We start from the raw sequence: 144,179 nt of genomic DNA on the forward strand, positions 1-144,179 counted from the left end.
TTACTGTATATGTGCAAAGCATTCATGACTGTGGCGCCAGAAACACTACGGAAAATTTGCAACTACATGTGGTATACACCCCTCTGTGCACAGACCATGGAAGTGTTCATATGGACATTTTGCATTCATAATTGGCAAGTTGATAACATGTGGATATAGATATTTCGTCAACCCAGTAGCATTACAGTTATTAGTATATTATAATGTGTACGTTCATATCTATGAAATGAGCTCTGTTGCTCATTATACTGAACAACATCTCAATGGGGAAGAGCAAGAATAAAATTTGTTCAAAGTTACTATCACTCTCATTGATAAGAAATCCCTGCTTCATCTTCCACTGAATGTTATTCCATTGTAAAGTTACTTATTAGTGAAGAACATTGTACGTTAACACGAGTTTCATGAGGGGAAGAAACAAGCTATTACGATTTGTAAATATTCAAAGTTACTCTTAAAGCAGAGAGCCTCCGTGGCTCAGACGGCAGCGCGTCGGCCTCTCACCACTGGATACCGTGGTTCAAATCCCGGTCTCTCCATGTGAGATTTGTGCTGGACAAAGCGGAGGCGGGGCAGGTTTTTCTCCGGGTACTCCGGTTTTCCCTGTCATCTTTCATTCCAGCAACACTCTCCATTCTCATTTCATAGCATCAATCAGTCATTAATAAATCACTTTGGGAGTGGCGACCCCATCGTACTAATAGCCTATATCTGCTTCATTCATTCCATCCCTGACCCGGTCAATGACTGGAAAACAGGTTGTAGGTTTTCATTTTCACTCTTAAAGCAGCCATTTTGAATTATTTTGTTGTGAAGTTGTAAATTTATCTGTTTTAGTTGTAATGAGGGTATTACGGGAGTTTGCAGAAGATACTTCACCAGAAGAGGGGGATACTTAGTGAAGGTGAAAAAGTTATACTCGATTCACCAGTAAGGGCTTGGTTTTGTTTCCCCGTCGGGAAATCGAAGTCTAGAAACGGGACTTCAGCACTTGAGCGGCGTAACGTCCTGGAGTTCACTCAGACTGCACCAAAAATGCGAAGCAATTTAATTGCTGGGGGGGGGGGGGGCAAAAGTGGCCGGGCATAGAATTATTTCCCTTTTAGTGTAGAGGTTGCAGATGGTTACAGCTTTTTCCTTTCACTCCACTAGGGCCTTCACGGACAGTATGGAGATAACTTTTGCTTTGCTCCTACATTGCCAGAAGAATTATTGAACATGTTTAGATCTGATTTTACGGGATATAGACATATTTGGTTATCTGCTTCATGCGCTTGTAGTTATATCAAACTATCTCATTTTATGTGCTGTTTTTAAATCTGTGGTAGTGCATTTATTTAAGTCTAGGGCTGGAAAAACCAATTCGGCACTTGAAGTAAGATACTATCACGTACCTGTAAGTAGAAATAATTACGGGAAAGGAAACTAATTCATGATTGTCACTGTCAGTAACATGATTTGAATTGTGGATTTACGAGCACCGGGCGAGTTGGCCGTGCGGTTAGGGGCGCGCAGCTTTGAGCTTGCATCCGGGAGATAGTGGGCTCGAACCCCACTGTCGGCAGCCCTGAAGAATGTTTTCCGTGGTTTCCCATTTTCACACCAGACAAATGCTGGGGCTGTAACTTAGTTAAGGCTACGGCCGCTTCCTTCCCACTCCTAGCCCTTTCCTATCCTTTTGTCGCCATAAGACCTATCTGTGTCGGTGCGACGTAGAACAAATTTAAAAAAAATGATTTACGAGCCATACTGCCTCCCATATCAGGGAGCATTGCTTTCTGGGAGCAGTTTAACGTTGTACGAGCACAGGTTCTTCTGCGACGATAAGACAGGAAAAGGCTAAGACTAGAAGAGAAACGACCATGACCTTAAAAGAATGTACAGCCCCTGCACATGCCTGGTGTGAAAAGAGGAAGCCACTGTCAAACATCTTCAGAGCTGTCAACGGTGGGGTTAGTTTTCTCAATTGTGATACCGGTTTTACCAGGAGAGAGTGAAAGAAAGCCACAAAGGAATATATGCATTCAAAATGACTGTCCAGATTTCCTACAGTTGGGTTCGAACAAAGGATTTCTAGCATGTGTTATTAGGTTCTCATCTCGTGCATCTGATCAGCCTGTCATCAGTGCCATATGTCTATGAGCCTGACTATAAGCGTCACGTTGCTAGATGACCTCCTCTCGTTCCATTTTCAGAGAGAGGTAGTGTGTAATGTACCAGGAACACGATGACGGAGAACAGCACAGCTAAGCAGGTCGTTTGTCTCCTTGTATGGAATGTTGTTTACTACCGCGGTGTAATACCCGTTCATTAACGGTTTAGCGTCAATCGAAGGCGTGCACTTTGGTTTACAAGGAAGGCGACGAGTACTGGACAGTTTTCAGGGGAATGGATTGTACAACTCATCCATTCTCAGGTGGAAGTATGAGCGATAATGATGCTTACAGAAGAGTAAGAGCTAACCTACGGATTATCAGCTTCTGAGCTAAGCAGATTCTGTAACTCGAGATATTGTGATTATTGATGATGATGCTTGTTGTTTAAAGAGGCCTAACGTCTAGGTCATCATCCCCTTGTGATTATTAGGGCCTGGTTTCGATGTGTTAATGTATTTATTTAATAATTCATTAGATACATTAGCCTCCGTAGCTCAGACGGCAGAACGTCGGCCTCTCACCGCTGGATACCGTTGTTCAAATCCCGGTCATTCCATGTGAGATTTGTGCTGGACAAAGCGGAGGCGGGACAGGTTTTTCTCCGGGTACTCCGGTTTTCCCTGTCATCTTTCATTCCAGCAACACTCTCCATTATCATTTCATTGCATCTATCAGTCATTAATAATCACCTTGGGAGTGGCGACCCCATCGTACTAACAGCCTATATATGTTTCATTCATTACATTCCTGACCCGGTCTAAGACTGGAAAACAGGTTGTAGGTTTTCATTTTCATTTTCATTAGATACAGCCGATGGAGGGCCATTTTACACTAATTATATAACACAGTTAAATAAGTATAATAAGATAACAATCAAGATCAACAATATTTAGTATCAACAGTGAGTTCACAACAATAACAATGTAACAATAATGGCAACGATAAATGGCAACGGTCGGTTACAGAGTTAGCAAGAAGAAAGTTCATGGGTTGGAAGGACGGAAGAAAATGGAAACCTGGGGATGACTTCAAAGGAATCATCGAATTTTGTGTTTGAAGGAAGAAAAGGGTGGATCACAATCCTATGTAATAAGAAGCAATTGTTCTCGAGCCCGCACAATAATTAGGGTTATAGTCTATTAGGTCCCCTAGTATTTACACTACTATCACTACATAAGTGTACTGCGGACTAGAGGGCACTTGCAACTAGATAAAAACAATCTCTACGGTGCACTGGGTGTCACCTTCTTGGAGAGTGCAATGGAAACTTACAACCTGTTTTCCAGTCAGTGACCGGGTCAGGGAAAGAATGAATGAAGCCCCCATCGTGCGGCGAGGATAGGAATTGTGCCTGCTGACGAAGCCTGTCGCACTCCTCTGGGGCAATGATTAATGACTGACAGATGAAATTAAATGATAGTGGAGAGTGTTGCTGGAATGAAAGATTTTATTATTATTATTATTATTATTATTATTATTATTATTATTATTATTATTATTATTATTCTTTATTATTATTATTAATTATGTACAGTCGTATCAGCACACACTTTTTAAAAACATAACCGGTTTTCGGACACTGAGGTCCATCATTAGTGTTAAAATTTTAAATTTAATTCCACATGAGTGTGTCGCCAAAAATGGTTAAATGAGTTTAAAAGGTACACCTGTTGACATCAACTGTAAAATAAGAAAAAGAAAAAAAGAGTGTAAAAGTATGAAAATAATACATATAAACGTACAATGTTGTTGTAAAAGGTATGGACATACCATAGGAAGAGCTTTTCTTCGTGCTCAGGCTGTTGGTCGAGTACTGACAAACGTTCAGCTTTAAGATGACAGGGAAAACCGGAGTACCCGGAGGAAAACCTGTCCTGCTTCCACTTTGTCCAGCACAAATCTCACATGGAGTGACCGGGATTTGAACGACGGAACACAGCGGCGAGAGGCTGACGCGCTGTCGCCTGAGCCACGGAGGCTCTCTTGGAGAGCGTGGCATTCTAACTGATGAGTTGGCTGTCACAAAGGGACGAAATACTAGTAATTTCACGACTTAAAAGCATAAAGAGCTCGAATAATTTCAAGAACAATGCTTTTTGTTTTACGTCCCACTAACTATTTGTGATTCTTGTAGACGCCGAGATGCCGGAAATATTGTCTCAAGAATTCTACTACTACTACAACTACTACTACTACTACTGCTGTGACTATTTCTAACCTGGCAGAACCCTGTAAGGGTTTTAACAGTTTTAAGATTAAAATCCCTGACCCGGCAGGAAATCGGCACCAAGGACCGAAGGGCAAGACGGTGACAAGCCTGCCATGGAACAGACATAATAATAATAATAATAATAATAATAATAATAATAATAATAATAATAATAATAATAATAATGGTGGTGATTATTGTTTTAAGAGGAAATACAACTAGGCAACCGTCCTCTATATAACACTAATCAGAGGGAAAAAATGGAAGGGATCCGACACTTCGAAAAATGGATATCGGCCAAAAGAAGACAAGGTCTACGAAGGGCGTGAAAATGAAAGACTCCCTAGCCCTCGCAAACCTAATAGCGTCGGGGTCGGAAAAGAACAAGAGTTGACCAAGAGAGGTCGGATAGGATAGATGAAAGTGAGGAGCCTGGCACAAGTAAGTAGAAGCAATGCCAGGTCTCAGCTCAGGACCCCGTGGTCGCCAACCCACGCTCAAAAGTTCAGAGCTCCTGGGGCCCCTTTTAGTCGCCTCTTACGACAGGCAGGGGATACCGTGGGTGTTATTCTACCGCCCCCACCCACAGGGGGATAATAATAATAATAATAATAATAATAATAATAATAATAATAATAATAATAATAATAATAATAATACCGAGCTCGATAGCTGCAGTCGCTTAAGTGCGGCCAGTATCCAGTACTCGGGAGATAGTAGGTTCGAACCCCACTGTCGGCAGCCCTGAAAATGGTTTTCCGTGGTTTCCCATTTTCACACCGGGCAAATGCTGGGGCTGTACCTTAATTAAGGCCACGGCCGCTTTCTTCCCATTCCTAGCCCTTTCCTCTCCCATCGTCGCCATAAGACCTATCTGTGTCGGTGCGACGTAAAACAACTAGCAAAAAAATGTGGTTTTACTTCCTTCTTAGTACTTTTACTGTTTTCAGAGACGCTGAAGAGCCAGAAGAATTTGCCCCGCGAGCGTTCTTTGTGCCAGTAAATCTACCGACACAAGGCTGACGTAGTTGAGAACCATCGAATACCACCAGACTAAGCCGGAATCGAACCCGCCAGCTTGAGAAGAGAATGCCATGGCTGTACCGTCTGAGCTACTCAGATCGGTTCTATGCTTGTGATCGCTTATAATGGATTGATATTCTATGGTGTTTGTGTTACTATGTAACTGATCATTGAGTGGCTAGAGATGGGAAGGAAACAGCTGTAGCTATCAGTGAAGCACAGAATAATTTTTCATGAGTTGAAATTGGGAAACCAAAGATAATTATGTCCTTCATTCTACAGTAAGGAAATTGAGAACTGTATATAGGCGAGATTAGAAATGTTGCCAGATCGATACCTAATGTGTGTGGCAAGGTTCTCTTACTTGCCGAAATGAACGACGTAACGTGGAACTCACTGTGTGTAAATATCAACCAACTTCGTGATTGAATCTACACTCCTGGGTGCACAAAGCTAGCTCACTAACACATCGGTATATTCTCTAATCGAATAGCGTCTTACACTGCACGGCTACAATGATTCGTAGTGCCCTTTCTAATGTGTACGTTTAACTTTCACAGTTGAGCCCAATAAGGAGGACCTGGACTTTGTTTGGATAACATTAAAGAGTGAAACGTATTTTCTACTCGACTATCAAGATCTCAAGAGCGTGAGGAGGATTTTAATGACTTCTGTATGAGAGTATTCAGCAAAAGAAATGTTACCATTGCGGCGCCGTATTAATAAGTGTATGGAATAAACTGGTGCTGTGAAGGGGAGAGGTAATCACACCTTATACCCCGCACATATATTTAACTACCAGATATCTATCAAAGCTATTTATACTCGTGTTAAAGAAACAAATAGCACAAAAATAAAGGAACGTAAGTCCGTATTCTTGTATAGTACAATTTCTATTTGTATACACCGGCATAACATTGCAAATGCAAACATAGGAGTACTCTGAGGTGGTTTGTATCTGGTGGAATATTCTTCGGCTTGTATGACTACTTAGTATCTTGGCTGCAAAGAACGTACTACATTATTGCACATTTCCCGGATGATTTTTCTGTCATTCTTGTGAAATCATTTGAGATGTATGCTTGAAAATCGTATTATGACCAGCCGTGGATAAAACTGAGTTTGAAATGGTTTTATGTAGTTTTTCTTATTCCTTTCATGTTGCGAAATCATTTTTTTCAAACCATTTGGTTTCCTAGTGAAGATGAGTCTTGAAAAGGGACTATCACTTCAAATCGTATTTTTTTCCCTACTAAAATCACCGGAGGAAACCGTATTATGACCACGGACATATTTTGTTACGTCTGATATAATGGAAGTTCGTTGCATTCTCATGCTGGTCATTCTGAAAATTAGGCACTATTCGCTTACGACAACACTGGACAGACTGAACTTGGTTGCAGCACGATGATGGAGCAATATATCAGTACAGGGGGGCATTCAAAATAAAGAAGAAGAAGGAGGAGAAGAAGAAGAAGACTCCACACGAGCTAAAATCTGATGCCAGGTTCATGAGAAATGTATTTTCAAACGCATGTTATCAAGAGCAGGTATTTTAATTTGGAACAAACAACGTAAGGCAAGCAGGTATAAGTACCAACATAGTTGGGGATGAGTGGGATCTGGTAAATGGAACACGGGTGAAGTTTAAGGAGGCGGAGATTGTTATCAGTGGAATGCTGTGTAGGAGGGATACTGACTGTAGGATGATTGGGGATTTAAATGAGACTATGGAGTGGGTATATAGGAAACTGGGAGTGAGATTTCTAGATCCTAATGGGTGGGTAGGAGATACGCATCTGCGCTCAGGTAGCTTTCCTTAAAACGCAGTGGTACGTATATGTTAGAAAATTTGTTTGGAAGGATTATAGGGAGGTACATTCAGGGAAACGGGGTGGTCTAGGGAGCGGTGATAAGGGTGTAGGGATCAGGAAGTCAAGTAGGGATGTCATAAAAATGTTAGTGTTGAACTGTTGAAGTATTGTACAGAAAGGGATAGAACTAAGTAATCTAATAGACATATACTTACCAGATATTGTAATAGGAGTTGAATCAGAGCTGAGAAATGATATAATAGATGCTGAAATTTTCTCACGGAACTAGAGTGCAGATATTAAAGATAAGATAGGAATGGTACGAGGGGGAGTATTCATTCTGGTGAAGGAAGAATTTGTAAGGTACGAAAATGTTAAATATGACGAACATGAAATTCTAGATATAAGGCTCATTTCTAAAGATAATAGGCAACTTGATATCTTTGAGTGTACAGTCCGGGAAAGGGTAGTGTTGACGCTGATTCAGAATTATTTGGTAAGATAATCAACTATGTGGGAAACGACATGGAATGGAATGTGATTTTAACGGGAGATCTGAATTTACTAAAAGTCAATTGGGAAGGTAATGCGAACGACAGGGAGCATGACCAACAAATGGCAAATAAGTTAATATGGGAAGGACAGCTGATTCAGAAAGTGATGGCACCAACTAGAGGGAAGAATTTTCTGGGCGTGGTGCTGGTAAAACCAGATGAACTCTGTAGAGAAACCGAAGTAATAGATGGTATTAGTGATTGAAAGCTTTTCTCGTCGTAGTTAAAAATAAATGTGATAGAAAGGAAGGTCTTAAAACACATTCAATCCCGTAGACGCCTTAAGACATTTAAGAGCAGCCTATGTGCTGGACCGTATCCGAGTTACGGCATTTAAGGTCGCGCGATGTAAATGTTGTTTCAAATTTAGCGCTAAATTCGTACGAAGTCGTAGTTCACAATGGAAACCATAATTGGCATGTAAATGAACAGTCCCTCACCCGGACTACCTGAATAGAGGGTGCATTCCTATGCTTTGTTTCTTTTTTCTTTGAGTAAACACGGACCTAAGCCAGTCGTGGTATTCTTGTGAGGGTGTGTAGTGATTTGAATTATTGTGTCGCGATAACATGACGGATGGATCTCGCATACCAAGTACAGATGAACAGGACAGAGTTGGATGTGGCTTTGTTGGTCTTGAAAACGATTCTGAGGTGTTCTCATCCCAGTACAAACTCTCTTCCACATGCTCTATTTTCCAGGCTGAACTGTGGGCGATCAAGTCTGCGATCGAATGGTGCAAATCTAACAATAAGAAATCTCGGTTATTAAGTGATTCGCAAGCTGCGCTGACACAGCTCAACAAAGTCCGCACATCTGTTTTGACTGGATTCACGGTCATTGTGGAATATCTGGAAACGAGAAAGCTGATCTACTGGCGAAAGCAGCGTCTACATCTAATTTGGAAATTTCTTATGACAAAACGTCACCTAGCTACGCTAAAAAATCATAAAGAAGCACGTAATCCATCAATGGAACAACATTTGGACTTCTTCCACTAGAGGCCAAGTTACAAGAGAAATATTCTTCCCTGAGGTTTTCAACCGCCTACAAAGTAACGTATTGGTGCCAAGCTTTGAAATTACTCAATTTTTGACTGGTTATGGCAAATTTGGTTACTATTTTCATCGATTCAGAATTAATCGTCCTGATGGCTACGTGTGTGTTTGCGGATCCTCAGAAACGGTGGATCACCTGCTGTTTGAAAGTGCTGCATTTGAAAGAAGAAGGCATGACTTGAACTCTCATTTGAATTATTGCAACACTGCATTATCAAAACCCCTGTATCATTTGTTTAGGAAGCCGTGCTGTTACAAGTATTTTATTAACTTCATCCACTTCATTTTCCGTCGATTAAATACGTGAACTATTTTTCATTGTAAAACTGAATATGTATTTTAACTACAACCCTAGTATACTATCTAAAATAGGGTTCCAAATTGCTTTGGGTAAATAATAATAATAATAATAATAATAATAATAATAATAATAATAATAATAATAATAATAATAACATGACGAGTTACAAACACAGTATACGAAGTAAGGAAATTGAAGACATACTACTGAACGATGATTCTGGTGATGAACTCATCCCTGATGTCAGTGATAACGAGAGCGATAATGATATACCAGACCATGGGTAATGTGAAATTTAGCACATTCAAATAACGGATATGCATCCATCTTATTGCCCGCTGACCGGGTAGGATTAAATGTTGATATCGAAAATACCAATGAAATTATGTATTTCGTCAATTTATTTATAAATGACTATATCCTTGAATAAATATGCAATGAGACAAACATTTACGCGGAACAAGTTATTAATGCCGCACCGCGTCCATTCACTAAATAGGCCTATTCTTTTTTTCAGACGTGGAAACCGGTCGACGTTCATGAGATGAAAACGGTTTTAGGACTCATGTTTGTAACCGGAATAATTCAAAACCCAGGTACTGGACAGAGGACATTATTTTTGGCTCGCCGATTTTTTTTTGAAAACTATGGCACGAACCCGGTTCGAAAACATATTGTCATTCTTGCCTTTTACCGACAGCAGTCCTTAAGAGGGGAATCCTGACAGGCTATACAAAATTAGGCCGATTCTCGAAAGTCTAAGCGACCAGTTTTCGTATAGTAATATTTCATGTAAAATAGCGCACTATAGAGATGGGGGGATCCGGGAGATAGTAGGTTCGAAACCCACTATCGGCAGCCCTGAAAATGGTTTTCCGTGGTTTCCCATTTTCACACCAGGCAAATGCTGGGGCTGTACCTTAATTAAGGCCACGGCCGCTTCCTTCCAACTCCTAGTCCTTTCCCATCCCATCGTCGCCATAAGACCTATCTGTGTCGGTGCGACGTAAAGCCCCTAGCAAAAAAAAAAAAAAAGAGATGGGGGGATATAGAAAGGCTGGGCTGGAGGTTTAAATCCCGCGCTGAGGAGCTGGTATTATACGCGAACCTTTTCTTGATACCTGAGCTCCCTAGTGTTGAATCGGTAGACCTCGGTTATCTTCGATATTCGTATGGGCAACCTTTGAAACACAAACTATGAATCGGTTACGCATCGCCGTGAGACATCTGGCATACACTTTACGCACTAGTACTGTTGTTGTTTACACAGCAAAGCCAAACTATAGAATTCATGCTAGGAACATGATTCGCATCGAGAAATGTTATATGATGTGTGTGTGACACAGTTGTTGGCTTAAGATAATAAAAGTTTAGAAACTTCATAGCGATCGATCATATTATCGATTCAATTCAGATTTCATTTCCATTCAGTTGGCAGTATAACCGGAACCGGGAGAGCTCGCTCCTTACTCCTCAAACCCGTAAAACCTGCTATCAAGAAAAGGTTCGCGTATAGTAGTCAACGTGTTAAAAGTAGGATTATTAGGCAGTACCATATGGCTGATGAAGCATTCATGAAGGAGTTTTTAAAAAGTAACTATGATAGGTGGAAAACGGTAAAAAAAATATAAACAGTCTGGGATGGATTTAAAGCAATTGTTGAAGAATGTGAAAACAGGTTTGTACCTTTAAAGGTGGTAATGAATGGTAAAGACCCACCTTATTATAATAGAGAATTAAAGAGACAAGGAAGGAGGTGGAGACTGGAAAGAAATATAGTTAGAAATGGCTGTGGAAATAAGGAGAAATTGAAGGATTCTAATAGGGAAATGTATCTAGTAAAGAAGTCAGCTAAGGATTACATAACAGTTAAGGATCGATATGGTCAAGTTTGTCGACTTTAAGGATTACATGATGACAAGCATAATTGGCAGCTATCCACATTTTAGTGACAAATGAAAGGGTATGTATAGGTACCTTAAGGAAGAAACAGGTTCCAAGAAGGACATTCCAGGAATCATTAATTAACAAGGGGAGTGTGTATGTGAGATTATCCAAAACGCAGAAGTATTCAGTCAGCAGTATGTAAAGATTGTTGGTTACAAGGATAATGTCCAGACAGAGGAGGTGACTAATGCTAAAGAAGTATAAAAATTTACATATGACAACAATGATATTTCCAATAAGATACAAAAGTTGAAAACTAGAAAAGCAGCTGGAATTGATAAGACTTCTGGGGATATACTAAAGACAATGGTTTGGGATATAGTGCCATATCTGAAGTACTTATTTGATTATTGTTCGGTTGAAGGAGCTATACAAAATGAATGGAGAGTTGAGTTAGTAGCCCCTGTGTATAAAGGAAAGAGTGATAGACATAAAACTGAAAATTATAGGCCAGTAAGTTTGACATGCGTTGCATGTAAGCTTTGGGAAGGCATTCTTTCTGATTATATTAGACATTCTTGCGAAATTAATAACTGGTTCGGTATAAGGCAGTTCGGGTTTAGGAAAGGTTATTCCATTGAAGCTCAACTTATAGCATTCCAGCAAGGTATAGCAGATATCTTGGGTTTAGAAGGTCAAATAAACTGTATCGCGATTGACCTGTCTAAAGCATTTGATAGAGTGAATCATGAGAGACTACTGAAATAAATGAGTGCAGCTGGACGAGACAAAAGAGTGACTGAATGGGTGGCTATAGGCTATTTCTAGAAAATAGATCTCAGAAAATTAGAGTAGGCGAAGCTTTATCTGACTATGCAATAATTAAGAGGGGAATTCCTCAAGGCAGTATTATTAGACCTTTGACCGGGCCTCCGGGGATGGCAGCTAATCACGCTAACTACTACACCACAGAGGCGGACATCATTTATAACAAGTGAGCTAAATAGCTTGAACATTTTAGCTGTTCATCAATGCATTAATCTGGCCACCCACGGACTTTGTGAGGTCGCAAAGTACCATAAATTAACACAATAATCTATACTATTCTTATAAAGAGAGACTGTGAGTTTGTATGTGACGGGTAATTTCAGAAACTATTGGACCGATTTTGATATCTCTTTGACCATTTGAAAGGTAATATCATTTCGGGTATCATAAAATGCATCATCCCGGAATATCGAGAGGTTCCATCGATATCGTGATTGAAGGACAGATTGCAGCATTAATAGATCTGAAAGTTTCTATGTTTGTCTGTGTTTTTTTCACGTGAAAACTACTTCACTGATGGAGCTGAAATTTGTCAAGTTTATAGCTAACACCTTTGGTACCGGGCAAGTTGGCCGTGCGGTTAGGAGCGCGCAGCTATGAGCTCGTATCCGGGAGATAGTGGGTTCGAAACCCACTGTCGGCACCCCTGAATATGGTTTTCCGTGGTTTTCCATTTTCACACTAGGAAAATGCTGGGGCTGTACCTTAAAGCCACGGCCGCTTCCTTCCCTAGCCCTTTCCTGTCCCATCGTCACCATAAGACCTACCTGTGACGGTGCGACTTAAAGAGAATAGCAAAAAAACACCTTTGGTTATCACACAGGCTACTTAACTATCATGCTCTTTTATGTACCTTATATAGCGAAACAATATGTGCAGCAAGTCAGAGGACGTACACTTGGTAACCTTAAAACTAAATACGCTGCCCAAACGGTTAGTTATTGAGCATTAAAACGCACCAGAAAAAAAGCTTATATGAATTTTCTTCATATCCCTAATAATCTTAGAAGAAAAGAGTTTTAGTGTGTTTTGGCGCATGAGTTATCCTTGGTATTTTTGTCTTTTTTTCTTTCACGTAGAAACTACTTGACGGACCGTGCTCAAATTTAGTAAACATACAACTTGAACTTTGGTTAGTAGATAGGCTACTTACTATTGCAGTATATTATAAGGGGGCCATGCTTGTACATAAAAGTGAAGCAAATCATAGGAAATTTACGCCTAGGGCCCTTAAAAGTGAATAAGCACCCCGAACGGTTGTTCTTATTAAATAATGGCGTTAGTGAGTGTACTTAACATTCGATTGCCTAGACGAACGTTTGTTTTTCCTTTGTAATTCTAATAGTATTCCAGAGAAAAGCTGTTCCTCTTTGTTTTACTATCACACTATCCGTTAAGCGGGCCATGTAGCGAAAGGAAACGTTGAGTAAGTCAGAGAAAAATGTAAGTTACGCCTGGGACCCTTAAAGGTGAATAAGCTGCCCGAACGGTTATTCCTATTAAACATTATAGAAGAGCAATTGTACTTAAAATTCGATTTGCAAGAAAAAAAATTATATCTTCTCCGTAACTCTATAAAACATTTCTAGAAAATAATGCTTTTCTGTGTTTTGGCGTACATTTTTGAGGGTTGGAGTGTAATGCTCTTATTTTTAACGAATAAAATTAGCCAAAAATGGCTACAGGTGGACTATTTAATACGAGTTACACATATTTGTCTGTGTTTCACGGCGCTTACTCACGCTCTCGCATTTTCATTACTTTTCGCAGTAAGTACAAACCGTATACACTTACTCTGCATCAATATTTGAAGACAGTACACTAGGGCTGCGTGTGAATCAATCTTAAATGCCTTTGACTGACAAGGAACGTGAATTGGTTAAAGAAATGACAAAACAAAAAGAGAAACACACTTGGTCAGCTATCATGGCATGGGGTTTCACTGCATGATACTATACTAATCATTCCCTTTTATTCCTAGGTTTAGCCTTAATTGCTCTAACTATAATTCAATGATGACGCGATATTACACGAGAGGGAACATACCAAGGCCTCCATACTCTACCAGTAAGTAAGGGATTACGATGAGGTATAATTTTATTTATTATCTCTGAAGTATTTTTCTTTATCTCCTTCTTCTGAGCTTTTTTTTTCATAGAAGTCTTTCACCCAGTATTGATTTAGGAAGACTTTGACCCCCTTTAGGTATTCAACCCTTTAATCCTCCCCAAATTCCCCTTATTAATACTACTATTCTCCTTGCTTCAGGAATAACTGTTACCTGAGCACACCATAGCCTAATAGAAGGAAACTATAGTCAAGCTACACAAAGATTATTTTTCACAATCTTATTAGGTATTTACTTTACTATCCTTCAAGCCTATGAATATATTGAAGCCCCTTTTACCATTAGCGACCCTGTATATGGATCAACTTTCTTTGTAGCAACAGGATTCCATGGACTAGATGTTATTATTGGAACTACATTCCTATTAATCTGCTTATTACGACATTTAATATGTCATTTCTCAATTAATCATCACTTTGGGTTTGAAGCCGCTGCATGATATTGACACTTTGTCGATGTAGTATGATTATTATTATATATTTCTATCTATTGATGGGGAAGATAATTTATTATTTATTTAGTATATAAGTACATTTGACTTCCAATCAAAAAGATTGATTAATTCAAAATAAATAATCTGAATTATATTTATTGTTTTATCATTCACAATTATTCTTACATCAATCGTCATAACTTTGGCCTCAGTCCTCTCCAAAAAACCATTAATGATCGAGAAAAGGCTTCCCGTTTTGAATGTGGATTTGATCCTAAAAGTTCAGCCCGACTTCCCTTCTCCTTACGATTCTTCCTAATTGCTGTAATTTTCCTTATTTTTGATGTAGAAATTGCAGGGGGTCCGCTGTCTGTAATTTCGTTTGTTTTGACAATTTTTCAGATATTTATCTGCTTTAGGTCAACTCAAGACCAAATAAGTGGTTTTAATTTTTCGTGTCTGTTTGTCTGTTCCACCATTACGTCAAAACGCTAGATATATCTCAACCAAACTTCATATTTAGAGTATACTCATCCCGAGGAAGGTTTTGGTATGCATATCATTTATAGGAAAACCAGAACGGTTTTCCTACATTTTCTCTTATACTGTTGCTTTTCTGCAAACTCCGTGGACCGTATGTGAAACGCCTCTTCACTAGAAACAACTTTTGTTATGTTCATAATTTAGCTTACTCTTCAAATGACGGAGAAAATTACTATTTTCTGCGGGTGTCATGCTCTGCATTGAGTGATCGACAGACCGACAACGAGCCTACAGGTTACCATGGCAACGTCTACGACTGCTTGCCATTTTCTTCACCATTACTGTAAATTCGTGGTTGTTGCTTGGGTAGAAAGCAAGAGAGACGTCAATCGGCCATTCTGCGGGATATTGGCGGAATATAGTTGGAGGTTATAACAGTCCTCAAATAGCTTAAGTAATAACACCAACAGGCATCTTCTTATCTGTTTACCTAAGAATCCTTGCGCCTAAATTTCTCCTCTCTTACCGCTTTCTCATATCCATAACTCATACCGGCATAATTTATTAAGGGGCATTTGATTTTCCAATACGTCCAGTAGGTCTTTACATATTTGTCCCATCCGGCTGTCCTGAGTTATAATTCTGGTTTCTATTAATTTGAAATTTCTTAACTGTATTATTTTCTTTCTTAATTGCTCCATATACCAGGTGGCTCACGGACGCCGTACTTTCTACTTATAAATGTCCCGCATGCATAAGTGATGTGTGGGGTGTCTACCAACTGATTTTAACAGGGGAACTACTGCCAGCGGGCAGGTTACGTCAGAATATGAAGAGATAAGAAACAGAGTCACACTCGCAGCATGTTACTCAGCGCTGCCGATCGAATGCACCCCTTGCATTAGTAAACATCGTTTTCGACCTCATAGTTCTAGGCTGGTGTATGCTACAGCCGCACTATATTTGCTGTCTGCATATCGGCAGTAGCTAGTGTGATCAGCAGCGGTGAATACACAGACATTATTTTAATCTGGACAATCTGGTCGGAATGCAACAGAAGCTCCAAACAGATGTATGCCTTCTACATACGTACTTCACCGAACAGTATTAGTTTTTGTTTCATACATGCAGCTCTTCCATGTCTACACGTGTATAAATAAATTTATTAGATTTCCTTTGCTACACCTTTGGCGTGTCTACAAACAGTAGCGGCGATTAGGGGGTGCGCCGAGGAGGGACAGTCGCCCCCCTCCACTTTGTGGAGTACACATTACATTTTCATTCCACTTTAGCCAGCTGGGACTAGGAATTGTTTTAAAACGCTGTTTCTACAAACCTTGTTATCTTATCTGCTAATTCCTTCGTTTATTTTCTTTAATTATTAACATAACTATTGACGGAAATACGCACAAAATGCTGTTCGGCGCCGCTAACCAATTTGTATAGCACTACGGCAAGTAATGGAGACTTTGCTTGTGCTGTGAGGAAGGGTAGTAGGGGTATATATTATTTGCCGAGGTCGTGGCCACTGAGTTATAATTCACCCACTTGTCGCGCGCATTCATCAGTCTGGCAGTCTTTTTAGTGTCTGTTAGTTTCTTAGTGAGTATTCAAATACTAAATTATTTTTAATTGCATAATCATGCCGTACTTCTATGTAATTATACCGGGCGAGGTGGTGGTGGGGTTACGGGCGTGCAGCTCTGAGTTTGCACTCGGGAGATTGTAGTTTCGAATCCCACTGTCAGCAGCCCTAAAGATGGTTGTCCGTGGTTTCCCATTATCACACCAGGCAAGTGCTGGGGCTGTACCTTATTTAAGGCCACGGTCGCTTCCTTTACACACGTAGCCCTTTTCTGTCTCATCGTCGCCATAAATCCTATCTATGTCGATGCGACGTAACGCCAATTGTAAATATATATATTCAGGTGTAATCGTATTTCAACAGGAGCTAATACCAACGTTCCTAAGTTATTTCTTTGTGTTATGTTATTTATTAAATAAATGCCCCGTACTATGTTTGTGAGACCTGGTGAAAATGTTATTATACAGCATTGAATCAAAATCTAAAAAAAAAAACCTGTTATTACGAATAGGCCTAATCCACGGGGCTGATTACATTTACTTATAAAAAAGCATAATACAAACGAAATAATTTAGTCTGGTGAATGTAAAGTTGGTATTCTCTCGCGTTGAAATTACAATTACAATTAAATATATCTGTTTTTACAATTGACTTTATGTCACACCGACACAGATAGAACTTATGGAAAGGAAGCAACCGTGGCCTTAATTAAGGTACAGCCTCAGCGTTTGCCTTGTATGAAAATGGGATACCACGGAAAACCATCTTCAGTGGTGTCGACAATGGGATTCGAAACCACTATCTCCCGAGTGCAAGCTCACAACTGCGCGCCCGTAACCCCATGGCCAGATCGCCCTGTACAATTACATAGATATACGGCATGATTATGCAATTAATAATCATTTAGTATTTGAATACACACTAAGAAACTAACAGACAATAAAGAGACTGCCAGACTGACGAATGCGCGCGGCAAGCGGGGAAATTATAACTCTGTGGCCACGACCTCGGCAAAAATTTGTACCCCTACTACCTTTCATCACAGCACATGCAACGTCTCCACTACTTGCCGTAGCGCTATACAATAAAGGAAAGATTTAGCATATAAGACAACAAGGCTTGTACAAATAGCTTTTTTAAAATAATTCCTAGTTCCAGCTGGCTAAAATGGAATAAATGTCATATTTACTCTACAAAGTGCGGGTGGGAGCGACTGTCCCTCCTCACCCCACCCCCTAACCGCCGCTACTATTTGTAGACACGCCAAAGATGCAGTAAATGAAATCTAATAACTTATTAATTTAGACACGCGTAGACATTCAACTCGATAAAAGAGATGATTGCATGAAACAAAAACGAATACTGTTCGGCGAAATATGTGTGTAGAAGGCGTTCGTCTGTTTGGAGCTTCTGTTGCATTCCGACCAGGTTGTCCGGCTTAAAATAATGTCAATTTATTCACCGCTGCTGATCACACTAGCCATTGCCGATATGCAGACAGCAAATATAGTGAGGCTGTACCATACACCAGCCTAGGACTCTGCGGTCGAAAACGATGTTTACGAATGCAAGGGATGCATTCGACCAGCAGCGCTGAGTAACATGCTGCGAGTGTGACTCTGTTTCTTATCTCTTCATATTCTGACGTAACCTGCCCGCTGGCAGTAGTTCCCCTGTTAAAATCAGTTGGTAGACACCCCACACATCACTTATGCATGCGGGACATTTATAAGTAGAAAGTACGGCGTCCGTGAGCCACCTGGTATATGCGAATGCTAATCCAGAAACCTGGACACTCTTTCCTTTGACGAAATATTCAAAGCTATGGAAACGCATATCTTCTGGCCCCGGAAAATATAGAAATATGGATGCAATTTTAACGACAGTGCAGACCTTCATTTCGGGATAATTGGTGGCTAAACTGTAAGTCGTATCGAAAAACAGAAAGCACAATCGCGTTTAAATTTTGAGAGATCCACAACTTTGGGTCTGTGACGTTTTGTCGTATCTCTATCCCTCTATTTCAAGTTAATTTTGTTCTTTTTACACGTGTATGTTATCGTTTGGCACACTTATAGGATAGATAGAATCATGACATTCGGCACGTACAGTGACTTGACCAGTGGCCATATGATAGCGAAATGTTATGATTCTAGCTGTCACATGAGTATAAAAAAATAAAGTACCGTGTAGTATGTAAAAACAGTACCAATTTCACCCCATTCAACTACTATAACTCAATCTATCCCATAAATATGGGAGATGCGAGAAGATGTCATAGGGCTAACCACGTAGAACACTGAAAGATGCGTCTGATGGTGAAGTCAGTTTGCAGATAATATCGTACAGTTTCAAAGCAGTAACTCACGAAATAAAGGTCTGCACTGCTAGACGTTTCCATGCTTATCTATATAAAAAAGTTGTAGTGGGTCCGCTGTCTATAATTTCGTTTGTTTTGCCAACTTTTCAGATATTTATCCGTTTTAGGTCAATTCAAGACCAAATCGGTGGTTTTTTTGTCTGTTTGTTCCACCGTCACTGCAAAACGGTTGGATAGATCTCAATCAAACGTCATATTTAGTGTATACTCATCCCGGGGAAGGTTTCAATATGCATATCAATTAATATTTTTTGCAAAGACGGGGAATTTATAGGGAGACCATAACGGTTTTCCTCTATTTTATCTTATGCTATTGATTTTCTGTTAACTCCGTGGACTGTATGTGAAACGTCTCTTCATTATAAATAACTTTTGTTATTTTCATAATTTAGCTTACTCTTCATATGACGGAGAAAATTGCTATTTTCTGCGGGTGTCAAGCTCTGCATTGAGTGACCGACAGACCGAGAACCGACAGGTTACCATAGTAACGTCTCTGACTGCTTGCCAGCAGGGAAGTAACAAATTGCCATTGTCGTCATCATTACTGTAAATTCGTGGTTGTTCCTTGGGTGGAAAGCAAGAGAGACGTCAATCGGCCATTCTGCGGGATATTGGCGGAATATCGTTGGATGTTATAACCGTCCTCGAATAGCTTAAATAATAACACCATTAGTCATCTTCTTATCTGGTTACTGAAGAATCCTTGCTCCTAAATTTCTCCTCTGTTACCGCTTTCTTATATCCGTAACTCATACCATAGTTTATTGAGGCACATTTGATTTTCCAATACATCTACTTGGTATTTACATATTTGTCCTATCCGGCTGTCCTCAGTTAATTTCAACTTTCTCAACTGTATTACTTTCTTCTGTAATTACTGCGTTATGTATGTGAGTGCTTATCTCGAAACCTGGACATTCCTTTCTTTGAGGAAATATTACAAGCTTTGAAAGTGTATAACCTTTGGGTCCGGACAATATATAGATGTATGGATGCAATTCTATCGACGGTGCAGACCTTCGTTTCGGAATAATTGGTGACTAAACGGTAAGTCGTATCACAAAACAGATAGCATAATCGCCGTTCTATTTGGAGAGATCAGCAACTTTGGTCGTATGACTTATTGTCGTATCTCGATTGTTGATACGTTAGATAGCGCTGCATTTCTCGGTTATAATCAAATCTTTCGAACTCGACTGCGACTTGCATTACGAAAAAGGGTCTGTCTTTATAATGAAAACTCTCCATATCTCTTGTGAATGGCAGTTGCCAGGTGAGCCTGCCGTTATAACAGAAACTCCTGAACTCGATTGTGATTGGCAGCAGGAATTGTGGCCTGCCATTATCCCCAAATCTTCCCCAATGCCTACCTTACATCGGAAACAACGTATTCCGTACTCCCTGTTTTGTTTCTAGGATAGCGCTAAGAGGCATGCAATTTAATATAATCTTACTCACTGCCTCTACAGTAATTTACGGAGAAATCCGTATACAGTGCAGAATACCGTAGCGAAGCACGGGTACATTTGCTAGTATATAGCCTATATCAAAATGAATGTGTGTATGTCTCGAATGGACTCAAAAAATACTGGAGTGATCTGTCTGAAAATTTCACAGTTAGTTCTTATTACTCTTGAAAGAGTTTAGGAAGTTGTTTGGACGAAATCTGATGGGTAGTTCGGCATAGGGTGTGAGAAGGGTGAAAAAAAAAAAAAAAAAAAGGGAAAGGCGAGTAAGCCGCATGACAGGTCTGATCAGTGGGTTGCCTGACCAACAGTATGTGAAGATTATGACGTGTTTCTTCAAACTTATCTTCTTCTTCTGCTTCTATAAACGGTATATGAAAATGAAAAGTCCAAGTTCAGTCTTCATGGCATAGGGGGCGAGAAGGAGTGAAGAAAGAACATATCGAAAAAGACAGAGATTACGGTTGAATGTGTATGTTTCACCATAGCTCTCAACCAAACTAGATTCACATAACTTACCATCTGGAATAATTGATGTAGGGGCAAGAAACCCCTAGCATCTCTGTGAAATGTAAAAATCCGAAAAAATGACCGATATTAGTGGTGAGCGGTAGCTGAGATGAACCGTGACACTCTGGATGTCGTTTGAGCCAAAGTTCATTCCTAATCGGGATGGTGATTAGAAGGGGTGAAAGGAATGTCGAAAATGACCGAGACCATGGATGTACGTGTGCATGTTCCAGCATAGCTCTCAACCAAACACTACACTCATAAGAATTACTGTTTGGGAAAGAAAACTCTATGGTAAGACACCTATACGGGCGGGGATGGAAAGGGGTGAAATATTAAAATAATAGGAAACGACCAATGTTCAGAGTGAAAACGATGTTAGTAAATACAGTTTTTCTTTTGCATTTAATTACTCGGTTTAGTAACATCTAACGCGGTTGAATGAATAAACGCGGGCGAATCCGCGGGCACCTGCTAGTGTAATATAACATAGATCATTTTACCTCTCGCTCAGCCACACTCCTCCTAATTTTTAACGATATTCTTAGCGATACGTCTTGGAAACAAAGTGCTCTATACGTAACCGTTCTACAGGATATCTTTATCCCATATTTATTCCAATAATAAAATATAATATTAATTACTAATAACGTTTTCTTTGAATTTGTATTTATTTATATACGTATTAAAACAATGTTTTTGTGTTAATATTGATGTCATATTGTTTTTTGTCGATGTGCAGATCCTTTAAGACTTGGGGCAAACCACAGAGATCGCCGATCTGAGGATATAAAAATTGGTGGCAGGCTGTCCGTACTGTTTCTTTTTTTTTTTCTTTTTACAATTATTGGCTTTTCGTCGCACCGACACATAGAGGTCTTATGGCGACGAAAGCATAGGAATGGTCTAGGAGTGGGAAGGAAGCGGCCGTGGCCTTAATTAAGGTACAGCCCCAGTATTTGCCTGGTGTGAAAATGGGAAACCACGGAAAACCATCTTCAAGGCTGCCGACAGTGGGGTTCGAACCTACTATCCTACTATGCAATCTCACAACCGCGCGCCCTTAACCGCGTGGTCAACTCGCCCGGTGTCACTGTTGTAACGGCCGCAGGGTTTTGAGGGTTTCGTACTCTTACTTATTAAATAGTTCCCGCTGTTTCAATTCTTCATAGTAACGCCTATTACGGTCTTTCCGTTTCATATCTTTTATTCCTTCATCAATCACTTTTCTCATTTCAACTCTTACTTTTGCACGTTTTTGCTGAATCTTAAGCAAATGTTTCTTGTCCATTATTAAATCTGATGTTCTATACAACCGACCACGATATATTCACAACGACGGATAATTTACAACTGAGCGCGCGAATCAAGACAGCACCACCTTATATCAGAGCATGCGTGTGACCTCACATTTTTAACACAAATTTTACCTTATTTTGAAATGATATTTTATGAAAACTAAGTTTCAGATTTTCTTTTCATATTTTTTTTCTACAGGTAGCCTCCTCTCTTATCTGTTAACTGAGACATCAAACATAATCGTACATATACGCGTTCTCCCAAAATACTAAAAGCGTCTTAACATTTTTCTCTACATGTACCCGTTGTCAAGTAACTTAAGTCCACGATAAAAAGGCAGATGGAGAGTGAGTGTCTGCCATTATAATGAAAACTACTCAACTCGATTGTGACTGGCAATAGGTAAGAGGGCCTGCCATTACAATGAAAATTCCCTAACACGGTCTTCACATGAGACGTATTGTGACTTCCCCGTCGTGTTTCTGGAATAATGCTAAGAGCTATGCACTTTAATGAAATCTTACGTATTCACGTAATTATGTATAAAATGTAGAATTTCGAAGTGCAGCACGGGTACATGAGCTAGTTTATAAATAAACAAAGAGTGCTTATTTTTTTGTTAGGGGCTTTACGTCGCACCGACACAGATAGGTCTTATGGCGACGATGGGATAGGAAAGGCCTAGGAGTTGGAAGGAAGCGGCCGTGGCCTTAATTAAGGTACAGCCCGAGCATTTGCCTGGTGTGACAATGAAAGGGTGCTTAGATGCCAGAGATTAATATCAGTAAATGTGCAAGGAGCTCCTTTCAGTCCCAAATTTCGACACTTCGGTGTCTCTGAAGATCATCGCTAGTTCAAGGGACGTCTAATTCAATAATAATAATAATAATAATAATAATAATAATAATAATAATAATAATAATATGTCCGCGTCTGTGGTGTAGTGGTTAGTGTGATTAGCTGCCACCCCCGGAGGTCCGGGTTCGATTCCCGGCTCTGCCACGAAAATTTGAAAAGTGGTACGAGGGCTGGAACGGGGTCCACTCAGCCTCGGGAGGTCAACTGAGTAGAGATGGGTTCGATTCCCACCTCAGCCATCCTCGAAGTGGTTTTCCGTGGTTTCCCACTTCTCCTCCAGGCGAATGCCGGGATGGTACCTGACTTACGGCCACGGCCGCTTCCTTCCCACTTTCTTGTCTATCCCTTCCAATCTTCCCATCCCTCCACAAGGCCCCTGTTCAGCATAGCACCTGGACGAGGTACTGGTCATTCTCCCCAGTTGTATCCCCCGACAAAGAGTCTGAAGCTCCAGGACACTGCCCTTGAGGCGGTAGAGGTGGAATCCCTCGCTGAGTCCGAGGGGAAAGCCGAACCTGGAGGGTAAACAGATGATGATGACGATGATGATGATGATGATGATAATATACTGATGGGTTACTGAGTAGGCCCTACTATACTATTTAATTTTACAGCCAGACTGAGTGGCTCAGTGGCCTTTCCTGGCAGGGCCTAGTGTTTACAGTGCACTAGGTCTTCTGGTTTAGGCTACTGCGTTTTTGTTACATTCATTGATCTGTCTCTGTCTTATCCTTGGCTTTGACAATATGAAAGTGACTGAGGTATGAGCGATGCTAGAAATGCCATTCCTTATGCAGCCAGTCCCTTTTATGAATGGTGTGAAAATGTTACTCTTAGTGTCGGTTGTTGCATGCATTTCAGTGGGCTTGGCAGACTGATATGTAATAGCAACTTCTGGCTCGGTGGGGAAAGCAACGGGAAACTACCTCACTTCTCATTTCCCTACCACGCCTCTTCAGTGATACCTAGGTCATCTATGACATCTGATGGCAGAAATTTTGAGGATCCAACCAGCCATCGGGCTGAGGACTGAACATACACACGAGTGGCTCAGACGGTTGAGGCGCTAGCCTTCTGACCCCAACTTGGCACGTTCGATCCTGGCTCAGTTCCGTGGAATTTGAAAGTGCTCAAATGCGTCAGCGTCGTGTCGGTAGATTTACTGGCACGTGAAAGAACTCCTGCGGAACTAAATTCCGTCACCTCGGCGTCTATTATTATTATTATTATTTTACTCTCAGCAATATATTACCTTTTTATTTGAAAGATATTGCCGGAGATTAACTTACAGTGGACTTTAAGGGACCATGGAGTGTCAAATATATCCCCTGAAACATTTTCTGTAACATGGCAGTTGCTTTACTGACATAAATCTCTCTCATTTAAGTACTCTTAAACATATTTTGACTCTGTCAGGATTCGATCCCGCAGCTGAAAGCCTTATCAATTGTATTAGCTTTCTTCGGCTTCAGTCAAGCATATTGAAACACATTGCTCTGTTTAGAGCTGCCTTTGCTATGTTTTAAGGTCGCGTATTTACATGTAGATTTTCTGTGACGCTGAAATAGACAAGTTGGTACTGGGAAGTTTGTAGGCATTGTCATCAGAAAGGTACAGCCCTCAGCTTTCGGCTTGTATGAAAGTGAGAAGCCACTGAAAATCGTCTTAAGCAATGCCACAGTGGGGTTTGAACCCACAGTCTGCTGAATACCACGTAGTTAACTCTCTTAGAGTTACTTAAACAACACTCCTTTAAACTACAGTATCATATCTTCTCAGAAGGACTATTGGCTGCACGATTGCAACACCACACTTTTTCTCGTCATGAAAGATAGTCTTCATACATAAAGCTAGCGCGATGGATCACTCATTGAGAGCCTGTTGTATCACGTGGAAGGTTATGTTTCACTTTCGGTCACCTTGCCCAGGTCAGTGGGTCGCCGGACCGGTTGTGATGCGGTGTAGTGAGGACCCAACCTCGAGATCACAGGAATGTATGCAAGTGGGTCAGGGGTGTTGCTGTGGTATGTCTTCCGCACTCGGGCAATTCCTACATTCAATGCTTTGTAATATCCCAATTCATCTTCTTTTTCATCATCAGACATATGACTTGAAAACAAAGCGTTCAGCGAAAAGTTCATTGTCTTGTGAGTTCTACCTGCTTGGTTTTTCACGCTGTCTTGCGAGAATCAGAGTGCTGGAATTGACAGTGTAATTCCTCGGCTACGAGAACTTTCAGCGGCCATGCTAAGGATTGTTTCCTCGTAATCATCATGTCCACTAACGTGAAGAGTCCTGGGTTTGATTATCCTCAACCCTGCTCGAAATATAAAACGTTGATATGATCAGAGAGTCACACACCTGGATGATGTTGTAGCACAGAGGTTATCAACAACCTGCGTACGATATGCACCAATCCTAGTCCTCGATACATGTCTCATGAAGTTTTGTTAATTGTCTGTATCTTCTTATAGAATGGTTGCAGGTCAGCATTTGCACGCCATGCAAACGGTTTTGTTCAGGCAGCCTCATTTTCAATTCTAGCCCCAGATATTTTCGAAATCCACACACTGTTCTAGACACCACATTGAAACTGGCTATCAGACATGAGTTCATACACATAAGGTACACAGTACAAATACTAACTCAGTCTCACGGACAAATGTGTAGAACCTTTCTTCAATCAATACTGATCTGCATTTAGAGCAGTCGCCCAGGTGGCAGATTCCCTATCTGTTGCTTCCCTAGCCTTTTCCGAAATGATTTCAAAGAAATTGGAAATTTATTGAACATCTCCCTTGGTAAGTTATTCCAATCCCTAACTCCCCTTCCTATAAATGAATATTTGCCCCAGTTTGTCCTCTTGAATTCCAGCTTTATCTTCATATTGTGATCTTTCCTACTTTTATAGACGCCATTCAAACCTATTCGTCTACTAATGTCATTCCACGCCATCTCTCCGCTGACAGCTCGGAACATACCACTTAGTCGAGCAGCTCTTCTTCTTTCTCTCAATTCTTCCCAACCCAAACATTGCAACATTTTTGTAACGCTACTCTTTTGTCGGAAATCACCCAGAACAAATCGAGCTGATTTTCTTTGGATTTTTTCCAGTTCTTGAATCAGGTAATCCTGGTGAGGGTCCCATACACTGGAACCATACTCTAGTTGGGGTCTTACCAGAGATTTATATGCACTCTCCTTTACATCCTTACTACAACCCCTAAACACCCTCATAACCATGTGCAGAGATCTGTATCCTTTATTTACAATCCCATTTATGTGATTACCCCAGTGAAGATCTTTCGGAGAGAGAGAGAATGTTAAAATATTTATTATGAAATCTCAAAATGGTATAAAATCTACCGTTAAAAGGATGTCCAAGACCTAAAAATGGTCTACGCAGTCATTTAATATCATAGAAGGCACACTTACATTTTTGTATGAGTCAGTGCTGATGAACATTATTTACACGTTACAGTGATTTAACCTGTGGAATTTTATGTAATTAGTGTTTGCTACTTTCTCGTAATGATTATTACTCGCCAGAGTCGTCATTTTAATTGCGTATTTTATTTATGTTCCTCTGAGTAAGTCTTCGCAACCTGATTTTATTTAATTATGTGGTATTGTGTAGAGTAATGTTAATGAGTAGAATCTTGTTGAACAAACCTCTTTTTCCAACTTTTCCTCTCCTGACTTCGTATACCTGGTTTGTATTGTTTAAATTTACATAAATAAATAAATAAATAAATAAATAAATAAATAAATAAATAAATAAATAAATAAATAAATAAATAAATAAATAAATAAATAAATAAATACATATTTACGGGTAGCTTGTCTGTGACTGTATAACTATATACGTTTTTGCTGGATATAATTCAGTATCTGTGCTACTTCTGTTACAACCATACTGTTCTGGTATGTGTAACAGTGTGTAAATAATTATACAAACCTAGGTTTACCTGAGAGTCCAGCATACTGGTACAGGATAACATCTCAGCATTTATGTGGCTATATTAAAAAAGAAACAGTAGTAAAGAATCTTGGACACTAAGACCCAATTGGGTGAATTGAAATTTTTGAGATAGCAGAGTACTAAAATATGAATGAATGTGTTCTGATTGTAGGCCTATACTGTATGCGGCAGGAGAAAGGAGACATAATTTCTTGTGAAAATGTATCATTTGAACTGCAGTAAAACCGTGGCTTGAGTCAGACTCTTCGATCATCTCAGGGCACATGTCCAGTGGTAAAAAATGTTAAAGACCGACGATTTATAATGATTATAGTCTTAAATGTAAAGCTTAATATCGAAAATGTGTAGGATTATCGAAAGTATGGGCATAAATAAACATTCTAGCCGCTGGAAAGAACGTTATCTCAGTTAAAGAAATTTCGGGGTTACCAAATTTGGTATATTTAGAAGCATGCTCGAGGTAGCGTTAAGTGATTCTTTCTCGTGAGGTAGACTCTGTTAAGCTCAATGGTCTTGGGTAACTCCGCCAAATAAGGCACGATTCTCAACCAACTGTGAGTCGTTACGGGAATACTGACTCTCTCCAATATACTGTAGTGTTATAGCCTCGAGATGATAAGTTTTTCTCAGTCCACTTTCTTGGTTGAATGGTCAACGTCATGTCTTACGGTTTCCGGCGGGCTCGGTGATTTTGGCCGCGTATATTTAATTCGTCTCACTCAGGGACTGGGTATTTGTGTATGTCTCAATGTACACTTCTTAATATATCCACAATCCTGTTATTCCCCTTAGAAATACTCAGTAGTGAAAAGGTTATTTCCCTCCACAGGAGCTAGCGTCAAGATGGCATCCGACTGTAGAACTCGTCAAGTCTACATGTGCGAACCCGCGATCCCTCAAGGGAGGGAGCAGAAGAAGAAGAAGAAAGGTTATTCTCAACTATTGTATTCTAGATTGTTAGGAGAGTTTTGTCGGACTTTCATCGTATGTTCTTCTAAATCAGCATTCACTTCATTTATATTTCTAGAAGTGTAAATTGCCGGCCTGAGTAGCTCGGACGGTAAAGCCTTCTGAGCCCAATTTGGCAGGTTCGATACTGGTATTTGTAGGTGCTCAAATGCTCCAGCCTCTCGTCAGTAAATTTAATAGCACGCAAGAGAACTCGCGCGGGACAAATTTCTGGCACCTCGGCGTCTCCGAAAAACGTAAAAGTAGTTAGCGGGACGTGAAGCAAATGGCATTATTATTATTAGAAGTGTAAACACCTTCTAGTTGATGTTCGACCTCAAATTTTTTTTTGCTAGGGGCTTTACATCGCACCGACACAGATAGGTCTTATAGCGACGATGGCATAGGAAAAGCCTAGGAGTTGGAAGGAAGCGGCCGTGGCCTTAATTAAGGTACAGCCCCAGCATTTGCCTGGTGTGAAAATGGGAAACCACGGAAAACCATCTTCAGGGCTGACGATAGACCTCAATTTTAGGGGAAATACTTTATGTACTCTGATCTATCACAGACTAAAAGGAATGGTTATCATAATACATGAAGAAGAAGCTTCATAAAAGAGGCTAATCCACTTCATATAAGGGAATATTTCAATGAACCTTGAATTTTGTTTTAGGTGAGGCCACCAAGTAATGGAGTAACCTTAACTTAGTAAATAAAGACCTTGATGTGGTCATTCTGTGTTACTCAATGCTAACCTGTGTTTTAAATATATTTGAGAACTAGGTCACTCTTTGTTTCGTTTCAGTTCCAACGCCAGACTAAATAATAAATTTATTTCCAAGAAAACACATTAGCCTATAAAGAAACAGAGGATTATTATCGCCTGTAATATGATAAACTTGGACAATGCATTCGGGAGATAGTAGGTTCGGACCCCACTGTGGACAGCACTGAAGAAAATTTTCCGTGGTTTTCCACTTTCACACCAGGCAAATTTTGGGTCTATACCTTAATTAAAGCCATGATCAATTCTTAATCACTCCTAACCCTTTCCTATTCCATTGTCATAAGACCTATCTGTGTCAGTGCGACGTAAAAAGCGTAAAAAATACTTGGTCATCATACATGTTTACTTTCCTTATCAGGGACTGAAGTGTTACCACTCGTAGCCACTAGGTGCAGTAATAAATAAATAAATAAATAAATAAATAAATAAATAAATAAATAAATAAATAAATAAATAAATAAATAAATAAATAAATAAATAAATAAATAAATAAATAAATAATCTGCATTTAGGGCTATCGCCCAGGTGGCAGATTCCCTATAGTTTACCTAGCATTTTCTTAAACGTCTTCAAAAAACTTGGAAATTTATCGAACATTTCCCTTGATAATGTATTCCATCCTCTTATTCCTCGTCCTATAAATGAATATCTGCCCCCATCCAACGTTGTCTTCAACATTATCTTCAACGTTATCTCCTACTTTTGAAAGCTTCGCTCAAACTTATTCGGCTAATATGAATACTAGATGGAAGAACATCTTTCGCTCCATGCTTTCTAGGCAAGTGTTATAACTTTTTACAAAAGGGGAAACGAATAAAATGGCTTAAGAGGAACTGATTGTGTTTGTGTTTCAAACCTTCTTTCTTTCTTTCTTAATCTGTTTACCCTCCAGGATTGGTTTTTCCCTCGTACTCAGCGAGGGATCCCACCTCTACCGCCTCAAGGGCAGTGTCCTGGAGCCTGAGACATTGGGTCGGGGATACAACTGGGGAAAATGACCAGTATCTCGCCCAGGCGGCCTCACCTGCTATTGGAAAGGATATGCAAGGAAGAGGGAAGGAAGCTGCCGTGGCTTTAAGTTAGGTACCATCCCGGCATTTGCCTGGAGGAGAAGTGGGAAACCACGGAAAATCACTTCGAGGATGGCTGGGGTGGGAATCGAACCTCTACTCATTTGACCTCCCGAGGCTGAGTGGACCCCGTTCCAGCCCTCGTACCACTTTTCAAATTTCATGGCAGAGCCGGTAATCGAACCCGGGCCTCCGGGGGTGGCAGCTAATCACACTAACCACTACACCACAGAGGCGGACTGTTTCAAACCTGTGACTCAATATTCTTGTTGTTTACGTTCGACTTCATCTCGAAGTTTGTGAGGAATTCGTTTTTGAAGTCTGAATGGCCCAGAAAAGAAGAAGGATTTCTTACAACTACTGAGAATTCAGTTAAGTCAAGAATATTCAGAGAACTAAACACACCACTGGGAGAGGCTGAAAGAAACTATACACTCTCCATGTGATAAAACTCTTATGCCGAGCTGAGTGGCTCAGACGGTTGAGGCGCTGGCCTTCTGACTCCAACTTGGCGGGTTCGACCCTGGCTCAGTCCGGTGGTATTTGGAGGTGCTCAAATACGTCAGCCTCGTATCGGTAGATTTACTGGCACGTTAAAGGACTTCTGCGGGATAGAATTCTACCACCTCGGCGTCTCCGAAAACCGTAAAAGTAGTTAGTGGGACGTAAAGCAAATAACTTATTATATAGAGCTCTGAGTTGTAAGGAAGAAAAGCATCGGGATTGGTTCGACAAAAATGACCAGGAAATACAGTCTTGTTTATTCTAAAAGGATAGCTGCTGAAGTTCGGCATAATGACTTTCACACTGTGTCAAAGAAAACAGAATTTCAAGAAATTAAAACTGAAGTGCAACGGATAGCCTGCATCCCGAAAACTGAATGGTGGAAGTCCACATTTTGAAGATTCTTTCAAGAGACACGCGAGTTATTCAAAGCTAAGAAAGCTATTTTTGGGCAAAGTTTTAATAAAATGAACTTTGTTAGGATCAAGGAAGAAAACTTTACTTCTCAAATACTGTATGGTGGAACTTGAACTGCCTTCCACACTGATTAAATAACAGACATCAATTCAACAAACAAAAAAGGGTAATAAAGCGGCTGAAACTGACGGCATCCCTTTAGAGTCTGGAAGGAAAGTGGTTATAAACTTATGGAGCAACTATGTAGCCTGTTTGTTAAAATATGGCGTAATGAAGAAGCCTACCTGTTTTCCTGAATGTTCTGATCATCGCCGTATTTAAGAAAGTTGGCAGGGCAGATTTTGACAGGTATAGATGTCTATCTTTGCTCTCTACTGCGGGGGGGGGGGATATTGCACTATTTTAGCAAATCGGATGCTGCTTAAGAAATTATATCTGGAATCCAGTGCGGTTACAGACAAACACGAGGGACAAGAGATTTGTTTTCACTGCACACCAACTGAAAAATATAGAGAACAAATCAATCCAAAATTTTAAGGCTTTCCTGGATATTACAAAAGCATTTGACTCGATAGACTTTCCTGCAAAAGGGAAAATACGGCTTTCTACTAAAATTCATCTCAGTTTCAAGATCACTACCTGAAAACATGACAGCTACAGTGATTACAAACGAAACAAACGAAGAACATTTCTAAATAGAAACTGGGGTAAAATGGTGCTATATTATAGCATCAACACTCTTCTTCATGTGTACTTCTGCCATCATATCTCCGGTTCATAAAAATCTTCCATCTGGCTTTTCTATTACTTATCACACAGACGGTAGAGTCTTTAACTTGAAAAGCGTGAAAGCCAATAAAAAGCAACCATTACATCCATTACTGAATGAGGGTTTTTACGTTGGTTATAAAAACCTGGGTCTGAAAATCTTAACGCGTGAGACCAAGGCTTGGTGCCATCCTGCACCACGAAGCCATCAAAAAGCAGCAGACGCCGGGCTGAGTGGCTCAGACGGTTGAAGCGCTGACCTTCTGACCCGAATTTGGCACGTTCGATCCTGGCTCAGGCCGGTGGTATTTGAAGGTACTCAAATACGTCAGCCTCGTGTCGGTAGATTTACTGGCACGTAAAAGAACTCCTGCGGGGTGAAATTCCGGCTCCTTGGCGTCTCCGAAAAGCGTAAGAAGTAGTTAGTGGGACGTAAAGCAAATCAAATTATTATTAAAATTAGCAGACAACTGTGTTAACGAGGAAACCCTCCGTAATGCTAATATATTCCCCTATCTTGGTAGCCATCTCTCATCAGCAGTTGATATACTGTCGATACTGAAGTACAACGCCACCTGAGATGTGATGGAGCCTCATGAAAAGCACAAATATTTTATTAATGTTGTAGTAGTTCCATCACTCCTACCACTCGTAGGCGACATATCAAATACCTTGAAAAATACAATCAAAGATGTCTACGGAAGATTCTCAATATCACCTGGCAAGAAGTGAACTAACGTCAGCGTTCTAGAAGAAGTCCTGTACTAGTGTAGTGTCTATGATCGTGCGGAATCATATGCGGTGGACTACGCTTGTGATTCGAATGTCTAACCAACGTCTTCCGAAACAAATGCTGTACTCAGAAGTGATGGTAAAAGGAACATTACTGGCCACATTACGTTTTAAAGACGTAATCAAACAAAACGTCAATATCTGTTACACTACCCTGAACAACATGGAAGGTCTTGATCACGATAACACTGCTTGAAGAAAAGCCATATATAGTGTGGCTGAACAATTTCAAAACCTCCGTCATCAGCCTAAGAAGGAAGGTGAGCTAAAATTGAAGCTCCGGTAAGGTTTTCAAACAAAGGGACTTCTTCTAGGAGGGAAATCTACGCACTGTATGGGAGAATATGTGATTTAAGGATTGGTCTTTTCAGCCATCTGTAGAGACACCCTTAGAATTACCTTATGCTGTATAGGAAGACTATCATACTCATTTACGAGTTATCGCTCGATGACGACGACAATCAGTAACGTAAGAAGTAAATTAAACTGGAAGATGATAGGAAAGGAAAGGAAAGGAAAGGAAAGGAAAGGAAAGGAAAGGAAAGGAAAGGAAAGGAAAGGAAAGGAAAGGAAAGGGAAGGAAACGAGAACAAAATAGAGCTGTCAATACACTCTGTGACGGCTGAAGAAGCTTGCCCTTAACCTCAATAAGTGACGCTGAGTGGCCAGCTCTATGTTCGATAGCGTTAAGACCCTGGTGATTATCCCGTTACTCATTGGTGTTACAGAATGAATGCACAACTGGATTATTTGCTTCTATAGAAGAACTCCTGAGTTTCTGACGGGAAATCGAACGCAAGTGCTTCCGCATGAACCAGTATCGTTTTGTCTGCACCAGCTAAGGAGGTTATACTAAAATCAATAGCCATGACTCAAGGATAATAGAATACATCTTGATACTGAATAAATATTTTCTCCAGCCACTATCAGTAGGATAGTGGATACGATGATGTAATAATAAACTGAGGGAATGGTATAATTGAATTTCCTCGTGCAGTGTAAAGTTCAAAGGCAAGGTACAACTTTACAGTCTTAGCAACACGTAACACAACATTAAATGCACATGTGATGGTGCTGATTGTGAATCATATCCGTATTACACTATGAGCGTAAATTATCATTCATGGCTCCTTGTTATCCTAGACTGAGATACCTCTCACAAGATGGGATTAATATTATTTACCGTATGTTATGCATATAACCAGTTAATATTTCTGACTGCACAACACATTATTAGATAATTTTATACCTACATATTACTCACGCACCTTCTGACGTAAGAAGCAAGATATATTTTCCCTAACATCGATTTTATACTTACAAATATTTTATCGTATCTGGCAAGTAAGAGAGAAGGTGCTTTTGAAGTCCAGTAGCATGATTATTTGCATCGTGAATGCCATTCAGTATGTCACGGATTGTCTGATTCTATTCCAGTACGTTGAGGGTATGACTGATGGGGTTTGATGACTGAGTGTTTCCGTGATAGTGCTGATGTTTATGATTGTCGTCCAATGCTTGATAAGTGACCTAAAGATCATATTCTGAGTTTAGAATCAGTGCTCTGTAATGTTCCATGTATTCTTCCTTTTCAAGTGCCATCTCCGGTCCCCCAGACATTGGTGATCACCCTTTCTTTAGCTAACTTGAAGAGTGGGCACACTTCCGAATTCTGATGATTATAGGTGACATTAACAGCTTTGGAAATATTCAGAGTTCTTGTATTGATAATCTCATCAGTTACAGTTTGAATATCAAAGGAATGTACTTCACTTCGAACGGTTTTACTACCTTAGCTTCTTCCATTATTTTATGGAGATCGAGCGAGTTGGCCGTGTGGTTAAGGTCGCGCAACTCTAAGCTTGCTTTCGGGAGATAGTGGGTTTGAATCCTGGGAACATGCCTTTTTGAACTTCTCCTTTTTTCTTATACGAGAAAAATCAGAATCACAAGGAAGGAATCTCTGTCCACTAACAAGAAACGGTTGATCTATACTTTCAAATAACTTATTCGCACTCGCATAAGAAAAACATCAACGGAAATAAGTGAATGGCACATTGCATATTTCATACGCGAGAGCTTTGGGACTTAGCACTACAGCAGTCTTTTTGGTGGTCTCAAGGCCTCTCTAGTCTTCTCTGGGATTTGCCCCTGTGATGTTCCTTGGCACTTTTAACCTTTCTAGTGAAAAAGAATTATTAAAACATGGTTATTTTTTATCTTTTATTGATCCAATTATTATTTTTATATTTTGTATATGTTCAGGTCGTGACCCTGACGTTGGTGACTCGAGGTCTCTCGGAGTCGAAGTTGGATGACTTGGATCTCGACGACTTTCCTCTGGACGACGAGCAGTCTTCAGCACATGGTGACGAGTCTGGGAATAATGCTGGTAGTCTGTCAGACATCGAGTTTTTGGACGAGGAAGACACATCTGCAGCGGACCCAGGTGTGACATCCTCTCACCACCAACCTGGGGAGAAGCAACTTTTGAAGGCAATAGCGTCCGCCATGAAACGACCGGAAATGCGTCGTCAGCTGGGCCAGGTTTTACCTATCTTGCGCAGCATGTCACCTGCCCAGAAGCTGGCGTTGGCTACCATCCTAACATCCAGACTTGGAGTAGCAAGTGGTGGTTTTGGACCACAGCAACTAGTCCATATGTTGGGGTCCGCACAGCAGAAGGAGCTAATGTTACCGTTGAGTATGGATATTGCCAATATGTTCCAACCTGGTGGACAGCGGCCTGAGGTAAGAGTGCATGACGTAGAGTGTTCTGGAGAAATTTGTGAAAATGGAATTTTGCGAACAACCTAAGAATTTCTCCATTGAGCTAGAAATCGGCTTATAATGTTTATACTTTTAACACATTGGAGACCGTGTCTTAAGGTGGCATGTGGGCAGGCAGACCGCCATATTTTGAAAGTTTTTAAAAAAATGTAGAAAATAGTAGGTAGATTGCAATTGCAACACGTATATCATCAAAAAGTTAAGTGTCTATTCTACAGATTAAAAAGTTGCATTAAGATCTATTGAATGCTTTTCATATTACACATTTTCCAACGGTATGCCTTTTGCAACAACAACAACAAAAAAAGTCTGACAACAAAGTCTTACAAATAATGAGCTTGAGTGCGGAATAGTTTGAAGCATTCAGTGACACAAAGTGCTACAGAACACATTGGATACCACCGGTATGTCTCTTTCCTCGTTACTTTCCCATTTTCCGCTTTTCCTTTATCTGCACGGGCGTTGCATGTGCATCCAAATCACCAAAAGTACCCGGCGAATGTGAATCAGTCCCTGCCTTTGAATTATCATACCGAGCTCGATAGCTGCAGTCGCTTAAGTGCGGCCAGTATCCAGTATTCTGGAGATAGTAGGTTCGAACCCCACTGTCGGCAGCCCTGAAAATGGTTTTCCGTGGTTTCCCATTTTCACACCAGGCAAATGCTGGGGCTGTACCTTAATTAAGGCCACGGCCGCTTCCTTCCCACTCCTAGCCCTTTCCTGTCCCATCGTCGCCGTAAGACCTATCTGTGTCGGTGCGACGTAAAACAACTAGCAAAAAAAAAAATAAAAATTGAATTATCATCGCTTGCGTCACTTTGTTCTAAATGAAAATCCAGTCATATGAAGATCGTGAAACATTAGCTAAATAGACTACGAAGTGCAAAATCAAACCTGGGTGGAATATGATAGAATAGGTTATTTTTAACTTCATCACTAACATGAAGTTCGAAATCAGGATCGAAATCTGAATCATCTACCTCTTCTTCTGAACCACTGTCATCAAAAATCTCTTCTAAAATGTCTACAATTCCACCTTCATGCAATGATCCAATCATTATAGCAGAAACAAAACACACTTTGCACGATGTAAACAAAACTCTGAAAGCGCGCGCCTTGAGCAGCTGGAAGCAAGGTTGGAAGTATGGAGTGTAGAAGCGAATTCGAGCAAAAATAAGCTGCTATAAGTTCGAGAAAACAACGACAGAGCACCGCACGATATAGCTGTTGTAAAAGTTCTTTAAAGTGGTATGTATACTTTCCGAGCGATTCTCGTCCTTTCTGTGTTGACAATATAACAAATAAGCGGGCCCGAGTTAGCCTCGGGCGTGGTCGGTCTGAGCTGTTACCCCACCCCGATACACACTCGGGCTTGGTCTCCAATGTGTTAATTGTTTTCAAATTACTACTTCGAATCAAATGTCTCAGAAGAATACAAAAGGGTCAATCATTACTGTAGCTTATGTTTGATTTTGAAATAAAACTCATGTCGCTTTGTAGGAGGCTATAGGACACAACCGTGTATACAGTAGTATGAAAAATGAAATGTCTTTATAATTCTAGTCAACGGGTCATCAGCGTTCATGGACTTTGGTTAACGCGAGAGTTTGGCCTTTTGTCATAATAGTTCAGCCTATACTCTCAGTATCTAAGAAATAAAGATGGACGCTTTGGAACTACACCATTGAAGTAATGTATGCATAGTAGTTGTCCAGTTTAAGAACACCGGTAACGACAGTGAGACGACTGTAGTACTGGCCAAGTAAATGCCTACTCTATTGCTTTTCGGTGTAGTGGTTTTCGGTCTGTAGATAGCGACACATCGCGAGTTGAACCACCATGATATTAATATGTCTTCTCAGTTAAACTTATAGAGACGAAAGGATATGGTTTCGATTCCCTGCCTGGAAGATGAGGAATACGGAAACGAGACTTCGACTTCTGAAAAGACAGATGGTCCTGAGATTCACTTAACCTTCAACCAAAATGGTAACAGGATAATTTCTGGGGAAAATAGCGACAGAAGAGAACCTCTCTATTCTACTTATTGTCAGGTTAAGGGTTAGTATAAATCATACTTTCTACCCTTCTATAGGCTTTTTATGATCTCTATAACATACCATTTGACTTTGCTTTTAGAAAGGAACAAGCCAGTCTTAAGTTAGGAGGGGCATCATACGTTCAAGGGAGCGATCCCAGAGCAATCGTACCAAACATATCCATTTTTCAATCCCCTGATACGCATTCATTTAATTAGTTATTTTAAGTATTATTATTGGTATTATTGTCTCTTTACAAGCAACTTCAGTGATGCAACTGCAACATTTCTCATGACCACCAGCCTTTATTTAATGTACACCATCCCCCTCCTGATTTTGATCTGTCACGGGTAACTTGGGTTGCTATCAACAGGGTTCGAACGGGCCATGATACAATTTGTATCTGCTAAGCACCCATGCGCTTCACAACAGATTGTAGTATTTTAATTATAACTAGCTGATGAACCCGTGCTTCGCTACGGAATTCTACATTGTATACAGAATTCTAGGTTGAGTTATTTAGTGAATTGCGGTGCTATAGTTTGGAATAGCCCTAATTGTTATTCCAGACCGGGCCACAGACCTTAAGTATGCCCACTGCTCATTCAAAACAGCGCGTCAGAGTAGGGATCGAATAGCTGGAATACTATGATGAACCAGTATGTTAGGTACCAGCTGTATCAGAAAATGCACGAACCAGACGAATGGCATGCTAAAGAAGGAAGTTTTCTAACTCCCCGGCCATTTCCCGCCAATATTCAGTCAGGCTATTATACTCGGTACGCAACAGTAATCCCATCTATCGGAGTTGAGCGGCAGCATAAGAGACAAAGAACATCACAACAAACAATGGTCAATGTAATGTTATTGTTGATCTATGTTATAAGCTTTTGATATTGTAGCCCTTTTCTAAAGGACCAATAACATAGGTATTTAAAAATTACGTTTCAGGTGCCTTACCCTAAACTACAATTTCATCCAGGGTGAATAAAATTGTTTGTAGCTTAGACTGCAGTTTCTTATTCCCCGACTCTATATACCTATTTTCATTCAATTCTGTGAACCCATTTTCTCGAGGCTCGGCGTTGTTATGGACTTAGCAACAAAAATACAAATTCATGAATATCTGTGTTATCATAGCCGGTACGGTAAAAATGTATAAGACATAAATGGTCGGAAATTTAATTCTGTATAACTTTGGTAATGCAGTATTTATCGATACGACCACTAATAATATAAATGTTTGAGAATGAAATTTTAGGGCTTCCACTAAAGTACCGTTTCACTCAGCGTGAATTAAATTATTTATAGCCTAGATTTTAGTGGTTCATTCTCCGACTTCGCATACCAATTTTCAATGAGATAGGACCAGTAATAATGTAAATATTTAAGAATTAAGTCTTAGGCCTTCCTCTAAACTACCATTTCACTCAACATGAATAACATTATTTATTGCTTAGATTGTAGCGACTTATTCGCCAACTTTGCATACCAATTTTTATTAAGATAGGACCACTAATGACACAAATATTTGAAAATTAAATTTTAGGCTTTCCCTAAACTACCATTTCATTTTCACTCAACATGAATAACATTATTTATTGCCTAGATTGTAGCGACTTATTCCCCAACTTTGCATACCTATATTCATTAAGTTCTCTTTAGCCGTTTTCTAGTGATGCGTGTACAGACAGACAGACAGACAGACAGACAGACAGACAGACAGACAGACAGACAGACAGACAGACAGACAGACAGACAGACAGACAGACAGACAGACAGACAGACAGACAGACAGACAGACAGACAGACAGACAGACAGACAGACAGACAGACAGACAGACAGACAGACAGACATTACGGAACAGTAAAAAGTGCATTTCCTTGTTACTCTGGACATGACCGATACAGAAATACCTTTCTTTTCAAATTCTGAGCAATGTACAGACAAAACTCTTATTATATATATAGATATATCGTCGAACGTATGCGAAAATCAGGAATGTACTAAAATAAACTTTGTGTTAAACACACATTTTATTAACATTTGGGACGATCTATGTTCTCCTGGAACCGAAAATATTGTACATATATCCGTTAGCGAGTAACTGCAAGTTCTTTTCTCATGAAAGCATGATATTATAACATTAGTCTGTTCTAGAGCAAATTATATTGTTTTCATTATACATGAAGGAATCATGTCTCTAAGAGAAGCCAGGTGAAATGCATATGCTCTCAGCACTTTACACATAGAAAATATATGGAACCATCATGAAAAGTTATCTAAAATTATACCCAAATACTTGAGTACGCCCACTACAATTTTCATATCACATGAACAGTAATGTCCGCCTCTCTGGTGTAGTGGTTGGTGTGATTATCTGCCACTCCCGGAGCCCCGAATTTGATTCCTGACTCTGCCACGAAATTTGAAAAGTGGGACGAGGGCTGGACAGCCTCAGCAGGTCAACTGAGTATGGGGAAGGGGTGTTGATTCACACCTCAGCAATCCTTGAAGTGGTATTCCGTGGTTTCCTACTTCTTCTCCAGGCAAATACCGGGAGGGTACCTTACTTAAGGCCACGGCTGCTTCTTTCCCTCTTTCGTGTCTATCTATCCCTTCCAATCCCCCCATACCCCCACAAGGCCCCTGTTAAGCATAGCAGGTGAGGCAGCCTGGGCGAGGTACTAATCCTCTCTAAAGCTGTATCCGCCGACCCAAAGTCTCACGCTCCAGATCACTGCAATTGTGGCAGTAGAGGTAGGATCCCTCGCTGAGTCCGAGGGAAAAACAAACCCCGGAGGGTAAACGGATTAAGAAAGAAAGAAGAAATAAGTATGAACAATAATAATACGTATGTTTAATTTTCATGAATGCTTTGAATGATGGGATTTCTTACATGAAAAAGTGAAATTATATAAATTAGTCTTTCATTTAAAATTTAACAGTTACCAGGGACACTCTTGTTCTAGAACGCTCTGAACCATGCTTAGAATATAGATCGTTTATCACATAAACGGTGGCCTGTGACTTGCCCATGAAAAACTCGGCATTTGCTTGTTAGTTTCATTAGATGGTGGCGTGTTGAATCTGCACTGACACGTTTAGCTGCAGTACAGTGCATTTCTTGGAGTGTTCGGTTGCGGGTTGCGGTGTAGACCGTGTAGCTTTATGAGGATAATTAATCCCATGAATATTATCAAAATGCTAGAGACAAAGTTGCGACGTGCTGAATATAGACACGCGATCGGAGTCAGGGATATGGAGTTCGCGAATATGTTATATAGCATTATAATGCAGAAATATAATGAGGATGACACAGAAACGCATGACGCTACGCTGAAAAGGAAAGGAAAGAAAGAGCCTGCACCTGAAGGTAGCTGTTCAACAGTGCAAGACGTTCATTTCCAGAGGAACAAGAACGCCAAGCCGAACTGTGTACAAAACACTTCCACCCAAAAAGGACCAATGTGTTAGAAGATGTTGATGTCATCATACTGGAGAACATTTATGAAATCTATTACAATCGTGGATTCAACTCTTGTAGCAAACTAATGAGGCGCTATAAGTACATACATTAGAAGCAAATCAAATTGCAAGTTCATTTTGAATTATGTGAGTAGCATACGACGAGAAGGAGATCACTTTAAAGGAAACAGGCTGTAGCAATTAATCACAAAATTGAAAAGAACATGTAATGTCGCAGTTTGATAGACTAGAAGTTCACTATTAGCATCTGCAAATGCGGCCACTAAACATCTAAAATTGTTGGCCTGGACCATTTAAAAGCTTCGATTACTTTTTTCGACAAAAGTTTGAATGTGGTATTTCATCCAAGCATATTACTGCATTCGTGACACGAAAGGGTAAAGAAGAAGCTAATAGTATACATCAGAAGGCATAAGGGTTTGTGGAGGAAGTGTACAGATTTATAGCAGAGGGGAGTGTGGACAAAGGATATGCTTGGAACACTTGTGAAAGTCAATATCATTATGAAATGTCTTCAATGTCAACATTATCTCACAGAGGAGGGAAATTTTCTGTTTTTGCGTTGCAGCCTGTACATAGCTCTACACACAGCTCTACAATTGATATGGCTTTATTAATGAGTGGCAGATTAGCTAACGAGCTATATATATGTTTTCAACAGACAGAAGGCACTTTCGGCGCAAAATGTTTCAAAGGAACTTGAAGCAACATGCCCACGAAGCATTCGTGTAGAGGCAAGGAAAAGTGTAAAATTGACGAAAAAACATACACAACGTTTTCTGACTTCAGTCCTTGGCGAACACGTAAGTTAAAGGAGCCTCTGATGTGTTAATTATGAACGCAACGAAAATTGTTCTGATGGACTGCATATCCATATGAGGGTGGGAGGCGTGACCAGTCTTAAGGAAAATAATGGATAGGAAGAGCATTGTGAGATATGAGGTTTTGCCCAAACAGCGGCGAAATATACTTACGGCACTGAATTATGTGTGTTCTTCCTTGCATTATGTTCATATTATGTTTCCCTTCGTTACCCAAGTTCCTCTTTTAGGACATTAATAGATGATTACTCAGATGTTCCTTGAGATAGAATGCACCATTTTGCATGAGAATGAATCCGACCACTGTTATTGTCATCAACGATCTATATTATAAGCATATTTCTGTGCGGTTCACAGCGTTCTAAGTTAAGTGTGTCCCTTGTTAGCATGAGACCATTGTTGAAATAAACTTTATCAATTTCCCTGAGCAGTTACAGGATCTTTGTGAACAGGTAATGAAATGGCGTATGGCTTTTAGTGCCGGGAGTGTCCGAGGACATGTTCGGCTTGCCAGGCGCAGGTCTTTTGACCCGTAGATGACCTGCGCGACGTGATGAGGATGAAATGATGATGAAGACGACACATACACCCAGCCCCCGTTCCAGCTATATTAACCAATGATGGTTAAAATTCCCGACCCTGCCCGGAATCGAACCCGGGACCCCTGTGATCAAAGGCCAGCGCGCTAACCATTTAGCCATGAAGCCGGACTGTGAACAGGTAATATCTTGTCATCCGAAGGCGCAAAATGCCGACAGATTTTGAAACACACTTTAATATCATTTACATGTATCAAATATTGTATTGGACCAAGGAAGTTGCCTTGTGAAACACCCTGTCTAATAAATATTTTACCAATGTCTGCTTCAAATGACTTATTTGATAAATAGCTTTCAAACAATTTAAGAATAAATCTTCTCACTTCTTTACTGCCTAAACTTTCCAGTATTTTTTTATGAACTTTTGTATCAGTCCGCCTATGTGGTGTAATGGTTAGTGTGATTCACTCCCACCGAGGCCCAGGTTCGATTCCCGGCTGTACCACGAAATTTGAAACGTGGTACGAGGGCTGGAATGGGGACCACTCAGCCTTTGGGAGGTCAACTGTGTAGAAGTGGAGCTCGATTCCCATCTCAGCCTTTCTCGAAATGGTTTTCCGTGGTTTCCCACTTCTCCTCCAGGCAAATGCGGGATGGTACCTAACTTACGGCTACGGCGCCTCCTTCCCTCTTTCTTGTCTATTCCTTCCGATCTTTCCATCCGCCCACAAGGCCCCTCTTCAGCATAGCAGATGAGGTCGCCTTGGTGAGGTACTGGTCCTCCTCTCCTGTTGTATCTCACGCTCCAGGACACTGCCCTTGAAGCGGTAGAGGTGGGATACCTCGCTGAGTCCGAGGAAAAACCAACCCTAGAGGGTAACGGATTAAGAAAGAAACTACTGTAACAAATGGCTTTGGAGTGTCTACTTATAATGCAGGGATGTGCAACCCTTCGTTAAGTTTTCCATTTATCGTATTAGAAAAATCCTCTAATAAATCTACAATACCCTTCTTCTCTTGGTGAGCTTGTTAGCGACGATCAAATAACGTATAATTTTGCAGATACTGAGATACGGTATCTCATTTGTATTTTACTAAAATTTTGCAAATGACTGATGTAAAACAGGCCGATAATTTTCATAAGCCATATCGAAACTGCTCTTACAGTTTGTCGTTATACTAACTGCTTTCATGCCATTAGGGAACTGTCCCGCTGCTGTTAAATTGGCGCTATAATATTGTTATTAGACTTTATATGTACCATTGTAATGTCGTCTATTTCCGGCATTGTTTTACTACGCATACTGTTAAATACGTTTTTAACTGTTCGGAATCTATTATTATAGATACAAATAAATTTGATGAATAGATTGTACGTACAACTTGCTGTCTGACATTTAGGAATTGCGCTATCTTAAAAGTATGTACAACATTTTCTGTAATATTTACAACTTAACCTTTTCTCAAATATTTTAATATTAATAATAATAATTTGAATGAATGTATGAATGTATGTTAGGCAATTAATTACAACTAAAGAACATTGTTTGTTGATTACCTGTGGCTGACTATATACCGATGAGTTTATTATGGGGAATTTCTCTTCTTATGTCCTATATTGCCATCTGTTGCGGATGCTACAAACAGAGAAGTTGTTCGTAATGAAACAAATTACTCCCAGGGTACAGATCTGTGCTACTTTGGATAGTTATAACGAAGGAGGTGCTGAACTATGACCTCTTCTCAAGCCTCAAAGAATTACCTACATTTTTGAAGCCCGTCTTGCTTCGTCTCGCTTCCTGGTGCCACACAGTCCCAGGATACGCACACTTACCTTGTAATACACCTGCTCAGTGGGGCGAGGGGAGCGAGCTAAAGGCATTGTTTCACTTCATGCCTACGTAAGTTGAAGACAGTGACATCTGAGTGGCCCCATTAGAGATGATGCCATTACCGTTATGAGTGGTGGCACTCTGAAGATACCTCTCTTAATGGGAACCTTTTCTTTTTATAAATGTTTGCTTCTCATCATTGACTCCTTGTTGCATTAGTCAAAAAAAGGATGGATTTTTTACCTGTGCTAAAGAACTTTGCAACTCTTAGTCTACATTAATCATTTTGAATCAATGCATTCCATCTCAGATGCCCGCATCGCCACTCTTAGGTCTTCATAACTCTTTTATGTAGAAGGAAGTAGATTTTCTTTCTTTTCTTCTTAAGATGGGAGTAAATGGAAACCTATAGATTAAGTTTTGAGAAGGGATATCTGCAGTAATCATAACAATGCAGTAATGTTTTCTTAGTCATGAGTGCCAAGACATGCAAATTGAGATGATTCTTAACACCGATCCTTTCACAAATAGGGTCTAGTTACCAATAACTACAACAGAAACCATACAGTTATATAACTTAGGCGCTGTGAGCTCGCGTCCGGGAGACAGTTGGTTCGAACCCCACTGCCGGCAGCCCTGAAGAATTGTTTTCCGTGGCTTCCCATTTCCACACCAGGCAAATGCTGGGGCTGTACCTTAATTAAAGCCATGGCCGCTTCCTTCCCATTCCTAGGCCTTTCCTGTCCCATCGTCGCCATGCGACCTATCTGTGTCGGTGCGACGTAAAGCAAAATAGCAAATAAAATGTACCTTAGGCAATATGAGACAGATTAAATCCAAACATTATTTTGGTTACTGCTGAAGGTCGATTGACCGAGCTCGATAGCTGCAGTCGCGTAAGTGCGGCCAGTATCCAGTATTCGGGAGATCGTGGGTTGGAACACCACTGTCGGCAGCCCTGAAGGTGGTTTTCCGTGGTTTCCCATTTTCACACCAGGCAAATGCTGGGGCTGTACCTTAATTAAGGGCACAGCCACTTCCTTCCCACTCCTAGCCCGTTCCTGCCTCATCGTCGCCATAAGACCTATCTGTGTCAGTGCGACGTAAAGCAAATAAAAAAATTATTGATTGACTGATGTCGTCTGGCTTCCGAAGAGGCCTAGTGCAGTCATTCTAGTTGACACCCATTCACAACCTGCGCGGATGATGATTACCCTCTAATAATGTTATTTGCTTTACGTCCCACTAACTACTTTTACGGTTTTCGGATACGCCGAGGTGACGGAATTTAGTCTCGCAGGAGTTCTTTTACGTGCCAGTAAAGCTACCGACACGAGGCTGACGTATTTGAGCACCTTCAAATACCACCGGACTGAGCCAGGATCGAACCTGCCAAGTTGGGGTCAGAAGGCCAGCGCCTCAACCGTCTGCGCCACTCAGCCCGGGATGATTACCCTCTAGGAAGACCAGCGTACCCATTTAGTGGTAGTGATTATTGTTTCAAAAGGAAATACAACTAGGTAACCATTCTCTATTAATACTGATCAGAGAGAAGAAAATGGAATGATCGGACACTTCGAAAAACGAACACATCGGCCACAGAAAGACAAGAGCCACGAAGTGTGTGAAAATGAAAGACTCCCTAGGATTCGCAGCCAAATACCGTCGGCTCGAGAAGAACAAGAGTTGACGAAGGGAGGTCGGATAGGCTAGATGAAAGTGGGGATCCTTGCATAAGTGCAGGCAATGCCAGGACTCGGATAAGTGCCCCCGTGGTCGCCAACTCACACTCCCCAGTTAATAGTCCTTGGGGCCCTTTTAGTTACCTCTTACGACATCTAGGGGATATCGTGGGTGTTATTCTACCGCCCCCACCCACAGAGAGACACCCATTCAGAGTACGGAATGAAAGCTTGCTAAAGAAAAGAGCAGCAGAAGAACACAACACGTTCGTTAAGCGAGCTCATTGCTATGGCAGGTCTGTACAGTACATGATGTTAAGGGGCTTAGTACTACGGCAGCACTTTACATTAGATGCCATTAAGCGGGTTTCGTAATATGGCAGCACTCCTGGAAACATGGCTGGGACCCATCATTCGCAATCTCCCGTATTGCCTCCTGTGATATTCTTTTTATCTCATTTGCTGATGAACAATAATGTTCCTTAAGACATATTTTTTTTGTACTTGGAAGACGTTAAAAGTCGTAAGGGACTAAGTTGAGCAAAGCGAAGGGTAAGCTCTGAGACTAGTAGAGACCGACGAGCAGGTGATATCATCCTTCACTTCGTGACATCTCAGGCTGTCTACGAATAATAGATTTGATCACATGACGTAAAATACACAGACGAGGCTCCTTAGTCCTTAGGAAAGAATTCCTAAAGGACTACCAGATAGATTGACGGACCTCTTCAAAACGCCAATTCCACGCGAATACTATTGATCTCACCATCTTCGAGTCATCGTATACTGCAGTTAATATTGTCAATGTGTCGCAAACGTTGGCAAAATTTAACGTTTACATCACTATCACTATCACTATCACTATCACTATCAGCCATATTCAATCGTTTTTACGATGTGGCCTCTTTAAGTCCGAAGCAAGGTAGGTTTTCATGAGGTCTCTCCATCTGGGACGGTCTTGAGCGATGTTCTGCCAATTGATCCCAGTAATCTTCCGGATGTCTTTATCCCATCTGTCCGGTGGTCTTCCCCTTGGTCTGAGATGATCTTTCGGACACCACTCAAGCACAAGCTTTGTCCACCTACCATCAGTTCTCCGAGCAACATGGCCTGCCCAATGCCATTTTAGGGTAAATATCCTTTCTAAAATGTCACTGACCTTTGTGACTGACCTGATGTAATCTGCTCTCTTCCTGTCTTTCTTCGTCAAGCCTAGCATGAACCGTTCCATAGCTCCTTGGGTTGTTCTGAGTTTTTGCTTAACAAACTCGCTCAATGTCCAGGTTTCACAACCGTAAGTCAGTACGGGGAGAACACTCTGGTCAAAGACTATCTTCTTTAGGTGGGGTGGCATGTTGGATTTGAAGACTGAAGAATTTCTTCCGTAGGCTTGCCATCCTAGTTTGATACGTCGGAAGATTTCCGGTCTTAAGTCCCCTTTCATGTTTACAAGTTGCCCAAGATAGACAAATTCATTGACCTGTTGTAATGTGGTGTTTCCCACATGCAGCTTTCCTGCTGGGGCCCATTTGTTAAGCATTACTTTGGTTTTAGAAAGGTTCATGGATAGTCCCACTTTTTGACAGGCTGAGACAAGATCTTGTATTAGAGTTTGTAGTTCATCGATGTCGTTGGCCAAAAGTGTAATGTCTGAAAACCTTAAATTGTTCAGCCTTTTCCCATTGATTTTGATTCCTGTGCTTTGCCAGTTGATTTTTGACATCAGGACTGGATAAATCGCCAAGGCTACGAAAAAATACACAGTTCTAATCCTTTAGGAAAGCAACTCAATGTTGAAAATATCCTAGGGATATGAGGTACGAATTTTAAGTAAATAAAATATAACAAAATGTGAGAATATATTCTTGATTTATTCCTAAAAATTACAATCCTGTTCTTAATTATCCTTATCCGGCCTATTAGATTAGAAGTTTGTCTTTTTCTACCACTACGAGCACTAATGTGAGTCAATGCAGAGTATCACATAAGCCCGTATAACTACTTTCAGAGTGGATATTTTTCAAAAATCGAAAATCGCTTGAGGGTATTGAACCAAAGAACGCATTACATAAAGAATTATGTAAATACGTTTATTTGGCTACGATTTGAATAAAAAAGAAAACGAGCAAAGAAACAAGCGAATTTAAGGCTGATTTCCGAAACTGCATTTAGGCCGGAAGTGATTTTTCGATTTTTTTAAAGTTCGATACAGCTATCATAGGGTCACAATTTGAAACATTTCAGGGCCCTTTATCCCTTCAACCAGCGGCGGTGCGCGGTATTGTTGCAGTGTTGAACAACTCCTAATAATTTTGCACACCATTTGTCGTCTTTTCTTCTAAAGTTTTAGTTTAATAAACCTAAAATATATTCGAAAACATGTTAAAATCAACCATCTTCGGTTGTCCACTGTACTAATGCTTCGTAACGGACCAACAAACGCTGATGGCTTCGAATCAAACTCGGGGTGTTTGTTTTCCTACGGCAACTCCCTAGCGAACGGCGCGACGCAATGTACCTCAGTAGGGACGAGCGTAAGCATAGTATCAGGTAGCAAGCTCGCCAGTATCGGTCTCAGGGAGTTGCACGAGACCAGCAAGTCTCCTACCAAGTAACAGTTCCGAATGTCCCCGTTAGATTGCGCAACTCTGCAGAGATTACTTCATTCCTACTTTCTCTCCTCTCGCAAAGGTAATTTCATTTCCATTTTTTTAATTTACAAATTTCATTCACGTTTCACCGACGCAGAGAGGTCTTATGGCGACGATGGGATAGGAAAGGGCTAGGAGTTGGAAGGAAGCCATCGTGGCTTTAATTAAGGCACAACCACAGCATTTGTCTGGTGTGAAAATTGGAAACTTCGGGAAACCATTTTCAGGGCTTCCAACCGTGGTGTTCGAACCCACTATCCCCCGAATGCAAGCTCACAGCTACGCGATCCTAACCGCAGGGGCAACTTGCCGGGTGATTTCTTTTCCACGCCATAGCAGACCACCCACAATATTACCAACATCTTGTTTCAACGAAAAACAGGAGAGCAAACCTTCAATTCAAGTGAGGCAAAAGTAAATGTGCCAGGCTGAGTGGCTCAGACGGTTGAATAATAATAATAATGTTATTTGTTTTACGTCCCACTAACTACTCTTTTACGGTTTTCGGAGACGACGTGGTGCCGGAATTTAGTCCCTCAGGAGTTCTTTTACGTGCCAGTAAATCTACCGACACGAGGCTGACGTATTTGAGCACCTTCAAATACCACCGAACTGAGCCAGGATCGAACCTACCACGTTGGGGTCAGAAGGCCAGCGTCTCAACCGTCTGGCCGGGCTGAGTGGCTCAGTCTGGTGGTATTTGAAGGTGCTCAAATACGTCAGCCTTGTGTCATGTAAAAGAACTCCGGCATCTGGGCGTCTCCAAAAACCGTAAAAAGTCGTTAGTGGGACGTAAAGCCAATAACATTATTATTAAGAATAACTGTAGTTATTGAGTATAATTAGCCTCTTATATCTTGGGTTGTAATTTCTAGATATATTACACTTTTAGTAAGAATGTAGTTCATTACTTAACGATAATAGAGTTTCTTGATATTTCTGTAAGCTATAAAATCTGACACTGAAAATGTCGGTGCAACACTCAGCTTCAGATACCACCAGCCGCCACTGCCTTCAACTTTCGGGACAATTGAGGAAATTGTATAATTTTACGTTTCTCTTAGTATGAAGATCCCTACTGTGTTTTCAACGTTACAAAGATCGGTAGGCGCCTGATATTTATGAATGAATTAATGACAGATTTCGTTTTCTCCGAAAACTCATGAGCATTGTTGCAGTTCGGTTAGCGTCAACAGTTTCATGTTAAAAGGAATTTGATACTGCGAATGTACTCGGAAATATGTTGAGATCTTCCCTGCAAACTGACTGCATGGATCACGTAATAACGATCAATATGGATGGCCCAGGTCTAAGAGATTTTGAACAGACAAATTCATCAGAGGGTTATAGTTCTGTTAGCAGGAAGCAGCGATGACCGCTGAGATGATGACATGGAACTGGTTAATAGTATGGAGGTAAACGAGAGAATTTAATTTCGGTGCCTGGCTCCCAGATTTCTTTCTGATTTGTCGAGCCCTGGTTTACAGATTTTTTTTGAGAATCCATGTTTCTTTTTCGCAGTAAATCTTGACCAACAATAGAACAATATGTATTTTACCAGGAAAAGATGTTTAAACAGGAGCATGAGATGGGTCTTAGGGAGTGAGCGGTTCTTAGGAGCTGGTACAAAGAAAGGTACTTTTTTTTTTGCTAGGGGCTTTACGTCGCACCGACACAGATAGGTCTTATGGCGACGATGGGATAGGAAAGGCCTAGGAGTTGGAAGGAAGCGGCCGTGGCCTTAATTAAGGTACATCCCCAGCATTTGCCTGGTGTGAAAATGGGAAACCACGGAAAACCATTTTCAGGGCTGCCGATAGTGGGATTCGAATCTACTATCTCCCGGATGCAAGCTCACAGCCGCGCGTCTGCACGCACGGCCAACTCGCCCGGTAAGAAAGGTACTTGTAGAGCGAAATCATAGATGGTCTATTTCTATTATTAGCTTTATTCAATTTCTCTAAAATGCAGAAAATCCTGTTATTTCGCCGGTAAAACCAAATTAACAGTAACTCCTTTCTTGTAAGAATTGTTATTTGCACTTTCAAAATCTCGAAATATTTTTGTAGTAAACGAAAATGAATCACTTTCATGAAAATGGATGTTTCTCTCAGATTTCCTAAAGTCTTTTTAAAAAATATATCATTCGTAAAGTCCGACTCGTTGGCTGAATGGTCAGCGTACTGGCCTTCGGTTCAGAGGGTCCCGGGTTCGATTCCCGGCCGGGTCGGGGATTTTAACCTTAATTGGTTAATTCCAATGGCCCGGGGGCTGGGTGTTTGTGCTGTCCCCAACATCCCTGCAACTCACACACCACACATAACACTATCCTCCACCACAATAACACGCAGTTACCTATACATGGCAGATGCCGCCCACCCTCATCGGAGGGTCTGCCTTACAAGGGCTGCACTCGGCTAGAAATAGCCACACGAAATTAAAAAATTAATTAAAATCATTCGTAAATTCAATACAACACTTAAAATATTCTCTTCTTGAACTATATCTGATTACAGAGTGGTTTGCAGGATGCATTTTATACACCGTTTCTTTAACTACACATGCTCGTGACTCACCGGATGCACGAGTCCTACTTGATATACCTAAACATGGTGACTTGTTAGTAATATATGAAGTCAAGTCAGGAGCACACACCCAACACTACATACAGTAGGATGCAGCTAACCTGTTTCACGAGACGTGAAATGTTTGTTGTTGTGACTGTTGCCAAGCCTCCTTACATACGTTTTGTGTAACGTTACAGGCCATGGAACTACGCCACCAGAGAGGTCCAGCGCCCGTATCCAGGTTACGAGACCTGCATTTATCTTCACGACCTCGACCGCCCCCACCGCCTCCAGGTCACAACCGCCGAAATGCGCAGGTTTCGACCGGTGAGTTTACTTGTAATACTGAAGTAGCTTACGAATTGAATGCTGTTTCATGAATAGCCAGAATCAATGTCATTGTCAATTATGGGCTGTAGAATCAGTCGACTCTCTTGGGCACCTATTTAATCCTACGCGGAGGCCAAAGTTTAGTTTCATTTATTTGATTTTCTTTTTTCCCTTTGAGGATGGGCTGACAAATGTGGTAAATTAATTGATGAAGAAAGATACTGTGGATTATATTTTGCACTGAATGAAAATTTGTATTCAATAGTATGTTACAAAACCATTACCATGCTAATAGGATGTAGGATGACCATTTAAGTAGTTGTTCTAAATTTACAAACATGCTATTGGATATTGTGTAAAAAAATGCAGACTAACAGACTTTTTGGTAAATGAATAATCAAGACTAACGCGTGTAATATGCCTGTGATAAATTCACTATTCTGTTGTTTATGGATACTTTTACATTTAAACATACAAATATCTAAGTGACTTTCGAGGAAGCGGGGATAAGGTTTGTTATTGTTCAAGGATACCTTTAGTCTGTATGTTTATATCCTCCGAAGTGCTGTCGCAATCTCAAGGTTGATTTGTTAAATAGTCGAATGGTTGGACTGGGTTCGATTCCCACCTTTAGAAAATTGAAATCCTGTGTTCTGTGAGCATACATCGAACCTCTGAGTACAATTAAGAAGGGAAGTGTATTAAAATACTTATCTTGGCGTATCGTACTTCAACTCCAGTGAGATGATGCCTATAGAACTAGGCAACCACTAGCAACAATGGCAAAAACTAGGGCGGTCATCTTTAAACCGGGGAAGGCCGAAGTTAGTTTCGATATTTATGGAGGTATGAGTGAGAATTGCCTAACCGTTGAGGTAGACCAATTCTCGATTCACTCGGAAGAGCGTGACGAATTAAGGAACAAGAACTTGTACTTCAGAAGAGGCAAATGGCGTGATGCTCACGCAGTATTCACCAGAAATGAGTACCTGGGGGCAGAGACCACCGCGGGTGGAACTAAATATGACTGCTGAGGTTACGAATAGTAAAAGATTTTACTTTCCGCTCTCCTGCCCATAAGTGGTCTATGCGGAGATTGGATGATTTTTCCCCCTTTTGCATGGATTTAAGTACTATCTAACTTGCATGGGCAACATTGCAAGCCTTCGTGAATGCAAGTCTAGCTAGTGCCCGGCAGACATTTCAAGGAGAAACAGCTCCCCATTTCGTTATTACTATATTGTGCTTTGATATTATACAATTTCAGATATTGTGTCATTTATAACATGTGCCACTAGGGACTGAAGATGTAACGTTCACAGCTGTTAATGCAGATGCCCCTGGTTCGATTTCCATTTCTATTAGTTATATTCCAAAATATTCACAACAACCATAGAAAAGACGAGATTCGATGCCTAACTGTGAGGAATTTATGTACGGTCCTTAAACTGTCAGGTTACTCCAAGGTAATTTTCCAAATTAACTCAGAAGAGATTCCTCCATCAGTGAATTTTCTTTGAAGATAAAGGCCTGTCGATATGCAATGATCTTACATCTTGTCCCACAGGTCGAGTCTTACGCTGTATTTACCTCATTATCCACCAAACATAACGACATTATCAGTACATTCTGCGTTAAAGTAGGTCGCCGCTATCTCGTTGCTTTGCTCGCTAAAGAACTAATAACTACAAAAGTATGTAACTCACCTTATGATATTCGGGGAAAATACACTTATGTGCATGAAATGGCCGTATCAAGCCAGAAGAAAGCACGCAATATAGTCTGATATAACAACGTGATATTATGACGAAGTTGTGACGGATATTTTATAGTAAAAATAAAGACCTTTTATGGAATATGTACATTGCTTCGACCGGACCCGAAATAAGGGAAATCGATAAATTTCGAGCAGTTCGTAAGGAGTATTATTAAAAGAAACTTTTCCCTTTGTGACCAAGGCCTACGGTAACGACCAATATGACGTCATTGACGGTACACTTTCAATTTCAACACTCTATTTATACAAACCCACAGCCACAGCATCTTTGGCGACCTTGGCTTACGGTATCGACTAATCTAATGTCACTTTCGTCACACATATTTTCACGTTGCACAAATTTTAGGATAAGCCGTAAGCAATTCGAATCAAACCTAAATATAGGAACACAACTCTATGTTAGAATGAGTGTTCTTGCCTCACGGTCCTTAGGGGGTTTGGATAAGTCTGTGATCTTTTGTCTTTGTTGTTCACAGTTTACCTGGAAAATCTGATGAAAGATATAAAATGACAGGGAGGGTTTCAGTTACGTGGAAATGTAGTCATCAGTTTTTCCTATGTTGACTACTTGGAATTAATGGCAGACTGTGTTGTAAGCCTGCGATCTAATAACTTGGAACTTGAAAGTAGGTGCAGTGTGTATATTAAAATCAACATTTTCAAGACTGATATTAGTAGAAAAAAAGCCTAAGATAATTGAATTTCGGGTTGGGAATATACAATTAAAACAGGTAGATCATTTCAAGTATTTAGGATGTGTATTCTCCTAGGATGGCAGAACAGTAAGTGAGACTGAATCAAAGTGTAGCAAAGGTAACAAAGGGAGCTTGCAGTTGCTATCAACAGAATTCTGTAAGTTGGGTGTCAGCTCCCGAATGAAACCATATTTTTACCAGTCTGTTTACAGATCAAGTTTGGATTACTGGAGTGAAAGCTAGGCAGACTCAGGATATGTTGTTAATAAGTTAGAAGCAACAGACATAAATTAGCTAGAATAATTGCTGGTACGTACAGGTGGGAACAATGTCAGGAGGGTACTCGGAATCAGGAGATAAAGGGTATGTTAGGAATGAACTCGATGAATGAATCGGTACGCATAAACCAACTTCGGTGGTGAGATCATGTGAGGTGAATGAGGAGGATAATGGACTCTGTCATGGAGGATAAGAGAAGTAGAAGGGTCGAACCTACCAAGTTGGGTTCAGAAAGCCTGCTTAGTAAATTCACAGAGGTTTGTAGACTGAACGTTGAGAGGCATAACGGTTTATAGTGAAGACGTATGTAAGTCTATGTTGATTGATATTTGGCTGGATCCATGTTAGCAAACAAACTTCAAAATAACAGGGATATAGCATAATGGAAATTACTTTATGCTGCTGATCAAAGGAATGCAACGTTCTATGATATAACTAATTTCAATGAAACTTGGGGGAATGATCAACTAACAATTTATAATGTTAATGTTAATAAACATCTTTACGTAAAATCATATATAGCATTATAATTTATTGCAGAAAAATAGTTTATGGTGACGTATAATGAGCTTGCATGCGTTCTGTAGAAATGTACTGTCAGTTATGTTTTTAAAATTACTAAAACAATTTACAAAAGAAATGGATGTGAAAATATTATGGTTTTAATACTTCTGTATTGTCTATTATGGAAGTTAAAATATTACTAGTATGACACCTTGGTCATCTCTAAACTGTATACTCATGTACACTGTCATAGGTTTTTATCACAATCGAGGAAACTGTCTGGTTCCTGTTCAGAATGACTCGCTTTGTCATGCTCTGGGCAGTCTATGTAACAACGACAAGCGGTCCGCGATGTTATGATATTGATCATTCTAGCTAAATTAATTGTAATCGATGATCTCGGTACACCTCGTTCAATTTAAAATTGTGGCAGTAGATATTGCTCTATGGCTGAATGACTATAATCATTTAGTTCATGACGTCTTAATTGATAATTCTATCAAGTTTCATTGCAACTGGTCCTGTATAACCCAAACAATTCCCTTGTGAACATGGTTGTTCATTAGGTATAAAATCCCTTGTGACTGTGTAATTTTAGTTTTTTAAATAGAAATAATTTTATAAATTGTGTTTGGGTTCTGGACTAACAAGTGCCTAAGTATTTATATTATGGTAGTCTCTACTATTTGCATCATTGACTCATATTTGAGTTGGTGTCCTTGAACGGAATGGACGCCAAGTATAAAATAAAGGCTAAGAGTAGATCACAGTGAAAACTGATCTACAGAAAATTATCAGGTACTGAAGAACGCTTATAATAATGTCATGATGAGCTTTATGTATGATAATTTGTATAAATGTTTTCTTCACATCCTTGTGCGGATTTCACTGGAGCAAAAATATAGAGAAGAACATTAATCAGTAGAACACACGACGTCCAATTGGAAGAGTCCCACCTAGAATGTTAATTGGGAAGCAAGAATATATGTCCATGTGGAAATATACTTTTTTATAACTTGATTCATGAACTTCCATCGCACGACCAAGGAAGCGATTTAACGAGGGACTAAAATGACCATTTGTAACGGTATAGCAATAAGAGAATGGGACAAACAATCTTATTAAGGCCATTACATAGCTCCCAGGTAACAGCTGTCGCTATATATGGAAATGAAGTTAATTCCATTAAAAGACTCCTGAGAGGAAACTTATGTAAATATCGTAATTTGCTTTAATCTATTCTCATAGAATATCTTGCTTACACGCGAGTAATAATGCAAATCTTATGCCATATACGTACACGTATTCAGTTTAATCCTGTAACGCTTGTCACACAAATGATAGTTTCTCTTACGGATCATTAATATATATAGATTTATCACATAATCGTAAAAAGCACCTATTGGAAAAATTAAAAATGTCTTGATATTTATTTACAATTTAATTCTATAACAGAGAAAAGCTCCTATTACAGTAGATTCTATAGAAACAGGTATAAGTAAGTAATAAACGACAGAAATAGAAAAACTCATACAAAACGCTACATTAAATGTGTGAAATATACTTCACATTGCAGTAATACTATTTTTACAACATTTTCAAATAATGAATTATGGTCAAAATTTGATTTCGCGTTGTGGAGAATAAGAATTTCAATGACTATTGTAACAATGAGGCACAGAAAGAAATAATGTTTCATTTGCATATTCTTCCTGACATCATCACATAGAGCAGAAATTACATACAATATACCCTATACTGGCCATTCACTTGATAAACATTTCCTTAATCAAACTCATTGCAGGAGGTCGTGGATTTAACCACTGATTTCAGTCAAGCAATATCTGTGTTGAAATCATCTAAATTATACTTCGTTTAATGTCCACCGATTGATTGCGAAGTTTGTTAATGTGTTTTACATAAATGTGATTGTGTTGTCTTTCGTAGCTGACTTTTATTATGACAATGTTTCAACAAGACAGCCGTCTTGTTCATAGTTTCTTATCTGGTATTAGTAGAACAACTGATGTATGCTTATCTGCATTTATTGCTTCGGCTTATGGAGCTCTCGACTTTGTCAAGTCACAAGGTTCTCTTCACGGTGATGAAGTTGACGTGTGTCATTGACCAGAAGCTTATAATAGAATATCAGTTTTCTTCATCACTCCTAGATGTCCAGAAGAAATGTGTTATGATTAACGCTGCATGGATCCATAAAACACTTGTTTCGTCTCATGATATATCTGTAGATCAAGCAAGGTTTCCTGGAGCCCAAGAGAAGGAGGCTAACTTTTGGCTTACTGTCATTCCTTCAACCAATATAGGAACTTTTATGTATAACACATCTTTCCGGATTGCAGTAACCTTAAGCTTTGGTAGCAAAATATGTCAACATGATATATGTATCTGAGGTATCGTTGTGGATCAAGGCCACCATGGTAAAGTTGCCCTAAAAGCTCGGGAAGGTTTTCCAAACATTTCTCCTTGAATGAACTAATCAAGCGAGCCTTGAAATCCGCGGGCGTTCCAGCTATTTTGCAATCTATAGGAGTCGATCCTATGATAAACGTCCTGATGGGCTAACAATAATGCCTTGGAAGAAAAAGAAATCGTTAATGTGGAATGCCACTTGAATGGATACTGTTGCAGCTACACATTTACCAATAACCTCTAAACTGGCTGGGTCAGCAGAAGCAACCGTTCTTTTAAATGGGAATACATATGGATCAGGTATCGAAAATTACGTTTTCGTCGCGTTTGCTGTTGAAACTTTTGGGCCATGGTATTCGGAAGCAAACGAACCTCGTCTCTGAAATCGGACATGTTACAGGACATCCCAGATAATTTCCGAGCTACTGAGTATCTCCGGCAGCGCATCAGCATTGCTATCCAAAGAGAGAATGCTACATGTGTCATGGGGACGTTCGTCCCCTCTCCTTCATCCAGCGAGCAGGCTACGCGGTTTTAGTCACGTAGTTGTGAGCTTGCATTTGGGAGATGGTGAGCTCGAAGCCTACTGTCGGCAGCCCTGAGATTTGTTTTCCGTGATTATCATTTTTACTCCGCGGTCGCTCCCCTCCATCAATGAAAGGAACATACCTCCTGGCATCAATAGCAACCACAATCATGAAGGTAAAACAGTCAAACAGTATAGGATATTTACTATAGTGGAAACGAAAAAAAACTTGATTATTTTTAACTTATAGTAATTTTTTCTTCATGGAAGAAGTAATTTAAATTTTAGGTTTCTGAGTTACTCAGTTGCTTCACTATCGATAAGGTGGTCGCAGTTCAAGTTGAGTACTTTTGAGACTTCAAAATGGAAAGTCACTACACTTTGTTTGTTATAAAATTGGAAAAACTGGGTACTATTTCTTATAGTCAATTAATTAAAAGGCACCCAAAATGACGTGATCAACCTCACTCATGGCTACTAAAAACGCACGAAGACTAACTTTTAAGACGAGGCATTTTAAATGTTATTGCGTTATATTACTTTCTAAAATGCAAACAGCGGAAAATTTGATTGTGTGGAACAAGTCAATGTTACACGATGTAACACAATAATAATAATAATAATAATAATAATAATAATAATAATAATAATAATAATAATAATAATAATAACGGAGAATTTATTTCTAAACTCTGTTTTCTCCAACCGGAGGCTGGTATGTACAAAGCATACAAAATACCCAGGGATACATAAATGATAGGCATTTAAAAACAAATGACAAAATAATAGTTTTTCTAATCATAAAATTATCAATTTCCTACTGAATGTCGAATTCGAAGTGATCCTTTGCAAGTGCACAAGACCACTCGCTTCCAAACACATTAGGATTTTTTGTTGCTATTTTGCTTAACGTCGCACCGACACAGATAGGTCTTATGGCGACGATGGGTTAGGAAAGACCTAGGAATGGGAAGGAAGTGGCCGTGGCCTTAATTAAGGTACATCCCAAGCATTTGCCTGGTGTGAAAATGGGAAACCATGGATAGCCATCTTCAGGGCTGCCGACAGTGGGATTCGAACCCAGTATCTCCCGGATGCAAGCTCACAGCTGAGCGCTCCTATCCGCAAGGCCAACTCGCGCGGTAAGATTTATTTGTGTCGCACTCCTTCATAACCTTCAGCTTTCCTATAATTGTTATTTTGTCTCCTTTAAATTCGAGGTGTCCACACCAATTTCCCTTTTCAATAGTTCAAAATATATTTATCACGAGCGACCCCTTCTTTTCTCCTCCGTTCGAGTCTTTTTCCTCCTTCATACTTTCTCCATCCGTTGAACATGTCCCAACCAATTTAATCTTCCAGATCGACTGAGGTAACTACTGCAATTTGATACAAAACAAAATTATTATTTTTCTAATAGAATTGTAAACCACTTGGGCTTTAAACGACTTATGCTAATTAATCGTTTGGAGTGCTCTAAAGGCTCAAGAAATAACTGGAAAATGCCAGAAAAATATCTTCCTATTCTACTAGAACTGGTTTATAATCTGCAGTCAGTTGATGATGTTTAATTAGAAAACTACCAGAACATTGAATTAATAATAATCTAAGGTAATTTATACTAGTGTACTATAACCCACTAGTGGGTGCGAAGTGTGGAACTTTATAATGATTTTTACATCTTGCAGAAATGGTGCCTCCTCCTCTACCACCTTCATCTTCATCGGTGTCGCAGAAACGTTCGCCGTCGCCTCATGTGTCTAAACGTCGACGGCCATCTGCTGTGAATAAGCCACCACCACCACCAGGACCACAAGTTCCTGTGAGGGATTATCCACCAACACGACCTCCTCCACACCATGTGATAGCGGAACTGGACAAACCTCCTGCCGACGATGAATGTGACTACTTCACAAATAACCTATGCCTAGAGGTTACAGACTATCCAGAGTGAGTTTCCGACCGATTAGAACTTTAGGTAGTTTTTAAAATTTTATTCGTACTTGGGAGTTTTGAGTGTTCATATCGGTGTTGAGATACTGTATGCCTTTTATTAATCTTACTCAGTAAATGTAAATAGTCTCTCTGAATCAGAGTATTGACCAACTAAAGAACGGTAACTGGCAGAAAATGCCTATACACTGCTTGTTACAAGGACTCGAAAAAAAACGCACTGCGACAGCAGAAACGCCTGTTCCGTATGCAACCTGCCATTTAAGAATGTTCAGCGGGAACATCTATGTCAAGGAGACTGGAGTGAGATAAAAACATATACATTTTGGATTTACATTTTATATTTATGTAAGTAATATACATATACAGATATATATACACAGCAAACCCGAAAACCTACACTCAGAAACACGTCACCTGAATGAAGACTTGATGATCATAGATATATGGGCCAGAAATCACGGATTAAAATTAAACCCATCAAAATCCCAGGCAATAATTATTGGTTACCCTAAATTACTTTGCAAACTCAATCGAACAGCGTTGCCACAGTTGTCCATAAGTGGTACTCCCATACAGTATAGCCAAAATGTAAGAAATCTTGGTATAATATTTGACGAACATCTGTCCTGGTCTGCCCAAGCTATATCTTTATGTAGAAAAATATACGGAACGCTACACTGTCTCAGTAAATTCAAATTCACTTTCCCTTTTAAACTAAAGAAAATTCTTGTTGAATCACTCGCATTACCTCATTTTGGTTATTGCGATATAGTTTATAACAACCTAGGATTAGACTGGCGAAGGAAATTACAGTGTGCTCAGAATGCTTGTGTAAGATTTATCTGTGGACTTCGTTACGCTGACCATGTCACACCGTCTTACACACGGCTCGGGTGGCTTCGCCTGCAAGAACGACGCACACTTCATACTCTTTGCTTTTTGCATAATATTCTTACAACTTCTCAACCAGCCTATCTCCGTGATCGCATGAAGCTCCTCTCCACAGACCACAACAAAAATACCCGATCCTGCAGCACCATGTGTTTATCCCTTCCTGTACACAGAACAGCAATTTTCACCGTTACAGCAGCCCGACAATGGAATCTCTTACCAGTGGACGTCAGAAGCATGTCCATCAGCTCAGCTTTTAAACATGCCTGTGTCAAAATACTAGGTAAACACGCATGAATCATCAAGTTATGACCTGAAAACACCTCCTCCTACCGCCTCTCCATCATTGTTTCCCTCTTCCTTTCACACATCTTCCTTCGTTTTCTTCATCACTTTCTTCTTCTTACTAATCCTTCTATTACCCTGTCAATTGAAGGCGATATTTCGGTGTACTGTAGAAACTATGTATTTTCTAAACTTTCTCTTCAGTGGTAGTTATAGTACTCATTATTCATATATTTTTATTTACTCTACGTACGATTTGTATTATTTAGATGATATGATTTTTTAAGTGTGATTACTTTTGTTAATACTATTACTGTTATTATTGTTAATATTATGATATTGTCATCAGTAGGTATTGTTAAGTGTTCTGGATTAAGAGTGGTTAAATGTAAGAAAGGGAGTACATTCCTAACTTTGCCAGGATAAATAAAACATATTATTATTATTATTATTATTATTATTATTATTATTATTATTATTATTATTATTATTATTATTATTATTATTATTATTATTATACATTGATTTTAACTATAATGACAATGTGAGTAAGAAATGTTATGCATAGGAACAAAGAGGTAAAACGAATACAGTACAAATTGACTGACATAAAATTTATCTTAATAGCAAATAATCTAGAAATTATTATATCAGTGCATAGCGAAGTACTTCTAGAACAGCCAGACGAAATAAATAATTTCTCTGGCATATTATAGCGCCACATTGAAAGCAAATGCTGAAGCTTCTTCTAGCTTGTTATCACATGAAAACTATGAGATGAATCCAGGATGAGAGGATTCTCATGATATCTATAAGAATTTCTTGGAACACGTGGTGCGATAGAAGTATCAGTTGTCATCCTCCAGTGGATAATTAATTGTTCATCAGAAGAAATTATCGGTACGTTTACACGTTTTGTCAACGTACTTAACAAACATTTTTCATACTAAATTTCTAGAGAAGAAAATTCATCCGTCTCTATATCTGTGAAGCGTATGAATAAGCCGTGAAGCCAACTTGAATGAATCAATACCATTTTATAATTTTTAGTGTCTACCCTGGTTTTTAAACACTCGCCACCACAGATTTTGATTGCTTATATTTATATTGCTAGTTGCCCAAATGATACAGTTTTAGTATTTTCATACGTCATACCCTTCCAAAAGCACTTGAGATCATGTTAAATATTCACCATGGTAATTGAACCTTCTACAGTTAAGCAACTTTCGATAAAAGTAGGAGGACTCGCCTGGTTGTATCTAACGATCTTATTAATACAGAGGGGTTCAAAAATGTACTCATTGCTTGATAGTTCATATCTTCTGACAACATTGGCTTTCGGGTACTTTTTTGCACTGAGAGGGAGAGAGTAATGTTATATGTTCAAAATGACCACCAGCACCTTCTAAACAACACCGGTGGCACTGAACTGTAGACCGAATTACAGCTGTCCGTGTATGTGGCGTAATGACAGCCCATGACGCTATGATATCTCCACATGAACGTGGGGATTTACAGGAGACCAGTAGACACAATTGTGGCGGACAGTAACGTTCAGTCTGAATTTCTCCTTGTCAGACCACACAAATTTCTCTGCAAATTCCTCATCCTCACGAACCACATCTCAAACCATTTACATCGTAGCGTCATGTGTTGCCATTACGCCAGATATACTGACAGCTGTAATTCGGTCTGCAGTTCGGTGGCATCGGCATTCCTTAGAAGATGATTGAGGTCGTTTCAAACATATAACATTAACATCTCTCAGTACAAAATTTGTACCTGCAAGTCAAATTTTTCAGACGGTACGGACTATCAAACAGTGAGTAAATTTTTGGACCCCACTGCATTTGCTCTTTATGCAGTTTTCTCAAGCTATCGTGCAAATAGTTTTCACTAAAATGTTTATATGTTCTAAGTTTTAAACATAACTGCAAGAGCACTACATATAAGCCAAAACAACAAATAACTGAAAAAAAACAAGGATAGGGCAAGATTTTTACATTCCTGGTGTCACTGCAGAGGATATCAGGAATACCTACAAAATCAAAAGAAGAATTACCGTAACAATGAAGGCTTAAATAATAAAAAGGTCTTACTGACCAGCAGGCACATAGATATGGAGCGGAGAAGGAAAATGCTAAAATAGCCTGAACACATTGTTGTATGGCTGGACGTTAGGTAAAGAGGCCAAACGACGAAAGGAAAGAGCTGAGAGAAGAAGGTAAAAGCTGAGCGGAAATAAAATATACGATGAGTGCTCGAATAAGTCAATGAATAACTTGTATTGTTTTCTCTGGGATCTAACCCGACAGATGTTTTGAAGGGTGAAACGAAGCCCATTCGTAAATCAGTGTCTTACGATATCAGAACGAAACTTACCTCTGGTGAGACATTTGGTCTTTATCCGACGATTAAATACTCAGCCATAGGTTGCAGTCTTACGCTGATACCTTCTTCATCTATCAGAGTAAAAGGGGAAGTCGAACTTGACAGTCAGGCAGTTAATGGCCTAAGATAAAAATGCCGGCACACAGTGGTTGAGGTTATATTTTGTATTTTTATATTTATTATTATTATTATTATTATTATTATTATTATTATTATTATTATTATTAGAAATAGTGAGTGAAATTAAAAGGAAGCTCAGCGTATACACGATGCGGCATAACAATTTGTTAAGAAGGAAGCCATGCAGTTAAATGCAACTTAAAATATCTTCAGTCTGTCAAACACACAGGTTAAATATAAATATCACCAGCAAATGTACCCGTGCTTCCATACGGTATTCTACATTGTATTCGGATTTCTCCGTAAATTACTGTAAAGGCAGTGAGTAAGATTATATTGAATTCCATTTCTCTTAGCGTTATCCGAAATATAAAACAGAGAGGTCACCATACGTTGTTTCCGATGTAGGCTAGGCTATTGGGGAGGTTTTGTTGATAATGGCAGGCCACATTTCCGAGTTCCGGAGTTTCTACTATAACGATAGGCTCACTTGGTAACTGCCATTCACAGTAGAGATGGAGAGTTTTCATTATAAAAACATGCTCCTTTTCCTAATGCCAGTCACAATCGAGCTGGAGAGATTTGAATGTAATCTAACGTGTCAACAATCGAGACACGACAATAAGTCATAGGACCAAAGTTGTCGATCTCTCCGAATTGAACGGCGATTGTGCTATCTGTTTTGTAATTCGACTTACCTCTTGGCCACCAACTGCCCCGAAGCAAAGGTCTGCACTGTCGTGAAAATACTTCCATATTTAGATATTTTCTGGGGCCAAAAGTTTTACATTTGAACAGCTTTGAATTTTTCCTCAAAGAAAAGAGTGTTCATATTTAGGGATTACCACTCGCATACATACGGAGTAATTAAGGAGGAAAGTAATACAGTTGAGGAAGTTGAAATTAATGGAAAATAGGATTATAACTGAAAACAGCCGTATAGGACGAATATGTAAATACCAAGTAGATGTATTTGAAAATAAAATGCCCCTCAATAAATTGTGACGGTATGAGTTACGGATATAAGAAGGTGGTAAGAGAGGAGAAATTTAGGTGCAGGGATTCATCATAGATAAACAGAGAAGAAATTAAAGCGGAAAATAGAAGTAGAATAGAAATACAGTAAAATTATAACAAATGCCAGAAAACACCTTACGGTGTGAAATAATGGGGATGCACTCCGCGGTATTGTTCAAATATTAACAACGCCCCTTAGTGCTATTCGAGGACGATTGTAACCTCCAACGGTATTCCGCCAATTTCGCGAAGAATGGCCGATTGACGTCTCACTTGTTTCTACCCAAGGAACAACCACAAGTTTACAGGAATGATGAAAAAAATGGTAATACGTTACTTCCCTGTATTTAAGCAGTTAGAGACGTTGCCATGGCAACCTGTAGGTTCGTTGTCGGTCTATCGGTCTTTCAGTGCAGATCATGAGGCTCGCAGAAAGTAGTAATTTTCTCTGTAATTTGAAGAGTAAACGAAAGTATGTACATAATAAACGTTGTTTATAATAAACGGACGTTTCACATATAGTCCACGGATTTTACAGAAAATCGATAGTATAAGATAAAATGGAAGAAAACTGTTCTGATTTTCCTATAAAACCCCGTCCATTCAGAGATATTTAAATCATGTATATAAAAACATTCCTCGGGCTGAGTATACTTTGAATATTTGGTCGAGATCTATTATACTGTTTCGCCGTGATGGTGGAACAAACAGACAAACAGACACGAGAAGTAAAAACCACTGATATGGTCTTGATTAAACCTAAAACGGATAAATATGTGAAAAATTGGCAAAGCAAACGAAATTATAGACAGCGGACCCCCTACAACTTTATTTATATAAATACTATAACATTAGTAGTGTGTATTTTTATCCCTTGTTTAATACTGTTTTTTTACAGGTATGTTGTAGTGTCATATTTATATTTAACCTGTGTATTAGGCAGAAAGAAGAGCTTTTAAGTTGCATAACAATTGTCTTCTCAACATCTGGTAGGCGAATGTCACCGGGAGGAGGGAAAGAGTAAGGACGTGAAGGACATTACAGTACATCAACGAAGTGTAGAATACGATATGTTTCACAAGATATGAGTAATTACGAAGGGTGACGAGAAATAGACGAGCTTAGCTGCAACGACAAAGAGAAGCCATGATGATAATGATGACGGCTTCTTTCTTCAGTGACGAAATGGCATACACTGCCGAGGTACAATTGTTCAATATCTATCATTAACTAATACCAATAGGAACTGTTAGAGGTGCAGTTTCCATATATCACTGAGAAATGATTGTGTAATGAGCTTTGCTTTCATCGCTTGTTTGCAGGTACCAATGAAGATATCCGTTATCATCCACAGGGGGGTGAATTTTATTTCAGTTATAACATATTTTGTTTGTGTTGGAGTAACTTTGCTTTATTTAGTATTAGTTACGGTAATCTTAATCACAATTTTAATGTACAATAATTGGTTGAGTGTAAGAGAAGGCCTAATGGCCTAATTACGCCAATAAAATCTATCTATCTATCTATCTATCTATCTATCTATCTATCTATCTATCTATCTATCTATCTATCTATCTATCATTTCTCATAGAAAGCGGGTTAAACATTGATCCACAACTCTGATCGGGATATGATTGTTGCAACAAAAAATATTTAGTAGAATAATTCTCCTATCAAAATGCTTCTTGGAGTGATCTACACTAGTTTTCATAATTCCGAGCGAGCTGGCTACGAGGTTCGATCCACGTAGCTGAGAGCTTGCATTCGGGATACAGTGGATTCGAATCCCACAGTAAGTAGCCATGAAGTTGGTTTTCCGTGTTTTTTTCTCATTTTACACCACCAGACATGTTACGGGGATGTACCTTAAGTAAGGCCACGGTCGCTTTCTTCCCAGATGTAGCCCAGCGTTATCCTATCCTATCGTAGTCGTGATACCTATTTGAGTCGATGCAACGTAAAACAAATAGAGAAACAAGTTTTCATATGATTTTAGACAATTAGATCGAATCATTGGATGGGCTAAATTATAATGTATTTTGATTTTCTTTCAGCGACGCCATCATGGCCAGTATCCATCGAAATAAGGGGGCGATACAGGCTCTCTTGGCAGACTACACCCCAAACCCGGAAAGTGAGGCGGAGCACCGTTATCAACCCAACAGGTACGTAACAATATTGTTTCAGAGATGGTAATATTTATATAATTACATTACTTTGTGATTTACCTTCATTTGTAGGAGTGTATAGTTAGTTGCGAGGATTTTCATTTTGCACGCATTAGTATGCAATTTATTCCCGGTGAACTATTCTTTTAGTAGAAAAACATTGGATTGAATTGGATTGTCTTACAAGTTTTTTTCAATGTCATTCTCTTAATTAACTTTGCAGTCTTAGAGTGTTAAACTCAAATAGTTCATAGGGACATGTTGTACTGAACTTTATATAACTAAATAAATAACTTTTGCGCGACTGTTTCTATTGTGATCGTAATCACATGGCCTTTTATTTTAAAATTCCCATTGGCAGAAATTCAAGCTGTGACTACCTTACTGAGTATCCAGTGACTATATTACTAGGCTATCACGCCCTTTCACGCAACATTGATGCCCTCGGGCTTGCCATCACGAGTGCTACCTCGCAGGATGATCTGCAAGTATTGGAGTGGCGCGTGTTCAGCATGCCGATTTCATTAGACGTGTTCCTTGGTATTCCTGATCAAGTTAACTGTCATAGCAATTACGTTTCAGTCCCTCAAACCAGGACGAGGTAGAAATTGAACTCGAGGTCTCCGGAAGAGACTTGGACCCTGCTCCCACTTCATAGGATTGCTTATATTCCTAGGGGTTATGTCAGTAACTACTTGCTGTCATACCGGTCGTTGACGGGTTACTTTTTCGATAAAAGCAGCTGTAACGCCACCTAGCAGAGATAACTGGAAGCAAAAGACACAGAGCACACCTCAACTATCGACACTATTCAGTCAGTGTAATGTTATTGCTAGGGACTTGGGAGATCCTAGACCATAATTTATTAACACTCTCAACTAATGTGGTGGACTCGGGTAGCGTAAATGATGTGGTACGGATCAACATGACCATCATAATTTTTACTGATTGCTACAGTAGGAGCTACATGACATCATAAGTGATTTTCAACACATCTTTTATTCATAATTATTATAAATCATACTCCAAAAAGAAGACTCACTTATCCCTAAGAAACGCACAAAACACACTGGTTTCTGTGCGATAAAATATGTTGTTTCCTTTAATGTAAGTTTCTGAAGTAACCAAAAATAAAAAGCCTTCTTAGTTAAAAACGTATTGGTCATAAGTGACCTATTGAATTATAATTAACTGATTTTATCAACAGCGAAGCCTATTCTCGCACAATGGTGTTCCATTTTGATCACAGTTTATGCCATGTCTCACAAAGTAGTTTCCAAATTTTGCACCACATTTGTCTTCCTGTTCACTTTTATGGGTAGGTATAGCACAGCTTCCTGTTCCGTATCTTCTGCATCGGACACATCATTTTCAGTACAAATTTTGTTCAATTCTTCAGCTTCCAGAAGACGTAATATGTCGTCGTCCTTTACTGAAATACTTTCCCTGTAATTTCCAATAATGTTCAAGGAAATGAGCATTCATGACAGTTAAAACAAATAATGCACTGTAAAGAAATGATGTTAACCAATTCGGTCACCATGACCTCATTTGATGAAATCACTCTCAACTTCCTGGAATACTTAGGCATACCGAAGAAGTGGCCTGAATATATGATATATCTTTGATTCTGACCTTCCTTCATGCATTCATTAGAAATTTTCTGGTCTTAGCTGGACAAACTATGAAATAGAATATAAGGAAATCAGTCATTGGCTTCTCTAGTAATGGGAGTGGTGACTATTATTTATTGGCATTATATAGCTGTCGATAACTTCAGGAATTTTAAAACTATTTGTGGTTAAACTTGGCTGAAAATATATTTATGTTTGTTCATTCGTTTAGTGATTTCTCAGAAACTTAAAAGAATGCAAGGCATTGAAATTATGCTGTCCTTATTTGAAGACTGTGTCACAAAGGAACAATCTAAACAGAAAGTAACTAGCAACTAATGAACCAAGAGGTACATTGTTATAATTGTATTCATGTAATATCCTAAGTACTTTTCATCCCTTAATGCATATGATATACTGAATCTGATAGAGAATGGACCTTGCCCCTCAGTATATGGGTAACGCGCCTGTATTTCACCCGGAGGCCGCGGGTTCGACCCTGGCAACATCAGGAATTTTTACCTAGATCCACTCAGCCTACGTGAGAACAATTACGGGTCTGATGGTGAGATAGCGGCCCCAACTTAGAAATACAAGAATAACGGACAAAGTGTTCCGTCACGCTGAGCACGCATCTCCATATAGTCAACCAGCGCTGCTTGATAGGACAAAACCCATCGGTGTTGTAGTAGCATAGGGTTTCACTGCTCTTTTGCTCATTAATTGACCATACCAAGAGAGACCGGCTCCATGGCTAAATGGTTAGCGTGCTGGCCTTTGGTCACAGGGGTCCCGGGTTCGATTCCCGGCAGGGTCGGGAATTTTAACCATCATTGGTTAATTTCACTGGCACTGGGGCCATCACGACGCGCAGGTCACCTACGGGTGTCAAATCGAAAGACCTGCACCTGGCGAGCCGAACATGTCCTCGGACACTCCCGGCACTAAAAGCCATACGCCATTTCATTTTACCAAGAGAGAAAAGATATTCTACATATTCGCATCAGAATTCGCGAGTCACTCATAAAACAAGGAAAGAATGCAAGTAGCAACAAAAGAGGATGTCGATCAACAATCAGCCCCTCTTGTGACGAGTCTTCAGCTAGACAAGGTACGGATGTTGCAACTAGGCCTATACGAGAGGCCCGTTTTGATGGAATGAACGACCTGCTCATCCATACCGAGGGAAGATATGCTGGCTTCTGCGAATTTGAGACCTTCCCATGGAAATGACAATGACGGTGTCCATAATGTGAAGTTTTTCTTGGACTGACCAAGTAAATGAACTGTTTCTGAACTTTTCACATTGTGAAATGGGTAGATCATGGTTAATGAAGAGCTGAACTCTTTAATATTATGTATTATAGAACTGATATCTACGATCATTCACCCTGCTTCTAGGAGAAGACTTTGCATGCAATGCAACCATAGAATACTTTTGTCCCCAAATGAGTGAATCGTGTATTTCCAAAAACATGTAAAATAAATTCACGAACATTTGCATGTTTCGTTCTTTCCTCATTACCTAACTAACGTGAAAAACAGATTTTTTTCTGATCAGTAGAAATGAATTGTGATCGAAAGGGTTAGAAGAAAAAAGATCACAAAAATAAAAAAAATCGCAGTTTCGGTGCTAAAGCAAAATCAGGGTATGAATGGAATAAGATACATACTTGATAACCGGGCGAGTTGGCCGTGCGCGTAGAGGCGCGCGGCTGTGAGCTTGCATCCGGGAGATAGTAGGTTCGAATCCCACTATCGGCAGCCCTGAAAATGGTTTTCCGTGGTTTCCCATTTTCACACCAGGCAAATGCTGGGGCTGTACCTTAATGAAGGCCACGGCCGCTTCCTTCCAACTCCTAGGCCTTTCCTATCCTATCGTCGCCATAAGACCTATCTGTGTCGGTGCGACGTAAAGCCCATAGCATACTTGATATGGATCGAGTCAAAATGACCAGCTCCTGTTATAGACAAATAACCATGTGGTACAGTGAACAGTTATCGACTGGCCTGGAGAGAAAGGGAAGGCGTAAGCAACAAGTAAGAAAATGAGACTTTCTGTTGGGAGAAGCATAAAATAAAGAGCGTAAAATTGACACGCTGCGGCGTTCTCAGGGTTAGAGCATTCGAAACCGAGGCTTGACACCCACCTCTTCCATGATTATGTTTACCCTCATTCTTTGAGTGATAATTTCTTCACGATATTATTTTACTCATTCTGATAGTCATTTTTGTTATTTGAGTGATAAGTAAGGACTAATGACCAGGTTTTTTTTTCTGCTGTAAAAATCACAACCGCCACCATCACAAGAAAGTTCTTTACCATAACGACTGAACAATATCTTTTAGTGGACTTGGTAAAACAAACCTAACTGGGTGATTTTCTCCATTATTATAGCTCGTTCGACAGGCGTCAAGTCTGTATGCTCTGACACCATGGTTAGCCGGTTCGAATCCCGTTGGTCAAAATATATTTTCACCACCAGAATGTTGACCGGCAAGGTAGGAGAGGCCTGGATTCATTTCCAAACCTTTCCGCAGTCTTCATATGGACTGAGGGCATATGACGCTGTTCAGGATGATTCGTTCGTCGGACGAGGTCGTTAAACCTGAGCAGACCCCCCTTAGTGATATTCGACTATATTTTTTTTTACAAGTTGCTTTACGTCGCACCGACACAGTTAGGTCTTATGGCGATGATGGGACAGCAAAGGGCTAGGAGTGGGAAGGAAGCGGCCGTGACCTTAATTAAGGTACAGCCTTTGCTTGGTGTGAAAATGGGAAACCACGGAAAACCATTTTCAGGGCTGCCGACAGTGGGGTTCGAACCCACTATCTCCCGAATACTGGATACTGGCCGCACTTTTAAGCGACTGTAGCTATCGAGCTCGGTCGACTATAATTTCATCACATTAATCCTCTGATGAGCTTGACGTCAGAAAGGGCATCCGGTCGTAAAACCTCGCTGCGAAGATTCACTTCACTTCATATCCGACCCCGTAAAGATATAGGACAGCGTTTGGACATACATACATTATGGTTCGTACAGCAAAACTGCTTCGGACATAAACGATTAAAAATAGATTTTCTATTACTGTTGTTACGTACATGTCTTCGATAGAACTAATATTTGCGAAGATAGTTGGAAGTTTGTGAAAATGTAATAATCGCTGATATCTGCGTTATTATTATTATTATTATTATTATTATTATTATTATTATTATTATTATTATTATTATTATTATTATTATTATTATTATTATTATTATTATTATGTCACTGTGTTAATTTCGAATTGTTTTTGTTTACTAATTATCAAGAAGTGTGGACTTTCTCTCACAGATGTCTCTACCCAAAACTATGATCATGCACCCTGGTGCGAAGTGATGGAACTTTTCTTGAAGATATTTTATACTCATAAGCTTTCCTATAACTAAATTTCGTTCTTTCATTTGTAGGTTGGCAATATTAATCTTTCTTTCCGCCTGTTTTGAATTTACCCAGTCAGTAATTTCTGTAATTAATTTCCCTCCAATCACTGGTTTCTTCTTCATTTTTGACTTGTAACTTTTAGCTGACCAATAAACGCATGTGGGTGTGTCTTAATTATTCATGAAAGGTCTCGAATCTTCCACGAGGGTATAAAAGCTGCTGATTTTCTGGTCTCTCGGCCACTTCAACAACATCTAGCTTAGTGTATGGAAGTATAGCAGGGGGCGGGTTGCGCCTCTTCCTTCGAGCAGCAGCTCTTCAGCAAAGATAATGGCCTATTAACATCTTTATTTCTTTCTTGCTCAGCAGTTTAACCCCCGGGGAAGGTTCGAAACATTTTCAAAGTATCCTACCTGTTTAAACATGTAACTTAGTGCCGGCTTATGTAAACATTTTCTTATTACTTTAACTGTAAATAGGGGATAGAGAGTGCTTTACCCTCTCGAGCTCCCCTTCAATTTGGATTTGAGTTGACTACGTTTTCATAACCGATTTTCTTCTCTTCATTAATGTGTTAAATTATTTTCCTCATACGAGTCACCTCCCTAGTATGGGAATAGCCCCTGTGTAATCGGCCTAGTGCCCCTTAGGTTTTAACAAGTTGCATGTAGGAGTGCAAGCAACGCCTCCATTCATATTGGTATTTTGGGCCATTTCATTAACCTATTATTTTTCTTTTAAGGCCCGGTAGGCTGGGTACGAGATACCCCTGTTTAATTCGTGTGAGTTGCGCCTCGATGGCAAGTGATTGTAAAGCTTTGTATTGCCTTTAATAGGCTTGAAAGATTGAGAGCGGGTCAGCTCTTTATGGTGTTGTGGTAAAAGTGCCTCAGAGAGGCTTGAGATGGGAAGGTGGGAGCAAGTGCTCCGTGTTATGAGGGGTTTTCTGCTCTTTGGTAATTTGTGGTTGTGAGCTGAGAGCTCAGAAATTGTTAAACTTTGGGGCTCGTAGCCCAGAATTTGTAAAGACCCCTTAACTTGTGCTTTCGTTTGTAAAGTTACATTGTAGCTGATTTTTCTTTGTTATTTCACCTAGTGAAAATTGTTAAATCTTGTTGTCTATTGAAAATATAACCTTTATTTAAATTTTAAATTCATCTTTCGGACTTGTAGTTAGACCCATTCCAGCCCGCACCTTCTTTCACCTCTGCTGATCCACCAAAACACGGTAACAATTATTATTATTATTATTATTATTATTATTATTATTATTATTATTATTATTATTATTATTATTATTATTATTATTATTATTGTAATCCGTAAGGTACATACAGCATAAAATTTCGGAAGTGATATATTACACAACTTTCATAATGAATAATTTTTCGATACAACTAATAATTTTGGAGAAATTGGACATTTCCTGGTCCTTAATATTGCTACTCCACTATATACTGATCAAATACTGTGTAGGCTAGAGAATTCTTTTGATATCTCTGAACTGAAATGCCGAGTTTCAAGAAATATTATATCAATTCGTTTTAACTTAATGTTGACACAGACAGACAGACAGACAGACAGACAGACAGACAGACAGACAGACAGACAGACAGACAGACAGACAGACAGACAGACAGACAGACAGACAGACAGACAGACAGACAGACAGACAGACAGACAGACAGACAGACAGACAGACAGACAGACACTGGACTGAACCTATTTTCGACTTTTGTTTACCTAATACAAGATAATACGAAGTATGAGGCCAAAATTGGAAGTTTGAAGAAAAAGTTATAATTTTATTATTAATATTTTGAATATTGTCCGCCTCTGTGGTGTAGTGGTTAGCGTGATTAGCTGCCACCCCCGGAGGTCCCGGTTCGATTCCCGGCTCTGCCACGAAATTTGAAAAGTGGTACGAGGGCTGGAACGGGGTCCACTCAACCTCGGGAGGTCAACTGAGTAGAGGTGGGTTCGATTCCCACCTCAGCCATCCTGGAAGTGGTTTTCCGTGGTTTCCCACTTTACCTCCAGGCGAATGCCGGGATGGTACCTAACTTAAGGCCACGGCCGCTTCCTTCCCTCTTCCTTGTCTATCCCTTCCAATCTTCCCATCCCCCTACAAGGCCCCTGTTCACCATAGCAGGTGAGGCCGCCTGGGCGAGGTACTGGTCGTACTCCCAGTTGTATCCCCCGACCAAGAGTCTGAAGCTCCAGGACACTGCCCTTGAGGCGGTAGAGGTGGGATCCCTCGCTGAGTCCGAGGGAAAAGCCGAACCTGGAGGGTAAACAGATGAAGAAGAAGAAGGTATTTTGAATATTGCAATAGATGGAACCCTATTTTAAAAGAGTATTTATAAGGATCATAGTTTAAATCAGCTAAGTATTTATTCACTCATAAATTAGGAAACTAAATTACTGAAGATGTGGGGTGAATTAATTTTAGGAACTGTTTGTAGCTGCAGGATTTTTTGAATAGATGGTAAAATGGTTTTGAGAGTTCCACATTAGAATTGTTCACATGACACTCAAGAATGAATCCTATCCTTCCAAACATGACACAATCAAACATCAAAGGTCCATTGCTTGAGAAGATCCACAAAAGCACAGATCTTGCTAAGAACTAGATCGTGGGATAACACAAACTCATTTCCACAGACTTACCATATTAGTCAGATAAGTCGACGGAATTTATTGGGCTCTGTTCTTTTCTTGACAATAAGCATGCTAGACATTCTTATCATTACTGTTATTTTCATTTGTCCCTAATACAACAGTTCTCTGAACATCAGCTCTTGTTTCAGTTCACCCACTTGCAGAATAGTGCAGTCCGTTGTGGCTAATTTGGGTGCTCGCAGAAATGGATGACATCCATTTGAATGATTCAATAAGAACAATAATAGAACCGTGCAAGTGTCTGCGCGGTTTGGTCTGTCAGCATGCTTGCATTCGGGAGATAGTGGGTTCGAACCCAATGTCGGCAGCCCTGAAGATGGTTTTCCATAGTTTCCCATTTTTACACTAGGCAAACGCTGGGGATAGACCTCAATTAAGCCTACAGTCGCTTCCCTCCCACTCCTAGCACTTTCCTATCCCATCTTCGCCATAAGACCTATATGTGTCGGCGAGACATAAAACAAATTGAAAACAAACAATAATAGGAGCTATCAAAATCTAGCCCTCATTTCACAAGACAAATACCAGAAGGAATATTCAAAATTCTGCGAAAATCAACAGATGCCTAGCATTAGAACTACAACTATGGTGCTCAGTTTAAAACGAATTAATCTTCATGTGAAGAAGAGGCTCCCTCAAATCCTACTCGAGCTAATCACATATCCTTCCGTCAGACATTCTACTTTCAACTTGTTAAGGAAGATCTGGTCGTCGCGGGACCGAATTACAACAAAACGATTGCAAGGTTATGCTTCATAAATGACGGAAAATTCGAGAGCCCTTCTGAGATTGTGAGAACATAGCCTAAACAGTGTATCATACAAACACGAAAAGGGTTCAGTTGAAGCTTCCAAAACATAACATTTTGCCACCGAAGTTGCTGTCGACTGGATGAGTGTTAGATATCTAAAACATTTTAGTCCATCGAGTCATTCACAGAGTGTGTTTCAGACACTTGTAAGTGCTAATTTCTATTTTATTAAAAAGTGTTAAGTATAAATACTGGAAGTGTTTTTATTTTAATGTATTTTTGCCGTACGAAATAATCATTTGTATGATATTTGTTTTAGCAGTTAGAATTGTTCTTGTACTGGTCGTCGTTAGTGACATTTACTTTTGTTTAGTTTCTTGGTTTAATATAGTGTATTTCTCTTCTGAATCAGTTGTTGGCGAAATGCTACAACGTACATTGAAATGCTCATAAATACAACATATATGCCTGTTATGATTCGTATTTATTCTTAGATACATTCTCTTTCCTACAGGCGACAAGATGTTGTAGGAACAGACTCGGGCGCCCTCTGTCCCTCCATGGTGAAGTACGCTCGACCTAAAAGGGCGAGAGCTACCAGTGGTCAGTGGAAATTTGTGGTGAACGTCGGGGATTATACACAGACTCTACGCCTGGAAATGTGCACGTGAGTATCGAATCTCCCTCAGTGATATAGCTAGAGACTGATCAGTACACAAACAGCGAACCACAGCGTCTGCGGCAGATATATTTTCACAAACCCCTATATGGATGTTAACTCTCCCATGAGAATTTTAACTGTACCCACAGGAACGTACATACAACTTACTCACACAAACAGCTGCACGCTGGCATATTATTGTCCTATTATTCCAAATTGATTTCAGTGAGTTATAAAATCCCTTGAAATATTCGTTAGATATATATAAAATAACGAATACCGATGATTGTCTAAGTAACTGACAAGAAAGTAAACTCTAAAATACAAGGTTTTGCCATATATTAAATAAATAATATCAGTGTAACTTCTAGCTGGCCAACTGTAATTGCTTTTTGAGAACTAAGTAGTATTTACTTCTAAAATCAATTATTAATTAAGATATTTTGAACTTACTCTTTAGGATACAAAAAGTAAAATGCTGAATAATCAGACTTTTACATGCAAACAACAAACATTTCCTCCATAATAAATATGCGTTACCCTAGTCTAAAATTAGATGTCATCATCATTCAGTTGAAATTCACAAAATGAACCTGCGAAACAGTACTTCCGTAGTGTAATTGTTACTGATTTCTTAACACTTTTATCTCTCTACGTCAGTCTATCGATATATGGATCGTGAAATGCTTTAAAAACATTTTACATTAAATTATCAATGGCTGGACTTTCTCAGTGTCACAGTCGGTAAATCATTGTCCCTCTGTTCCCAGGATAGCTAGTTCAATCCTAGTTGAAGTCGATGTTACGTAATGTTATTTACAAAAGTCTGTCACTCTAACGTCACTATTGCTATTGTCAATTACTGAGATCGCTGGCGATAAATTTTATCAAATTGGTTGTGGCACGTCATTTTTGTTCTCAACTGTCGAGCTTCAACAATTGCATCCTACAGTATAAATGACACAAGAGAATCACGGAACTATACCAGCCTTCCTTTACACTATAACTAGCCTAGATTTTATTTGACAGGATTAATTTCAGGGAACAGCTTGTCTCAGTTTCCTACCCCTAGAATATGGAAACAGAAAATATGAATTTTATCACTAATGATAATCTTGTTAGTTTATGCTCCACTAGGTTTTCGGAGGAATTAAAATTGTCACATTTTCTACAATGTTTCTTGTTCACATACAAAATCTATTATGCTTTGTTACAGAAAGCCACACGATTCGTGTTCCTTTATCTCTGAGAACTTCCGGTCTACGTGTACACAGATTTTCAATTACCACCGCCTTCTAACTTGGGATGAGTCACGTGGCTTACATATGGACATATTTAAGGTATGCATTTTTGACATATATTGTATAATGATTGCAAAACATTTATTCCCGGTCTGAGAAGAGAAGTATGTATGGAAATTAAATATTCCCCACAAGATTTAAATTTAATAGTTCATATAATTTTATGCTGATATTATATTTAAACATAAAGTGTATAGTTAAAAAAATCTATCAGCCATTATTTCAGAACAGTATCTTCATCAGTATAAAACTTCTAAAGTATGTCTTACCAGAGGTTTTGATAAATATTCATCTCACAAAGCAATACCCCTGTCTTTTACGTTTTAATAGTTTGAACAAAGTATACCCCTCGCTCCAGCGTATATATGTATGTATGTATGTATGTATGTATGTAATGTATGTAGGCCTATGTATGTATGTATGTATGTATGTATGTATGTATGTATGCATGTATGTATGTATGTATGTATCTAAGTAATCTTAATGCGATTACGAGTTAAATGTTCACAGAAGAACCTCCTTCCCCCAATGCATTTTATTTAATATTAATTTATGAGAGTAAGATAATATTGTTTATTATTATTATTATAAGCTCTGAAACCAGATAACATATTTTGTAGAAGATGATAGAAAACAGATCTCACTGCCAGTAAAACGTTTAAGTGGGACACAGGTTTTATATTAGTTCTCAGTTCATCTCATCATTTATAGTCACTCAAAACCACGTTCCTTCTTTAGGGTACTTACACTTAAGAGTAATGTTAAATGTTCTGCTGATACTTCAATAAAATAAAAGACCTGCACAACGTGTACTAAAAAGCAAAGTTAGTTTTAGGAAAATATTGATATCGTGATCATAGCTACGGGAACTCTAGTTTTACGTGGAATCCGAACTCATGTACGTAATTTTCATTTCTAAAATTCCACGTCCATTGGCCGGGATTAACACCGCGGCCACATTGATGAGAAGCCAGTGACTATGCCACTAGGCCTCCGATAGAGTAGATAAGTGTGCATATTAAGAATGACCTTGCAACTTGATTATTGCTCAGTTAATTACTAACTCTTGTAGATCTCGGGTGTGTGTCCACTCGTGTATCTTGGTGGGTACATAAGAAAGAAAACTAAAGGTGAAATCGAATTTATAAGAAACTGAGTGATTCAAACTTTAAAATTAAATGTATTAATGTTAACAATTAACGGTCGTGGGAAAACAAGGAAAATGAAGATATATAATCATCCAATGAGGAAGAAAAAATTCAACATATTTTGCAGTGACATTATTGTTTAGGTAAGATGGTTCGCTTGCAAACCTGTTGCTTTTCACTATACTCCCCTGTATAGACTAAATTAGGAAAGTAGAGGCACGGTAGCTTCGTTTCGTTCATATCTTTATACACAGCAAATCCAGTGATATTTGCGAAATAGAGTAGTGACGTCTCCTCTTGTTTGCACCGCATGGACAACTGTGTATAATACGTAGGCTATGCTACATTTCATGGTTACAATACCATACATATGGAGAGATATAAAGGTGAAACGGGACACTTAATAGGACAATACAGTAACAGGTCAATGTGGGAAGATGAAGCAATAGAAAGAGGAGACAGGGATAACTTTCACATCTTCATAAACTGCCGCTTCTTGTCGGCCGTAGTTTTACTACATCCTTCTCTTCTCAGCCCCCGACGAGATCATTTCTGCTTCATCAGAAGGACGGGTTTCAACACTCCTCTTCAGTCTTGATGTGGGAAGTGCAGAAATAGAGGGAAGCCAGATAAGGGAAGAAACGTGATGAAAATAAATACAGGTAGTAAAAGATTAGGAACGTGGCATAAACATAACGGGAGAAAATAATCCAAACGGAATAATATAAGTATTAGATAGGAACGAACAAGTGTGAAATAAGGTTATATATAGAGGGATAGTAACATGAAATGTAACACATAATAGGACGACCACGGTGACCTAATGACACAATTTCCGCCCTCATGATGAAGCTGGAGAAGCAGGAACAGGCTCAATGGGGCTGAAAGGAGATGGGTATAAAAGAACTAGTATTGAAGAGAGTCTATTCTGTTTGAAGACGGGAGTGTATAAAGATGTGGAGACTGCTCATGTCATTTTGCGTTTCAATGCTCGTCTTTGTCGCTCTTGTTATTTTTCCCATATCCCCTCACTAAAGTGTCATTGTGTTCCTTTACATGTTCCTATCACCATATACAGGATGAGTACCTAACATTTCCACAGGCAATATTTCTTAAACAACAAGGAACTTCGAAAAACTACTTTCACAGACAGAACTTTACGAGAGGGGCTCAAGAAATTAGAGGATACCATTAATTTAAAATGTAAGGAAGTATAATTTTCAACATATACTTCAGTATTTGTAAATAAAAACCTGTTATCTCTAGCATATTGAAAGCAGGAACAAAGATTATAATTTCGTTTGCTACATTCTAATACGTTAATTCAATCCCGAGTAATTGTAATGTGAAGCTGACGTTTGAGATACATGAAATGGAGTTCAGACTATGGTGCCAAACCATATGCTGTAATACCAAACCGCTACGCATTCCTCATGAAGGGTAGACATACAAACACTAGTTAAAACATAATATTTAAAAATACTACTACTGATATCATCTTACTAAATCCCTTTCGTTTTAAATACCTGCTAATATCATTAACTACATTAATATTAATTTCACAGTTCTTATCTATGTTTGTGAGTGTTACTATTCCTGTGTTTCTTTCTGTGTACCACTTCACACATTTTCTTTTCGATAACTTCGCATTACATAAAATCCGTTCATTCAGCTGCGGTAGGTGCCTAAGGATGCATTTATATGCATAAAGATTTGAACAGTCTCTTGATACGGAATGAATAGGTAAGAATGCTCTACTCAGTATATCACAAATGAAATGGCGTATGGCTTTTATTGCCGGGAGTGTCCGAAGACATGTTCGGCTTGCCAGGTGCAGATCTTTTGATTTGACTCCCGTAGGCGACCTGAGCGTCTTGATGAGGATGAAATGATGATGAAGACAACACACACACACACACCCAGCCCCCGCGTCAGCGAAATTAGCCACCGATGGTTAAAATTCGCGACTCTGCCGGGAATCGAACCCGGGACCCCTGTGACCAAAGGCCAGCACGCTAACCATTTAGCCATGGAGCCGGACAGTATATTAGAATTCTGCATGCAACAAGATGTCACTTGAATGAGGAGGCTTAAGGAAATATTTAGTTTTATACCTTTCTGAGGCTCTTGAAATATAAAGACAGCTTCTAGTCCGATATTAAAGATGGTTGACGTTCACGTTGTAATATGAAAGAGAAACGATTTCAAATTACAACAAATTGTGATACACTTTTTAAAATTAACACTAACAAGTTCCTCGTCTATAAAACAGAGATGAATAACAAAAATTTCTTGGCTTTTCTGAAGATTGCAAACAGATTCATGGTTTATACTAATCTTCACCTGAACATCTAAACAGAATTATGTTAAATTTCTGACAGACTCACACATAGCAGATCTACTTATTCTGAAAAAAAAAAAAAAACCTATTGATAAATATTTTTTAAAAATGTTTCCTTGGTCGGGTAACGCCAGTGACTGGAGACACATGAAGAGTGTTAAGCCTACCAAAAGATGAACAAGTGGCTGAAGAGCTTTACAAGTGGAACTCCTCTCTATGAATGCAAAACTTGAATGGTACTCACAATTAAAACTCGACTTTCGAAAACAGTTGCTAGAAAGACGTACTAGCGAATGTATTAGTAAACATAAATAATTTTCCGAGCTCGATAGCTGCAGTCTCTTAAGTGCGGCCAGTATCCAGTATTCGGGAGATAGTAGGTTCGAATCCCACTGTCGGCAGCCCTGAAGATGGTTTTCCGTGGTTTCCCATTTTCATACAAGGTAAATGCTGGGGCTGTACCTTAATTCAGGCCACGGCCGCTTCCTTCCCACTCCTAGCCCTTCCCTGTCCCATCGTCGCCATAAGACCTATCTGTGTTGGTGCGACGTAAAGCTACTAGCATAAAGAATTTTCACTTACACATAATTTAAAATTTCAAAATATCTTATCGTTCACTTGTATTATATAACAGGAAATCTGCACGTTTAAGAAAATATTTCCTTCCTAGGTGATGCTAAGGAAGTTTTGCACTCACTGACTGTATAACTCAATTCTGTTAGTGCTCACTATAGTTAACTCCTGTGTGCGAAATGTTAGTGAGAACAGAAGGACGAAATTTAACTCCAAGTCACCCAGGCGGCATTAAATCAGAAGTCTTGCATTTCTGTGGCTGAGACCGTACGATATCGCCATAGGCCTATGTTTATACTCTTCATTGTATTATAGCATAGTATTTCTTTGTTTAGTTATTGTTCGCAACAGTATTTTTTCACCCCGCTTACAGTATGTCGTTGTTATTGTATTTCTTAGGCTTTGGTGCCAAATTATATACTGTAATACCAAATATTATATTAATATTAACACTAATAATATTTTATATAGCCTCCGTGGCTCAGACGGCATCACGTCGGCCTCTCACCGCTGGATACCGAAGTTCAAATCCCGGTCACTCCATGTGAGATTTGAGCTGGACAAAGCGGAGGCGGGACAGGTTTTTCTCCGGGTACTCCGGTTTTCCTTGTCATCTTTCATTCCAGCAACACTCTCCATTATCATTTCATAACACAGGCCTATATCAGTCATTAATAAATCACATTGGGAGTGGCGACCCCATCGCACTAACAGCCTTTTATATCTGCTTCATGCATTACATCCCTGACCTAGTCAATGACTGGAAAACAGGTGGTAGGTTTTCATTCATTTTCAATATTCTATATAAGCTACTAATATATTATATTGTAATAACAAACAGTGATGATGAATACATTTTACATTGTAATGTACACTCAAATGCACAAAATTTGGCCGCTAGCTAAAATGGCAGTATCCGTCACATTAGTGTCCTACCAATCAGGGTAAACCTATAAAGGACTGGCCATGAAACGGAAACATACACACTATTTGGCTTGTAGACATCACTGAAATCCGATTTCTAAATCGACGAATTGTTTGTAGAAGATAAAGGAGCAGCTATCTTTCCGATAAACCCATTAATAATATTCTTCATGGCTAAGTGGTAGTTATGCGACCTTCTCCGACAGAGGATTGTAATAGCTTGCACCATGTATTGCACCCGCCCACCTCCTGAGTCCCAGACTAGCATTTATCTCAGGGGTGATCAGTTCGAAAACGATAAAAAGAAATTAATAAAGAAAATCACAAAAAATATATATCGGCGCATCAAATGAACACAGGGATGAACGGGGCATGAAAATTTAAGGTTACGGGGAACGACTCATTCATGGATACAAATTTTTGACTCCACAATAGGACTGGGAAGTGACAACTTAAATTCCATGGGCATACTGGACTAACTACAATGAAAAGATATGGAAGCTGTTTCCTATTGAAATTGCAATGAGGAGCAATTTATTCACTTATTTTGCATACTACACATGATGACAAATTTACATTGGGACACTTTAATCCTGAAAAATAAATGACATAATACTTGGATTTTTCCTCACTACTCTGGTAGTGTAAAACATCTGGTGAATTCGCCCCAATTGGTTACTGGGGATCGAATTCACATCCGTATGATTGGACGTTTCACCGCTGGAGATCTTCTTTCGGGGACGAAGGCACGATAGTAACTTTTTACTGTCGTCTCCTCGTTCCGTTTGGACATGAGACACTTCCGGTATGTACATTCTGGTGAGCCGGACACCCACCGTAGAAAATGTTATCGCCTCGAAAAAACGGGAATTTATAATACGGACAAACTCTAGCCTATTATTTCCAGATTCACAAACACACCAGGTAGAGTTCATTAACTCAAAAGCTACTTTAATATTTACACTTGTCAATACGACAAGACGTACGGAAAGGTTCATTACTATGCTCTGACCATGAAAACATGTGCCGTCCGTGGGTTATTTACGTATCTACTGCTAACAATCTCCCCGTGAAAACCCAACATCTGGTTCAGAGCAGTTCGACACAGGATGACTGTCCCTAGCATATCCTCCTATTATTATTAGATAATATCATTACCATTCTTTATCTGATCATTATCATATTCTTTGACTACCATCAATTAATTTATTATTATCATTAATTTCAATTATAATCCTGTATTTGATTATTATCATTTGTCATCCGGGATGATTATATGCCAACCCTTGCCGACGTTTCAAACGAAGGGTCGTTCTTCCTCCTAATTTATCCGCACAATATAATGATCAGCTTCCTCATAAATATTTTTATTTTTATTATTATTATTATTATTATTATTATTATTATTATTATTATGATATTCGTAACAATGAATCATCGCCCATTAAATATCTTAATTTCCTTTCATCATAATTATTATTCTCAAATTACTATTGCAAGTTCTTTATCTTCTGCTCCTTCAACTTTTCATTATTATTATTATTATTATTATTATTATTATTATTAGTATTATTATTATTAATAGTGGAAATCGTGATTATCGTAACCCGTAATCATCCTTGCTATAATACTTCAACTTCTCGCTCTTATTATTATCATCAAAAAAAATTAAGAATAAAAAAAGTAGCTTCATTGGTTATTCTTCTTCTCCTTCTTCAAATATTTTATTTATTATTATTATTAGTTAAAAATCTCAAATCTTTCATTTCATCTCCCAACATCATTATTATGTCCAAAATATAAAAAAAGTAAATTCTTCAAAAACAAAAAAAAAGTAGCTTAGTTTTTATTTATTATTATTATTAATTAAAAAAATTAATTTCGCCTGTTACACGGTAGTCCACTCTTAATATGTTTAACGCATAACCCCTTTTACGATTCCGATTTATCTTGGCACTAAGCACTTGATTTAAGACAAGATTCACTTGGAGTATGATTATTGTTATTATTATTATTAAAAATGGAAAGATGATATTTTAATATCCACTCTTTAGAATTTAGTCACATATGTTAAATCCCGTTATGAACCACTAAGATCTGCTTTATATCGGTCGGGACAACACGGTATTCGGGACCGTACCTTCAACTTCGTACTGCCGTTAATTTTATATGGGGACACCTGTCCTCCCAAGACACATCTCACAACCTATGGCACATCGCGGCTGGGCAAATACCTCCAATGCCGGCGATTGCTAAACTATTCCTTCAAATTTGAAGTCCATTTCCTTTCATCGGAACTCTTCAAACATTTAATTCATAAAATAATCCTCGGTGCGTGGATTCTACCACTAATAACACCGGCATATGCATTTATATCATCTTAGGCCTTGAGATTCATCTATTTCATCATTACAAACAATACGGCTCAATTTATTTCACGCCGGATATTCGTCCCTCATGACTTCCAACTCTAAATATGGGCTCAAATCATTCTGGGCTTTTAACATATCGTGATCATTCTAATTCACGTGCCTATATCGCTTTTAAACACAATTTTAATGGTTAAATTAAAGTCCAAAAACGTAAAATCAAAAATTTACGTAAAATCAAATGACTACGCGAATGAAAGTCTTTAACGCTACATGTCATCTCCACTTTGATTATTATATTTGCACTGGCTAACTCGCGAAGCACCGTCATTATTATTATTATACTTTAACTTGCACACGCCCAAATATTATTATTATTATTTTACTTTCCTTTGTCGACTCACAAACATGATTATTATTAGTATTTTAATGACCTTCCGTACGCAACACAAATCTTCCATACTCTGGCTCTTTCATAATCTGGCTGTCTAATAGAAATTATTCCTAATTAAAATACAAATGATCACCGCAGTGAATGAAATTCAAATAAATGGGTTAGCACAAAAAAAAGAATTTAACTCTTGAAATGAACTTAATTCAAAGTATTACAAACAGCATGCATTAATTGAAAGAAATATATCCCATATTTACATTATATACAACAAACAAATACTCAAATTAATTAATCTAACCCATTATTACGTTAATATAAATTAATTCGTCCGTCTAACAAAAAAAAAATCATGGACTCGGGAAGCGGACCATGTTAAGTAACCATAATTAATTTACACTGAACCCCGTTTAGTCGCGATAACATTCCCCAATATCAAAATTGTGTACTCATTCCTATGTAGAATTCCATTGTCTCGTAGCGGAGGAGATATAGGCCTTACGGCCCCATGGTGATCTACTCGTCCATCATGCCGCACAATACAAATTTAACACCATAAAACACTTCTGGGTGACTACCCATGATTAATACCTTATTACACTATTTTACACAGGAATACTAATAACAAAAAAAACACTTATAGGTGCTCCTAGACCCCTGACACTCGCACAATATAATCTTCATATACGCCCGAAACACACGTCGTGGCACATTACGACGAAATGTCGTTCATTTGAACCGGCGCGTATCGCGTCTTCAATCGGCACTTCCTGGTTTATTTCTAAGCCGTCTTGATAATCGCCTAGCTCCTATGGTTCCCTGCTCGGATAGTTATTCACCGTCTATCTTGAGGTGTTTACTTCAGGCTCCGCACACTGCCTTCCAAAGGTACTATCGGCGTTCCGTTAGTTATTTATTATTTAATCACATGACATTGATTAAATTCAACATACAGTTGTACTGATTAGTTACACTCGGTACTATGGATAATTTCACTGTTCGTATTCATTCTCCTAATAATTCACGCACTTTCAGCTTTAACTGACTTCGAATGCGTCCCGAGGTACTGACTTACAGAGTCAACGTGTCAGAGTCTCAACTACTCCATTACGACTGACACGACTGGTGACCGATAACGACTGGTGACTGGTAAGAACTGAGTGATGTGAGGTCCGCTACTGGACTTTTATGGACGATATCGTTTCCCGCCGGGGTCATCCGCGGTCAGTTCCTGGAGAGGGGGGTTGGTTATCCTAAATCGGCATATGCAGGTGGATTTGGATCTCTTGCTTTATCCTACTTAATACACTGGCGATACACATTCATGTGTCGTATTCTGAACTCCTATCGTTCGGTGATCATGGAAATATCACTTAATTTCTGTCCTCCACCTTTCGCGCGCTAACTCGGCGTCCCTGATGGCGTGCTCATCTCGACCAATGGCGAGATAGCGTGGGTCATTTCCACGAATTCATTACTTTAATTTATTACGATTACAATTATTCAACATGGGAACGATATCACAAAAATCCCCTCTATTCAATTATGTGGTTGGAATAATTTAATTATTGTTATCGGAGAAGCTAACTGGAGTTCACTCTGAGTTTTTCTTATGTTGGTTTATCTGCGGGCCTGTGATATATTTTCTCATTGGTCAACACCGCTTCGGTTAGTTTGAAATCTCTTCCTTGTAACGTTGACAACACCAAATGCCTCGGGCGTGGAAAAACTGGCACGTCACATTCTCGGTATTGGTGATACATCTACTCGCCCTTGGTCCGAAATATATACTCTTTCACTTCCTCGAAGTCATTATTCTGTTGTTGTGAGCTCTAGATTTAATCCTCTTATCTTTTGACCAGGAAACCTTTTCCCCTTAATGACAAGCTTACTGTGGCGTCTGACAGTCGCGATATGTCTAGGTTATGTTGAAACTCTACCGTCCACACAAAACTGACACTGTATTTCATTTAATATTTCTATATATCTGTATTTCTCATATCAAAATCAAATCATGAAACTAGGGCCTATCTCATCAGGGTACATTTTCCTGTTGCTCGGTAAAAAAAAATCTTGTGATAATCATGAGATTCTTTTATATATCCGCATCATACTTTCATCATGATTTGATTACTGCTTTCGTTCCTTTTCGATGGTGACTGATCTCGTCCCGCAGATTGTGGTTATTGAGTCTCAATTCTTCATTCTCTCGTTGAATCATGTGGATCCTGTTAACGAAATCTTGGACATCACTGTCGATCTCTCCGCATTCTGGGCATGGTCTTGCTTCTATTTGCCTATGGATCAGTTGGACTTCTTCTTCTCTTCCGTCTTCTTCTTCATCATCTTCTCCTTCGTCCTCATCTTCTTCTTGTTCATCCTCTGCTTTATTGAATCTCTCTCGTTTTTCTCCTAGCTCCGAGTTGTCGTTCGTCCTCGAATCTAGGGGCGTTTGGATTTAGCTGGCTACCATATTGAGAATGTGACAACGGCGCGTTCCTTTCCCCGTTGCGACCACCATTTGCCTCCTTCTTCCATTTGTCTTCTAAATATTGCTTGGTCTCCTGATGTAGCTCCTCCATAGTTTGTATCGTCGCCTCTATGTATGGTTTCCCATCGTCTCGGTCCCAAACACTACATGGCTTGTCATCCTTTCGGTCATGATTTTGGATTGCCTCCTTCCATTTCCCCTTCTTCAGCTCATCGAAGTACTGCTGGGTTTCTGGGTGTCGATCATCCCCATTTCTACGGTATTCCTCCGTGTAATGCCTTCGGTTATTCTTATTTCTTCGGTGGTATGGCTGAGTTTCGCTCCTTCCATTCCGATATCCACGGTATCCCGTTTCGTCATGGAATTTAACATGCTTCGTTTGCCAGTTGCCTTCCGCAAATCCTCCTCCGTGATTCCATTGTCGGGGTCTCCATCCTGGATCATACATCCTCTTGGGTTCTGGATCGGTACTCGTTCCTTGACTTCTAGTACTGATGGTTCTAGTTTCCGTCTGCCTCTCGACGTTATTTATCTGTTGCTCTCTAGGACTGGGTTGCCTCTGGTTAGAGTGATACGTGGTCTGATCTAATTGACGTAACAGAGCTTCCGCTTGTACTGCAGTCTGAATATTCGACGCAATCATCATCCGCTGGACCTCAAATGGTAACTGCTTCCCGATAGCGCTAATGAGTTCTGTCTCACTTACCGGATTGTCTAATTCCCGCATCTTATGAAATTGGGATACGAAATACTCCGAATATTTAGTTGGGGACGATGTTGAATAACGCCTAGAATACAACTCCAACCTAAGATCTTGCTGTTCTTGGATACTCCAGAATTTTTGCAAAAACGCCTGTCGGAATCCCATGAAATCCTCGAATGTGTATAAGAAGGCCCTGAACCACATTGCCGGTGCTCCGTCCAAAAACTTCTCTACAGTTCGTAATTGCCGCTCCGCCGGAATTTTATTTTCACTAATATAGTGATCTCGCGGATGAAGCCTTTAGTGGTTATATGTCCTCGAGCGTCGTATCTAGGTGGTTTGTCGTCTGACATTTTGATGACGTGGACCACAGATGTCGGAAGGGCATTTGATGATGATGACGATCCGTCTCCTACTTCAAACTTAAGTCCGGTCGTATCGGCTTGTGGCATGCCTTCCTTTTTATGAAAGCCCTGATTGTCTGGGGTCTCGAACTCTCGGTACTGGAGATGGAAGTCCTGAAGTGACCCTGGCTGTTCTAACCGGGCCTTGACTTGTTCCAGATCCTTTCTAATTTCTTCAAGCCTTTCGGTATTACTGTCGGACATTTGCTTGGACACTGAATTCTGCCCCGTGTGGACCTTAAATTGTTCCACTATTCTGACCTCTGTGTCAGCGATCGTCTGGCTTTGTTCCGCTAACCCATCAGTCTTTCTGAACAATGCTATATTTGCCTCCTCACACTGTGTGAGTCTACGGCTACGATCTTCCGAATTCGTCTTTATATCCTGAATTTCATTTCTGAGACCGGCTACTAGTACTAGGGTACGAACAGTTTCACCTCGTAACTCATCGATTCCCTTTTCGTGCCTGTCCAAAGTATTTGCAGTATGTGCACCTTTATTTTCCACGTGGCTTCGGATGATATCGTTTTCCTTGCGACATTCACCCCTCACCTCTTCGATGTGCGCCTTTAAATCTTCGCGGTCGACCAACCTCTGAGCTGAAATCTCCTGAATACTGGCCTTTAATTTCTCCTTAATTTCATTACGTTCTAGTAACGCCTCATCCCTGAATCGGTCAACCTTTTCATTGACACTAATAATGCAAGAGTCGATATGCCCTTTCAATTCGTCCTTAGCGACATGACACGCCTCTTGGACTTGGGTCATTTGGTCCCGTAATTCCTGTCCCAGTGAAATACTGGCGGCATGAACCTCAGCTATTTGTTCAGTGAGTTTCATTTTATTAATTTCACACGCAGCCTGTATCATATCGACTTTATTCTCCAAAGAAACGCTAGCTGCCTGCACCTTGTCCACTTTAATTTCTAATGAACTATTAGCGGCATTTATTTGTTCCGTCAGTTCCTGTCTATTAGCCTCAATTTTACGCTCTAGTGAAACACTCGCGGCCTGAATTATAGATGTCAGTTCCTGTTTAGTAGAAACATTAGCGGCCTGAATTTGTTCCGTAGTTATAGCCAAAACTCGCATTAAATCTTCCAAAGTGAGAGCTTTCACCTCTCCCTGTCCTTCTAACTGTTCATCTTGGGGATGCTCCCCACCTTCGTCTGACATTATATCAAATGAGAAAAGAGGGCCGATCAGCCTCTCATCCTATCGCACACGATTACGACAATTTTGGGTCTTGGCCCTATCATACGGTTATATCCTCGTTAATAATTTCTAAAATTTTAAATTTCCAAATTCAAAACCAAAACAATATTTTTCGCTTTCACATAGCGAATTATTATATAACGTAATTCAAATATGCATATTAATTGCCATCACGTGCTTATTATGCCTGAATTATATATCATCAGTCACTCCAGACTATGACAACAACAACAACAATCGATAATACCACGATGAAAAACTTGAAGTCACCTGTCTTGAAATAATTTACATTTAACTTACACAGTTCCATTATCTTTTTATTAATACTTGAATCTGGTTCTCAGTCACATTTTTACCAAATACAGTATTCCTAATAAATTTTGCCTATATAAAATTCCTGCCCATGGATAGTTACATTTATGTGGAGTCTCACTAGATCACAATAAATTTTAATTTCATAGAATAGGGAATTATTATTTTAATGAGTCTTTATAGCAATAAACTACTCTTGTATAATTATCAAGTCTAGCCCCGTTCGAAACTAACCTTACTTTAACATGATTTACTACTTGACATATCAAAAACCACTATTTAACTTAACCGTGATGCGGTCAAAATTTAATTAAATATCCCGATTGGGTTTACATTTAAGTTAAACAACTGGGCCTCTTTATAATGAAATCGGGCACTGAGCTGCTCGCTAATGATATCGTCGCTAATACAACAAAAAGTTCAGATTATTTTTTTATATATAAAAAAACATAAAGTCACCCATTGCTCAAACATGATGCAATAGGCCCTTTTACGTTGGGCGCCATTATGCACCCGCCCACCTCCTGAGTCCCAGACTAGCATTTATCTCAGGGGTGATCAGTTCGAAAACGATAAAAAGAAATTAATAAAGAAAATCACAAAAAATATATATCGGCGCATCAAATGAACACAGGGATGAACGGGGCATGAAAATTTAAGGTTACGGGGAACGACTCATTCATGGATACAAATTTTTGACTCCACAATAGGACTGGGAAGTGACAACTTAAATTCCATGGGCATACTGGACTAACTACAATGAAAAGATATGGAAGCTGTTTCCTATTGAAATTGCAATGAGGAGCAATTTATTCACTTATTTTGCATACTACACATGATGACAAATTTACATTGGGACACTTTAATCCTGAAAAATAAATGACATAATACTTGGATTTTTCCTCACTACTCTGGTAGTGTAAAACATCTGGTGAATTCGCCCCAATTGGTTACTGGGGATCGAATTCACATCCGTATGATTGGACGTTTCACCGCTGGAGATCTTCTTTCGGGGACGAAGGCACGACAGTAACTTTTTACTGTCGTCTCCTCGTTCCGTTTGGACATGAGACACTTCCGGTATGTACATTCTGGTGAGCCGGACACCCACCGTAGAAAATGTTATCGCCTCGAAAAAACGGGAATTTATAATACGGACAAACTCTAGCCTATTATTTCCAGATTCACAAACACACCAGGTAGAGTTCATTAACTCAAAAGCTACTTTAATATTTTCACTTGTCAATACGACAAGACGTACGGAAAGGTTCATTACTATGCTCTGACCATGAAAACATGTGCCGTCCGTGGGTTATTTACGTATCTACTGCTAACAATCTCCCCGTGAAAACCCAACATCTGGTTCAGAGCAGTTCGACACAGGATGACTGTCCCTAGCATATCCTCCTATTATTATTAGATAATATCATTACCATTCTTTATCTGATCATTATCATATTCTTTGACTACCATCAATTAATTTATTATTATCATTAATTTCAATTATAATCCTGTATTTGATTATTATCATTTGTCATCCGGGATGATTATATGCCAACCCTTGCCGACGTTTCAAACGAAGAGTCGTTCTTCCTCCTAATTTATCCGCACAATATAATGATCAGCTTCCTCATAAATATTTTTATTATTATTATTATTATTATTATTATTATTATTATTATTATTATTATTATTATTATAATTATTATTATTATTATTATTATTATTATGATATTCGTAACAATGAATCATCGCCCATTAAATATCTTAATTTCCTTTCATCATAATTATTATTCTCAAATTACTATTGCAAGTTCTTTATCTTCTGCTCCTTCAACTTTTCATTATTATTATTATTATTATTATTAGTATTATTATTATTAATAGTGGAAATCGTGATTATCGTAACCCGTAATCATCCTTGCTATAATACTTCAACTTCTCGCTCTTATTATTTTCATCAAAAAAAATTAAGAATAAAAAAAGTAGCTTCATTGGTTATTCTTCTTCTCCTTCTTCAAATATTTTATTTATTATTATTATTATTAGTTAAAAATCTCAAATCTTTCATTTCATCTCCCAACATCATTATTATGTCCAAAATATAAAAAAAGTAAATTCTTCAAAAACAAAAAAAAGTAGCTTAGTTTTTACTTAATATTATTATTAATTAAAAAAATTAATTTCGCCTGTTACACGGTAGTCCACTCTTAATATGTTTAACGCATAACCCCTTTTACGATTCCGATTTATCTTGGCACTAAGCACTTGATTTAAGACAAGATTCACTTGGAGTATGATTATTGTTATTATTATTATTAAAAATGGAAAGATGATATTTTAATATCCACTCTTTAGAATTTAGTCACATATGTTAAATCCCGTTATGAACCACTAAGATCTGCTTTATATCGGTCGGGACAACACGGTATTCGGGACCGTACCTTCAACTTCGTACTGCCGTTAATTTTATATGGGGACACCTGTCCTCCCAAGACACATCTCACAACCTATGGCACATCGCGGCTGGGCAAATACCTCCAATGCCGGCGATTGCTAAACTATTCCTTCAAATTTGAAGTCCATTTCCTTTCATCGGAACTCTTCAAACATTTAATTCATAAAATAATCCTCGGTGCGTGGATTCTACCACTAATAACACCGGCATATGCATTTATATCATCTTAGGCCTTGAGATTCATCTATTTCATCATTACAAACAATACGGCTCAATTTATTTCACGCCGGATATTCGTCCCTCATGACTTCCAACTCTAAATATGGGCTCAAATCATTCTGGGCTTTTAACATATCGTGATCATTCTAATTCACGTGCCTATATCGCTTTTAAACACAATTTTAATGGTTAAATTAAAGTCCAAAAACGTAAAATCAAAAATTTACGTAAAATCAAATGACTACGCGAATGAAAGTCTTTAACGCTACATGTCATCTCCACTTTGATTATTATATTTGCACTGGCTAACTCGCGAAGCACCGTCATTATTATTATTATACTTTAACTTGCACACGCCCAAATATTATTATTATTATTTTACTTTCCTTTGTCGACTCACAAACATGATTATTATTAGTATTTTAATGACCTTCCGTACGCAACACAAATCTTCCATACTCTGGCTCTTTCATAATCTGGCTGTCTAATAGAAATTATTCCTAATTAAAATACAAATGATCACCGCAGTGAATGAAATTCAAATAAATGGGTTAGCACAAAAAAAAGAATTTAACTCTTGAAATGAACTTAATTCAAAGTATTACAAACAGCATGCATTAATTGAAAGAAATATATCCCATATTTACATTATATACAACAAACAAATACTCAAATTAATTAATCTAACCCATTATTACGTTAATATAAATTAATTCGTCCGTCTAACAAAAAAAATCATGGACTCGGGAAGCGGACCATGTTAAGTAACCATAATTAATTTACACTGAACCCCGTTTAGTCGCGATAACATTCCCCAATATCAAAATTGTGTCCTCATTCCTATGTAGAATTCCATTGTCTCGTAGCGGAGGAGATATAGGCCTTACGGCCCCATGGTGATCTACTCGTCCATCATGCCGCACAATACAAATTTAACACCATAAAACACTTCTGGGTGACTACCCATGATTAATACCTTATTACACTATTTTACACAGGAATACTAATAACAAAAAAAACACTTATAGGTGCTCCTAGACCCCTGACACTCGCACAATATAATCTTCATATACGCCCGAAACACACGTCGTGGCACATTACGACGAAATGTCGTTCATTTGAACCGGCGCGTATCGCGTCTTCAATCGGCACTTCCTGGTTTATTTCTAAGCCGTCTTGATAATCGCCTAGCTCCTATGGTTCCCTGCTCGGATAGTTATTCACCGTCTATCTTGAGGTGTTTACTTCAGGCTCCGCACACTGCCTTCCAAAGGTACTATCGGCGTTCCGTTAGTTATTTATTATTTAATCACATGACATTGATTAAATTCAACATACAGTTGTACTGATTAGTTACACTCGGTACTATGGATAATTTCACTGTTCGTATTCATTCTCCTAATAATTCACGCACTTTCAGCTTTAACTGACTTCGAATGCGTCCCGAGGTACTGACTTACAGAGTCAACGTGTCAGAGTCTCAACTACTCCATTACGACTGACACGACTGGTGACCGATAACGACTGGTGACTGGTAAGAACTGAGTGATGTGAGGTCCGCTACTGGACTTTTATGGACGATATCGTTTCCCGCCGGGGTCATCCGCGGTCAGTTCCTGGAGAGGGGGGTTGGTTATCCTAAATCGGCATATGCAGGTGGATTTGGATCTCTTGCTTTATCCTACTTAATACACTGGCGATACACATTCATGTGTCGTATTCTGAACTCCTATCGTTCGGTGATCATGGAAATATCACTTAATTTCTGTCCTCCACCTTTCGCGCGCTAACTCGGCGTCCCTGATGGCGTGCTCATCTCGACCAATGGCGAGATAGCGTGGGTCATTTCCACGAATTCATTACTTTAATTTATTACGATTACAATTATTCAACATGGGAACGATATCACAAAAATCCCCTCTATTCAATTATGTGGTTGGAATAATTTAATTATTGTTATCGGAGAAGCTAACTGGAGTTCACTCTGAGTTTTTCTTATGCTGGTTTATCTGCGGGCCTGTGATATATTTTCTCATTGGTCAACACCGCTTCGGTTAGTTTGAAATCTCTTCCTTGTAACGTTGACAACACCAAATGCCTCGTGCGTGGAAAAACTGGCACGTCACATTCTCGGTATTGGTGATACATCTACTCGCCCTTGGTCCGAAATATATACTCTTTCACTTCCTCGAAGTCATTATTCTGTTGTTGTGAGCTCTAGATTTAATCCTCTTATCTTTTGACCAGGAAACCTTTTCCCCTTAATGACAAGCTTACTGTGGCGTCTGACAGTCGCGATATGTCTAGGTTATGTTGAAACTCTACCGTCCACACAAAACTGACACTGTATTTCATTTAATATTTCTATATATCTGTATTTCTCATATCAAAATCAAATCATGAAACTAGGGCCTATCTCATCAGGGTACAGTATGGGACATAGGGTATACATAGCAGTCGTTTGAATCCCACCCAATGCTTGGTACCCTGTTTTTAATGGTTACTTGTAAGGACAGTCCCTTTCAGGAATACACTAATATACTGTAATAACAAGCAGTTAACGGGAAACAGTTATCGTAATCCCTTATTTATTTTCTTTCATTGCATAGCAGTTCGTACGATAGTATTTGGTCTAGTAATAGCGTAGGAAAAATGGTAAGGATAGAGAGAAGGTGCGTTATTTATTTTTGTTATTACCTACTTGCTCGGAATTAGACTTATTATTTTATTGTTTAATGCCCAAAACATGTTAGTTCTTCACTACATTAAGTATAACGTAAATGACCTTGTCTTTGAATCCTATACAGTAATTGAAAACAAAGCAAAGACACCTCCGTATAGGGCAAGAAGGCCCTTGGAGGAGTGGAAGGTAAAGGCTTCCACCATTGTAAAGGCTTCCACCATCGGCACGTGATGGGGTAGAGTGGTTAGCTCTACGCCTGGCCGACTTTGCTGCCAGGAATTAACCTGGCACTCATTTTTGGTGTAGGCTGAGTGAACCTCAGGGCCATATGCACCTTCGGAAGTGGAAGTCTCGTTTCTTAAATTTTCCGACTTTCTGTCGGGGATTCGAACCCACGTCCTTCCGGGCGAACCGAGCACGCCTTTACCGCCTCGGCCAGGCAGCCCTATACAGTAATTGATGGCAATAGGAAGATAACGGGGATTGTTGTGTTTAGTGAACATATGTTGATTTATCGACGGCCTTACCACTGGAATAATAGCTCAGGATGTAAAACGGATAAATAGTGTCAAATATTGTATTTGGGGTTCGAATTCATATCTCTACCTTCTTTGTGTGTTCAACGTGGTTATTATTACGTTCAGCATTACTAACTGTCGCAATCCCTTGGAGGAGTGCGATAACTGATGCTTTGTGAAATAAGAATATCTCACCGCTGTCAGTTAACGACTGCTGACGATATTTTTACAGCAATCGGAATACACATTTTCACGTGAAATCCGAACCACCCGCGAGCTCGTCTAATAACTCATATAAAGGCGTTCTGTTTCTATTGTCACTTGGAGTATGCGAGGAACGGAAGAAAGAGACGAGCAATACATTGCTTGCTCTCGGCAACCTCTTCCCAAACATCAAGGGCTAGATCCCAAAAGTTATCTTGGGATCTTGCGGCAGAGTCAGGCCAGTTCTCCCTCATGACGTGCTTTTTCTCTCTATGCTTACCTAAGCTATTAATGGACCAAATACTATCGTACGTACTGCTATACAGAGAAATAAAACGAAATAAGGGTATCACGATATTGTTACCCGTTAATGCAGTTAGTGTATTCCAAAAAGTGACTGTGCTTACAATTTGTTCTAGTTAGCAATAAAAAATGGGGTAAAGGGCATTGGGTGAATTAGAACCACTGCAGTCTATACCCTACTGCCCGTACACAGCGTCTTGACTAACTAAGCTACTACATCGTTCTATCGGAGCAGGAACCTCCACTTAGCGGTGAGGTATGTTATTAAGTGATTGAATTGAATGAGTGAGCGAAACTCTCTCCCAAGTTGGTGGTAACCGGTGACTGGGAGAGAGGATATACATTTACAGGAACACAGTCCAATCATTCATTCATTCATTCATTCATTCATTTAATGCTCTCTCCCCAGTTGGTGGCTATCTGTGACTGGGTGAGAAGAGTGTTTATTCATTCATTTATTCATATACAAACGCAATTTAATTATGAAGTCATTCATTCACCAATTCATGTAGAAATTCATTCTCTCATTCATTCATTCATTCAATTCATTCAAAATGTATTTTGTAATTCTAGGATAACTCCATAAAGGCTAGTAAGCACTAATACGACTTAGGGAGAGTAAGATACATGTTTTTCCTAGACTATATAACATTGCTAACGTCTAGGACAAAAATAAGTACAACTTAAAGAAGAAAACTACAATTTAGAAATTAGATGAAATACCGTATTTAATAATATTAATTGTAATGTTTAATGTAGTAATAGGTAAACAGTAATAAGGAAAAGAATGTTGTATCAAAACACATTTTAGATTACAATCAATGATTATTCCCTGCCCAGTCTCGGGTGATTCGAAACTGGGAGATGGGAGTATATTCTGTTCTTATTAACTGGTTTATTGGGAAGATAGCAACTCCTTTACCTTCTAGAAACAATTTCTAACGTTATTTGTTGTTCATGTGCTATGCGTCGATCTAGAAATCGGATCTCAGAGATGTCTACGAGCCAGACACTATGTATGTCTCCATTTCATGGCCAGTTTTGTACAGGTTTACCCTATTTGGTGGGTATCTAATGTGGCGGGTTCTTCGATTTTAGCTAACGGCAGGATTTTGTGCGGTTGAGTGGACCTAGATAAAAATTCGCATTATTTTTAAAAGCAGTGTAAGGAATATTTACTTTCTGTTTATTTGGGATTGTTATTAATGTTAGGATTTTTATGGCGATTATTGTTATAAGTTAATACATTTATTATTAAATTCCTAATACAGTTGTAATTGTTTTATAGGTTGGATTTTCCTTACAGTATTTCCTGGTAACTTGATATTGTATTTGTTTGATGCATTTGTTAACCTAGGTTTAGTGTAGGCTAAGTGAAGGCTTCGTACAACATGGTACAACATAACGGAAAGTATTCACATTATTAAGGCAATGATGAATGCACAGGTATTCATAAAATTTTAAGTCGGAAATGATGAAATGTATTTACATTTCCTGATACGCTAAAATCTATCATGAAGGTTTCAGTTCTTGAGTTGAATTCCAAATAGTGATTTTTACGAATTGCATTGCTATATATAGTTGACATAGTGGGTGTGAATAGAGGAATTTAAAGAAGTGCGCCTTCTCAGCCTGAAAGGTTAAATTTCTTCCACTATTGACCTTATGGGAAACATGAAATTTTAAATGTGTCAGGAATTCATAACGATTATTTCCACCATTTATCATTTTGTAGAGAATGGTCACTGCATCGTACTTCTTTTGTATCTGTGGGCTGCTCGATTTGAGATTTATTATTTAACTGCAGTAGTTATAATTATCCTTATACTCATTGTAAATTTATAACAATTTTCTTTGTTTCGAATAGTTTCTCTTAGTTAATGACCTACAGTAAATTTAAACTAATCCTAAGGGGAAAATAATCTAAACCTTTCTACAGACTGAGTATGTAGTAGTTAAATTAACGAGTAATGCGCTGTTGACTTTTAGATTAATTAAACATTTGTTTAACGATTAATAAGACACTTAAATATCCCTAAATTGTATTTCAGAACTACATTTGTATCTGTATTACTCCAAAACATATGCCATTTATAACTGTGGTACTATATTAAGAGTTGTATGTGTTTAACAGGTACCAACATGCTGCTCTTGTCACGTCCAAGGATATGCATTCAACTTTCCTCCTCGCAATCCAACTCCACCTGAGTCTTCTGCTAAGCGAGAAGAGTTTCCTGGAGTAGATTTCGCCACTTCTGACGACAGAACACATCTCAAGCCGGTACCCCCGAGACAAGAAACGCCTGCAGGGTTTAACAACTTCCACAATACATTCAAGGACAATAGTTTTCACAAGGATCGTGGAGTTGGGAGTTTCCATAGTTCATTTGAAGATAATGGAGGATTCAGCCAGACATTCCAGGACACGAACTTCGGGCAAGTGGCTGGCGGAGTTGGTTTCCAAAACACATTTGATGATTTCCGTCAGCCATTTGATGGTGGTGCCAGCAGTTCTTTTCAGGAGACTACGCTGTTCCACGGCCAGGACCAGGATTTACGAGGACCTGTCCCACAGCCTCCACAAAGAGTTTCAAAACCTGTTAAGCAGCAACCTTTCCAGCGCCAAGGATTCCGTCGACCTACCACTGATCACTTGGTGCCGCCAATTGGATCACTTCCTCTGGCTCATGAGGACGACTTTCCACCGTTCACTGGTAACCAGATTCGTCGCAGCCGCAACCAGACGGTTCTAACCTCCAGGCAAGTGTCCAGTTTAGAGATTGGGGATGGGAAAGGAGAAAATAGGGTACATAAACCAGACTGAAAGTAGACATTGTACTGCTAGACTGTCAAATCTTTTAAACGACAAATTTCATGGGTACACAATGCAATATTTTTTAAATGTCTCGTCAACTACTATCGATCTTACGAGACGTATAATACGTAGATTTTCATTCGAGCTAAAATTCCTTCTATTATTCAGTATGCAACTTTTGTGAATTATTTTAGCTCCAATATCATCCTCTGTTGTTATGTACAAGTATAGCTAAGTCTGCTTCAAATCTCACTGCCTTGAAAACATTCACACTTTTCTATGGACATCCTAAGCACTTCCACAACTCAACTCTATATTTATAACTACCACTGTGACTTCTTTTCTTCTCTTACCTTGGAAGCATTAAAACTCGAGTCTACACGTTGTTTTCTGTACCTAGTTTGCTAGTTGCTTTACGTCGCACCGACACAGATAGGTCTCATGGCGACGATGAGACAGGGAAGGGCTAGGAGTGGGAAGGAAGCGGCCGTGGCCTTAATTAAGGTACAGCCCCAGCATTTTCCTGGTGTGAAAATGGGAAACCACGGAAAACCATCTTCAGGGCTGCCGACAGTGGGGTTCAAACCTACTATCTCCCGAATACTGGATACTGGCCACACTTAAGCAACTGCAGCTATCGAGCTCGGTCCTTCACTTTTTTTATCTTGTTGACTTAGTTTATTATTCTACTAGGTAACCTAACCTCCTCCGTTCAGTTTACATGACCTTTCCACCGAAGCTGGTTCATACACACATGTAGATGCAATCATTCCAAACTTAGCCTATTTCATGTGTCTTCAATGCTCTCCATCCTGCTTGTATTTGCAGTCAATTTTGCCTCTTTTCAATTTTTTTATTTCTGTCCTATGAATTAGATATCCCGAGTATACCAAATTTCCACTCCTATGTATCAAAGTCAACTTATGAATAGAACAACATAGAGTTGATTTCTTTTTTGGAGTTCACAATCTTCTTATAAAATACAGTTAATAGCAATTACGAACTGATTGCCTTAGCTTTGCTATACCTCTGTTCAAATTACCCGGAAGAATACTTATATTAATTACTTGAAATGGCGCAAATGTTTTAATTTGACATTTAGTTTCAAATGTTTCTCCAAACTGGCACTACTTTAGTCTTGCAAGTGGTGTATTTACATATCATACTTGCTGCACATTTTTCCAAAATTCCATGATATTACGAGTAGATTCCAGTTTTCAACGCAGTCTACCATTATTAGTCCTCAGAATTTGCCGAGATGCTTACTAAATTTTCACCCAACGGAGCACAAGTCCGCCATTTTATACTTCTCAGTTGAACAGTAAGAGTGCAACAACTTTTAACCTAGAACATATTCACTAATCAACTCTCCCTGAAACTTGATTTTCAACGTGCCTTCGATCCCCTAAAATAACCTAGACTCCATCCCCTTCTTTCTTTCTTTCTTTCTTTCTTTCTGTCTTTTTTCTTTCTTCATTTATTGTGAACATAACCGACCATAAGCCCCAACTACAAAGCTCACGACCTTTGTTTCATTTTATGACATCAGTGAGGAAAAAAACAGGGTTAAAACACATGAAACATTAAATAATTCTGCTAAAACATCGCAATATAAGGTGATATTGCAAAATGAGTTATACTACTTTTACCAAATCTTTTAAAATATTAAAATACGATATTATTCAGGAATAACATTTACAAAGTTTGCACATTTATCTGTCCCGATTAAATCATACTGAGAATACAGCGTTACACGAATAATTAAATATAGCTTCAATCACACTGAAAATGTCAACATATGGATGAATATGGCACTGTCGTAAAATTTCCCGGTTCTATTAATTGTGGAGTTCTTATTAATTCAGATTTAGTCTTTGAAATAAAGAAGATATTTTAGGATGTCTTACTTTCTGTGGTGGATAGACAAAGATTGACCACAACATATTTGAATTAATTTTAAAATATTATTTTGTACAGGAAATAACGCTTTTTGTAATTTCCTCAGTAGCACATGCCATTTACACCATCTTTCGTGAGCATATAATCTATGAATCCCTGTAATTTTATATGTCATGAATTTTAGAAACTTGTTTTAAACACTGTCGACAAGAATTATGTTCTATGTGGTCATACGGTTCCAAATAATTGAGCCATTCTAAATTCCGGTAATAGCAAATTAGTTAAATACAGTTAGAAATGTCTTTGGGAGAAACGACAACGAATTCTTTATAATAAAGCATTCGTCATTCGTTTTCTGATCGTTAAATCTCAAGTCTTCATAGAATGTTATTCCTAAATACGTCTTCGGCTTGATGGAAGTTAATCTATTATAAGCCACCGTATAGTAATACTATTAATCTCCCGTTTATTTAAATGCCGCAGTTAAACATATTAAAAGATAACTTATTTTATTCGTTTCATTCTAAAAGAGAATCTATATCATTGATGACACACGAAAACAGGTTTTAAGAGCTCGTATATTTGAATGTATCAGGCAAAGCTGAGAATTTCGGACATTATGCTATATATCAGTAGGGGAGAATTGGGCAAAATGTTCACTTCAAGAAAAAAGAAATGCCACAGCTGCTATGCTAATCTCGATTTCTCTCTCAAACATTGCAATTGAGAATACATTTTCCTCCAATTTTAATATACTGATAAGAAATTGTTGTTTAATTTAATATTATTATTATTGATATTATTAGTTCACTTTTTCTGAAGTATAGAATTTTCTAAATGCGTGAATAACAAATACTTTAACCCCAGTCCATGTATGAGTGATGTGGTCCCCCAGGAACAGTTTATTCTTCTGAATGAATAATCATGAAATCATCAACAACCATCAATAATCTGTATTTATGGCTGTCACCCTGGTGGCAGATTCCCTATCCATAGTTTATGTGGTTTTTACTTAAAGGATTTCAAACAGTATGGACATTTATTGAATATTTCCCTTGATAAATTATTCCAGTAATTAAGTTTTCCTCCAATTTGTCCTCTTGATTTCCAGATTTATCTTCATGTTATGATCTTCCTGAAATTTAAAAGCTCCGCTAAAGCTTATTCGTTTGCTAATGTCATTTCATGCCATGTCTCCACTGACAGTTCGGATCATACCGCTTAGTCGAGCAGCCCGTCCTTGAGCGAAACCACAACTAATTCCTAATAATAAAGCGTAAGTTTTCAGAGCATTATTCATCATTCGTCATTCATGTCCTTATTCGCAAGTTTTTCCATCAACTGTCGTAACTTTTTCGTAAAAATATGCTCTCTTGTCGGGAATTCCCCAGAACAAATTGTGCTACTTTTCTTTGGATCATGTACAGTTCTCGTGTCTAGTAATCCGCCTGTGGGTTTCCATACACGGAAACCATACTCTTATTGGGGTCTTACCATTGACTTATGCGCCCTCACCTTGACATCCCTACTACGACCTCTAAATATCTTTATAAACATCTGAAGAAATCTGTAACCTTTATTTTCAACCTTGTTAATGTGATTACCCCAATGAAGATCTTTCCTTATATTAATTTCGAAGTAATTGCAGTGATCTTCGTGAGGTAGGCCTACTTTCACCCCATCAACACAGTAATGAAAACTCAGAAGACTTCTCCTCTTAGTGAATTTTCATCCCATTTACGATCATATCATTGCTGTCCACCTCACAACATTATCGAGGTCTTTCTTGCAGACTCTCACTATCCTGCAACTTATACTACTCTATACAGTATAACATCATCTGCAAAAAGCCTTTGATTCCAATTCTTTACTCATATATATAACATAAAGGTCCAAAAATAGTGCCTTGTGGGAACCCACGCGTAATCGTTATAGAATCAGAAAATGCTTCACCTAATTTAATTTTCTGATTTCTTTTTCCTAGAAATGTAGCCACCCATTCAACCACTGTTTTGTCTGGTCCAGTAGCCATCATTTTCGTCAGTAATATCCCATGGTCTAGCCCCAGGGGCTCTAAACTTTGGAGCGTGGATTGACGACCACTAGCTGAGTCCTGGCATTGCTTCCACTTACTTTTGCCAGGCTCCTCACTTTCATGTATCATGTCCGATCTCCCTTGGTCAACGTTTGTTCTTTTTCGACCCCGACGGTATTACGTATGGAGGCCTAGGCAGCCTTTCATTTTCACGCCCTTCGTGACCCTTGTATTCCTTTGGCCGATATCTTCATTTTTCAAAGTACCGATCCCTTCCATTTTTCCCTCTGATTAGTGTTTTATACAGGATGGTTGCCTAGTTGCACTTTCGCTTAAAACAATGAACACGACCACCACCCATGATCTACGCTAATAAAACTGGCTCTATAGCGATAGAGTTCATTTAACTCCTGAATCTAAATCATATTTAGCTGGAATTAAAAAAGCGCATAGTGTAATCAGAAAGCTTTCCAGGAGCTTACGTGCAACACATCTCAAGCTGACTGGCCTGTAATTATCTGCTCCATGTTTCTCAGTCTTTCCTTAGTACACTGGGGCTGCTATAACAACTCTCCATTCATGTGATATACGTCCCTTCATACAACCAATAATCAAATACGTATTTAAGATTCGACACTCTATCACAACCCATTGCCTTTATCATATTCCGAGAAATCTCACCAATCCCAACTGCTTTTACAGCTTTCAACTTTTGTATATTTTCGTGATGACTTCTATAGACTATCATTGGGAAATTTCAGTACCTCACTAGGATTAGTCACCTCCAATTCCTGGATATTACCGTTATATCCAACTATTTTTACAAACTGCTGACCGAATACTTACGCAATTTATAAGTCTTCTCATGTCCACTCCCATTGTTAATGATAACAGGAATGTCCTTCCTGTAAAGTGTTTCTACCATGAAGTACCCGTACATACCCTTCCATTTTACCCTCAAATCCATATGACAGCTAATAATGTTTGCAAACATGTCGTTCTTAGCTGACTGTTTTGCTAACTTCAGTTTCACAGTAAATTCCATCAATCTCTCCTTACTTCCACAACCATTCCTATTTCTCTCTAATCTGCACCTCCTTTTAAAAATATTTCTCTGTTATAAAATAGTGAGTATTTTACTTACCACATTTAAAGCTATGTGACTGCTAACACACGTCTCAACAATTGCTTTAAATCCAACACATAGCCTGTTTTCATTTTTATTAAACATTTTCCCACTGGTTATAATTACATTTTTAAACTGCCCCATGCCTATCTAATCAATATTATTGGTACATATCTCCTAATGGAAATTCTCTCCGACGTAATTTAGACAACAAGCGTAATGAAGAGATTACATATTAATTGTAGGGAATTAAGGGTACTTACCAAGTTCACTGGAATGTCAGCTCCATTCGATGAGATTTCTTCACGAATAGATCAGAAACAGCTTGTGTAAAATTTTCATGAACATCTTTCCGATGCACTAAACTTGTCATTGTCCAATTCCGCCGCTAACAGGTTAGCATGCTGGTCTTTGGTCCAAATACGTCCGGGTTCGATTTTCGCCCGACACAAGTATTTTAACCTTCATTGGTTAATTCCTCTGTCTCAGAGATCTATTGTTTGTATTTAACATTTGATTTCATCCTAAATAGGGCTCCATCCTCATAGACGCGCAGGTCTCTCAATGGCTTCAAAACGAAAGACTTGCACCAGCGTTTCTCCAGAGGTCACATACCATTATTATTATTATTATTATTATTATTATTATTATTATTATTATTATTATTTAGTATTACTTTTTAAAAATCTGCTTTACGTCGCACCGACACAAATAGGTCGTATGTCGACGATGGGATAGGAAAGGGATATGAGTGAGGAGGAAGCGGCCGTGGCCTTAATTAAGGTAGGCCCCACAGCCACAGCATTTGCATGGTGGGAAAGTGGGAAACCACGGAAAACCATATTTAGGGCTGCCGACAGTGGGGTTCGAATCTACTGTCTCCCGAATGTGAGCTCACAGCTGCGCGACTATAACTTTGGTGTCAATATAAGGAAATATCTTCATTGGGGTAATCGCATCAACAAGCTTGTAAATAAGGGTTACATATCTCTAATATACTGTATATATGTTATAAGGTGATTTAGGGCGTATCGCAAGGTTGTAAAAGAGAGGGCCTATAAGTCACGTAAAACCCCAGTTAGGGTACGGTTCCAGTGTCCGGAACTCTCACCAGGATTTCTTGATTTGGAAACTGGAAAGAATCCAAAGGAAACCAGCACGATTTGTTCTTGGAGACTTCTGACAAAATAGTAATGTTATGAAAATGTTGCAAACTTGTGCTGTGGACACGTGGGAGAAAGCACACTAGCTGCTCGACTAAAGGTATGTTTGGGATGTCAGTGGAAAGATGGCGTGGAATGCCATTAGTAGATGAATAAGCTTGAACGAAGTTTTTAAAAGTAGGAATAAAGGTAAGTTAAGGGTGTATTCTGCCCGAAGGCAGTTCCGAAACTTCGCAGCGGTGTGCCTGAGCCAGAGTTTACGTACGGTAGTGTGGCCAGTTCCTTTCCGCCAGTTCCTCGTCCAACAGCGTGTGGTAACCCATCCAAATCTTGACCACGCCCAGTGTTGCTTAACTTCGCAGATCCCAGGGATCCGGTGTTTCAGCACGGCTAGAATAGATGAAGAATAAGTTACAGAGCACAAATTGGGGAAAATATTTAATTATAGGTAGAGGCATTAGGGATAGAAATAATTTACCAAGAGAAATTTTTGATAAATTTCCAACATTTTTTAAATAATTTAAGAAAATACTAGGTAAACAATTGAGAGGAATTCTGCCACAAAGTGCGACAGTCCTCAGACCTATGTGCAGATCAGTGGTAAATACAGGGAAATGCCTATAATTCTCACGCTAACTATCCTGAAGTTTTGCTATAAACCTTGAAGTTCCGGAGTGAGCATCCCGTTGTTTTGTTCATTTCATGACTTTCTGAAATTTTCTGAAAGTCAGTCCTGTAACACAATCGCAAGATCCACTAGTATAAAACTGGCATTTGAAAACAAAAAAACAAAAACTTTAAAGCAGAACAGCCCTGTTATGGTAGGAACGACAGTTGACCCCAATCTTCTTCGATGCCCTTCAACCGTTACAAAGGTATATTCCCTATTTTCCCTACTAGTGAAGAATGTTAGGAGCTAGATTACTGCTTTTCAGTGTAGTGGAGGAGTTGAGTGCGCATACCACATTACAAGACAGGGGAAGACCTTCCGGCACCGCAGAAATTTGTGATAGAGACAGCCAACGAGTAGCCAAGAAGTTAGTTTTTCATGTTAGTTGGAATAAGATTTAAAATCTCAATGATTTTTTCCAAGATTAAGGCATTTAATGAGAAATATGTTTTAAATCTAAAGTGGTGTACTTGAAAATTTACCACTGGTTGTACGTAGATAAACCGGGCCCACAGTCTAGGAGTAGTGTGCCTACCTCTTACCCTGAGACCCCGGGTTCGATTCTCAATCATATCAGGGATTTTTACCTGAGTCTGAGGGATGGATTGAGGTCCACTCAGCCTTGACGGTGAGATAGCAGCCACGGTTTAGAAAGCCAACAATGACGGCCGAGAGGATACGTCATGCTGACTATACGATACTCGTAATCTGCGGACCTTCAGGCTGAGCAGCGGTCGCTTAGTAGGCCAAGGCTCTTTGGGGCTGTTGCGGAATGGGGTTTGGTTTGGGAGATTTGTCTGCACTTTATTGAAATAATTATAACAATTGAGCTATGCTGCTATTCCCTATCCTAAAGGGGTACGGTGGTCCTCCTAGATAGTTACGCCCTCTCTCAGACTAAGGAAATTTGAAGCGGTGATTTGAGGTGCGGTGAAGGTGAGGGAGTGCGGTGGCGGCCGTGTCCTATAAAAGGATCTGTCTCAGCTTGGGACTTAATAAAGAAGAGTGGAAAACCACGGAAAACGATTCTCTGGACGGTCCACGGTGCAGAACAGCCCCTCCGCCTCCCGAATGCAGGCTGCAAGACTAGTAAAACTAGCCGCTGTTAAACCGGATGATGTGAGTAACTGTTCTTTGCTCATTGCGGAGGAGTAGGAAGGGAATATCCATTGTAGAAGTGGAAGATTTGCTTCTATGGCAAAACACTGTTTTAATCAATTACCCGGTCTAGAAATCCAAGAATAACGACCGAGAGGACTTGTCATGCTGACCACACGACACCTCGTAATCTGCAGGCCTTTGGGCTGTATAGCGGTCGCTTGGTAGGCTATGGACCTTCGGAGCTATTATGACATGGGGTTTGGTTTGGTTTTATTAATGAATTAGAAAAAAAACTATGCAATAGATAAAATAACAATTGTATGCATTTGCTACTTTTATAATGTTATTCTTGCAGGCCTGAAGAGGATCTAGAGTTCGGAGCTTCGCAACGTCGACCTAATCCTCACATCATCACCTCTGACCTCATCCGGAGTACAACGACGACGACCACTTCAACAACACTACGACCTAAAGCTAAAACAACCGCAGCAGTACCTGCAGTCAGCACAGACCCTTCCCATCGCAGAGTCAACTACAACTACCATCCCATCATAGACTTCTTCAAGAATCAAGAGCCCAACAAGCTGGAGGCAAGACAGGGACAGGAATGGACGCCTATCATAGGGAACAGTCAGCCAAGGGCAGCTTCCAGTACCGAATAGCTGTGATATATTGGACGTATGAATGTACGGATGAGCTTATCTTAGATTATTAGGGTGGCTGAACACCATTCTGCAGGTCATTGCATAGCACAGGGCCGACCCTGATTGAGGTCACTGAATAATAATTCAGGATTTGGTGGTTGCAAGAAACCAGCCGGGTAGGGTGGGATTCTGTTGTGTTCGTTTTTCCTGTGATGACCCTGTATTCGTTGAAATGGAAGTTTTGATTTCATACGATGAAAGTATGAATATTATCATATAACTGAATAACTACACATAATGAGCAGTATGTAAAATGCTATAAATTATGTGTGGCATGAACACTAATGCCTAAAGGAGAACCTTTCAAGAATCAAATGAAATTTTCTTTAAGAACGAGATATACATTTACGCCGTTTTCTTTCACCATCGGCATGAATGTCTATTGAACTTCAACAGAAAATGCAAAAATATATTTATCAAAAAGACATAGTTAAATTGCCTAAAACATTTTTCAAACGTATAGGGCAAGTAAGATTTTAGTGAATATGAAATACATCGATGTTCAGGTAAACAACAAAATTAAATCCTATACAAATGAATAATTATATTTTTAAAAATTCCATAAAGTGATATAAGTACTATAATTTCAAATTGTTACGAATCTGTAACTTTTTATATATTGTAGATTATTTCAGGACACGGGGCGTCGCTATTTAATTTTTCACAACATGAAGTTTCTGTTCTGTGCTCACCCGGCAAGCTGCGTTAAGTCGTTCACTTGGCCAGCAGCACATCTCCTTTATAGTGATAGAACTCTGACATAAGAGGAATGCTATGGAGATTGGCTGTTTGTTGCAAGAGAGAATTGAGTTAAGTGTAGAGTATCAAACAGTATATTAAACAGAATATGAACTAATACACTTAGCATGAAATGCCAGGAATATCTTATCTTGAAGATCATCAAGTGGTAATTACTGCACGCAGTATGCAAAGTTATTGCCAGGTGGAACTGAAAATTTAGGTCTAAGAATTGTGAAGAATGTCTTTGTTGTTTTGATCGTATATGGCAAATAACGAATTATTTGTGATTCAAAGCTCTAGATTCAGTAGGTACATCTATGCTTGACAAGACAGTTACGAGAAGAAGAGAAGTGACTGGTAACCGTAGTCCACTGAATAGAGTCAAAACAAAGGCTCAAGAATTAATCTGTTTAGATATTTTAAAAAATGTTCATAATCAAGTGATCTAATTACCTATTAGGACCCTAAGAACGATAACGGAATGAACCACAAGTGTACCAACACCATCATAGAAGAACTGACCAACATCTGCATTTTAAAGGTATTTACACTCTATATCCCATATTTTCATGCAAGTTAAACTGAATCACTTAACTAACGTAATAATTGGAAGTGCATGTCTGAAATCACTCGTTTAGTAGCCTAATGTACTATTCTACCTAGATCTGTTTACAGTACTTAATTCGAACAATACTATTTTGAAATTCACTCGAGCAATTGTTGGTATTTACATTTTGAAATCACATAAAAATATTTTTTTCGAGTTCAATCTCGGAAAGTTATACAAAACTATTTCGCTATGAAGGCAATTGTTAAATTCTAATGGAATATCACTAGTTCAGAAAACGTCCCGGATAGAAAGTTGCACGTGAAAAATATAATACTAGACTTCTCCATACATGAACAAGTAGAAAAGTACTCAAAAATTGAATCCGAATCCCGAGGTATGAATCCGAAATCCAGGAGAATTTGTATTCGAGTTCTGAGATGGTGTTCATTATTAGAGCTCCCTTTTTTTGAATGATCGGTTTAAAGAAAGCTCTCGTCTGATAATAATATTGGTCATTAAAGTTTTAATTTAGAGTATGATATGATTATCTCCTTGACTGTTATTGAGTAGATAACTCAGCTGTTAAAATGTTTACTGGTGCGAGTATTGAGAATTAAATTGGAGAGGACTTGTGTGTTTTTTGTATAATAAGGTGCCAAATAAGTTTACCTCTGGGGTGCTGAACGATAACGACTGACTGCGGCAAGTGATGAGAGAAAATCATTTCCTTTCTGCCTGTGGGATTGTGTTCACTCCCAGTATGCTTAGAGAAGGAGCTTTTCAGATTAGTTGTGGGCAAAGAATTCTAATTAGAACACTTCTATTCTTTGGTCATGAACTTAGAGAATCTGCTCCATGATACCAGGCATACTATTTTTGGCAGCATCACTCAGGTACAGTCATACTGATTCATTGATATTCTGAAAAGAAAGTTTGGTGTACATCTCTCCATAGTTTAAACGATGATTCATGTGATATTAAAATATTACATTGTAAATCATAACATTAATGTTATATCTGATTCAATATCATCTGCGTAAGTCTCTGGTAATGATGATGACAGGATAAGAAAATTAGCATAGTGATCTTAGAAGAATTGTATATAAATAAGTGGACTTTGATAAATGAAACACATGAAATAAGATTGTGACCAGAGAATTTTCTCTTAGTGTGTAGCTTAGTGTGTAAATGTAGATTATTGTAGATCGATATAAGGATATACTAGTTACCCGAGTAGTGTATGAAATGTTGATGCACTGTAGTAAATAATATTTATCCTCCCTTGGAAATGAATTTCAGTAAGATCAGCAGTCGTGAAAAATTTATATTCAGTTATATATATTCCATCATCATCACCTTCATAATCGTGATTTTATTTCAAATATGTTTGCTTTTGGCTGCCCAGACAAACATCAGTTTTCCTCAATTTCCTCTACATGTCGAAGTCGTATAATAATTTTCTGCTTCACTACCCGAGGAAATTTGATTTCTTTACTGTGGGGAGCAATGTAATCTCTAAGGGCAGCAGAGAATGTTTTGTGGCTGTAAGGTATATATACAAGAGAATTTAGTTGTCTCAGAGGAGATTAGACTAACTAGTTAGAACTAGTCCACGTTATGTAAGTAACTACACGGTTTCTATTTGGCGTGACGCTATTTTGGTACCATATTCTGAAGATACTAGGCAAGTTTTCAAGTTGACATGTTTGTTTCCTGAAAATAAATTATTTGGTTTTTGAATAATTCAATCTAGCCTGAGTAAGTCTTCTGTCTAATAATCCTCTTCAATACTTCATACTGTTTGTCAATCTATGATTTGCTGATCATATCCGCTCAATGGACAGACTTAGGTAACATGATTATAATTTGATTATGATAAAATCCCAATTAACCATGCACTATAAATTAGGCTTAATCAGTCAGATTTCAATGTATAGAGAAACCAGTTCATTTCCCCCAGTTTACAGTAATGAACAAGTATGAAATACGTATTTAAACCAGTATGACATGTATACAACAGTTCTATTTCCTCCAAGAGCCGATGACCTAGATGTTATGCCCCTTTAAACAACAAGCATTTCCTCCGAAACACGACGTCAAATGAGAGGAAAAAAGGATATACTTTTTGAGGAGTGAATGCAATACCCAAGTATATTACTGAATTGGTAAATTAACACTTGCTACTGATGCAAAGTACAAAAATGGTATGAACAATCTTTAAATTAAAAATATTATTTGCTACAAGTGTTGTCTCAATTATGTGCAATAATGAGAGTGCAAGATATATTCTTGTTGTCTCTCAACATTTCTCTGTGTAGTACTGAATTGTAACAAGTATTTATTTATTAGAAGAAATGTTTACTTGAGTTGGTAAAGGTCCTACAATAGTTCAACGGAGATTTAAAATATCTAATTCAATCTATAGCTGACACCAAATGGCTGAGACTACCCGAATGTTGAAGTGAACATACGTTATTTTACCAAGTAAGAACAGAATAATGTAATCGTACAGTTATCATGTTAATCTGTAACACTGTTTTCCACAAAACAATTACATGGTAAACTTTTAAATAACTTCCAGAATTTGTATTTATTTAAAACTCCCTTCCTGTAATTACATACATACATACATTATCATTATAGACTGTTATGCCTTTCAGCGTTCAGTCTGCAAGCCTCTGAGGATTTACTAAACGTCGCCACAATCCTCGATTTGCAACTAGTGTTGTGGCCTCATTTAGTTCTATACCTCTTATCCTTAAATCGTTAGAAACAGAGTCTAACCATCGTCGTCTTGGTCTCCCTCTACTTCTCTTACCCTCCATAACAGATTCCATTATTCTCCTAGGTAACCTATCCTCATCCATTCGCCTCACATGACCCCACCACCGAAGCCGGTTTATGCGTACAGCTTCATCCATCGAGTTCATTCCTAAATTAGCCTTTATCTCCTCATTCCGAGTTCCCTCCTGCCATTGTTCCCACCTGTTTGTACCAGCAATCATTCTTGCTACTTTCATGTCTGTTACTTCTAACTTATGAATAAGATATCCTGAGTCCACCCAGCTTTCGCTCCCGTAAAGCAAAGTTGGTCTGAAAACAGACCGATGTAAAGATAGTTTCGTCTGGGAGCTGACTTCCTTCTTACCGAATACTGCTGATCGCAACTGCGAGCTCACTGCATTAGCTTTACTACACCTTGATTCAATCTCACTTACTATATTACCATCCTGGGAAAACACACAACCTAAATACTTGAAATTATCGGTCTGTTCTAGCTTTGTATCACCAATCTGACATTCAATTCTGTTGAATTTCTTACCTACTGACATCAATTTAGTCTTCGAGAGGCTAATTTTCATACCACACTCATTGCACCTATTTTCTAGTTTCCAGATATTAGACTGTAGGCTTTCGGCACAATCTGCCATTAGGACCAAATAGTCAGCATAGGCCAGACTGCTTACTACATTTCCACCTAACTGAATCCCTCCCTGCCATTTTATACCTTTCAGCATATGATCCATGTAAACTACAAACAGCAAAGGTGAAAGATTACAGCCTTGTCTAACTCCTGTAAGTACCCTGAACCAAGAACTCACTCTACCATCAATTCTCACTGAAGCCCAATTGTCAACATAAATGCCTTTGATTGATTTTAATAATCTACCTTTAATTCCATAGTCCCCCAGTATAGCGAACATCTTTTCCCTCGGTACCCTGTCATATGCTTTCTCTAGATCTACGAAACATAAACACAACTGCCTATTCCTCTCGTAGCATTTTTCAATTACCTGGCGCATACTGAAAATCTGATCCTGACAGCCTCTCTGTGGCCTGAAACCACACTGGTTTTCATCCAACTTCCTCTCAACGACTGATTGCACCCTCCCTTCCAAGATGCCTGTGAATACTTTGCCTGGTATACTAATCAATGAGATACCTCGATAGTTGTTGCAATCCTTCCTGTTCCCTTGCTTATAGATAGGTGCAATTACTGCTTTTGTCCAATCTGAAGGTACCTTACCAACACTCCACGCTAATTTGACTACTCTATGAAGCCATTTCATCCCTGCCTTCCCACTATACTTCACCATTTCAGGTCTAATTTCATCTATTCCTGCTGCCTTATGACAATGGAGTTTATTTACTATCCTTTCCACTTCCTCAAGCATAATTTCACCAACATCATTTTCCTCCTCCCCATGAGCTTGACTGTTTGCAACACCACCATGATGATTTCCTTTTACATTGAGAAGATGTTCAAAATATTCCCTCCACCTCTCCAGTGATTCCCTGGGATCTGTTATGAGTTCACCTGAATTACTCAAAACACTGTTCATTTCCTTTTTCCCTCCCTTCCTGAGATTCTTTATTACTGTCCAGAAAGGTTTCCCTGCTGCTTGACCTAGCCTTTCCAGGTTATTACCAAAATCTTCCCATGACTTCTTTTTGGATTCAACAACTATTTGTTTCGCTCTGTTTCTTTCATCTACGTACAAATCCCTGTCTGCCTCGGCCCTTGTTTGGAGCCATTTCTGATAAGCCTTCTTTTTACGTTTACAGGCTGCTCTCACTTCATCATTCCACCAAGATGTTCGCCTTTTCCCATCTTTACACACAGTTGTTCCTAGGCATTCCCTTGCTGTTTCTACTACAGCATCCCTGTATGCCACCCATTCACTTTCTATATCCTGAACCTGCTTACTGTCTACTGTTCGAAACTTCTCACTAATCATATCCATGTACTTCTGTCTAATTTCCTCGTCCTGGAGATTTTCTACCCTTACTCGTTTGCAGACAGATTTCACTTTCTCTACCCTAGGCCTAGAGATACTTAGTTCACTACAGATCAGATAATGGTCTGTATCATCGAAAAATCCCCGAAAAACTCGTACATTCCCAAAAGATTTCCTGAATTCAAAGTCTGTTAAGATATAGTCTATTATGGATCTGGTACCCCTAGCCTCCCATGTGTAGCGGTGAATAGCCTTATGCTTGAAGAATGTATTCGTAACAGCTAAACCCATACTAGCACAGAATTCCAGCAAACGCTTCCCATTCCCATTAGCTTCCATATCTTCCCCACATTTACCAATCACCCTTTCGTATCCTTCAGTTCTATTCCCAACTCTCGCATTGAAATCGCCCATTAGCACTATTCTATCCTTGCTGTTGACCCTGACCACGATGTCACTCAATGCTTCATAAAACTTGTCAACTTCATCCTCATCTGCACCCTCACATGGTGAATACACGGACACAATTCTTGTCCTAATTCCTCCCACTGAAAAATCTACCCACATCATTCGCTCACTTACGTGCCTAACAGAAACTATGTTGCGTGCAATGGTATTCCTGATAAAGAACCCTACCCCAGACTCTGCCCTTCCCTTTCTAACACCCGTCAAGTACACTTTATAATCTCCTATCTCTTCCTCCTTATCTCCCCTTACCCGAATATCACTTACTCCTAGCACATCCAGATGCATCCTCTTTGCTGATTCAGCAAGTTCTACCTTCTTTCTTCCATAAGCCCCAATTTATATTGATAGCTCCCCATCGAATTCCATTTCGTTCGCCAAGTTGTTTCCAAGGAGTCCCTCGTCTGTCAAATGGGAGTGGGACTCCATTACTCCCATAGGTCCGAGGCTTGCTTAAAGTGTTCTGAGCTCGGTAAATTCATGAAGCAGGATGCTTCCCTACTTGCACATAGTCCAAGTGAGGATCTCTCCTCTAACGGGTTATGGACCACCGGTGAATTGTGTAGTCCTAGCCGCCTGAGCACAAGGAGGGCCACGACTCAGAATATGTCCGAGATGCCCACTCCCATTCCATAGCAACTGGTATCCCGACTCTCAGGACCACTTACTAGGCCACTCAGCCGTTGCCCATGGTTCACGAACTAGGACGTGACTACAGTAACCCACAAACATGAACCATAAATTTCACTAGGTCCAAAAAAAAAATTCCCCACAGTACTTTTCCTGGATAATATTTGGGGGACAAGAATACTTAAAAATTGTATTTAAATTATTCGTTTATATCACATTGTGTAATGGTGAAACAGTCTCCTGATTTTGTGAATCTTAACCATGCACTTCCACAATTCTCTGTCTGCAACTAGCACTGTGGCATCGTTTAGTTCTTCAACTCTTATCATTAAATCATTATAATGCAATTCTAACTACGGTCTTTAATTTCTCTCCGTTCCTTAGAGCTCATTATTCTTCTAGGTAACCTATCCTGTTCAATTCTAACTCACATGACCACCGCCTTCCAAGCCAGTTTATTCACACAGATTCATCCATCGAGTTCATTCCTAAATTGTCCGGCTCTGTAGAGCAACGGTTAACGTTATTAGCTACCCTCCTCGGAGACCCGAATTCCATTCCAGGTACTGTCGGAGATTTAACAACGGCAGGAGCGCTGGTATGTGGTTAAAATGGTACACGCAGCTCACCTCCATTGGTGGTGGTGGGGGGGGGGATGAGGACACGAGTTTACTGTTCCTAAATTAGCCTTTATCTCCTCATTACGAGTACTTCCTGCCATTACGCCTACTTGTTTGTACCGACAATCATTCTCACTACTTCCGTGTCTATTACTTCCAGATTGTCAGCTTATTTTAAGTTTACCCAGATTTCACTCCCCAATACAGTAAACAATGGAAAGTAAGGATAATTTAGTACTAGGACTCACTAATTTCTCACAGACAACAACGACCTCGCAGCATTAAGATTGTTACATATTCAATCAATCAATACTGATCTGCATTTAGGGCAGTCGCCCAGGTGGCAGATTCCCTATCTGTTGTTTTCCTAGCATTTTCTTAAATGATTTCAAAGAAATTGGAAATTTATTAAACATCTCCCTTGGTAAGTTATTCCAATCCCTAACTCCCCTTCCTATAAACGAATATTTGCCCTAATTTTTCTTCTTGAATTCCAGCTTTATTTTCATATTGTGATCTTTCCTACTTTTAAAGACATCACTCAGATATATTCGTGTACCGATATCATTCCACGCCATCTCTCCATTGACAGCTCGGAACATACCACTTAGTCGAGCAGCTCGTCTCCTTTCTCCCAAGTCTTCCCACACCAAACTTTGCAACATTTTTGTAACGCTACTCTTTTGTCGGAAATCATCCAGAAACATGTAGCTGCTTTTCTTTGGATTTTTTCCAGTTCTTGAATCAAGTAATCCTGGTGAGGGTCCCATTCGCTGGAACCATACTCTAGTTGGGGTCTTACCAGAGACTCATATGCCCTCTCCTTTACATCCTTACTACACCCCTAAATACCTTCATAACCATGTGCAGAGATCCGTACACTTTATTAACAATTATATTTATGGGATTACCCCAATGAAGATCTTTCCTTATATTAACACCTAGGCACTTAAATGATCCCCAAAAGGAACTTCCAACCCATCAACGCAGTAACTAGAATTGAGAGGACATTTCATATTTTTGAAACTCACAACCTGACTCCTAACCCCGTTTATCACCAAACCATAGCCTAACGTCCATCTCACAACATTATTGAGGTCATTTTGCAGTGCCTCACAATGTTGTAACTTATTTATTACTCTGTACAGAATAACATCATCTGCAAAAATCCTTATCTCTGATTCTTCTTTACTCATATCATTGATATATATAAGAAAACGTAAAGGTCCAATAATACTGTCTTGAGGAATTCTCCTCTTAATTATTACAGGGTCAGATAAAGATTCTCCTACTCTAATTCTTTGTGTTCTGTTTTCTATAAATATAGCAACCCATTGTCACTCTTTTGTCTAGTCCAATTGCACTCATTTTTGCCAGTAGTCTTCCATGATCTACCCTATCAAATGCCTTAGATAGGTCAGTCGCGATACAGTCAATTCGACCTCCTGAATCCAAGATATCTGCTGTATCTTGCTGAAATCCTATAAGATGAGCTTCAGTAGAATAACCTTTCCTAAACACGAACTGAATTCTATCGAACCAGTTATTAATTACGCAACATGTCTAATATAATCAGAAAGAATGCTTTCCCAAAGCTTACATGCAATGCCTCTCAAACTGACTGGCCTGTAATTTTCAGCTTTATGTCTATTGCCCTTTCCTTTATACACAGGGTTTACTATAGCAACTCTCCATTCATTTGGTATTGCTCCTTCAACCAAACAATAATCAAATACGTACTTCAAATATGGTACTATATCCCAACCCATTATTTTTTTAGTGAATCCCCCGAAACCTTGTCAATTCCAGCTGCTTTTCTAGTTTTTAACTTATGTATCTTACTGTAAATGTCATTGTTATCATAGGTAACTTTTAATAATTCTTTAGTATTTGTCACTTCCTCCCCTGTAACAATACTGCTAACTGAATATTTCTGCCTTTTGAAGATCCTCGCATAGACACTGAGAACATGTTCCTGAATTGCTGACTAACTTTTGAAACATATATAAAACTCTGCATTTAATTGAAAAATCTGAATATCTGCGTTTAACATGAAAATTATGAAAATTAATATTCATTAAATAAAATACACACTCGTCGAACCTTGTACTCACACTTACTTGCTACCTGCTTACTTACACATACGTTATTTGAAGGGCGCCAGCTGTCACTCAGTACAGCAATAATAGAATGAGACTCTTGACCATATCTAGGGTGTGGGGTAATAAGCTTACTTTTGACAACATACCATATAAGTTCTGGGAAAAGGAGATTGGCGTTCGGTTTCCCCATTAATTTTGAGGTTAAGATATTTTACTGTCAAAGAAATGAAACTATGAATTCGTTTGATAGAACAATATATATTCTTTAAATAATATATCAAAAATAGTGAGTCTTGTTGCGATAAAACAGATGAAAATATGAAATTATGACATTGCAACTGAAAGAAACTAGGCATGAATTTGAATTCTTCTTGACCGGACATTTAACAATTTATACGAAATATTTCCCTCACTGATTCACTTGACTGTACCTTTAACACTTTGAGTGTAATTACGACGTAATCCATTGCTCTGCTGTTTACTGTAGATGTGTCACGCCTAACGTGGTGATACATCCTTGAGACTGCTTCTTCTCCATATCATCTGACTTCTTTGTAAGTCAATATGGTATGACCTCTTGGTAGGTCCAGGGTTGCCCTCTCTGACTCCTTGGTAAGCCTTGCGTCCGCGTCTTCCACTAAGTGACGGACCAACCATTTGGTCTCACTCTCTCAATGACCAATAATGGCTCACTGAGTCTTCACCATCTCTCGTTCACACTGGTTGGCTGACCACCTAAGGCCTCTTGATCTAGTAGACTACTTCACTGTACTGCATCCGTATAAGTAATGACTGACGCTACAATGTGCACCCACCTTATATAGACGTTGGTTGACACAACTACGTAATCTCCAGAAATAACAATGACATACTCCCACCTACGCGACAGATATTACATACAGTGGTGAAATAGCCCTGCGGCGATTGAGTCCGTGCGCGCATTGCTAAATAAATACGATGACGTAGCCAAGGCGCGGCGATGACTTGGCAGAATCGCCAGTGGTGTCGCAATATAACAACGTCACTTCCAATCTCTGATATATACAACAATTCTCACTGTACAGGTATTGAGTGTTATACTACACATACGTATATATGCATACATCTAAGTGCAATCTTGCAAGCAACAGGCAATTGCAAAATTGAATAAAACGGATAATTACAATAATAGTAACAATATCACAGATAAAATAATAATAATACTGACATAGTAATAATAATAATAATAATAATAATAATAATAATAATAATAATAATAATAATAATAAAATACAGATAAAATCATACAATAATAAAAATACAGATATCATCTTGTAACGGGATTTGAACCGTTACAATTCGCCTCCCTCATAAATAAATCGAAGAACAAAGAATCGATTGATTTATGAACAAAATTATATATATAACACTGACACAGATAAACACTTTAAATGAGTATACAACAATAATTTTCTTTTTCAGCATCCATACATTTTATAATACATCACATATGAGAATTTTTCTCGCACATTGCCATCGTAGATAACTGTTCAGTGTCCCATTCTCTTTTTCTCTCATACAAATCACAAGAGTACAGCACTCAATTTAACACATACAAATAATTTTAAATGATTACACTACATTCTTCTTTTTTTTTAACATATCAAAACTTTTTGTGAAATATCACTTATATGAGAACTGTTCTCGCATATTGTTATCGCAGATAACTGTCCAATGTCCTGTTCTCCGTTTTTTTGTCACACAGTACATGACAATGTAGCACTTATTCTTCCAATACACCAATACGACACTTGGTTCACACGCATATCGCAGATGTTAGTTTTATTTTGCCAGTTTCTCACAAAATTTAATCATCTTACTCTTATTTCAACAAATCTCACGTGAAATACTTCTTTACATATATAATACTACAAATACCGACAATATCCCCTTCCTGATCTTTAAAAGAATATGCACACTCCCCGATACGGTTCACAATAGTGAAATACCCCTGATAAAAAATATAACTTCAACATATTTCCCGCCTCTGCATATGATGAAAATGGAACTCTGAGTAGCACTCTGTCACTCAAACTGAATCAATTTTGCCCTTGTAAACTTACATATCTCAATAAATCACATCCTTCTTGGCAACAATAATTAAAGAATCAATACTATGGCTACAAGATGGTTCAATTATACCGTAATCCAGCATAATGTTTATCCGTTCTTAGACGTCACTAGCATTTTTTTAAGTTGACTGGGGTACTTACCTCCCACAAATGACGAATGGTCATGTACTACAAATTTATGTTCATATACGTGTTCTTCCTCACTTACCACTAAATACATCTCGATGCTTACCTAACATCGAACACAATTACTCCTTCTGTAATTCACTCAAATTACCTCACGTCACTGCCTCATACCGACTATCCCTCGGATACTGGTCGTATAGACACGTAACACACCTTAACATTTCATTTCCTCTCACTAGGAACAACTTCACTTACCTCTCATATATTTCAAAGAACACACGTCACCAACACACTTACCTCAGACCATCATAATTAACACGTACTTCTTTGCTTGATTACTCCCAGAACAAACACACACTACCTAAATTAAAGTCTATTCTACTTCCATGATTTGCAACCAAGTCAGCTCCTAAAACAACTGAATACACAAGTTCGGGTACAACAAGACATAGTTGAAACTTACAATTATCTTTACTTATGATTGGTACCGCTATTAATTTATTTACTCACTTTGACTCACCCAACGGCTGTTATAAGATCTGATAGTACCTTCACTTACCTTCTTCATATCACAATTTCCCTCATCGGAGTTATTCCCTCACTACTTACATCACATTCTCGGCATTACAAGTACTTACATCACTTAACAGAACACTTCTTACGTCTACCTTACTACTACTATTAATTACTTCATTACCTATGACTATGTCATTACTTAAATATCTCACTTAACATTACTTAGGTCACAATCACACTACTCTTAAATCTACTTTCACTACATAACTACTTATACTAAATACCTGTTCATTTTCTACCTTTAGCCTGTCCACTTACCGGTAACTTACCCGATTCCCCGTGAATCTGAAATACTCTGACTCGATAACGACACTTGGATAACATTCATATTAAGACTATCATAATCCCTCTGATAACTCAAACCCGTACGCCTCCCATCTTCCGATTCTCTCTCGTTACTCTTCTGACCCTCTCTCTTATAACTCAAATCCATACGCCTCCCATCTTCCGATTCTCTCTGATTACTCTTCTGATCCCCTCTCTCATAACTCAAATACATACGCTTCCCATCTTCCGATTCTCTCTGATTACTCTTCTGACTTTCTCTCTCATAACTCAAATACATACGCCTCCCATCTTCCGATTCTCTCTGATTATTCCTCTGACCCCTATCCCCATCGACACAACTATTAATCCTCTGCTCATCATGATCACCCCCTCTCCTCTGATACACGGCTAACATTTTACCCCTTCTCTCTACAATACCACTTTCCCCAGCTATCATGCGCTCTCTCTCGCGCGCGCGCCCTAGCACACATTCCTCCCAAAGCCTATCAATGAACACTTTAATCTCTTCTAAATTAGACATATTATCCCAGTACACTCGAAACCATATTCTACTTTCACCGACAAAAACATTCGACAAGATTTCCAGTACGTATTCCCATTCAGTATTATTATTCCTCAACTTACTCGCAAATCTTTTCTCAACTACTTTTACAAATTCTGTAGTACTGAACTGTCTTCCAGAAAACTTGGTTAAATCACGATCCCTACTGAACAAACCACTCGCTACTATCACGTCTAAACCTGTCTTACCTCTACCTTTCTGCCGTATCACTTCCTGGCAGTTTACAACTTCTTCTTCTTCTTCTTCTTCTTCTTCTTCTTCCGATGCTCTCTCAGAATTCTCTTCCACTATTCTCACGTCTTCCTGCAATTCTTCTTCTCTCTTTCTCACCTGCTGTGATAGCGTTTCCTGTTCGTTCCGTAGTTCAGTGACCTCCACAAGTTTGCTTTCAATTTGTTCATTTCTACTAATCTGTTCCCCCATCTCTTCCCCAACTGCATTGCAAATCTTGTCCAATCTCTTCTAGACTACCTCATGAATTTCTTCCCGATTACTAGACCTTTTATCACTTAATTCTACGATATTCTCTGAAAATGCTCCTTTGACATGCTCAATCTGAATGTGAATATTGCTCCGCTTCAACGTCATTTTACCTCCCATTTCAACACACACTTCATTTGACTTACTTTCTAACTTACATGTTGACTTAGATGTTTGATTATTTATCTCTAATATCTTAGTATCTATATTAATAATGATCACATTACAATTTTGGTTATTGCTGCTAATTAATTGATCCATTTTGCTACTCACAGAGTTAATATGTTTATTAAAATTTTCATTATTGGTACTAAAAAATTCTTTCATCTCTTTCTTATTATTTTCATTATTAGTACTAATTAATTCTTTCATCTCTTTCTTATTATTTTCATTATTAGTATCAATCTTTTCCTCCATTCTTTTCTGACTTTCATTACTACTAATTATTGTGGCCATCAGTAAGGAAAATTGATCTTGGTTCATCCCCCCTGGGACTTCCTTTTGGGTTTCAGTATGCTTCTCAATTTCTGCACTTTCCTGAATTTCCTCAGAAGGTTCCGTCGTATTCACCTGCTCCCTATTCTGAATTTCACCTTGGATGTCCGCAGAAGCAATGAACTCGTCGTCACATGACTTGTTATTGTCTTCCTTGTCCATCTTTGGTTCACTAGTGATAGTACGCGATCTCAAATTAATTTCCCTCTTCAAATCCCTTGACATATCCTCAAAATGCAAATATATATCACAAGATTACACCCCTGACATTTACCGGTAATAATTCCGTTGGCTTAAATGTGCATACTCTTCCCAAATGAACCTATGATATGCTGTCATTCAGACCAAATTCTGAATTTATTCGAGTCCCACGTTGCGTCGACACTTTGTAAACATATTTATTACTAAAAACTAACAGGGTGTGGGGTAATAAGCATACTTTTGACAACATACCATATAAGTTCTGGGAAAAGGAGATTGGCGTTCGGTTTCCCCATTAATTTTGAGGTTAAGATATTTTACTGTCAAAGAAATGAAACTATGAATTCGTTTGATAGAACAATATATATTCTTTAAATAATATATCAAAAATAGTGAGTCTTGTTGCGATAAAACAGATGAAAATATGAAATTATGACATTGCAACTGAAAGAAACTAGGCATGAATTTGAATTCTTCTTGACCGGACATTTAACAATTTATACGAAATATTTCCCTCACTGATTCACTTGACTGTACCTTTAACACTTTGAGTGTAATTACGACGTAATCCATTGCTCTGCTGTTACTGTAGATGTGTCACGCCTAACGTGGTGATACATCCTTGAGACTGCTTCTTCTCCATATCATCTGACTTCTTTGTAAGTCAATATGGTATGACCTCTTGGTAGGTCCAGGGTTGCCCTCTCTGACTCCTTGGTAAGCCTTGCGTCCGCGTCTTCCACTAAGTGACGGACCAACCATTTGGTCTCACTCTCTCAATGACCAATAATGGCTCACTGAGTCTTCACCATCTCTCGTTCACACTGGTTGGCTGACCACCTAAGGCCTCTTGATCTAGTAGACTACTTCACTGTACTGCATCCGTATAAGTAATGACTGACGCTACAATGTGCACCCACCTTATATAGACGTTGGTTGACACAACTACGTAATCTCCAGAAATAACAATGACATACTCCCACCTACGCGACAGATATTACATACAGTGGTGAAATAGCCCTGCGGCGATTGAGTCCGTGCGCGCATTGCTAAATAAATACGATGACGTAGCCAAGGCGCGGCGATGACTTGGCAGAATCGCCAGTGTTGTCGCAATATAACAACGTCACTTCCAATCTCTGATATATACAACAATTCTCACTGTACAGGTATTGAGTGTTATACTACACATACGTATATATGCATACATCTAAGTGCAATCTTGCAAGCAACAGGCAATTGCAAAATTGAATAAAACGGATAATTACAATAATAGTAACAATATCACAGATAAAATAATAATAATACTGACATAGTAATAATAATAATAATAATAATAATAATAATAATAATAATAATAATAATAAAATACAGATAAAATCATACAATAATAAAAATACAGATATCATCTTGTAACGGGATTTGAACCGTTACAACACTCCCCTTGTTCATTACTGATTCCTGGAATGTCCTTCTTGCAACCTGTTTCTGCCTTAAAGTGCCTATAGATACCCTTCCATTTTTCACTAAAATTTGTATGACTGCCAGTTATTCTTGCCATCATGTTATCCTTAGCTAACTTATTTGCTAGATTCAATTTCCTAGTAATTTCCTGACCGGGAGAGTTGGCCGTGCGCGTAGAGGCGCGCGGCTGTGAGCTTGCATCCGGGAGATAGTAGGTTCGAATCCCACTATCGGCAGCCCTGAAGATGGTTTTCCGTGGTTTCCTATTTTCACACCAGGCAAATGCTGGGGCTGTACCTTAATTAAGGCCACGGCCGCTTCCTTCCAACTCCTAGGCCTTTCCTATCCCATCGTCGCCATAAGACCTATATGTGTCGGTTCGACGTAAAGCCCCTAGCAAAAAAAAAAGTAATTTCCTTTAATTTTTCCTTACTTCCACAGCCGTTTCTAACTCTGTTTCTTTCCAACATGCACCTTCTTCTCAGTCTCTTTACTTCTCTGTTATAATATAGTGGATCTTTACCATTCCTTACCACCTTTAAAGGTACAAACCTCTTTTCACATTCCCCAACAATCACGTTATATATCGTTCTACCATCCTGGGAGAATAAACACCCTAAGTACTTGAAATCATCCACCTGTTATAGATTTGTATTTCTTACCTGACATTCAATCCTTCGAGGATTCCTCGAAACTGCTTAACTGAAGTCTTGAAAATACTAATTGTCACAGCATACTCACTGCACCTCCCTTCAAGTTTCAAGATGTTGGATAGTAGGCTTTCAGTACAGTCTTTCCTTAAGAGTAAGTCGTCGACATACGACAACCTCCTTTCTACTGTACATATCAACCCAACTGAACACCTGCCTGCAATTTTATACATTTCTTTAAATTATCCATGTAAGCTATGAACAACAAAGGTGATAGATTACATTATTATCTAACCTCTGCGACTACTTTGAACCAAGAACACATTATACCATAATTTCTCACTGCGTGTCAACGTACAACATCGAAACAATGTTTTGCAATACCCCCGTGTGTCATTGCACTGTGTTGCTCCTGTCCTAAGCAGACCGGAAACATATAAACATATAACACTCACAACTGCTCGTACCCCAATCCACAAGCAGAACGCTACTCTCAAATGGGCAGCAGTATTTCAGTTGAAGTTGTAGCACTAGTGTGGAAGCTTTAGAGGTGAGGTGTTTTCTAAGCAGTGCAGTGAGCGTCTAGTATGGCACGTCGATAATGTCGACATGTGAACTCTACGCATAATCGTAGCATGTCAAGAACGATGGTCAACAATGGCGGTTGCTCGACGTGTGGGTCGTGATCAAAGGGATGTGGGTTCGAACATGGAAATGGTACAAGGAGATACGAGCTGTTGATGGCCTGCCTCGCACAGGTCGTCCATGAGCTACAACTGCAGTCGGTGATCGTTACCTTCAGTGAGGTATACTGAGGGCTACCAAGGCTATCAGTGAAGCCCAAACCTCAAATGCGAACGATGCAAATCTAAAGCACATTACAATGTTAGCATCTGACACATTGTTCCATTTACAAACCTTGAAAGCAATGAGAAAAAACGTCGCACGTATTTCTGAGAACGAGGCATCGGAGACTGATATTGCAGCCCGGACTCTCGTCCCTCTCCCTTCGACTCACCTTACGAGGCTTGCTGCTGTATGCCTGATGAGCGCGTGGACCGTGGAGGATAAGTGTGCTGGGCTTCGGTCCGTAAGATCTCCACTGCTAACCATCAACCATGCGTTACTCATCGTATATACTTCCTCACCTCATCCTTCTGACTTCATTATATAGATAACGGAATGCTGGCATTGCACTTCCATTTACGTACTTCTACATCCTTGTAGGAATATACTGCAGGACTGCTGTTAGATGAGTAATATAGTTTTATTTTTATAGGTAGATCTGCTAAAATGAAATGCAGTCTTTCAGGTTTAGTGTTCTCTTTCGTTGGTTGGAATTGAACCCGTGGTCACGGTTCGGACCCCACCACTGCTATCTCGAGGGAGCTAATTAACCAGTGAACGATGGGTACGACCGCAGAAAAATTCAACATTTTTATTTGATGATGATGATGATAATGGTGCATGGCATTTGTATAGGTTTGGTGGTGAGCTAATGAGGATAAAATAAATGGCGAAGACGTCATACACACCCAGTCCCCAAGCCAGGGGAATTAACAGTATGAGGGAGTTGATTATGAAGATTGAACCGGGGCCATCGGACCAAAGGCAAGCATTCTATCCATTTAGCCACAATGTCGGACTTCAACTTGCTAAACCTTAGGCTACCATCTCGACTGATCAGGTGTTGATTATTGACGGTGGCAGAGACAAAGATAGTAGCTTGTGATTGTGAAACAGCCTTGACAAAACAGCAGGCTCCTCCGTTGGCTATTGGCTGCAGCTCAAAACGCTTAAGACTTAACGTTCACTAAACCAACTATCGAAAATAACCTAAGTCTAGTGGTAGCCCGCGTCTTCATTCCAGCATACGCCAATAGTTACCTTCAAATTTTAGCTTGGAGGAACCCTGAACTCAGTGCCGCTATGCTGGTCACTGCGTTTCAACTCAAACTGTGAGAAACAGGTTGCGCGAGGCCCATCCCTTAAACCTAGACATTATGGGTCGCGGTACAGATGGGCCTAACCTTATGCTGAATTGTCTTTTCAGAATTGACATAAAGTCCTTTCCACCGATGAGCGTCGCATAAACTTTGCTCCTGACGATCGTCGGCGGAGACAACCTGGTCAGGCTTCACGTCTCAGACACACTGCCCAAGATGAGCAGCAAGGTGATGGTTCTCTGATGGTTTGGGGTGGCGTCGTTTGGAGACATCGCACGCCGCTTCTAGTTACGCAGGACAGTGTCCCGGCTTTACGATACTGGGCGACATCCTGCGACCTACTGTGACACCGTATCGCTAGCATTTTCGAGGAGAATTTGTCTTAACCCTGGAAGTGTATCATTATTCTCCAGAAACATTAGTGGCATGCTGGGGCACCGAGTACCACCGAAGAGAAACTCAACTGCGACATTTTAGAATTAATTATGTGTTCCTAAAAATTGCAAATACGGATGCGTAAAATGAACCTTGTGGCACCTTGACATTAAGGTTATAAAATGAAAATGACTGTGTGAAAATTAAAAAAAAGCAAAAGTATTAAATATATTAAATACATTCCAATACTGTATTTTATAGGCATTCTTTGATTATATTTGAATATAATCACCTTTTGAATTCTCAAAATCACACAAAGCATCAAGCTATGATGAATACAAACACACGTTTTGCATTCTGAGTACATCGCATTGGTCCTGTAGTCATTGGTTCTTGGGCAGGGGGCTTTCATTGGAAAATACATAATACAAAAACAAACTCCATGGTGCAACAGCTCTGATGGGTCTTGGCCTAACAGCAACCACTTCTCAGCACGAAGGCCTGCAGATTTCGAGTTACGCGTGGTCAGCGTAAGAAATCATCACGGTCGTAATTCTTAGCTTTCTAGACCGAGGCCGGTTTCCCATCATCAGATAGCTCACAAACTGTTCTTACGTTGTCTGAATAGATTTCAGGCCAGACATATCCACGTAAAAGTCTCCTAACTGGACGAGAGTCAAACCCGGATTCTCCCGGGAAGACTTGATACCCCTAAACCGTGGAGTAGAATGCGGAACATTTGGACGCCTTATAGCATCAATACATTTTGTGGTAGGTAAATTTCGATATAGTCCATCCAACGTCCTACACAGCAATATTATTCTACGTTCCCGAATATACTTCCTTGCGTTTCTTTCCCTCCGTACCTCACTTTTTCCCAGTAAATTTTTCACGAAATACATTCATTCGTTGTCAAAACTCTTGTTCCTAATATCACTTACTATCAGCGCAATATTATGTACATTTTACCTAAATACTTATTTGTACATAGGCCCATTTTGCCAAGACCAGTATTAACCAGTATCATTTACTATGAATTAGCAAATGTACACGTGCTTCGTTATGGTATTCTATCTTGTATAGGATTTCTGTGTAAATAAGTGTACATGCAGTGAGTAAGGCCAGTCCCGCGTTGCCTCTTACCCGGTGGCCCCGGGTTCGATTCCCGGCCAGGGCAGGGATTTTAATCTGCATCTGATGGCTAGTTCGAGGTCCACTTGGCCTATGTGATTACAATTGAGGAGCTATCTGACGGTGAGATAGCGGCCCCGGTCTAGAAAGCCAAGAATAACGGCCGAGAGGATTCGTCGTGTTAACCACATGACACCTCGTACTCTGTAGGCCTTCGGGCTGAGCAGCCGTCACTTTGTAGGCCATGGCCCTTCGGGGCTGTTGCGCCATTGGGTGTGTATGGGGGGGGGGGTGGAGGGAATAGGTAAGATTATATTCGATTGCATGTCTCTTAGCGCTATTCGAGGAACACCTCGCGGAGGATCCCAGACATTATTTCCGACGTGAGTTGCGCGTTGGGAACTTTGGCGATAATGGCAGGCCACGTTTCATACTGCAATTCACAATCGACTTTGGAAGTTTTTACTGTAACGGCACACTTCCTTACCTACTGCCATTCACAATCAAGATCGGGAGTTTTCATTATAAAGAAAGGCCCCATTTCCTGATGACATGCACAATCGAGTTGGAGAGATTTGATTGTAATCGAGAAATACAGCTCTTTCTAACGTATAAGGGATCGAGATACGACAAAAGTCATGGGACCAAAGTCGTAGATCTCTCCAAATTGAGCAACGATTGTCCTATCTGTTTGTTGATGCGACTTACGGTTCAGCCATCAATTACCCCGAAACGAAGATCTACACCGTCATTAAAATGACCTTCATATTTCAAAATTTTCCGGGGCTAAAATGTCACGCATTTGAACAGCTTGGAATTTTTCCTCAAAGGAAAGAGTGTCCAGGTTTAGGCATTAGCACTCGCATACATACGGATTAATTTAAAATAGGATAATAACTGAGGACAGCCGGATAGGACAAATACGTAAATACCAAGTGGATGTATTGGAAGAATGAAATATCCCTCACTAAATTTTGATGATGTGTGTTACGGATTTAAGTAAGCGGTTACAGAGGAAACATTTAGGCGCAGGGATTCTTAGGTAAGCAGATAAGAAGATGATCTTAGTACTTAACGCCTAAAAAGGCAAAGCAGAGGCAAGAAATTAAAGCAGAAAACATAAGTAGAAGAGAAACACAGTAAAAATTACAGCTTATGCCAGAAAACACCTTACGGTGTGAAATAATGGGCTACACTCTGCAGTAGTTGAGATATTAACAGTCACCCTTCTTGTTATTCGAAGATGATTGTAAACTCCAACGGTTTTCCGCAAATATCCCGCAGAATGGCAGCTTGACGTCTTTCTTGCCTTCTACCCAAGGAACAACCACGAGTTTACAGGAATGATGAAAATGGCATCAGGTATTCTCCTAGCAGGCAAGCAGCCAGAGACGTTGCCATGGTAACCGGTAGGTACGTTGTCTCTTTGTGAGGGTGTCCGTCATCCAAGGCAGAAAACAGTCATTTTCTCCGTCATTTGAAGTGTAAGCGAAATTATGTACATAATAAAAGTTGTTTAAAATGAAGGGCTGTTTCACATATAGTCTGCGGATTTTACAGAAAATCACTAGTACAAGGAAAAAAATGAAAGAACCTATTCCGATTTTCCCATAAACTTCCAGTCTATTCAGTGATTTTTAAATCAATGCATATGCAAACTTGCTTCTAGATGAGTATACTCTGAATATACCACTACTAAAATGTTTTCATTCCTCCCCTGAAGGGGGAGGCGGGCCTCTTAGACGGTGACGCCGTCTCTCAGGCCGGGAGATTTGTTACGGTGAAGGAGATGCTGGGAGAAGGTGAGGGAGTTGGCGGCCGTGGTATATACTAGAAACTGTCTCGGCATTCGCCTTAGCGCAGGAGAATGGGAAACCACGGAAAACCATCTCAGGACAGCCGACGGTAGGGACCAGCCGTGGGGGCCAACCCTGTCCCGTCTTCCGAATGCAGAGGCCTTGAGCCACCCCTCCTCTGCTCGGTTGGCCGGTCAGAGTGCAGAGCTGTGGGACCAGGAATCAGCCGTGGCCACTTGAGTGTCGAGACCCACTCTGCATCTACCGACCCTCTGAATAGCCTGTTTGCTTGATAGTTTTCATTCCCCACCCTGAAGGGGTGGGGCGGGCCACCTAGAAGGTTACACCCTCTCTCTGGCGAAGAGATGCGGGCGAGTTGGGGAGATGTGCGGGAAGAGGGAACTGGGTAAAAGATGTGAGAAATGAAGGAGATGAAAGGGGAATTTATGCATTTTCTTTCTTTGCTATTTGTTTAACGTCGCACTAACAGATCGAAGGTTTTCGGCGACGGAAGGGTGGGGGATAGGGAAGGTAACGGCCGTGGCCTTCATTAAGGTACAGCCCTGCCATTTGCCTGGTGTGAAAATGGGAAACCACTGAAAACCATCTTCAGGGCTGCCGACAGTGGGGTTCGAATCCACTATCTTCCGAATGCAAGCTCACAGCTGCGCTACCCTAACCGCACGGCCACTTGCTCGGTAGGGAATTTATGGCCACTGGGCTAAGTTTTATTGAATTTCATGATTGGTTACGATATTGTTTAGACAAAGGTACATACTAAATATATAGAAGCAGATAAATGCATTCAACATGAGTATATTGTTTCAGGAGTAACTTTTTTCCTCTCTTTTTCTATTTTTTCCTTATAATCCTACGCCTGATACACATGACAAATATCAGGTTATGAATACATACACAGGAAAGGTAATTACGGTTCTGAGTGCATTTACATCCCTATTTTATCCTTGATTTGGTTGTCCTTAGTGCATGGCAATGTAACTTTTAAATATATGATGTTACTGGATATGTGTCTGAGGCTGAAAATACCATGAAAAGGGTTATACAAGAGTTTCTAAAGATGTAAAGTTGAAATGTGTATTTAAACCGGAATGTGTTGTGAGGAACTCTAAATTGAGCGTCTGATTTGCTGCAGCCTGGAGATGGTTGAGAACTAGTGATCTGTTGTATGGGTGGATCCTGACCAATCAAATTGCTACAAATCTGATCAGATCTTCAATTGTAGGATGGGAAAATAGTGAACGAATTTGCGTGGTTGCTGGGTCGATTAGTGCGAATGGGGGCTATTAATTCAGGGTGGTTTGGGAGATGTGCGGGATGGCCTCTACATGGGCGAGAATAAACTGCATGTTTGCCACCGCAGGGGTTACACAGGGGGGTTTGAAGGGTGTTGGGATACTTGTTGGTGAAGTGATGTTGGGTGCAATGCCCGTAGATGGGATGCTTTGCTTTGTACTGGGCTGATGTGTGTTGATTATAACGAAGAGATTTTTCACATTTGAGTGACTGAGGAGGTGGAGCGCGGGACGGCTCGACTTTGTGATAATGACGATGGATTGAGACACCACTGGCAAGTTCACGTCGGCAGATGTTAGTAGGATGATCCGCACCATGAATGTTGGCCCCGCCGCATTCCTGATGCGGAAGGCGCTCAGAGCTGGTATTCCCTCCGCAGTGAACTTGGCGATAAACGTTTCTTCTGCGATTGAAGGATCCACACCACGGAAGACACAGCTTAGCTGATTATATCGAGGTGGTGGAAGTGGGGGTTGAATGGGTGGTGATTTAAGGGGGTGAAGAGAGGCTTTTGATCCTAACGGGGTTGCTCCGATTTGGGTGGCGAGTTGATTAGCTGCAGTGTCTCCGTTAATTTGGATGATTATTCCTTTTGATGTTTTCTGTATATCGGCGACGTTCTCGGCGCAGGTTTTAGTGGGGAAGCGTGGAGAAAATGGCTTGGGGTGACTGAAGTTCTTGGGAAGGATTGGAGACGAGAAATGCATGTGTTCCGGAGGGGGGGGGGGTGACTGGAGAAGACGAAGGTAGGTAATGGGTCGTCTAGTGCCGGAAATTGAGGAATATTCGAGGAGGGAGCTGGTGGTGGTAGTTGTGGCGGTAGTAGTGGTAGATCGCGGATAGTGCTGTATTCCGGTATCCATGGGAGGAGATGTTTCATCTGCTGTGGTCAAATGCAGTGCTGGCGCTGAATCAACTACCAGGCGACGTTGTGCTCGTTCCTCTCTGTGGGATGGTCGAGTGACCCTCATCGTAGATGGTGCTCTTGAGGTGTAGGGATGATGAGGTGATGCCACAGGTAGAAAGCGGGCTTCGTAATTCGGAGCTGCTTGGCTGGATATCAGTGCTGTATGAAAAGCAACGGCGGCGTTATCTGCGGCGAATTGTCCGAAGGTGGCAATGGAGGTAGTGGTGGTGCTTGTAGTAGCAGTGGCAGGAAAATGTGGCGTGTATGGGTACATGGTTGTTGACTCGAGTCCCAAGAGAGATGTAAAAAATGCCGGAGAATGCGGATCGACGCTGGAATACACTCTGATCCACCTGCAGTGCGATGAGGCACGTCCCGAGGTGAGACCTCAGTGATTTGCTTTCGTCCACCTGGGTAGTCCACAATTTTCAAGAGGCAATAAAACTCCTTGGCTGCTTGAAGTGTTGCAGACAGTCGGGCGGCGAAAGATCCCTCTGAATATGAAGTTTGGTCGAGATATATCAAGCCGTTTCGCCGTGATGGTGGAAGAGGCGGACAGACGGACAAGCAGACACGAAACTAGAAACCACTGATACGGTTTTGAGTTGACCCAAAATTTATAAATATCTGAAAAATCGGCACAAAAACGAAATTACAGGGAGCGGAACCCCTACAACTTTATTTATATAGTTAAAAATACTTGTAATGATCATCATCATCATCATCATCTGTTACCCTCCAGGTTCGGTTTTTCCCTCGGTCTTAGCGAGGGATCCCACCTCTACCGCCTCAAGGGCAGTGTCCTGGAGCTTCAGACTCTTGGTCGGGGGATACAACTGGGGAGTATGACCAGTACCTCGCCCAGGCGGCCTCACCTGCTATGCTGAACAGGGGCCTTGCGGAGGGATGGGAAGAGTGGAAGGGATAAGCAAGGAAGAGGGAAGGAAGCGGCCGTGGCCTTAAGTTAGGTACCATCCCGGCATTCGCCTGGAGAAGAAGTGGGAAACCACGGAAAACCACTTCCAGGATGGCGGAGGCGGGAATCGAACCCACCTCTACTCAGTTGACCTCCCGAGGCTGAGTGGACCCCGTTCCAGCCCTCGTACCACTTTTCAAATTTCGTGGCAGAGCCGGGAATCGAACCCGGGCCTCCGGGGGTGGCAGCTAATCACGCTAACCACTACACCACAGAGGCGAACTTGTAATGATAACAATTGATTTGCTTAAAATAAGCATGTACAATGTATGGTAACCGGAGCAGTTTGATAAACGACATTGTTTAGGAGTGTGAACATACATTTATTTCATAATATGAAAAGGTAGTCCAGACTTCTCAAATAATACAAACTACCTTCCTTGCTGATATGACAGTCTGTTGGAATGGAACATGTTCTTCGTCGCAATTGCAGCCGTATTCTTTTTTGTTTACACCTTACAGTTTTGCTTAGAGATATTTGGGTAATGACCGCTCTCTGTCGCTCTGCTCTGTTAGGATTTTTGTCAGAGCTATGAATCGAGACGTATTGTGTTTGCCAACGCCAGCTTGGAATGGTTTGCAAAGTAATATTTTATCACTTGGAGTAGAGTCCGACTCGTTGGCTGAATGGTCAGCGTACTGGCCTTCGGTACAGAAAGTCCCGGGTTCGATTCGTGGCCGGGTCGGGGATTTTAACCTTCATTGGTTAATTCCAGTGGCCCGAGGGCTGGGTGTTTGTGCTGTCTCCAACATCTCTGCAACTCACACACCACATATAACACTATCCTCCACCACAATAACACGCAGTTACCTACACGTGGCAGATGTCGCCCACCATCATCGGAGGGTATGCCTTACAAGGGTTGTACTCGGCTAGAAATAGCCACGAAATTATTATTATACTTGGAGTAGAGGCGATAATTCTATGCAGGGTCGTTTGACATGCTGTTCGGAATATTAGAAGTTTTATTTACTCTTTTAACGATTTTGAAATAAATTACTGTAAATGTGACACATATGGGCATACTACTACTAATAATTCTTTCTTTCTTCCTTTCTTTCTTTCTTTCTTTCTTTCTTTCTTTCTATCTTAATCCGTTTACCCTCCAGGGTTGGTTTTTCTCTCGGACTCAGCGACGGATCCCACCCCTACCGCCTCAAGGGCATTGTCCTAGAGTGTGAGATTTTGGGTCGGGGGATACAACTGGGGAGGATGACCAGTTCCTGCTATGCTGAACAGGGGCCTTGTCGGGGGATGGGAACATTGGAAGGGATAGACAAGGAAGTGGGAAGGAAGCGGCCTGGCCTAAGTTAGGTACCATCCCGGCATTTGCCTGGAGGAGAAGTGGGAAACCACGGAAAACCACTTCAAGGATGGCTGAGGAGGGAATCGAACCCCCCTCTACTCAGTTGACCTCCCGAGGCTGAGTGGACCCCGTTCCAGCCCTCGTGCCACTTTTCAAATTTCGTGGCAGAGCCGGGAATCGAACCCGGGCCTCCGGGGAGTAGCAGCTAATCACACTAACCACTGCACCACATAGGCGGAATAATAATAATAATAATAATAATAATAATAATAATAATAATAATAATAATAATAATAATAATAATCGTTTGGCCTCAGCTACCGTGTACAAGCATTTTAATTTGATGCCACCTGTCTGCTCGGCAATTTCGACGTTCCGTTTTACTCTAGGCCTACCAGATGGCAGAGTAAACCGAATCTCTCTTGGGCGTCTCGGGCTGGGTTTTAATTAATGTTGTCGTGTAAACAAAAGGTGTACTACTAGAGATCATTCAGACGCCGACATCGAACGACATGGAGTGCCGAATGGATTTCTTTTCCGCCCTTCAAAATTCCGACTACCTCGGTCGGATTCGAAACTGCTATGTTGGATCCGGAGGACGACACTACCACTAATCCACAGGGGGTGCACGTATGGGAAAAATTGATTATAGGGGAAAAATATTGGGGAATGTTAATACACAGGAATGTGATTGTATGAAGAACATGTGTTAGGGAAAAATGCATTCTGGGAAAAATTGTTGTAGGGAAACCTTCTTAACGTAAATTGACCACGAATCAAATCCAATCCCTCTCTGGTAGGAAGTCGAAGCTCGTAGGCCTAAGCATAAAACATCACTTCCTTGAGCTATGTTGACCAACCGGTCCTACAGGCTTTGGACAGTCTTAGCAAGGCCGTTGAATATTTCCTGCTCCTGTATGTCACAGAGGTGTTAATTCTCTCCAGCCTTGAACTTTAGGCAGTTGGAAAAAAAAAAAAAAAAGTAACTGTTGTGCTTCATTTCAGATGGTTTGTGGTCAATAGCCTTAGATATATACAGTGGACGTGAATGACACTATAATGTATGCAAGGACGTGTGTTTTTGTAATTAATCGGGAAGGAATTTGCTGAAACTCCTTTTACCATTCCATTATACTGTGTGTCTGAATTTCAAATAGGTAACCTATGAAACCCACGTATAGGATAACCAACAGTGGAACTCGAACAAAGATATATTCTATTTTATTCTGACTTGGTTCCATGCACCTCATTCAGACCCTCATACCACGATTTGAATTCTTCTTGATAGGGAGGGCAACCGAACTCGAACCAAAAAGGGTGGACATCTAATATGCCAACCTTCGTGCACCTTGGTGATGAAGAGATAAAAACCGGGCGAGTTGTCTGTGCGATTAATGGCGCGCTGCTGTGAACTTGCATCCGGGAGAATAGTGGGTTCGAACCCCACTGTCGGCAGCGCTGAAGATGGTTCTCCGTTGTTTCGTATTTCTCCGCAGGCTAATGCTGGGGCCGTACCTTAATTAAGGCCACGGGCGCTTCATTCCCACTCGTAGCCCTTCCCTGTCCCATCGTCGCCATAAGACCTATCTGTGTCGGTGCGACGTAAAGCAACTAGTAGCTTCCTTCCTACTCGTAATCCTTTCCTATTCCTGATTGTGTTGGTGCGGCGTAAAGCAAATTGTCAAAAAAAAGTGCGGCTCTATCTAGCTTTAAGGGAAGTGTGGTAGGCTCAAAAATGTGAGCTTAAAGATCCCCATTTTCCAGAAGAATTTGGTGTGTCAATTATTGTGCTGAAGTTCTATTTGAGGCAATAAAATTAGATTTAAATATTACTCTGCACGTTGTATATCATTAGATGCTAGCTACCCGTCAATTATTATTTTGAAACTTTGTGTACCTTCTTCTCAAAAACTATCTTTGTTTTGCTATTTGTTTTACGTCGCACCGACACAGATAGGTCTTATGGCGACGATGGGATAGGATAGTTCCTGGTGTGAAAAATGGGATACCACGGAAAACCATCTTCAGGGCTGCCGACAGTGGGGTTCGAACCCACTATCTCCCGGATGCAACCTCACAGCTGCGCACTCCTAACCCCACGGCCAACTCGTCCGGTCAGAAACTATCACACAAATACATTTGAAACATGGTAGTCTCTTAGACACTATTGTGGAAGTAAATTTTATCAGATATCTTGATTAGTTCATGAATAAGAGCATTGACAATTTTACAGAAAATTTCAGTTTTTAACTAGGATATACAAAACTAACAATTTCTCGACTCCTGTAAACAATAGGCCCATAATTTCACTTTAGTAGCTCAAAAAAGGTTTAAAGAAGCTATTATGCATGCAACGTTTCTTCGGTCTGGTTTGAGTATTTTCTAAGAGAAAGGTATCTCAGTTAAGGAAATTTTTAACAATATTTTTTAAAAATATTATTTTTATACTTTCTAACACAAAATATTAAACATAGAAGCTTCATATCCTACCCAAATAATAATGAATGTATTCTGTATATCAAAAGAACATTCAAGGTAATACTTCTTTTACTTTGAGATGTGTATCCAAACATCCGAAGTTACATTTTTCTATCATTTCACACGTTCCCTTAAACAAATACCATCATACGTTGGTTAGGTACCCAATTTCATTATTTAGACAAATACTCTGAAGCGAATACCCCGTCCGTACCTTAACCAAAACCACGCTTTCCCATTATAACCGTTTTCTATCCATATTCGTTTGACATCTATCTTTGTTAGCACCGTATGACGATAAATGGTTGACTTAAAGGAAGTACTCTTTCCTTAAGGAATAATAAAGATTAAAACACTCTTTTTACATGAAGTAATCCAGGAAAGAGGTTTAGAACTGAAAGTTACGAACGCCTAGTAACTGCAATACAAAATTGATATTTTACAGTGCGATTTCACTTTATTTTAGCAAACTTCAAAGCAAGAAGTTTACATTTCTTACTGCAAGTTAAATCGGCCTACATCAAATTCTCAAAAATAACGTAGTAGCCATTTGATGATCGAGAAAAGAATAATTGACATAAACTCTTTCAGTTGATTCGTAATTTTAACAAATGGAAAAGTAGCAATAATATATTTCTAATGGTACGGGAACAGTCCTCTGTATTTATTAAGTATTTATTAATCATTCCATGATTTGGAAAAATAACACATATTTGTAGATTACTATTGTTCTTTACATTACACAATGCGTGAGGTTTGTTAATTACAATACTACCCAAATCCAATACCAAATTACATAGACGATGCTCAACGTCGATGTTCGAAGTTTTTCCATGCACATTCAATGGGTCCCGTAGTAAGACAGTGTAACATTTATTTACGAACCAACCCAGTCTGCACAATGATTTGTTTACTTTCCTGTAGTATTGTATTTACATTGCACTGCACATCGTTCTTAAATGTTTCCCACGTAAGTATCAGTATCATAGTCTGAATGTGTTACATCGAGAGGGCAGCCTGTTCTATTTATACGTTTGCCATGTACAGGTAAACATCCATCAAGAATTTCAATCTATATTTAAACTGCAGTTAATTACTGAATGAACTATACAGATTGAAAGATGTGTTGATTACACGTCTGCCTTAAATATTCCTGCACAACATTCTAATACCAGAGGCAGAACATTGAATAAGATTACGACGTACTTCGCGGTAACATTTTAAATGAATTCTCCTCTAATGGTCATTAATCAAAACGCACTACATTTTTTGAAGTCATTTAGTGACAGTTTACAATAAAACCTGTAGCACCCTAATCTTGTTTGGGAATTCAGAAATATATCATTATCCCTATCCGTAAGGATCTAGCAGCACCGACCGAGTGGCTGCGTGGTAGCTGTCAACTTGCATTCGGGAAATAGCGGGTCCGAACCCCACTGGCGGCAGCCCTGAAGACGGTTTTCCGTAGTTTTCCCATTTCCACACCAGGCAAATGCTGGGGTTGTACCTTAATTCTGGCTACGGTCGCTCCCTGCCTGGTCGTAACCCTTTCCTAACTCATAATCGCCATAAGACCAATCTGTGTCGGTGCGGCGTAAAGCAAACTGTAAAAAAAAAAAAAAAATACATAAAAAGGATTAGCAGTAAGATTCTTCCACCAGGTCTAGCTCACCTCAATGAAAAGCCGTAACCTCCACAGGTAACCACTGGTGGCAATCATAATCATATCGTTCGACATATTATTTATGAGCGCCACAAGAATTCCATTTGGCCTATTGATGATTTGTTCACTTTATATCTCAAAAGGCACAACAGTGGCTGAAAATGATTGATTTAGCAGTGTGATGATCCTATTGTGTGATCATTTTACATTGTTATTATTACTTCAGTATTACTGCACACTCATACTTTTCAAATTCTCATCTGTGTGCATGGCTTAAATCAAATAAATAAATAAATAAATAAATAAATAAATAAATAAATAAATAAATAAATAAATAAATAAATAAATAAATAAATAAATAAATAAATAAATAAATAAATAAATAAATAAATAAATAAATAAATAAATAAATAAATAAATAATGCGCCATCATAGGCAAGGATAAGAAGGTTCTGCAGGCGTCAGGAAAGATAGGGCGAACCAGGATGGGAAGGGATCAAACAAGGTTGTGGAGTTGAGACCCTGGTAATAGGGACTCCGTTGTTCGACACGCGAAGAAAGTGTGTGGAGGGGAAAGGGAACCAGGGTATAGTGTTATCCAGGAATTAGATTAAGGCAGATATTAAGGAAAGTAGAAAGGAAGGAGGAGGATATTGTGAAGATGGTATATTTTCACGTTCGCGTCAACAATGTAAGGCAAGCAGGTATAAGTACCAGCATAGTTGAGGATGTGTGGGATCTGTTTAATGCTGCACGGGAGTCGTGATTGCTATCAGTAGAATACTGTGTAGGAGGGGTACTGAGTGGGAGGTGATAGGGGGCTTAAACGAGACTATGGGGTTGGTGTGTGAGAAACTGGGAGTGAGATTTGGGTGGGTAGGTGATAGGGACCTACACTCAGATGTCCTTCACTTGAACCACAATGGTACGTGTAAGTCAAGAGGTTTGTTTAGAAATGTTACAGGGAGGTACATTCAGGGCAACGGGGTGGACCAGGGAACGGTGATAAGAGTTCAGGGTACTGGAAGGCAAGTAAGGATGACATAAAAGCGTTAAACTGTAGAAGTATTTTAAAGAAAAGAATAGGATTAAGTAATTTAATATGTATATATATACTGTCCTCGTATGACTATCACATCGGTAATGTCTCAAGCTACTCAGCGGATTACAGGCGTGTCAGTCCGCGGCAAATTAAATTATTCCTAACTTAAATTACACCTTGGATATAAGTGATGGGGAACATATATTCTTAACAGTATGGACAAGATAAGGATAATGACAGGCAGCCCACGAAGTAGGATTGCTGTAATATTTATTAACTAAGAAATGTCGTGAAATTTGACTAGAACAATAAGATTCACATAAATAAAATTAGCCTTCAAATCACCACTTGATAAAGTCCATCTTGAAACGAGCTTTTTATGCGCCGACACACGCATTTAACATTCAATCAACTGGGCTTAAATTATCACTTTTTAAAACTCGCAATCGATTACATTATTTAAACAGAAAACATGAGTACTCGTATTTCATGTCTGTGCATAACGTCGCAATAGAAACGGTAACCTTAAACCTTACCTAATCGCTTCGGGGAAAATCATAAAAATAACTAAATACAATAGCCTAAGTAGGGTGGCGAGTCCATACATACACAACACGCGCTGGAATATACGAACAGATATAAATCACTTGTGGACTGAAACCACGTACAAGAACATCACATATCTATAAAACATCACAAGAAATAATCGCACACATGTTATCAATTTTTTCCACACAATAAAATATGCAACTTTCACACCATCAAAGATATCAAATTTTCGTGGAAGGAAATAGAGTAAACTAAAGTCCTTGTCAACGTTGTTTCTTGTGATAAGATACATGACACTCGAAATGAACAAGACATTTAGACTTCAATTTAACCATAATTTCAACGTTGTTACCTGAAATGAATGACATGACACAAAAATATATCGCACTGTGAACTTATACTCAATCACAATTTCAACGCTGTTAGCGGAAATAAACGACATAACACTCGAAGTAAAATTTCTCCATGCGATAACCACGGCAGATTTGGAGGGTCATCCGCACCAGTTTTGGAAGGATCTTCCTCAGAAAAACTTCCGACGTATCCATACCTCCATGCGCGACCGTATAGCCGCCTGTCTCCTTGCTACGGGTGGTCCAACACCGTAATATGTGCATACTGAAAGTGATTGTTACCCTGCGATAAATGTTTGGTGTGGTTCAATATTTTGACGTTTTGGTTTGTAGTGTGGGGTACTGTAGTCAACTCCTAGCTCCTGAGCCACGGGCAACCGCTGAGTGGTCTAGTAAGTGGTCCTGACAGTCGGGAGACCAGTTGCTATGGTATGGGAGTGGGCATCTTCGAAATATTCCGAGTCATGGCCCACTTGTGCTGAGGCGACTAGGACTATACAATCCAGCGTAGTCCCTAACCCAGTAGAGAAGAGATCCTCAATTTGAGTATTGTAGGTAAGGGTAGCATCCTGCTTCACATAATTTTCCCCGAGCACGTTTAGAACGTTTTAAGGGAGCCTCAGACCTATGGGAAAAACGGAGACCCAATCCAATTTGACAGACGAAGGACTGACTCCTTGGAAACAACTTGGTGAACGAAATGGAATTCGGTGGAGGCTGCTAACATTAATGGGGTATATGGAAGAGAGAAAGTAGAACTGGCCGAGTCAGCAAAGAGGATGCATCTGGGTGTGTTAGGAGTTCATGATATTGGGGTAAGGGAAGATAACGAGGACGGGAGAGGTGATTAGAAAGTGGAAAGTGTACTTGACGGGTGTAAAAAAGGGAAGGGCAGAGTGCGGCGTAGGACTGTTAATCGGGAATATTATTGCACGCAAAATAGTTTCTGTTAGGCACGTAAAGGAGTGAATGGTGTGGGATAATTTAGAAATTGGAGGAATCAAGACTAGAATTGTCTCAGACTACTCCCCATGTGAGGATGCAGATGAGGATGAAGTCGACAAGTTTTTTGAAGCGTCGAGTAACATTGTAGTCAGGGTCAACAGCAAATATAGGATATTGGTAATGGCGATATCAACGCGAGAGTTGGAAAGGATACGAAGGATACGAAAGGGTGAGAACTTATGGTAGAATTTATTGGTCCTGGGTATAGACAAGGCTGTAATCTTTCACCTTTGTTGTTCATAGTTTACATGGATAGTCTGCCGTAAAGTATAAAGTGGCAGGGAGGGATTGAACTAGGTGAAAATGTAGTAAGCTGTCTGGCCTATGCTGAAGACTTGATCTTACTGGCAGATTGTACGGAAAGCCTGCGGTCTTATATCGTGGAACTTGCAATCAGTATGTCATGAAAATTAGTCTTTTTAAGACTAGATTGATGTAAGTAGGTAAGAAATCCAAGTGAAACGAATGTCAGATTGCGGACACAAAGCTGGAACAGGTAGATAATTTTAAGTATTTAGGATGTGTATTCTCGCAAGGCGGTAGTATAGTAAGAGAGATTGAACCATTGAAATAAAAACGGGAGTCAGACAAGGGGACTGCCTATCTCCGATTCTCTTTAACGTTGTTCTAGAAAAATCATTAGAACCTGGGAAAAAGCCTTGGAAGTGAAAGGAATAAAGGGAATACATTTAGGAAGGAAAGGAGAGAACTTAGAAATTAAGTGTTTGGCTTTCGCAGATGATCTTGCCCTGACTCACAGCCGAGAAAATGCCCAAATTATGCTGAATACTCTACATGAGATCGCTGAGAAAATGGGTCTCCAAGTATCATATGAGAAGACGGAATACATGGAATATTTATATCAAGGGGAGAGACACTTAGAAGTGAAGCATGGGACTGTAAAAAGAACTGAGAATTTTAAATACCAAGGGGAATGGATAGAACATAACGGACTGGATAAAGAGGCGAATAAGGCAAGAATTAGAAAACTAGAATTGACGTACAGGTTAACCCAGAACATATACAACAAAAGAGCAATATCTTACAAGGCGAAACTTAGACACTACAGCACGGTGGTAAAGCCAGAGAGTCTCTACGCTTCAGGGAGCCTAACAATGAATAAAAAGGGTGAGCGTCAAGATCTCGAAAAGAAGGAGAGGAGAATCTTAAGGAAAATTTTAGGACCACAGAAAAATGCTGATGGGAAGTGGAGGAATAGAAAAAATTATGATATCTACAAATACAGCGAAAAAATCATTGTCACCATGCGATGGCGAAGGCTAAAATTCTATGGGCATCTAGAAAGAATGGATGAGAAACGGCTAACTAAGAAAATATCCAAATACATAATGGACGGAAAGCTTCGACGAACTGGGTAGAAGAGGTAAAACGAGATGCAATAGAAAGTGGACTTACAATGGACTTACAACAGAAAAGAATTTAGAAGCCGAGTGAACAGCATCAAAACATTCCAGGAGAAACCACCAAAATGTAGACCCAAACTGGTCATATCTGAGAAAGAAAGGAAGATCAGAAGTGATTTTTTTTTTGCTAGGGGCTTTACGTCGCACCGACACATAGGTCTTATGGCGACGATGGGATAGGAAAGGTCTAGGAGTTGGAAGGAAACGGCCGTGGCCTTAATTAAGGTACAGCCCCAGCATTTGCCTGGTGTGAAAATGGGAAACCACGGAAAACCATCTTCAGGGCTGCCGATAGTGGGATTCGAACCTACTATCTCCCGGATGCAAGCTCACAGCCGCGCGCCTCTACGCGCACGGCTAACTTGCCCGGTAGATCAGAAGTGAAAGGATGAAGAGGTTCTAGGAGGAGAAGAAGAAGAAGAAGAGAAAAGTTCAGTGCGGTACATATGCGGCCAAATTCGGAAACAAGAAGAAGCGAGATTGAATGAAGTTGCAGTAAGCTAATGCAGTGAGCTCGCAGTTGCGATCAACAGTGTTGCAGTGGCGGTTGGTGCAGAAAATCAGTTGTGTGCTGTAACCCATCACCCCTCCAAAAAATAAAAATATTGAGAAACATACAAGTATGCGGTTTTCAAGAGACTCTCCACCGAGTTACCACACTTAACATACACGCAAACAACCCTAACATATTGCACCCATAAGGCGACCTTGAAAAGGGCACAATATATACACATTCCTCACAAAAAACTATAAAACTACCGTATATAACTAAACACACTGTAACACCTGCAATGGCGAAATATTCACGAACTCAAACACTTGGTGTGAGCGCACAAAAACAGAACTTCCCAATGTTACAAAAATCATTGAAATAAAACCAGCAACGTCGTAATGCAAAATACATGTTATGTTTTTATAGTGGCATTTATAAACTAGACACTTTTTATAGTTCATCGATTTACAAAGGTGGTTATGGAATAGGCAAGTTAGTATTCTATCCTCTTTGGTATTAAAAGACCTGACGGGAACAGCTCTACAGTACATTGTTTTCTCGTTTGCTTTGAGCGATCCCCTCTTAAATACTACCGTTGAGTCAAGGTGTTGTCACCTGCCACAATCTCATTTCGGTCGTAATGCAAGTGTGACTAGTGCTGACTCTCTGTGGTCGAACGAAGAATCGCTGTGAAGTGATGTCTTGGCTGTTGTTTCCACAGCCTATCGGGAAAGTTGGGCACGCATGCGCAAAAGATAGAGTTCCTGGTTTCTGGCAGAAAGCTTAGAAATTCTCGCTGAGCTGTGATCGCACAGCCCAGCACAGCCACCCTGCGTGGAGCACACGACTTTTTCAATGCACTATATTTGATTGCAGATAATATTTTAAAAGTAATTTATTTTTCAAATAGGCAATGTGCTGCAGCACTTCAGCACATAAGGTACGGCCGCCCCTGATAGTAAGCGAGATCGAATGAAGTTACAGTAAGCTAATCCTGTGAACTCGCAGTTGCGATCAACAGTGTTTTGTAATGAATGACGTGAGGTTATCTTTTTATTATTTTTACATCGGTCTGTTTTCAGACCAACTTGGCTTTACGGAAGTGTAATCTGAGTGGACTCAGGATATATATTTCATAAGCTAGATCTAACAGGCATGAAAGTAGCGAGGATGATTGATAGTACAAACATGTGGAAACAATGAAAGGAGGGTGCTCGTACTGAAGAGGTAAAGGCTCAGTTAGGAATGAACTCGATGTACGAATCTGTATATATATACCGTCTTCGGTGGTGGGGTCACGTGAAGCGAATGGAGGAGGATTGATTGCCTAGGAGAATAATGGACTATGCCATGGATGGTAAGAGAAGTAGAGAGAGGCCAAGACGAC

The 144,179-nt window shown here is 39.6% G+C and overlaps 1 protein-coding gene across 1 annotated transcript; it reads left to right on the top strand.

The window, feature by feature from the left end:
• Positions 1-21,014: 21,014 nt before the first annotated feature.
• Positions 21,015-107,191, top strand: NT1 (Neurotrophin 1). Its single transcript, XM_068226826.1, has 9 exons — positions 21,015-21,032; positions 34,509-34,994; positions 50,852-50,981; positions 58,884-59,145; positions 65,910-66,020; positions 75,017-75,169; positions 76,380-76,503; positions 97,855-98,480; positions 106,885-107,191. The coding sequence occupies exons 1-9, from the start codon at positions 21,015-21,017 to the stop codon at positions 107,189-107,191; spliced, it is 2,217 nt and encodes a 738-aa protein (XP_068082927.1).
• The last annotated feature ends 36,988 nt before the right edge of the window (positions 107,192-144,179 follow it).

Source organism: Anabrus simplex, chromosome 1 (genome assembly GCF_040414725.1).
Source record: "Anabrus simplex isolate iqAnaSimp1 chromosome 1, ASM4041472v1, whole genome shotgun sequence".
NCBI lineage: Eukaryota > Metazoa > Arthropoda > Insecta > Orthoptera > Tettigoniidae > Anabrus > Anabrus simplex.

Coding starts and splice junctions, on each gene's coding strand:
- NT1 (XM_068226826.1), top strand. Junction 50,982..58,883: donor AAATGCGCAGGTTTCGACCG/GTGAGTTTACTT, acceptor TACATCTTGCAG/AAATGGTGCCTCCTCCTCTA. Junction 98,481..106,884: donor CAGACGGTTCTAACCTCCAG/GCAAGTGTCCAG, acceptor TTATTCTTGCAG/GCCTGAAGAGGATCTAGAGT.